At 38.9% G+C, this 144,179-nt stretch overlaps 5 protein-coding genes and 1 pseudogene across 6 annotated transcripts in view; 5 read left to right on the top strand and 1 right to left on the bottom strand.

Moving 5' to 3' along the window:
- The window catches only part of dtl (denticleless E3 ubiquitin protein ligase homolog (Drosophila)), an 11,422-nt gene extending 11,252 nt beyond the window's left edge, over nucleotides 1-170 (bottom strand). The window contains exon 1 of the mRNA XM_053489477.1: nucleotides 28-170. Coding sequence (XP_053345452.1) covers nucleotides 28-79 — 52 coding nt within the window. The 5' untranslated portion in view covers nucleotides 80-170. The remainder of the gene's footprint in view (nucleotides 1-27) is intronic.
- The window catches only part of ints7 (integrator complex subunit 7), an 88,228-nt gene extending 64,776 nt beyond the window's left edge, over nucleotides 1-23,452 (top strand). Inside the window, exons 2-21 of the mRNA XM_053489476.1 lie at nucleotides 571-677; nucleotides 3,802-3,931; nucleotides 5,257-5,403; nucleotides 5,581-5,718; nucleotides 5,913-5,959; nucleotides 6,209-6,408; nucleotides 9,146-9,268; nucleotides 9,528-9,645; nucleotides 12,059-12,193; nucleotides 12,632-12,729; nucleotides 12,935-13,174; nucleotides 13,307-13,444; nucleotides 13,626-13,832; nucleotides 15,370-15,564; nucleotides 15,843-15,946; nucleotides 16,191-16,259; nucleotides 17,965-18,097; nucleotides 20,223-20,321; nucleotides 21,588-21,773; nucleotides 22,896-23,452. Coding sequence (XP_053345451.1) covers nucleotides 584-677; nucleotides 3,802-3,931; nucleotides 5,257-5,403; nucleotides 5,581-5,718; nucleotides 5,913-5,959; nucleotides 6,209-6,408; nucleotides 9,146-9,268; nucleotides 9,528-9,645; nucleotides 12,059-12,193; nucleotides 12,632-12,729; nucleotides 12,935-13,174; nucleotides 13,307-13,444; nucleotides 13,626-13,832; nucleotides 15,370-15,564; nucleotides 15,843-15,946; nucleotides 16,191-16,259; nucleotides 17,965-18,097; nucleotides 20,223-20,321; nucleotides 21,588-21,773; nucleotides 22,896-23,171 — 2,877 coding nt within the window. The 5' untranslated portion in view covers nucleotides 571-583 and the 3' untranslated portion in view covers nucleotides 23,172-23,452. The remainder of the gene's footprint in view (nucleotides 1-570; nucleotides 678-3,801; nucleotides 3,932-5,256; nucleotides 5,404-5,580; nucleotides 5,719-5,912; nucleotides 5,960-6,208; nucleotides 6,409-9,145; nucleotides 9,269-9,527; nucleotides 9,646-12,058; nucleotides 12,194-12,631; nucleotides 12,730-12,934; nucleotides 13,175-13,306; nucleotides 13,445-13,625; nucleotides 13,833-15,369; nucleotides 15,565-15,842; nucleotides 15,947-16,190; nucleotides 16,260-17,964; nucleotides 18,098-20,222; nucleotides 20,322-21,587; nucleotides 21,774-22,895) is intronic.
- A 5,626-nt stretch (nucleotides 23,453-29,078) lies between these two features.
- lpgat1 (lysophosphatidylglycerol acyltransferase 1) lies at nucleotides 29,079-80,456 on the top strand. Of its 2 annotated transcripts, none has more exons than XM_053489219.1 (8): nucleotides 29,079-29,681; nucleotides 38,117-38,369; nucleotides 48,401-48,519; nucleotides 56,124-56,219; nucleotides 56,328-56,607; nucleotides 59,556-59,682; nucleotides 77,144-77,250; nucleotides 78,569-80,456. In XM_053489219.1, the coding sequence occupies exons 2-8, from the start codon at nucleotides 38,132-38,134 to the stop codon at nucleotides 78,730-78,732; spliced, it is 1,131 nt and encodes a 376-aa protein (XP_053345194.1). In that variant the 5' UTR covers nucleotides 29,079-29,681; nucleotides 38,117-38,131; the 3' UTR covers nucleotides 78,733-80,456. The 2 variants fall into 2 exon arrangements, with proteins under 2 accessions (XP_053345194.1, XP_053345196.1); XM_053489221.1 differs by lacking the exon at nucleotides 29,079-29,681 and adding an exon at nucleotides 33,205-33,229.
- A 4,484-nt stretch (nucleotides 80,457-84,940) lies between these two features.
- Nucleotides 84,941-91,663, top strand: LOC128515107 (serine/threonine-protein kinase Nek2-like). The gene is made up of 9 exons (XM_053489138.1): nucleotides 84,941-85,238; nucleotides 86,180-86,397; nucleotides 87,260-87,500; nucleotides 87,845-87,927; nucleotides 88,035-88,161; nucleotides 88,807-89,011; nucleotides 89,780-89,834; nucleotides 90,038-90,114; nucleotides 91,162-91,663. The coding sequence occupies exons 1-9, from the start codon at nucleotides 85,143-85,145 to the stop codon at nucleotides 91,356-91,358; spliced, it is 1,299 nt and encodes a 432-aa protein (XP_053345113.1). The 5' UTR covers nucleotides 84,941-85,142; the 3' UTR covers nucleotides 91,359-91,663.
- A 6,150-nt stretch (nucleotides 91,664-97,813) lies between these two features.
- On the top strand, nucleotides 97,814-121,440 carry LOC128514724 (serine/threonine-protein kinase Nek2-like; annotated as a pseudogene).
- A 12,294-nt stretch (nucleotides 121,441-133,734) lies between these two features.
- The window catches only part of slc30a1a (solute carrier family 30 member 1a), a 15,842-nt gene continuing 5,397 nt past the window's right edge, over nucleotides 133,735-144,179 (top strand). The window contains exons 1-2 of the mRNA XM_053489032.1: nucleotides 133,735-134,658; nucleotides 142,839-144,179. The exon at nucleotides 142,839-144,179 is cut by the window's right edge and continues 5,397 nt beyond it. Of these exons, the coding sequence (XP_053345007.1) occupies nucleotides 134,085-134,658; nucleotides 142,839-143,740 (1,476 nt within the window). The 5' untranslated portion in view covers nucleotides 133,735-134,084 and the 3' untranslated portion in view covers nucleotides 143,741-144,179. The remainder of the gene's footprint in view (nucleotides 134,659-142,838) is intronic.

Raw genomic sequence — 144,179 nt, 5'->3', positions numbered from 1 at the left:
AGTATTAATAAAAGTAAATCTGCTCACCGTTGCTTCTTCTTTTACCCACTCCTCGATCGACAACATAACGAAACAACATCCTAAACACCACAATTTGTTTTAAACCAAAAATAAAATCCTATCGAAACGCTATAAACATGTACTGAAGAAGGATCCCGCCTGCTCTGAAGTTCCCGCGAAACTGATCATCACCAGAGAGAAGACAAAAATCCCGCTAAGATTACGTTCTTCTCTCTCATTGGTGTGGACTATAAGGCACGCCTTTTTTAAAAACGTCACATCCGGTGACATGGCGGACAGCCAAAAAAAATGCGTCTGTTGGTTATTTGTTTTCCCACCCACATTGTGGAAAATCATATATCACTTTATATGATTGGTTAGCATCATTCAGTTTTCTGTGCCATGATTGGCCCGCCGTTGACACCCTCGATCAGTCAGCCAATCACAGTTCTGGTTATCTGGACGCCATGATATTTCAGAATACTGGTGTGAATGTTACACTAAACTGTGTTCATGTTGCTAGTTTTTAAATAAATTTATTAAGTGTTCGAGAGAGAGAGAGAAAATTTTTTTTGTGAAGAAAATGTCTCTTTCGACTGCGCGCTCTTTCTTGTCGGAGGCCGGATATGGGGAACAGGAGTTAGATGCTAATTCGGCTCTCATGGAGCTAGACAAAGGTGTGCTGTTTCCATGCTAACAACTGACCAAAGCTAGCTCACACCGTCAACATAACTATCAGCTTTTAAAACACGCGTTATGTTCTAAATATTCAATACTTCATAATATAGCAAGTTTTATTTGTTAGATTTTATATAACAATATTCACTACTGTGTTACCAGCTGCAATAGTTTAATTTCTACTGTAACTTGTTAGTTTTCACATTAGAGAAAGGAAAGTAAAACATAGTGAATATAAGCTATTTCATTATCACTAAAACATGCCGGGATAAGAAATGTATTGTGGTGTGATGTTGCTCTTCTGCCTCTTTTCAGGGGAAACTACCGTAGGTAGTTAACACATCCTTAACATAGTCACCAGATGACGTCATAGGCTAGGTTGAAATCATGAAACATTTTAAATGTAGACCTTTAGGGGTCCTGAGTTTGATCCTGAACTGGTTATGATCTAAAATCATAATCCGAGCCCAGAAATCTACAGAATTGCTACTATTTATGAGGCAGTATCAAAAAGTTTCGTGACTAGTTTTGTAACACGCCAGCAGATTGTGGTGACGGGCACAGTCACAGGGTGCATTGACCTTCATAAGTCAGTGTGCCAAAAGACATCCTGTTTGGGTACACCCCAAAGATGGCAAAGGCGACCAGATTTGTTACATGGAAATCTCGAAACCTTTTGATACACCCCTGTCACCTGAGAACTCATGATCAGTCAAGAATTCCTACGGGTTTATCAAAAACCGGGTCTATGCGGTCCTGCCACAAACTTCACGTGTGCCCCCCCAATCAAGTGGCAACATCAGGTGTACTGGGTGGCGGAGCATTTCCCACACAGTACAGCTAGATAACTAGTCTGGGTGGCTGCAATTCAGATTAAAGTGTCATGATTAATTTTACACCAGTAATGTAGAATGCATAAATAGATACAGTGAAATGATTTGAGGGTCGGCTTGGGACTGTTCGGGTAAGTGTTTATTTTTTGGCTGAGTATGTTGAGAGAGGTGATGTGAAATTTTGCACCATCTGGATTTAAATGTTAATAAGAGGGAGGTTAATATGTAGGGATGTGACCCTACATCAGTGACCAGCCGATACGATATTATCACGATACCTACGGTAGGTGGCGATTCGGTTTATATTGGGATTCTGCAAGTATCACGATTTTATAAATATCCCGATTCAACATAAATATTTTGTCTGAATTTATCATGAGTAATTAAATGTAGCCCATTCCATATAACATTTTTCTCACTTAAAAACCTATTGCATTATTTATGGGTTATTGACGGATAAGACTTTTTAATAGGCCAATTTTAAAATACCAAAAATATGGATATGTTTGGCCATTTTCTAAACATTTGGAATGTAGTGTACACATGCCTTTATAAAGAAAAGTAAAAAAATTGGCATTTTAGTGTTTTTACACTTAAGTTAATAAAACATAGCCTTAAAAAAGTCATCTGGGGCGACCGTAATATATCTCAGAATTCACATTTTTATGTATCATTAAGACTAGTTCAACTCATATCAGTAAGTAGATAAACTGATGAAGAAAGATAAACTTTAGTGCCCTTTTATTTTATGAAATCCATTTTTTCACAAGTTTATTCTATAATATCAGAGTCTCCTACATTATCCAGTTCAAATAAATGTTTATCCCTATAAAAGGAATGGAAAATGTCTGAATTTAGAAAAAAAAAGATAAAATATACAAATAATTATGCTTAAACAATTAACTCTATGCATATAATTGATGTATAGAATATGAAAACTACAAATATAGGACATATATGATATATCTATCATTTAACACATTTAGCAGTGGTCGCCCCATATGATGTTTTCAAGTTTACTTAAGTATAACAGGCTAACGGTTAGCCTCAGAAACCAAACTCTCTTCTTCTAGTGACAAAGCACTATCAAATTTATCATCAAAATATAGATTTGTGGAAAAAAAATATAATTCACAGTTTTGGGGTGGTCGCCCCACATGATGACCAAACGTGACTACGACATCACAGCCGTTAAAAAACAGCTTTTTCTTACTATATGAGAGAGACTGATTTACTATACAGTTGTTTCCAGGGGGTCTTCACTTGTGTCTGGCTGATGCAGTATCCCATCTTTGAGATGTTTTTTAAAATAAAGGTCCCAAAATTGTGGTTTGTTGATGGTCGCCCCGGATGATATGGATAGAATCAACATAATTCGGACAACATTCGTTTGTATATCATGATAGAAATATATGAGCAAATGCTTTATAGTATTGTCAATGGATGTAAAACATGTTTAAAATTATGCCAACTAGGAAAAGGCATATATTTAAGTTGATTTAAAGTGTTTTTAAACCAGTTGTCCTAACTAAAGTCAAGGCCGGACGGTCGCCCCATATGGTGTTTTGGCACTTTGGATAGCAGAAAAATGATGAAAAACTTAAAAATTTGGAGAAGTTAGAGTGGTTTAGTAGGTAAAGAAGGTATAACAAGTAGATGAGAAATTTTGATGTATTTTTTATTTTTTTCTGCAAAAGAAAATTAACCCGGACAGAAAGAGGGGGCGTCACGTCATTGACCCTTATACAATACAAAAAAACTTAAAATACAAAAGTTTAACATTTAACTTCAGAACATTTTCTTCAGTGAGCCAAAGGACTGAGTTACGTGCTAAGTAAATGTGATGATATCCAGTGACGTTTATGTTAACAGACCTTTACACATTTAATGTAGGAGCTGATCAACTTAACACTGAAGTACAGTTGTCACACAAATTAATGATGTGTGAATCTGGAAGGATTTTTGAAATGTGTTCTGGGTGATTAAATTCCTTCCTGCAGTGATTGAAAATGGAAAATATTTCTCCACTTACATATCTAAAGCTGGAAAGACAGAATGCTCGACAAGCGCTAGATTTGCTGTTAGACTTTTAATAGATTTATTATAATCCAAAAGTACTGCCAAAATACTGTATCTATCTCACCAGCACTTTTTTTTTGAATGAATTACACATATGGATGTGCTGTACCTCGCTGTGTGTCATTCTTGTTTAACAACAATGCAGAAGAAACGCACTTGCAGATGGAGTGCCCAGCTGCTTACTAATTATGTTTCTTGTTTCCCAACACAGGCCTGCGATCGTGCAAACTGGGGGAACAGTGTGAAGCTGTGGTGCTCTTTCCCAAGCTCTTTGAGAAATATCCCTTCCCCATCCTGATCAACTCCGCCTTCCTGAAACTGGCTGATATTTTCAGACTCGGGTGCGTATTCATCCGAACATGCTGTGATTTTACAGTCACATTTGTTTTTTGTTTCTTGAAAACATTTTCACCTGTTTATTAATGTTTTAAAATTTAGTATGGGGTCAGCACACTTTTTAACAGTTTGAAAATACACTGCCTGGCCCAAAAAAAAATATCAGGATTTCAGGTGTAGCTTTGATTAAAAACACACTTGTCACCAGTTCATGTGTGAAAATGATTCCTTATGTTCCCAGAGCCACTCTTTCACAGTTTGACTTCTGGAATATGCCTGTGCCATCAGTAACGAAAACACAATTGATGTGATAATCTGGTCATTCAGTACATTCAGGTCGTAAGCTGACTTTATTTTATTGCCATATAATTTTACTAAGCCTAGACCTGACCAACTGAAGCAACCCCAGATCATAACACTGTCTCCAGAGGCTTGTACTGTACAGTGGACACTACGCATGATAGGTGCATCGCTTCATGCGCTTTTCTTCTTACCCTGATGCTTTGGAACAATGTTAGTCTAGACTTATCAGACCACATGACCTTTTTTCAGTGCTTCAATGTCCAGTCTTTATGCTCCCGAGAAATTCAAGGCTTTTAACTGATTCCTCTACAAATTTGACTTTTCAGCACTATCCTTCCAGGTTTTAATAATGTTATTAAGGGTTTTTATCACAGTTTTCCAATTTCACATACCTTCAGTTTTTATCTTAGCTTGATGCAGCAATAATGCATATAATTAGACCCTTCTGAAATGGAAATTTGTTTGGTCAGGTTGTGTATAATGAGATCTTCAGTCATTATAGAACTTTTAGAAATAACTGCAAGAAAAAAAAGTGATCTGATAATCTGAGGTATGGTTACGTATCATTCACCAATTTTTAATATCTTTACTTCAATACCGGTTCCTAAAAGGTACTTTTGTTTTTCAATACCAGTTTTATAAGACATCCATTTTAGATGTAAAAAATCTTCATAGAGAAATACAGTACATTACACATTATGATACATATCTTTTAGTTTTATGTTTCTGCCACTTGAATTTTTTTTTTCCAGCAGTTCACAAGACAAAGTTTACACACAATAAAATAAACAAGTTCACATTCGTATTTTACATTACTAACTAAGTTTACTGTCTCAAAAATGAGCTAATTCAGTTAGCAGGTGGTGGCATATCACTGAAGAATACCAATCTTTCTGCTCTTTAAACTCTTGAACTCTTGACCTTTAATTCATTAAAGTATTAACTTTAAGGTATGAACAAAGTTGTGTTTTAAGAGAAGCTTACTTTCTTTACAATTTTTAATCTTTCTTTAATTTTTTTTTTACAGGAACAACTTTCTCCGGCTGTGCGTGTTGAAAGTGACCCAGCAGAGCGAGAAGCACCTGGAGAAGATCCTGAATGTGGACGAGTTTGTTAAAAGAGTCTTTTCAGTCATCCACAGTAACGATCCTGTAGCCAGAGCCATCACACTCAGGTACACACAGCGGTCTGCAGGTGGCGTTAGACATGCAGTCCCGACTCTGTTAAGCTGCATGGCTCAGAAGTCGTGTCGCCATCTTCCACAGTAACTCGTTTAATCAATGTGGCTAATTCTAACAAGAACGGAAACATGGCTGTATTTAAAACAGTAATTTATCTATATTTGACGCAGAATGCTGGGCAGCCTGGCGTCCATTATTCCCGAAAGGAAAAACGCCCATCACAGCATCCGCCAGAGCCTAGACTCACATGACAATGTGGAAGTGGAGGCCGCCATCTTTGCGGCAGCCAGTTTTTCGTCTCACTCAAAGTAAGAGCCGTAAGATTCACACGCTCGTGTCATCCATCTACTTTTCCTATTGTGTTTTTGTTTTTATTGTTAAAATGATTATTTAAACAAATAGTGATCAAGCAGTAATATATGAGGAGCTGTGTGTGTGTGTAATGTTTTTTTGACTGCTGCAACCATAAAGGCGTAATTTTCATTTCTTTTTTTTTTCTCAGAGATTTTGCTGCGGGGGTTTGCAACAAGATCAGTGAGATGATTCAAGGTGAAAATCTTTCAAAATCTTTCATATCTAGCAAGGTTTTGAATGTGAGAGGCACCAGCCTGTGTTCAATATTAGGCCTGTGTATTTGTACTTAACCTTCTGTGTGTGTGTGTGTGTGTGCGTATCACACACTATTCTCAAAACCCCACCGTCTGATAGAAGAGCTCTTACTAACATTCATTCTAACTGCGTGTGTGGTCATGCATGTTTAAGTGTGTGGGTTTTTTTTTTTCTTTCTTTTTTTGTCAGGCCTGGCCACTCCAGTAGAGCTGAAGCTGAAGCTGATCCCCATGCTCCAGTACATGCACCACGATGCGGCGTTGGCCTCTCGGAGCAGGGAGCTGCTGCAGGAGCTGTTATCCTCGTACCCGTCCACACCCATGGTGATCGTTACTCTGCACACCTTCACGCAGCTTTCCTTCTCTGCTCTTATCCACATCCCCAAACAGGTGTGTTTTTAAAACTTCCTATCTTACTTTAAATTAACACACAGTGACACACCGCTGAATTTGAAGCACAGATTTAGAAGCAGGACAGGTGTGGTGTACTGTACGTAATTTGGCAGACTTTTACGAAAGGTTTTTGCTAGACATTTGGAGACGCCCAGCTAAAATTTGTCCCTCCAAATTGTTTTTTTTCCGCCAAAAATATTTTGCTGTTCTAGATTATTTTTCTTTAACATAAAATATTTTTTCTTGTTCTTTGCCTATTATACAATTTTTTTAAATAATTTTGATGATTGCCATATATTGCAACTGTTTATACTTACATTTTTACCTCAGAAAAAATTCTAAGACATTTACATACTGTAATCTACGAGATGTGTTCATGTCAAACTGGGGACTCGGTATATAGTGTAGAACTATTTTCTCAGTGAAGATATAAAACGGATTGACATTTACAGAGACAAGCACAGTACGATAATGAGACTCTTAGCCACAGTAAAACATTTGAATGGTACAAACGTTTTAAAGAAGGACGACCCTTATTTCAATCAAACATATTTTATTTGATTGTAATTCAATCAAACAAGTAAATCCAAATTTAGTTTTAAAGAAAAACTTAATCTTGCCACATACCCTGTACAATCCTTCTCACCATTAAAGGAGTTCCTGGGAGGCCAGCGTTTCAGTCGTGAAGCAGGGAGTCTGATCATGGCTCCGCCGTACTGAGAAAACCATCCACCTTGATGGTGTCCAAGCACTAGTGAAACTAGTGATAAGTGCATTAGTGTAGGGCCGTGGTTCTCAAAGTGTGGGGCGCAATGAACGGGATGGAACTCGTGGAAAATAATAGGAAAGTACCTATTCTAATTCATGCTTTTCTTTATTGACAATGTAAAAAAGTCAGAAAGATTGGACACTCGAGACTAAACAATCACATGCAAAGAAATGGATCATTAATACAAGTAAATTAAATTAACATCAGAGAAAAAGTGGAACCATAGTGCAACAATAACGGTTTAACATCGGCATGTTAATTGCAGATGAACAATATATAAGGAAACATTTGGTATTATATATGTAATTTCATTTATTTCAATGTGTATGCTGATATTTCTGTATTTTTGTTAAAAATTAATATTTTATCAGGCAGTACTAGTCTGGCATTTCTAGTTTCCAGTGTGGCAACAAAGTTGAACAGAAGGGAAGATCAATATCATTCTACGCTTTTTGTTGGTGTGACGCATTTTGCGATGATCCCTTAGTCATTCGTTGCGCCGTAGAGAATAATGGTGTTTATGCTTTTAAACATGTCTAATTTTAGGCGGATGTAGCTGAAAGACAATGTAGAGAGGAAATGTATGTGGGTATCTTATTTTCGGGTGTATTTACACAGCTATTGAATTCGGAGATGCGAATATTAAACTAACTTTACCGCGGACACTCAGTAGCGTACTGTATGTAGTGAGCATAATAACCTTAATAGATACATTTGTTACATGGAGCACAAAAAAGCAGGTGATTCAGCACTATCAGCCTAATTAACCAAAAAGCCAGCCGAAAGGACATGATGAAGCCTATGTTGCCCTTGGATTTATGGTGGGGATGGTGGGGAAGAGGAGAGTCCCGTGTGTGTTTTGTGTCTTAAACCGCTGGCAGCAGACAGCACAAGACCGAACAAAGTAGGAAGACACTTGGAGACAACACACCCCAGTCACGTTAATAAGCCACTCGACTTCTTTAAAAGAAAGCTCTAGATACTGTAAGTGACAAAGTAAGCCTGTTACAACAATTGCACATGTATTATTATCTGTTTTGAACTTGGTGTTATTTGATCTTATTGGTTTAGAAATTGATATTTCAATAAATAGTAAACTTGGCTGATTTTGTTATCATTTTGTTGACAAGAGGGGCTTGAAAATTCGCCCACTCCCTTAAGTGGGGAATGACAGAAAATGTTTCAGAACCACTGGTGTTGGATGACGGCGACAGTGGCAAGAAAAAACCTTGAGAGGAACCAGACTCAACAGGGAACACATCCTCATTTAAGTGATAACTGATAGCAGGGATTGATCTGTACTTATACTATTTGTTGGGCGGCTGAAAATTTCAATGTAACAGTTGATGTCTTTAAATGAATATGAAGTCCAGTTGTAGAAAATTCCAGTCCTGAGCTTTCGAGCGACTGTAGTCACAAGTCTGTCTACATTAGCCGAGGCCAGGCTGATGGTAAAGTGAAACCAAAAGTCACTTTCGAAGTTTAACTTGAAAATTAAGCAAAATAGATTGCTTTAGATTGGAATGTCAATGTTTATAATAATGCAATAATAACACAAAGCAAGGCAAGGATGACTTTAATACTAATTGGTTGAAAAATCTGTTAAATATAGTGAGCTGGCCAATCTCAAAACTCCTTATACAGTATGCAGTTGCATATGGTCGAGTTAGCAATATTTAAAGAATAGATGGCTTTTTAAAAAAAATAATGAACTGTACATATAAAGAAATATAAACATCAGTCATTTGCACTGAAAACAAATATTTGCTGTCAGTTGTATAGCTTTTTTTAAATTTTTTACTGGACTAAAAAATAGCTGGCGTATCTCATCCTGTCTATAATAACAGAAAATGAGCTTGGGCTTCTATGATGGGGGTTTTATTTATCGCTGTCATCTTATCAGGTGTATTTACTTCACCATGGTTTTGATTATTTAGTGTGCCTGACTACATCTTTTATTTGCAGATTGATTTGCTTCTGCAGTATCTAAAGGAAGACTCGAGAAAAGCGGTGAAGAAACTTGCCATCCAGGACCTGAAACTTCTGGCTAAAAAAGCTCCTCACATGTGGAACAGAAAGAACATACAGGTCAGAACATCCACACTTTCACAGCAGTGAGGATTATAAAAGCTGGATTATTCTTTGTGCAGGTTCGCTAGATTACTGCTGTGTGTTTCCAGAGTTTTTTCTCTCGTCTTGTCACTTGTGGACGTCCTCAGAAATGACAATATTATTTAATGCTTAATGATTAATCAGTAAACATTTATATAGCAGTGCTATATTATGTTTGCTCTAGTATTGAATTTTATATGTTAGATTCAGATTAAGTGTGTTTGTGTGTATTTAGATGTTTTGTGAAAGTGCCCTCAGCACCCCTTATGATGGTCTAAAACTTGGAATGACCTCAGTCCTCTCCACGCTCTCGGGAACTATTGCCATCAAGCAGTACTTCAGCCCTACCACAGGTAGCACATACACACACACACACACACACACACACACACACACACACACACACACACTACATGACCAGAGCTTGCACACATGGCTGGCACAAATCTGGTGTCCACATTTTTAGAACTTAAAGCTGTTACAGGTGTCATTGTGGACTAAAGTACAGTTAGACATTCGAAGTGCTCGTTGCAAATCTCAAAGGTCTCGTCTTCTCGTATTCAGACAATGACTGTGCAGTATACATCAATCAAAAGCTCTCAGTTTAAGTGGTAAAGTGCTTGCCCTGTCATCCAGAGATCGCTAGTTAGATTCCCGGGTGATGCTATGACCTCCCACAGCTGGAGGTCTAGAGAAAGCTGATTGGCCGAGCTCTCTCACAGGGGAGGGATGAGAGGTACTTAGTGCTCCCACATTAATCACGACTCTACAGCCAATCAGGGGCGTCTGTGAGCTCACGCAAGCGGAAGGAGCGGAGAGCGCTGTCCTCCGAGTGTGTTACGCCGCCCCTAACGGTGCCTGAGCGAGCAGTGTGAAAAGATGCAGTCGGCTGGCGTCATGTGGTTCGGAGGAAACACGTGATAGTTTTCGGCCCTCTCAACTGAGTGGTAGTAGTAGCTTTAATGTGAGAGCCCCCTAGTGACAGGGAAGAATTGGACATCTGCTAAAAGTAATGTTGAACTTGATGATGAACAATTCTGGCCCTACCACAGTAAAATGGTTCAATATGTTAACGTGAGCTAAAATAAAAGGACACGTCTAGAGGGGTCACGTTTACAGGGGTTGGACAATGATACACTGGGCAATTTAGTGTTGGAGGTTTCATGGCTGAATTTGACCAGCTTGGTGGGCAGTCTTTATTGGTTTCACATTTCACCAGTAACTGCGGAGTGTGAAGGTTGCATTAGCAGAGTAATAGCACACTTTTGCTTAAAATATTGTAATACACACAATATTATGGGTGACATATCAGAGTTCAAAAGAGGACAAATTGTTGGTGCGCGTCTCACTGGCGCATCTGTGACCAAGATAGCAAGTCTTTGTGATGTATCAAGAGCCACGTTATCCAGGGTAATGTCTGCATACCACCAAGAAGGACAAACCACATCCAACAGGAGTAACTGTGGACCCAAGAGGAAGCTGTCTGAAAGGGATGTCCGGGTGCTGACCCAGATCGTATCCAAAAAACATAAAACCACAGCTGCCCAACTCACTGTAGAATTAAATGTGCACCTCTTGGGCTATGGACTTGTTTCACGTATTGTTCTCTCATGAGTCCAGCTTCACTGTCTTTCCTACATCCAGGAGAGTTACAGTGTGGCGAAGCCCCACAGAAGCGTAACATCCAGACTGTTGCATGCCCAGAGTGAAGCGTGGGGGTGGATCAGGATGATAATGGATTAATACACACAGCAAGACTGGTGCCAGAGTGGTTTGATGAACATGAAAGTGAAGTTGAACATCTCCCATGGGCTGCACAGTCACCAGATCTAAATATTATTAAGCCACTTTTGGGTGTTTTGAAGAAGCGAGTCAGGAAACGTTTTCCTCTTCCAGCATCACATAGTAACCTGTCCACTATTCTGCAAGAAGAATGGCTCAAAATCCCTCTGGCCACTGTGCAGGACTTGTATCTGTCATTCCCAAGATGAATTGATGCTGTATTGGCCGCAAAAGGAGGCCCTACACCATACTAATGAATTATTGTGGTCTAAAACGAGGCTTTTCAGTTTCATTGTCCAACTCCTGTACATACAAACTTTCTCTGAGAGGCGCATTAGATAAGATTAATTATTTTAAGATCAGGTCTGTAACTGTAAGTAGGTTTAATATTTGGAGGATCCTCAGGCGTGTTCATGAAGCTACGCCCCCTCTGGGTCTACACTGGTAAGTAGAGTGTCCCATGAAATGCCTTACAGAAAGAGAACCCAAAAACAGAAGAGCATTCCAGAGAAGTAGTTATTTTCAGACAGGGTTTTCAGATTCTACATATTGTATCTCTCGAATTGCTGGGTAAACTAGCCGGCTAGAATTCAGCTGTTTTATCCACGCGGCTTTAGTTGATCAAACACTCCTGATCAGTGACCCAACCTCAGCCACTGGGGGTTCACACAAGTTTGTGTGCTCTTAAACCTGGTTAAATCCGGCTGGGTTGCATCAGAAAAGGCACAAGAACCATGTGATCCTCTGTGGTGACCCGAACGGGAAGAAAGAAAAGATGCTTCAGAGAAATCAAATATTAGAGTTTTAAGTATAATTTCTGAGTATTTTATCCATCCTGATTGCTTGCTATTTTTAGTGCAGCTAAGACTAGGTTCCTTTTGTTAATCAGTTATATATATCCACAGCTGATGCTTCAACATTTCAGCACGTAGGCACCCGTGTTCAAAATGACCCAATTAAACGAATCGTGTTCTTTACTTTCAGGTGAATCCCCGCCATCTCCTCACCTGACTGACATCGTCAAACTGGCGCAAGACTGCTGTTACCATAGCAACTTAGCCGTGGCAGCCCATGGCATAACCGTGCTAGCAAACATCGTCATCTCCTGCCCTGAGAAAGGTAGTATGCCTAAACTCAAAGTCCATGTCTTTTGGGCAATTCCACAAATTATATAGTTAATTCTATACTATAGTTAATTATATAATACATTAAGTATAATATAATTGGTGTGTAATACTGTTACAAAGCATAAGTTTATAGTTTTACATTTGACACCTGATGATGTGAGAATACAGCAACATACACCTTGGCACAAAATGTAAAAAAAAATTGTATGATTCAGGAAGCTTCAAGAGTCAAAAATTATTCGCACACTGGCGGTAGAATTTATTTTAATTCACTTTTCTAACAAGTTTTCGTATTCCCTCGTTAAAAATGTTTTAGGCTGAGCTGTAAGTCACAAATGCACTGCTGTCATCACTTCTTCATCAGAAGTGTCCCTAAAGAAGCACAATTTCCCCTCTCACTTACATTTGCGTTGTTTCTCTGTTTGTGTAGATGTTGTACAGTTGGAGCAGGACACGGTAATGGGGATGGAGTCTTTACTGTTGCTGTGCACTCAGGACGACAGTGCGTCCGCACAGACCACGCTGAAAGTGAGCATAGCACTTACAGTTACACTTGAGTTGGTTTGGTTTAGGATATGAGTGGGTGTTCATTTGTGTAAAATCTCATTTTAAGAAATTTGGGCTAAAGTATTAAATGTAAATTTAATGCTGCACCGTCCTAACCCACACACGATCCTGTGATCTATTTACAGCCTGTGTAAACTTTCTCTCTCTCTCTCCCCCCCTCACACAGACTGTGCTGGTGTGTCTAGTGAGGATGTTGAGGGCACGTCCTCTTCTCAGTCAGGTGTGTGTGGAGTTCCTCCTAGCCCAGCTGCATCACTCCTGCGATTCAGCATGTGTCGCTATCTGCCATGCTCTGGCTGCCATTGTTACTCAGCTGCCCGTGCTGGGGGAGAGCATGCTGGGAAATCTACTGGAGCTGTACAGCAGTGCCACTCACAGGAGCTCTGATAAACAGCAGGAACTTTTGGTTGGTGTTTACATTGAAAGAAATAAATTGTTTACTAAAGTAAAGCGGATTTTTGGAAACGAGTTAACCCTTTTATCAAAATGGTATTTAATAGATGGTTTAATGATGTCTTCTGCAATGTCTGTTTCTCAGGTGTGTTTGGCCACAGTGGTGTTTGTGGCAAGCCAGTCGTCCCTGAGCGCTGAGGTAAAAGCTGTAATTCGACCACAGCTGGAAGCCTCGGCTAACGGCTGGACGGTGTACCGCATTGCACGTCAGGCCTCGCGCATGGTAAGCTACTTACTCGGGTTCTGACTCGTATTAATGCTTATAGCTCTCCTGGTCGAATCTTTACACTGTACAGGCACTGTTGCTTTTACTTCAATATAATACTTTATATAAATAGTAATAATAAGAATAATAATAAGAAGAAGAGTTAAATAGTAAAAATATTTACTGAACCTCGTTGCAGGGCTGCCACGAGTTCTCCAGCGAACTGTACCAAAGTCTGCGCACACGTGTTGCCTCTGAACACTTCTACTTCTGGCTGAACGCACTGATGGAGTTCTCGCAGGCTGAGCACTGTCTGACCCACCTGACTGACGGAGACTACAGCGGAGCCATCAGTGCCATCAACGATGCCCTCGAATCCTACCAGAAAGGCTTCACGTCGCTGACGGTCAGAGTCTAGTACAGTTCACGCACATCTTAGAGAGTCAGGTCCTCAGTTTGATTACAGTAAAATTTTAAAGGAGGCTGATTCCTCCTCTCCTCTTACTTTAGCTTCACACACACAGCGCCTGCGCGCATAAACTGAAACACTTATCTGTCGGGATTTATTTGTACTTTTTTTAAAGGTAAAGTGCAGGTTACTTTGTTGTTGTTTATTTACTTTATATTTTGTATTAATTATTTTTATGTATAAATTTTTTGGGGCTGTGGAACGGATAATTTGAGTTTCCATTATTTCTTATGGAGAAATTTCCTTTGCTCCTGCTTCCAGAACAAATTATGCTTTCACTGGGTTCCTCTGTGTGTGTGTGTGTGTGTGTGTGTGTGTGTGTGTGTGTGTGTGTGTGTGTGTGTATATCTAAGTATATATATAAGTGTATATATATATATATATATATATATATATATATATATATATATATATATATATATATAATGTGATGGTCCAGGAGCTAAGAGAATTAACATGTATACAGTAGCAATTCACTCCTCATCAGCAACAAGAAGATTGACGATACCCGAGCCCTTCAGGGACTCATTAAAGAGTCAAGCGGCTCCAGGTACAATAAAAACGACCTCCTATAACGTTCCTTAGAGCATTGAGCTTGTCTCTGTCTGTCTGCTACTGAGTGTGCTCGTTTGTTTTGTGCACAGAGTGGGTGAAAGTCATTATTCAATATTGTCTGTTTTTTTTGTTGTTGTTTTTTTATGTCTTTTTGTCTGCCCATCGTCTCTAGTGAGTCCAGTCAGATTCCCACAACCGAGCCTGCTTTCCTGAGCAGCTTATTAAGCCTGTTGGCATCTCCCACACTCACACTATTGCCTCAGCACACCACCACACATAAAACACATTCAGAAGTGACCTGCAAACACCAAAGGACCCGAGTCTTCTCAGGAAATCGAGGCAAGGGGGGGTTTTTGATCTTTCTTTGATGAGTCAGCTTGTACCATTCAACAAAGGACCCCACCAGACCGCTATGTTCATTCCGTTCCTCATACACCTGACCACAGCTTGTGTCATCAGAAATGTTTTGTACTGTAGGTGGCAGTTCACTGAAGTCAGAAGTGCATAAAGAGAAAAGGAAAGCAGCGAATACAGTCCCTTGGGGAGACTGGTGGGGGGGAGGGGGTGTGTGTCAAAGACTATTGCTTGTGCGCATTTTTATCAATATTGTCAAGTGAAGTGACGCACATATTCTTGTATTAATAATGATTGCACCCATGAAAATAGGCTAATAACTAGAAAACTAGATTGTTTTTCAATCAAGATCAGTCACAGGTTCTCATAATATAAGTATATATAGCTGTTCATGGCAGATGGGCGTGCCTGTCTTTATGTTCATTAACCGCACAACGTGCAGTCTCTATTTGTTGTCTTATATTTCGCACATAATCTTCTGACTTGCCGTATCATCGTATCAATGTGTACGAGTAGTTAGAAACTTATTTGAGCAGTGTATTTTTGTCTGTGTTTGTGTATCCAGGCTGCGAGCACCCCCCTGAGTCCTCTGCTGTTCCAATGTGAGTTCGTGAAGCTGCGAATTGACACTCTGCAGGCTCTGGCCCAGCTCATCTGCACCTGTAACAGTCTAAAGACGAGTCCTCCGCCCGCCATCGCCGCCAGCATGGCTCTGTCCTCCGGGAGCGAGCTGCAGCGCTGCGGACGCATCTCCCAGCAGGTGCCAAACACATCAACAAAAAATACATTCTACATCTTATTCTTATTATTTGTTTTTTATGATTATTATTATTATTATTATTATACACACCAGTCATAATTGTAAACACCTTCATTGAACCCTCACATCTATCCCTCCAGTGTGTTAGTGTTGTTTAATATTGTCTTCTGAACATCGGGCTACTTTGTAGGCACACATCACTCACCACTAATGGATGAGATTAAGTCTTATCTTTACATCTACTAAAATAATAAGAAATGTCCTTCGCTTCTGTGCAGATGAAGCTGTCCATGGATGAATTCCGGAGTCTTGCCGGTCGATACGCAGATTTGTACCAGTCCTCTTTCGATGCTGATTCGGCTACACTCCGTAATGTCGAGCTGTATCCTTTCAAGGAAAAACTGAATCTAGAGAAGTGTGTGTGTATGTGTGTATGTGTGTGTGTGTGTGTGGTAGTCGTCTAAAATCCTTTATTATTAATGACACTAATAAGAAAATACAACTTAAACAAATCATCTGCAGGGTTTTTTTTTTGTGTGTGTGTGCTGAGTATCTTCCAACACTGGTTGGCACCATCCCACTGAAAATTAAATGAAATGAAACACTTTCCTCAACTCATGTAACAGGCAACAGCAGAGCTGCCTGCTCGTCTCCTATGTGATTGAGGCCTTAATACTCGACCCTCACACTGCCAGGTAAGAGTGAACACATGCAAAGAACTTTTTATTTAAATAGGCCACAATTGTATGGACATGTGACAGGGTTTAGTAGGAATTTATGTTGATGCTAAAAAAGTCCCAACCTGTACTGTGCAAAAGTCTTAGGCACCATATTATATGCTGTACCAATTTTGTTATATATGTTTATCTTGTCTGCATAATTATGTACAAAATCATTGAGTATTTCCATATATAACTTTTTATAATGAGTGTGACAGAAGAACTCGTATTCTCCAGCAAGCTCAGTAAAACCTAACATCTGTTTTCTTATAAAACTGCACAAATCTGTGTCTAAAACTTTAAGCAATGAGTTTTCACTCCAAATATTGACTGTTTATTTTATTACTCTTCATTGCTCTTCATAGAAGTTTATTTTATGCAGAAATGTTTTCAAAAGCATCTTTTGCTTATGCCATATGCCATATTTTGTATGTGCCCAAGATTTTTGCACAGGACTTTAAGTATAATACTTGTTAGATTTTACTGAGCTTGCTGGAGAATATAAGTTCTTCTGGTAACTTCGCTCCTTTACATTTTTATGCAAATCCCAGGAGTGTACATTAGGCTTTTTTTGTTTCCATCTAAAAACTGGTCTGATTTGTACTATATATTTTTTCTTTACAGCCATGCATATATTTTCCTGTAATGTTATTTATTAATTAATTTTTAAGTTATATATGGAAATACTAAATGATTTTGTACATAATTATTTATATTATTTTTTAAAATATATTTGACCGTGTTAATATAAAATTACATAGACAATAATAGTTGAACAGGACTTTGAAATCTGAGAAATTATAAACAAATGCGAAGTAATGACTTTAAAACATTGTAATAATACCATAAATGCTGCTTTATTATATTATTAATGCTTTCATGCTGTTGATATGTTGCACATGCTTGCTAACCAGACAAAGCTAACTAGTGCACAGAAGCTCTTGTCTATAATCAGCATATCAGATTGCACACTTCTAGGTCCCATTGTGCACTTGTGTTTATTTCTGCATGAGGGGTAGAGCATCCTGGGACAGAAAGATGCTCATAACGAATGCTTTCTAGAACAATTAGGTCCGTTCATTTGGAGCATGAACAGCGTAATCCTCAAATGTAATCCTTGATGATGTTAATCATAATTTAAGGGTCAGGTTTACGGTCTGATATCTTGTTCTTACTTTGATACTTTATTCACCAGGTGTATGCTGTAAGCGTGTATGTACAACGATCAGCCATGACATTAAAACCACCTCGTTTTAGGGTCTCCTTGTGTCACCAGGGCCGCTCTTGACCCCTCAGGACATGACTCAAAGACTTTTGGGGGGAACTCTGGTACAGACCCCACAGCGCATCCCAATGTTGCTTGATCTTATTGGGAGTTTGGAGGGTGTGTCAGCAGGCTTGGGCTTTTTGCGTCCTAAAGCCTGTGCATGTTGGGCTTTGGTGCACTGGATGTTTTGGTGCCGTTCTTTCGCAATTATGCTGCATTGGCATTGCAGACAGGTTGGCCTTTGATCTCTGCAGGCATTAGCAATCAATGTTGTTTTGTTCACCAGTCAGTGGTCACAATGTTATGGCTGATCGTTATAAAATATTACCAAAGATTGCTAATAATCCTCTTATTACCTGCAGCTTGGTAAAGCATGTGATGTAAATGCTGATCATTCAACTTTTTCTGTCCCAGTTTGCAGGATTTCGGCTCGCTGAGTTCAGTTCAGGCAGAGAGCAAATATGAGCGCAGGATGCAGTCTGTGTTCAACCTCGTTTTGGAGGAAGTGGAGTCACTGAGCAGGAAGCACCCTCCTGTTTCTTACCTGGTACAGTACAAAAACAGCTGCTGCAGTGGCCTACATACAGCAAAAACCTCCATTTATAAAGTATAAACCTACATTTTCTACTTGTTAAAGATGTATTCGGCTCATCTGGTCGAATTTAGTGACCCTCCAAAATTATAAAGGTACAAAATAAATATTATGTGAAAAAAAAAATAAAGTCACATTCTTTAATTGAAGTTTGCATGACATGTGACATCCACATGAACCCGGAACCATCAGCATTATGTAAAGTGTGTAAAAATCACCTTTTGCCATTTTTCAGACTGCCGCCTGTGTGTACTCGACTCGGATTAAAAAGTGTGCAGTGTTGCTTTTTGAGTCTCTTGTTTGCAGAATCTGTTATTGTTTGTTTCAACTCTTTGTCAGTCATGTTTCTTCCTCAAATATTATGATAATCACAAGTAAGCCTGTCAGGAAATGTTTGAGAAATATTTGCATATTCAAAAAGACTTCCAGCATGCATATAGTTACTGCATATACACTCCCTGGCCAAAAAAAGTCACACACTCTAAGATGCTGATCGGATTCACTCGGCAATCACTTAATCTTTACAGATCGGTTGTCTCTTAACTGACCGTTTACATAAACCGATACTGTTGCAATGACGCAAGTCAACAGTCGCATCAACATGCCGTCACCAGTCTGGGAATATTAGAAAATGTCTTTGAAAGACATCAAATTTGCAATATGCAAAATCATGTTTGGGTTTAGAACAAAACTTTGCATGTTGGTGAACGTCTGCCAAAAGCATTAACGAACCTTATTCGCCGCTAAAGAACAGCGCAGCGTGAATGATTTGAGTATGGAAAGGTATCCGCAAAGGCCGCAGTTTAATCTTGTATGTCGACCCTCACTCGACTGCCTGTAGCAGAAAACATCAAAAAGCTCAAGCCTTATACCGCAGATTGCAGAAAGACTAAAACTATTATTCTAAAAATAATAATAAAGAAAGAAATAAAGAATGGTTTCCGGCTCTGGCCGAGGCAGCCCAGGTTTATCTTACCACTCTTTGCATGCAGTCTGAGAATGAGCAAGTATTCAGCACAGCTGCTTTTAAAAATGCAGGAATTCTGCATTCGGTCACCAAATATAAAGTGACAGATGTGTTGTGTTTTATTTTAAAACATTCGGTTTCGCTTTGCTATTTAATGATGCAGCCTTTTTGCATGTGTTGAATGTTATAATGAGTATAGTAGCACAATAAGTATAGTCGCATTTTAGGCAAGCATTCTGGGGTGTGTGAGCTCCCTTGATACTAGTTAAGGAATGGACAATTTTTGTTCTTAAGTCAAGCATGTGCTATTACGTTCTCAAATGTTAATTATATTTATGCACTGCTCTTTAGAATACAGTGGAACATCGGATTGCGAGTAACGCGGATTGCGAGTAACGCGGATTGCGAGTAAGGCGGTTTGCAAGCGCGTTAAAGATTTTTAATAAATATTGACTTAAAAAATGGACAAGTCTTGGTTTACGAGTGCCGAGTATCATGTTTTCATTTCTTCCACATTCTTCCACGCTTTTCTCTATCCTTCCGGGGTGTAATAATCCTAATCCTGATCCAGTTCCAGTAATTTCAAACCTCCTAAGTTGTTTTCTTCGCTTTGATGGCAACTTTTTTTTTGTTTTGTTTTTTGGCCAGGCAGTCTGTTTTGTAGGGATTTGTCATGATATACAAATAATTTTAACTAAATAAACATTTGAATTATCATTTATTATTCAGCCTTCAAAACGATTATCCCTCAATTTTTTTTTGGTAAAATCACAGCAGAATACATCTTTAATAACAACACAGCACGGGTTTACTACGTCCACTGTTAACACTTTTTGCCGCCTTGTCGGCGCTGAACACCAGGACAGCCAGGCAAAAGAACAGTTTCTTCCCTCAGGCAGTTACACTGATATTTATTTGTTCATACCCTAAACTTATTCCATTTCTTGTTAATTTTTTAACGTGTGTGTGTGTGTGTTGTTGTCGTCGTCGTCTCTGGAAGCTTCTGTCACCAAAACAAATTCTAAACGTACTTGGCAATAAAGCTCTTTTTGATTCAGATTCTGTAACTGAGAAAATCACTTACTCACTCACTCACTTTCTGTTTCTCTTTAGCACACTGGCTGTCTGTGTGACGCCGTCATCGCTTTGCTCAAAGTCCCCCTGTCCTTTCAGAGGTACTTCTTCCAAAAACTGCAGTCTACCAGTATCAAAGTGAGTCATGTCTCTGCTTAACTGCGTGATAAATAAATGCTTTGCCATTAAAATCTCAGTAATTATGTGCACCGCCATCCAAATGATTAGTTACTATAGCAGAATAAATTACATTTTTACTTCAGCTCAGCAATGACCGTAATAATGTAACAGGTTTATCTGAGATTATTATGGATTATTTAGCATTTGTAAAAGATAATTATATTTCCGTTATGACCAATCCATCCTGTATTGTACTATATTATAGTAGAGCACTTGCTGCATGTTATTTCCAGTAACATGTGATCATAAACTTATCAGATATAAAGTTATTATTGTGCTCTTATTTTCAAATGTGTCTATTTATTGTATTTTATATACTATTCAGTTATCAGTAATTATATGTTCTTAATTATTTGTACATACGCTAAGTTTATTACTGCATAAATGTAGTCACATTTAGAAGGATGACATTACTGCATATAATAACTATATAACTGTATAAAACGTTTTAATAATATTAAGAAAAGTTTGATACAGTGTGCCAACATGCCGCAGTGGACAGATCATCGTCTGTACCGCTTTATCCTGTATACAGGGATACAGGGTCGCGGGGAGACTTGGGGCACAAGGCTGGGTACACACTGGACAGAGTGATATACAGTACTGTATATATTAAAATACAAATATCAGTAATAATATGCATGTGTTGCAACTACGAATGGTTGTTGGACCAGCAGAGTGTTTAAATGCACTTCAGTATTGCACTTTAGACGGGTGAACTGTATGCTGTTATTCGTATTTCAATATATACAGTATATCTGTCCACTGAGGCGTGGCATGGGGGCTTAGTGGTTAGCACTGTTGCCTCGCGCCTCCAGTGTCCGGGTTCGATTCCCAGTGCTCCTGAGCTGTTTCAGAGTACAATGTAGTAGATAAGTGGTATTAGATGATCCTAATTTGTTAAGTAGAATATTTATATCACAAGTACTTGTAACGTAAAAACTTACATAGCCCGACTTCCCCAACCTTGCTGCACGTAGCATGAGCAGTTAATAAAAGAGCAATTTCTAAGTTTCTGTACGGTAGTATTTGCATTAGATAAACCAACAAACAGACTTGTTAAATCGATACCACCGACTATATAATATTAGATGAATCTTTATTAATCCGGATGGAAATTTCAGAATTCCAAAGGAAAATGTATTTCACTGTCGAGGTAAGTTGAGTGCTACGTCAGTGTCCCAATTTGACCTTATTTCCTGTTTTGTGGTTTCCCCCCCACAGCTGGCTCTGTCTCCATCTCCTCGTACGCCCAACGAGCCAATCCCGGTGCAGAACACACAACAGCTCACTCTAAAGGTAGAGGGAGTCATTCAGCACGGCTCTACGCCCGGCCTCTTCCGCAAAATCCACTCGGTCTGCCTGAATGCCAGCTCCACGCTGCAGTCCAAGGCCACTCCTGACTTCAAGGTGGTGTTCAAGTGCCAAATAGTCACCATGAGATTGTAGCGTCATACTGTATATTATATGGGAGAATTACTGAATATAACCTGTGAATAGAGACTGAGATACTATTATTATTTATCAAAATATTCTCACAGGGTTAAATGACTTTAGTAAAAGCTGTTGTCCAAATCCTTTAGTGCTCAATCTATCATGTGTAAAAAGTTAACGTGGTATGTGTTTTAAACATCCTTCTGACAGTCCAGTGTGAATCTTTAGAAGAGACGCAACAGAATAATTTACGAGTCTCTAATTTCATTTTAACACGCTCTCATCAACTTCCTTTACTGTTTGAAATTGGCAATGTTCCATTTGCCAAGACTGTAGCAATATAACTAGTGAGATAAATCTGTTAAATATTTGTGTACATACAGTACAGTAGTGCAGTTCTCTCCTGTAAAGCAAGCCACGACAATTAAAAGTATTTTAAACGTTTTATTAGTAGTGCTTAGTATGTTGTTATAATTTATTGCTCCAGCGCTTCCTCTTAGTGATCTGTTTCCTTTCACTCATTCACTAATAAAACAGGGTTCTGTTGACAGGAAGTCGAGAAGGGCGTATTATAAACAGCTTAGAGCTCTGATATGACACCGCCATTACACGATCAAGATTCACATCAAGGATTCACGTGTCTTGATTCAGTCTCAAAAATTTACAGCAAAGTTTTAAAAAAAATTTAATAAAAGTTAGTCTGTTGGTAGATTTAGTGTAAAACAGTAACAGCAAATCCTTTTTAGTGGTAGAAAAAATTTGGACATATATATGTTTTAAAATTCATTGTCTTTAGATGATCTCATATCTTCGCTTAAGTTAGTTTTGTAAGTTTGTGTTGCATTATACTCTATACTTTCTCTATAAATATAAATATACACAGTGTAAAAGTTTCTCCACATGTAAATACTAGTAAGAAACCAATTTTCAGCAGAATTGTATAGGAAAGAATGAAGATGCTACTGTTACCAGCACTATCTTCCTCCTCTTTCAAAAAAGTCTTACGGTCTCTGTTTGGTTCTGAGAGATCTCATAAAAAATTTGATGATCTTGATGTTGCATGGTCATATCTCCCAACCCTTTATATTTTCCCTTTAGATTCCTCTCGAGTCCAAGCCCAACGAGATTGAGCAGCGGGTGGAGCCCCATAATGACTACTTTAGCACTCAGCTCCTGCTGAACTTCTCTGTCCCCGGGAGCCACAGCGTGACAGTGGAGGCGTGCGTGGTGGACGAGCATGGGGTTCAGTGGAAAACCGGGCCCAAGAGTACAGTCAGCGTTAAATCCATGGAGGATCCGTTCTCACAACAGCTACGGCATCAGCAGGCTGGAGCTCAGGCGGCTCAGCGCAGTGTCACCGCTCGCTTCCAGTAGCGTATAAGACGCCCACGTTTGCACGCCATCCCTCTACAGGATTTCTATACAGGGACATTTCAGCTTTTGGTCCAGATTAGCAAGTCTCGCGCAACAGGTTGCATGTGTTCTTTGACTGTATGAGGACATGCTGTTACAGGATGCCATTAATAAATTGCTTTCGGTAACATATGACATCTAATGCATTAATATAAACCTGTGTCAAAGCTGCTGTATAGAAAAATAATCAACCAATCAGATGTAAGAATTCAATAAATGTCTGCATGCTACTGTATAATTTATAGACATGATCTGTTTTATGCTTCCTGCTGCCTGTAGATTCAAAATGCCTTTGCAAAAAAAATTAAAAAAAAAAACAAATCTTACTTGCGCTTACAGACAGACCCACCCTTCTTTTGTAAAAAAGTATGCATGTCCTTTTATGGAAAAAAGCAAAGAGCTCTTTTAGATGGAGGCAGACCCTATTTACAGAGCTGGAATTTATAGGCTTTAAAAAACTTGTTTTATACTTTTAACTGTCATCGATTTAAAAAAAAAGGAGTTTCAATGTGGGGAAAAAAACTATTGTTTATATAAGAAGCAGCTAAATTTGAACCAACCTCTGGGAGGAACTGAAAGTAACAGATTTGGATGAATTACCTAAAGGAATGTCTAAAATCATTGACATGGTTTGTTTGTTTAATGGCGTTCAAAGACATTAACGTGAAATGAAGAAAATCTCTGTTGAAATGTCACTTCTTAATAGAAAGCTGTGTCACATATATACATGAAATGGACTTCGTAAGAAGTCAATTGAAAGAAACCAGTAGCTCGTACAGCCTAACCTTTAGAGTTTAGTGCTATTTTATATTTCAATTTTTTTAATTTTAATAAAACATCTTAAATTTAAAATATAGTCTCAAGCAGCTATGAGCTATGCACACCAGAAAGACAGTGGGCGAAAAGGGGACATGTCAGAATAGGGGGAATTTTACGGCAAGACCTTCAAAACACCCGAAATGTTGCGGGGGAAAAAATAGCCACAACAATGTGATGTCACTGAAAATGATGTCACTCAATATAATGCCACACAAAGTTATTAACCACTTTTCTTTATAAGTTTAAAGCATCATTACTGCTGACCCGTTTAAGATATAAAAAATCTCTTTGAATTTTTGGATCCTGGATTTATTGAGATCACATGGGCCCGGTTTGTTGGCGATCGTATAAATCTCCTAGGAGGAGTACATCAAAAGAATCCGTTGAGTGCATTTTGCAAATGACCTAAAAAAAGCTGACTCCCTGTTGAGTTGAGCCCATGAGATGCAATGTAAAAGTTGTTCAGTTCAATGAGCTCTAATTGTGTACCAGGTTTTGCACACATACATGCAAGTATGAATGAGCTATGCAGAAAATGTCATGTGTGGGCCCTGTGACACGCCTGGGGCCGAGACTCTCAGGCATCCTAATCGCCGCAGATTTTAATGACTTTTTGAGCGTGTTAAGAATCTCAGAAAAAAACATTCTGGAAAAAATTTTTAAATAATCCTTAGAAGAATAAGGGGGTCCTTTACACACTATGGCGACATAGGGATGATGTCATAGTGCCTGGGCCGTAAAAATGCCTAAGCAAAACTGTAAAATCCTCATGAGTGGAAACATATCTTCTTTGAACATATTAATTACTAGAGGGTAACTGCGGCTTTGCCCGCATGCAGATCCTGACGCCCGCGTGCTACCATTACCTGGGATGTGAGTGTGCGGTCAACTCGCTGCCGCTCCTCACACTGCGCCAATGTTTCAGCAGCTATGTTATTACCCCACAGGATGACATAAAAGGTGTTGACGGTGCTGTCTAGGCCAAGCAGAATTTCTGTTTTATACATATAGATAGATAAATTAGACCTGGTATTATACCTGCGTAATAACTGCGTCATAAGCAGAAGTCTGAGGATGGGATCTGTATGATATGTTCTGTTTTCTGTGAAGCACCTGGGGCTCCGTTTGTTTTCACACAGACTCCTGAGCGTGCAGCGGTGTCCTCTGCCAGCTGTTAGGTCAAGATGCCTGTTACGGTAGATGACTAACGACGAGATCTCAAGGTGTTAATAATCAAACGTGTAACATGATAGAATGTAGACCACTGCTTTGCATTCTCAGTCATAGTTATACATAGTTAAAAAAAAAACAGCTGCCACTTTTTATGTCTATTTCAAGCATAGCAACTGTTCTCCAGGCTGTTCCAGAAGCATAAGGACGGGCGCTGTGGAATAAATTCTCTGATGTAACTGTAGAGAGAATCTGCTTGCTTTCACTGATGATGTTGTGACATCATATAGTACAAGACACTGTACTGTGAATTTGAACAAACACACACACTCCATTCACATGAATGCTTTTTTAGATGTTGTGAGTTACATACTAATATAAATTATTTTTTATTAATCTTTTATATCACTTATTCAGTGTACAGGGTTGCCGGGGGGCTTAGGGCATATCCCAGTAGACTTAGGGCTCCTGGGATGAAGTATACCCTAGACTGAGTGCCAATCCAATGCATGGAGCACACACACACACACCGAGCAATTTGGGAACGCCAAGTAGCCTAATCTGCAAATCTTTTGACTGTGGGAGAAAACTGGAGTACCCTGTGGAAACCCACCAAGCACAAGGAGAACATGCAAACTCCATGCACACAGACTCCGAGGCGGGAATCGAACCCTTAACCCTGGAGGTTCGAGGCCACAGAAGTGTCCTGATTTTAATCATACGTCAAAAAAATTATTTGGTGGACAAAGTACTATTCTAATAGGACAAAAAAACTAACCAAAAAGCTTTTTTTATTGCGAATGTACCCCGTTCATGTGTGAAAATGATTTCTCATGCTTCCTGGAATATACCTGTGCTTTCAGGAAAGAAAAACTCCTTAGATGTAATACCCAGTCAGTCATTCAGTACACGCAGACATTATAACGTTCCTGAGCCATGACCAACTTGGCAGTGTATTAACATTTAGAAAAATGACCACCAGGTGTTTCACACACTCCTACGAGGCATGGCTTTTGTGCCTGTCACTCTGTCTGATTGTGATATGTGAGTTGTGATATTTAAAACACGCAGTGACATATTCTGTTTAAAATGTCTGAACAGGTGTTTATAGTATCATATCAGACTACAGTCCTGGAGAGCCCCAGCACTTCAGAGCTCAGTACTTTCAGTACAACGTTCTAAACATACAGTATACAGTACATGTACACTAGACCACAGTAGAGCCGTCCCCACTCATTTGTGATGCTCAATACCTGCTGTTTAGCAATTCTACACCACGTCTCTTCTTAAAGGTTCTTCATCTACTTTTTTTACACTCCGTTCTTCTTATTGATTTTGCTGTAATTAAAGGGTTCACACACACACACACCACACGTGAGTAGGTGCCCTATTGGAATTTTGTTTTCTCATAGATATTTTAACACTTAATTTTGTAGAATAATGCCAGTTAATCTAATCTGCATGTCTTTGGACTGTGGGAGAAGACCAGAGTACCTGGAGGTCAACCACCAAGCACGAGGAGAACATGCAAACACCATGGACACAGACCCTGGGCGGGACTCGAACCCTCGACCCTGGACGTTATGAACCTACAGTGCTAAAGACTACGCCACCCTGTCACCCATAAGCAGTTAATGCAAATATGAAAACACTTTATTGTGATATTTCTACTTACCACAGGGTACCCGCAGATACCCTGCAGATCCTGACGCCTGCCTGTTACCATTAACTGTGAATTACAATATGTTGCTGCTGTTCCAATGTCTTGACTTCTTGTGATATAAACGCCTGTGACGGAACTACCTATGCAAACACAAACCCTATACATGATATGAACAAAAGTATTTGGACAAACCTACAATGACATTGTATTCAAATACAACATATGTATTCCATTCTTCTTGTTGTCCACAAAAAGTGTTTTTCTGGCAATTCATGCCCGTTTATTCTGTAGAGCATTTATGAGCTCCGGCACCTGGCTTGCAATCCTCGTTCCGTTTTCATCACCCCACTTGTCTTTATAGTCCTTGCTTTGTGAACTGGGGAACAGTCACGTTGGAATAGAAAAGGCTCTTCCTTAAACTGTTGCCACAAAGTTGGAAGCATAGCATCATCCAAGATGTCTTGGCATACTGAATCATTAATATTGCCCTTCACTGGGGATACGGAGCCTGATTGAAACACCAAAATTGAACAATTAACAGGTTTGGCCAAATACTTTTGTCCATATAGTGTATATCCATGCACAATATATTTCTAAACTTCTGACTGAGTATATACCCCTATATGCCTACTTGTAAATTCCTGTACATTATGTTCATATCCACCTCTACATGTCTACTTGTAAATTTCTGTCTGCAGTTAATAACAACTTGTATATATTGACCACCCACTGTAAATTTATAATTATAGTTACCTGCAATATGTATACTATGCTTACATAATATCCTGCACATTATGTTCATATCTATTTGCAAATTTCTGACTACAGTTAACACCACATGTATATACGGCTCATCCACTGTACATTTATAAGTATAGTTACCAGCAATCTGTATAATATCCTTCTGTAATAATTACCCATAGTTTCTCCCTGCACATATCCCTCTTAAGTGTACTTAGACTTTATACCTTTATCCTGCACTTTCTGCTGATTTGCACTTCTGGTTAGACCTAAACTGCATTTCGTTGCCTCGTACTTGTACATGTGTAATGACAATAAAGTTGAATCTAATCTAATCTAAAAATCTATTAGTGAGGGGTCGATTATGAAGGATTCGTTCTTTTTTTTTGGACGAATCTTTAACGTGACTCAGAAGAACGAGTTGTCTCGGAGAGTAATTTGTCCATTTTCTACTGGGTGCGCCTCTGTAGGTTATGTACAGGAAACAGAATCGAGCGATTCTTTCTCAATGACTCTTCTACTCCGAGTCATTCGTTCTTTTGTCATGTGACTCCCATAGACGCTATGCGGTGCAGTAGATTCAAAAGATCGACCGACTCCGACTGGAAGATATAAGAGGTGAGCTACTCATTCTGTTTATTATAATATGTCCTTAGCTGCATTGTAAAATTTTCCTTACTGGAACTAGAGCTAAACTTTTTGTATGTAGACGTGTTGGGGGTCTTTTTCATTGAAAATTCAACATTTTATTTTATTTCTGATCAAAAGAACGAAATGACCTAAATGACTAAAAAAAAAAAAGATTAGTTTATTTTGATGAGGGAGATTCAAAGAACCGAGTCACTAAAATGATTCAAACTTCCCATCACTAGTGTATATAATATAAACGGAGGCACAGCTCAGTTGCACTCGTCTCATTCGGTGAGAAATGCCTGTGACACGTTCACAGTGTGACATAAACGTCTGTGACATGCCTGCGATGGAACTACTTGAGCAAAAACACACGACGAGCATTGCCAATTCACTTTTCCGCCATAGATGAGGCTGCCTACTGTTACATGCGGTAAGGAACACCTGTGACAGGGTCAAGATGTGACATAAACGCCTGTGACACGCTTGCTACTGAACTCCATGCGCAAATCCATCCATCCATCCATCTTTAAAAGAGAAGCCAAGGGACAGCATGGTCCATCACTTCAATTGCACTCCATATGATTGTTTTTCATGCTCATTATTTTCTTATTAATTAGTATGTTTAAAATCACTAAAGTGGTGCAAAAAAATACAAAATACATAAAATACACCTAAACTACTACTGGAAGCCGTTACTTAGTATACTGTAGTAATGTAATCCCTTGTTTGGCCTTGCGGTGGCGCTAGATTGGCTTTCATTGCTCTGGCAGCCCGCGTAGAAAAAAAACGAAGAAGAAGCGTTTAGCGGAGGAAGAGCCGAACGGATGAGGAGGAGAAGGAGAAGAAGAAGAAGACCGTTGCGTTTTTTGCTCGACGCTCTTCCATCTGCAGGAGTCTCAGCTTTTTTCTTCCATAGAATGGAAATAAGGAATTAGTCAGACATAATTAGTAGTATTTTTATGTGATACGGTAGGAGTTTTATCGGGGCGGCGAGAAATAACTGAATTGTTCCTTCGTTTGTTAGTATTATTATTAGTATATATGTTTTTTTCCTTCGCGCGACCTCGTAGTGTTTTGGAGGGGATTCGACATCCAAGTTGGAGGCCAGAGAGGAGATTCATTCATCTGGTTTATTTCCTGCTCAGCCCTCGGTGTTACTCCAGCGGTATTGATTGATTAATCGATGCTTTTGATTGATCGATCGATCGATCGATCGATTGATTGACTCGAAGCAGATGCAGCGGGAAGGGCTCGTGCACGCCGGCGTGGTTGACATGGCAACGACTTCTTCTGTGGCCCGGATTATTTAGATGTATGAAAAAAAAGACCTCGATTTTATAAGAACCACCGTAATCTCCATGTGACTTTGCATCGGTGTGTAGTTTAGCCCAGCTCTCCTCAGCTGGCTCTTTTCTCTTCTCACCCGTCCGGCATTTGCACCCACTGTGAGTAATCATGCCTCTTCACATCAACTCTGTTAGATACAGATTAAATCAGATTGTCAGAAATGTATTATTATTATTATTATATTTCCTGTGACCTCTATGTTTCAAGTCCCTCTGTAATGTGTGTGTGTGTGTGTGTGTGTGCGTGCATGTGACCAACAAATGATCCAGCTCTAATCAGCTGCATTAATGTTGGATTTCAGTCATGCTCTCTCCCACACTTCTCTCAGCTCGGTTCAGCATTAAGTGACCTTGTAGAAGTCTGTAGTGCTTCAGAGCTGAACTCCTGCTTCACCTGTTAGTGAGCATTAGTTACACTCCCTGTTTCAATATTTAATGTTCTTCACCTCATTATACTCTCAAACACAACTCATTAAACACGGTGTAAAGTTTTTGTTTGTTTGTTTGTTTGTTTTGCTCGGTTCTATGCTAACAGGTTAGCCACCAGAACTGTGTCTTGTGGCTTTCTTTCGAGTTGGGTTTCTACACAAACTTCTGCACTGTGTGTGTTAGTGCTGTAAACCTCCGTTCATGTATTAAACAGAACAACAACAAACAGCATGTTATTTCTCTCATTTTCGAGGGTTAATGAAGAGTTTGTTAAGAAGAGCTTGAAATGTTTTGGGGAGATTCAACTTTTTGACCTGTTTGAGGGCGTGCCGGGATCCAGCCTATAAGTCTCGGACTGTTCGGGTGATATTTTTGGTCCTGGTGGTATTTTTGGTTTGTGTATCTATATGGGTGTAGAGTGCTCAGGGTTTTTAGATGTAGTGGATTTTTATTATTATTATTTTTTGGATGTAGATGTAGGGGTGTTAGTGTGTGTATGTATGGTCATTGCTTTTAATATATGGCTGTAGTGGTATTTGTGGTTGGGCTGTTTTTTTCTTTTCTTTTTTACTTATTAGTTAGGGCTGTTTGCAGTTCGCAGGATTTTTTGCAGCGTGTGTAGTTTAGTTTAAGGTTTTTTTGTGGTATTTGGATATGGGCAGACAGCACGTTGGTGTAGTGGTTAGCACTGTCGCCTTGCACCTCCAGGGTCCGGGTTTGATTTCCGGCCAGTTTGCATGTTCTTTCGGTGCTTGGTGGGTTTCCTCCGAGTACTCCGATTTCCTCACACAGTCCAAAGATATTAAAGTTAGGCTTATTGGCGTTCCCAAATTGCCCGTAGTGTGTGAATGGTTGTGTGTATGTGTGTGCCCTGCGATAGATTGGCACCCTGTCCAGAGTGTACCCTGCCTCATGCCCTAAGCCTCCTGGAATAGGTTCCATATCCCCCATGACCCTGTATACGGGATAAAGTGCATAGAAGATGAGTGAGTGAGTGAGTGGTTATAAGCACTGTTTGTGGTTTGGAGGTGTTTGTGGTTGGTGGTATTTATTTGTGGGAAGAGTTGTAGTTTGGTGGTGTTTGTGGTTGTGAGGATGTTATGAGTGTTTGTGGTTTGGGGGTATTTGCAGTCGGTGGTACTAGTTGTAGGTTGCATTTGTGGTTTGGTTTGGTATATTTTGGTTGTGGGCACTATTTGTGGTTTGTAGGTATTTGTGGTTAGTGCTGTGTAGTTGTCATGGGTGTATGTGGTTTGAGGGTATTTGTGCGTGATGGCTATGGGAAGTGTTTATTTTGGGCGTATTGGCTGTTGATAAGTTGTGGGCACTACTTTTAGTTTGCGGGTACTTAGTATTGGTACTTGTTATTTAGTTGTGGGGAGTGTTGTAGTTTGAGGATGGTTGTGGTTGGTGATATTTAGTTGTGGGCAGTGTTGTAGTTTGAGGGTGGTTGTGCTTGGTGGTATTAGTTGTGGGAAATGTTATAGTTTGGGGTAATTAGTGGACATTGCTTGTAGTTTGGGTGGTAGTTGTGCTAGGTGGTATTAAGTTGTTGTCATTGTTAAAGTTTTAGGTATTTGGTTGTGGGCACTGCTTGTAGTTTAGTTTAGTTGTGGGGAGTGTTTCATTTAAGGGTACTTGGTTGTGGGCATTGCTTGCAGTTTGAGGGTATTTGTGGTTGGTGGTATTAAGTTGTTGTCATTGTTAAAAGTTTTAGGTATTTGGTTGTGGGCATTGCTTTTGATTATGAACAGTGTTTGTAGGTTGGTATTTTGTTGTGGGGAGTGTTTAAGATGTTCATGTTGTAGGTGTTGTGTGTAGGTTGTTTGTGAGTGTTGGGATTGAGACCTGGACATCCAGCAGAAATCCCAGCATTTAATAAAGTCATTCATTTCATAGATTCATTTTCTTCTTAATAAAACAACGTCACAAATGCTCCACCCTGAGTTAAAGTTCACACATACAGGCACCTTTACAGTACATAAATTAGACCTATAGACATAAGGGCGAAGTTTATGCTTGGAGGATTAGTCTTAGAGCTTGACAAATGGAGGTGCTGGTGGATGAGTGTTGGTTGTTGATGCTTGTAGATTAATGCTTAATGGAGCCAGTGTGTTGGAAATGCACTTCAATACAGAGATGAGACTCTTCTTTATCAAATGATGTCTTTATTACGATTCACACACTTGGAGTGATTGACCTCAGATAATGTCCATCAGTCTGTAGCAAAAAAAAGGTGTGACTTTTCACAAAGAGTGTTTTATGTGATTCCGAGAAACTGCTGCTGGGAGCACTATGAGGTTAGGTGGATGAGCTTTGGATGTTAACAGCTGAAGGCCTAGCGCTAGGGTTATGATTATGCTTAGGGCAGGGTTAGCTCAGTGGTTAAGGCGTTGGACACATTCAAACCCCTGCACCATCAAGTTGCAACTGTTGGGCCCTTGAACAAGGCCCTTAACCCATAACTGCTCAGATGTTTAATAAGATAAAAAAAAAGTAAATTGTAAATGTTAACCTTTTCGGGTTATATATGAAGTTATATTTGCCTTGGGAAATCTTTTGTTGGAGGAATAAACACAGTTCTCTTCGCAATTCTGTCTACAGCGTCACACCAGAATCTTTCGTAGGTGTTGAAATTTAGTTGAGATCTGCCCAAGCATTTTAGTCAGCTTTCATGTTCTGTGAATGGAGGTGGGGTCTTCCTGGAAGAGAGCATTCCTATCAGTGTAGGACCAGAAGAACTTTGGACTTATTTGCAGTAACCCATCCCTCTAAAGGGGTTTTCTCTGAACCATACTAGTTAAATGCCCCTAGCATAAAAATAATAATAATAATAATAATAATAATAATAAAAAACTACAGATTATCATACAGGTTACGGATAATAGATACGTTTTTGCATCTTAACAGTTTGTCCAAAAAACTTTGTATTAAATCTGGCTGTGTTGCTCAGCAGTGTGATTCACCTTGTCTAGCTGGACAGCGTCTGAACTCTAGCGAACCCTCGCCAACTTGTTCCTCCTCCCTTTTTTTTGTTCCTGTGATTCAACAAATCAGAGCAGGATAGTGTCTCGGGGGTTAATTATTAAGTCGCCATGTCCGTAACCAAGACCAAACCTGATGGAAGCGCAGGGTTATGTGTGTGTGTGTGTGTGTGTGTTTGTCTGTGATTGTCTTTATTGATCACAGAGGACACACAGACAGGAAGAGTCCTGTAGGTGAGCTGCTTGGTTCAGATTGACTCAGCATGGTAGTTTTAGCTGTAATGGGCTATACTGTATACTTAGATTTACAGGATATGAATAGTGTTTTTTGTGCTCATTTAACTAACATGACTGAGGGTTTTTTGTGTGTGTGTGTGACGTCATCGTTAACTTGACAAGACTTAAACCTAAAACGACTCTGTAAAATACAGTAAGCTCTCGGTAGTATAATGTATTTATGATGAGATGTACTGTTATTGTGCGTAATATTTTTTCCCACTTCTGTTTCATTAAGAATAATACTGTTTGCATTTTCAATTGAGCTTTTAAAATAGTATATAAGTGTTTTTTTTTTTTTTTTTGCATAAGGATCCTTTTTCAGAAGGCCTTTAAATTTAATTTGAGAGAAATCTTACAACATGGTGCTATAACTATTGTGACATTTTTAACTGCAGTACAAAATTAGGAAGTTATCGTGTTGTTAAAGTGTGGAGACATGAGAGTCTCAATGAAGTGAATGATTAAAGGTTCCCCAGCCGTCAGGTAGGGCATTATTTGGCTAGTGCCTGCACTTTGGCCAGACCTGCCCTGGTCTTCCACCAGAGATTCACCCACACTTGTGTGTAAATTAAGAGCATGATGAGTCCTCGCGCCGCCTCTGAGCCCTCACACTGTCTCTGCACTGTTACTTTTTTTTTTTTTTTTTTGAGAACGAGAAGCTAAAAGCAGATATTAGATTCAGTGCAATCCATCATATTTGCCTTGGTGCTTAGCATGCTGGGAATATCATACTGTATGCATATTGTGGGCACTTAGGGAGTTTACATTAGGCACTAAAATTAGCTTTTATTGCTAAGGCGTGTCTTTGGATGACTCCGTGCTGAAAGTCCAAAAGTCTGAGAAGTACTACCGTGAACCTTGATTTTTTTTTCTTTTTTTTCTTCAACATCCGGGGGGTTCAACATTTAATCAAAAGACAGCAAGATCAGAAACTCTGTTTCACTGTTTTTTAATTTCCGATAATAAGTGTTTTATTTCTCTTATACAGCAGCGAGTTGCCAATGATTATATATTTTTAATTAGTTTCCAGTAACTGCAGGGTATAAATTTCATATCCCAAGGGGACACTGCAGTAATTGCTTTAAATGTCCTACAAATAGCATTTTCTTGATGAAATTCTCCGAGGTGCGCCGAAGCAACTTAGCAATCACGCCTAAGGGCCGGAAGGCATTTTTTACATAACGCCGCACACAGCAGAACCTCACATGACAATAATGTGAAGAATGTAATATTTCAGGTCAAAAGGTTAAGAAACACTGAAGTATCCTAGGACCTTATGACCATGCTTGTCCAGAAAATGGAAAATAATTAGCACTTCATTTTAAAGACATGGTGATTGTAAATGACTGTAAACGATGTAGTGTTTCATTAAGATCACATTCAATTTGTTTTATAACAGAAGTAGGATTAATATAGTCGTCTTTTCCCATATCTTGTGCAATGTGGCATTTTGTTTCGGCACAAGTTAAGGCCTACCGGTATGTATAACTAAAGATCTGTTGCGTATTAGGCGAGCTGCAACTTGCAGTTGTTGGAGAGCTTGGCGGTCTGGTGTTTTGGTGCGTCAAATATTTAAAATGTTCCTATTTCTGTATCTCTCGCCTGAAAAGCTAGAAAGCTTCCACGATTCAGCCTTGCACCTCTTGTGTTTTTTTTCCACTGTCTAGTTGGCATAGTAGGCGGGGAGGCAGGGGTGTCTCGTTGGTGAAGGTGTCAGACTCTCTGATCAGGATGTCTCCGGTTGGACTCTTGATCAAGTGACCCTGTACAAGTTTGTAGTGCTGCTGTCTGAAGGCCAAAGCTCTGCAAAGCCAAACACAAGCTTCGTCCTTTAGTCTGAAACAAGCGTCACATTTATTTTTTGCTTCACCTGTTAGGGAGCAATAGTAACCCTGCCTGTTTCGATATTTAATGCCCTTCGCCTTATTATGCTATCAAAGACAAATAATTAAAAACAAGTAATACCAGTGTTAATTTTTGTTTAGTTTGGTTTTTGTTTCTGTGCTAACTAGTTACCCAACAAAACAGTCTTTTTTTTTTTTTTTTTTTTTTTTTGTAAGTTGGATTTACCCTGTATTAATATAACCTCCTTACGTTTATTGAAGAGAATAAAAACCAGCATTTTATTTGTCTCCTATAGCACAACAATCGTTTTAGTTTTCAAGAGTCAATACTGTTTGAGTTGATAAGAGCTTGAAATATTTTGGCGCATTGGGCGAGCTGCAGCTTGCAGTCGTTGCGAGAGCGTGTGTCAAACATCTTAAACATTCTTCTATCTGTATTTCTCCTCCACTTAGCCGCAGAATTTAACAATTCAGTTTTACACCTCTCCCCCAGTCGACACAGTGCAAACTTCACAATCACATGCGCAGACTACAGCTACCTGCATACGGTTCACTTGCGGTGAGACATGAAAATTAGGCCCTGTGGTGTATAAAGCACTGGCAGCGAGTGCATTGTAGACTGAGTGCACATCACCCATAGAGCCGAAAGTAGCGATTTTATTTTTATTTATTAATTTTTTTTTACTTGCCGATATCTGATTTTTTTTTTTTAAGAATTTCATGACAAATTAATTAAAAAGTTAATAAAAGGTCATGGCAAGTGGTCAAGGCCACTGTGAAGTTTGCACCCTGTAACTGCTGTCCTCTTTGACGCAGTGGTTTTCTCACCTGTTTCACATTTTTGTATTTTTTTTTAAATATAGAAAGTTATCATGCTGTAAAAAAATTCATAAATAAATAGATGCAAAGCACAAATCCAGCTTTACTTCTGACTCCTACCAAGTTTTGCACTGGAGATCTTCTTCCATGCATCTGTCTTCTTCAATACGTTACATGTACATTTAAAGATCTTTGCGAAAAAATTATTTGGTGGAGGTAAGATAAGTAATGGAACACATCTAGATAATTTTGGGAATTTTTGTCTATCTTTCTGTCTCTTTGTTTGTGCACGCATCACGTAAAAACTACTGAACGACTTGAGGTGTATTTGCCTTTTTGAGCTTGAGGTATCAGGGTTTTTTTTTTCATAGTCACCGGCCCACACGAAGAGAATATATGCTCCTTAAAAATATAAATTAAAAAACGCTTTTATATTATAAAAAATCAACCCTGAAATATCATTGTTCTTCTTACATTTTTTAATTTTATTTGGTACTTTTTTTACTTGGTGTGTGATTGAAATCTACTTAAACGTGATCTCACACCTTCATCTATATTTGTTTATTTATATATTTGAAAATATTTGTTTGATCCAAAATTCAACAGATTTCAGGCGTTATAGATTTTTTTAAACGCGGTTATGACTGTGAAAGTAAATTCCATGTCTAATGTAAAAAGGCACATCTAATTTTTAATAAATCTCTCAACCGAAAATGTCACTTTTGAATGTATTATTTATTTTTTAAGTAAAGACAGCATTTTTTAAAAATAAAGACAATCGTTTTAACTTTTTTCATTATTCCTTCTATGTTATGTACAGCACCTCGGTGTACTTGCCTCTGTGAATTGACTCTCAGTGTGGAAACACTAATATATTTAAACACTCTGATCGACTTGAACCTGTGATTTGACTTGCAGCCATCAAGACAATTAAGTAGCACCTTCTGACCAATCAGTTGCAAGAATGTTGTACTTATTAATACTTTATTACATCTGCAGCTTCAGGACTGGTGGTATCATATCTTTTTTTTGGGGGGGGGGCAAAAGGGGTGTAAAAAATTGGAGAAAGCATTTTGTGATTGGATCTGTTTATGAACGACGAGGTATTTAAATGCGTAGCCTGTTACTCAAACTAGAATTCTTTCTAAAAGTAGTCTTTTATTGTGATATGATCTGATATTATCTTAATGTTGCTACGTTATAACTCCTTGTTAATCTATAGAAGTGTAACCCTAAAAGTCCATTCTTATTTGTCCAGAAATAGTGACCTGAGCCAGCTGTCTGTATAATTGGACGAACACACAGGCTGCTCCAAAGACATCCTGGGTAGCTATTAGAGATATAATCGAACGTGAATGCATTATTCATGACCAGATGATGTGTACTAAACAGATACAAATAGCTGGCAGTGTTTTTTTTTTTTTTTTTTTTTTTTTTTAAAGCATGCCAAAAGTTAGTTTGAGACTGAGAATTGTGCACTGGGACTAGGGGACACAAAAACTTTTGTCAGAAAGCAGTCATAAATGTAGATTGAGAGAACAAGCGTGCAGGACAAAGAAAGAAAGAAAAAGCATCTTCATTTACAGGATCGATTCGGGTCAGGATCGAGGTGGTTTAATTTAGGCCTTTACAGACGGAGGAGGAGGAGGAAAGCATCGTCTGCCCTCTTGCACATTCCTGACCCTGACAGTGAGGATGCCATCCCGTGGGGGCATGGCTGGTGTCTTTACCACTGCACCACTCGGGGGCCCTCTGGACTTTTTTATCTATATATATTATTATTATTTTATTTTTTTCGGAAAGAAAATACATTCATAGGCAAGCACATGCACAACTTCTCAGAATCAAAAATACTCACTTCTTTTTTTTTTTTTGTATAATAGTTCTTGTTTCATTCTATACATATCATTTGAATTTTTCCTTAAAAGTTAAAACTTGTGTTTTTTATGCTGTCAATTAAACTCAGAAATACTGACAATCAGAATCGGCCATAATTAGTGTCAGCGGGTCAGATTAAAAAAAAAAAAATTTTGAGAGCCGTATCGGCTAACACTTAGGCAGCCTCCTTTTCCGATAGACCACAAGAGAACCCTATAATTAGTACTGTAGTGTACGATGGTGTTATTGGCCTAATTGCCGGTCCTTCCCTTAACTGTGCGTTCTTCTTTATGTCGTGCAGTGTGCTCGTAGCAGAATGGCCCCGCTGGTTGAAGAGCTACGCAGACTGAGCTGGATCCTCGCCATAGCTCTGCTGCGCTTCACCTTCATGTTCATCAACAACTGCGTGGCGATTCCATCCTACTGCTTGTACCTGATCGTCTTGCAGCCGCTCAGGGTGGTGCACAGCTCCGCTTTCTGGTACGTCGAGGGCGTCATGTTCCGGTGGCTCCTCGCCATGGTGGCGTCATGGGGCTGGTGTGCAGGATACACAGGTAATCACATCTAAGCATGCTTTATCTATTAAAGGAACGAGGCCTTACAGCATGTGCATATAGACCCGTTCTCAGAAAACTTTATAAGTAGCAGCGTCGGCATTCCTTTCTCTCGTTATAGTTTAAATTAGTTTTCTCTGCAGGTACTCGTATAAATGTGTTTACAAGAGCAGTCGAACTTCACTGTTTACATTTGAAATTGAGCTGCTGATAAACCCGAGCCACTAACTAAAGGAAGAGACAGAAATAAATATTTGCACGTAATAGTTGGAATGAAACATGCTACAGATATCGACTTGTCCCCCACGGCCACCTGAAGCTGGTCACGGTCAACTAGGAGCAAAGTACAGGTCACAAGTGTAATGAATAACTAACAAGAAAAAAAAAGTCCAATTAATGATAGTGGCCTTGCATCTGCAGGGCCAACGGTTTGCGTCGCATTTGGCTCTGCGGGGAGTACCATGGGACAGGCTCCAGGGTTCCTGTGACCCTTTACAGGCTAAGTGGTATAGACAGTGAGTGAGTCAGTGATTAATGATATATATATCCTCAATCTGCTCCTCTTTTACCACGTCACTGCATCAAGACACAGCGGCTCTATCACAGATCATTTACACTTTTTATTGATTTTTTTAATTAATTATTTTTATTGCTAAAATATTATTTTTACAAACTCTAGAATGTATGGAACAAAAAAGGTCTTTGGAAAAGAAAAAAGAAAGATAATTGTGGTGGTTTTTATCATTGTGGCTATACGCAGTTATTTTTTTGTAACCAAGAGCATTCATTTATTTGTTACCCATCATGCACTGGAAGAGCGTGTCAGATCGAACACTGAAAAATGAGTAGGGTACAAGTGTAGCAGTCAAACGATTGTGTAATAAATCATCTGTATTAGGTTTTTGCTAAGCATCGCTGTGTCTTATGTCAGGCTGCGGCTACCCTAAAGATTAATTAACCTATTAGCTAACCACTGTATAGTGTATATATAAACATATATGGAAATACTGAAGAATTTTGTACATAATTATGCAGAGAATTATGCACAATTATATACAGCATATAATATAGTCCCTAGGACTAGTGCACACAGATATATATATATAATGGTATTCATGGACACCTTGCTGAGCTGCGCTGATTCAGCTGTCCGTTTACGTTTCCACCTGATTGACCCTTACTCCCTAAATGAGTATTTACACTGTAAAAGTCTGATTTACACAGCGTTCAGTTGTCAGGCAGCCAAGTTTTGTTTAAGGTTTTGCATCATTAGCAACCTGTTCTGTATACACTCGCTTAACCACACTGCAGATAAACTCTCAGCGATCGTCTCATTCATAGCTTTCACACGTTATTCTTCTCACTTCCAGCTTTCTAGTAGATTTAAACTTAAAAGATTTTACTTATTTATAGATTACAGTAGATTGTCTTTTGGTTTGAGCATAGAATTGTTTTTAGTGATGGAGAGAAAAGAAATGGCCTTTTTACTTTGTGTAGGTGGACTTTTCTTTTCATGGAAAATTGACTTTTTGCCTGGGTGAGGTATGATGGAATATGCTTTTAGGTATAGATGGCCGTTTTTTGGGCGCTACAGACATTAGTTTTTGCAAGATTGACTTATATTTGAGGTAGATGGCTTGAGATGAGATCAAAAGTTTCTTTTGAGTTAGATTTAGGTTTGATAGTTGGTGGACTTAACTTGGAAAATTGATTTTTGTCCGGCCGAGGTGAGATTAGAATATGCTTTTAAGTCACATGGACCTTTTATTTTATTTATTTTTTGGTGAGACTGATGTTTAGGTTAAATGAAGGCTTTTTAGAAGTGAGAATCTTTTCTTTTTTTTGGTAAACTAGCTTTATGTTTTTTGTTTAATTAGATAAACATTTCTTTTAGAGGAGATGGATGGATATTTTGTCTCCTATACCTTTTTATACTGCACTTAATAATATAATTTTATCGCTTGCTGTATAATTTTTGCAGTTTGGAGTAGAGTGCAGTATTTATTAGAGAATCGGACGGTTTACAGCGTGATCATGCAGATCCTCCGATTAGCCGTGGCTGTAACTCTGTGCTGATCATGTATATGTGCCAGAGTGGCGCAATAGAAAGGCATTTTTTTAATATATACATACAATTAAATTTTTCATTAAAGCACACACAAATATTTTTGTAGAAGATCACCATCAGCAGTACAGACTTAAAAAAAAAAGTATATATATTATTAGATATCGGCCAGGGGAATTGGGGCGATCTGTGCCTCTCTAGTATTTATGCCTCTTTTTAAGCCGTTTTTAATGTAAAGTGTGGGAAATGCTTGAAGTAGAGTGGTTATTAAACAGCTTTTTAAAAATGGGTGAGCATGAACTGGAATCCCATTTCGCTTTCTCTGTTGGTGTCGTGCGGAGGATCTGCATGAGCACACTGAACGCCAGGTCCGTCAACCTAGAAAAACCATCTATTTAAAAAAATACAAAAATTTGGTTTGGAATTTAAAATTGTGCAAATCTCTCTTTTATTGAGCGTTTACAAGCGCCCGAATAGATCAGAGGTTTATGTGGACGCGTGTTTAACAGACTGCACAGGCTTCTGTGTCACTTTTCATCTTGAAATATGAAGGGTTTGTTTGCATAAACAGATATTGCAGGGGTTTTTTTTTTTCGATTTCTCACAGATCACACTTTTTCATTATACATCCCAGGAAATATCAATCAAATCGGATTAAGTTGGGTATAATTCCTGTGAAGTGTTTGATCTGCAACGTAAAAAGACGACCCTTTTCGTCTGAATTGTTGTTATGGTTAAATGTGGGTTATCTTGCATCATATCTTTGTTTGCAGATCACCATCTAACACTTAACAGGCAGACCATAACGTAACTACAGTAGCATAACGTAACATCGAGAACTAGTGTCAATCCCGAGATCATCAGATTTAAGAAGCTATATTTAAAGTGTGTGTTTTTACAGTAGCTTTTATGATGTAATATACACAATTCTAAATGAGAATTAGTCTTAATAATTATCAATAATCTTAGTAATCTTTAATACGGATAAAATGCTTCATGATATAACTATTAGACGATGACAAAAGTTCAGGCTCTGAACTCATAATGTGAAAACTTGTGAAATATTTCACAAATATTTTCCGATATCTTGGGAATAACGAGGACCAAAGATGATGATTCCCAAGTCTGCTAGTCTGTGATGCTAGTTACATACAGGAAATGAGTTGGTGATTTTGGGAGATCCTGTTTTGTTTGTCAAGCCTTTAAGGAAGGACACGCGCCTGTTAACACACTGCAGTGCTTTGACAGGTCCCCGAGGTCATTAAAGGTGAGGCAAGATAGATAAATATAGCGATGTGTGTGTGTATATATATATATATATATGTGTTTGTATATTATGGTATACAGTAAGCCTGTAGAACAGCTTTAATGTGTCTGTGTATAGATTATATAAGTCTGTATAACTGTACAGGAGAGATAAACACCGTTTATTCAAAAAAGAAATCGCCCCAGTTGCAGTTTTGATGATGGTTCAGTATCGTTTAAAAAAGCTCTGTTTTAATATGTCACTCCAAACTCTCCCACGTAAACGAAGAAGAAAAAGAAGTAGTTTTCAATTGGGTTGAGAATGATGTGAGGTGGGCGTGAAGGTCCTAACATATTGTGTTTTTACATATATTTTTTCAATCCTTTCAATCGAACCGTCAGCTCTCATGTCCTGTGAATGTGTGAGTGTGGTCACTCTGGAAGAGAGACCAGTTCTGTTAGGATAGAAGTGTTTTATCTCAGGGCAACTGTGATTAGTCAAAGTAAGAAAGAAATGTAGTGATTCGCTGCGACTCTTTCGTCCAAAGGGGACAAAACGGACCATAAAGCGTGAGGCACCTTTTGTTTTTATTTTAGTTTGTTATTCATATTTGTGTTTATGTATGTATGTACAGGTGTCCCAAAACAATTTTCTTTTAACATAATTAGAAATATGAATATCTGAGTAACTACACGTCCTATACCAGGGGTCGGCAACCCGCGGCTCTTTTATCTGTTTGCTGCGGCTCCCTGTGGCTTTGGAAAATAAATAATGAGTATTTCTTTTCAATTTATTTTATTTTAGTTCTTAAATGTTTTGTAAACTGTTATGGTGACCTTATAACATTGAAAAAATGTGTTTAATTTTTTGTCACTAAAAATCTGTCCGACACCCGCTGGCACGCTTGGGCTTTTATTTGGATTGACCACACGTTCCAGTTCACGAGATAAAAGGATGACGACATACAGAAGCAGACAGCGTTTTCGGTTTGCTGCAGGTGGATAATTTAAGCTCAGCTTTTTATTTCATAAAACCCGGGATGACTCAAATACACATTGAATATTTTATTTGAAAGTAACTTTCAACTCAGCGTCTTTTTTCTGAGTTCAAAATGTTTTTGTTGCATGCAGAAATAAAATTGTGTTTTCTCTGTAGCTGTTCTTTGATTTTCATAAATGCAAATTTTTATACATGGCATAAAGGTACAAAATGGTTTTGTGGCTCCCAGTCTTTTCTTTCCTGTGGATAACGGGTCCAAAAGTCTCTTGAAGTGTTTTAAGGCTGCCTACCCCTGACCCTAGGCAAACGAAATTAAATAAGCATCATATTGAAAAATAAAAGATTTATTCCTCAAAATTCCAGCAACATATTTAAATGCATATAGATTTTATAACCGATTTCACAAAGCTTCACAAATGTTCAATATATGACACGCATTAAGTCGGTAACCAGATTTAACACACAAGCATTTGGCGAGTCCCTCATGTGCTTAACTGTAGCATGGGAATTCCCCCAAAAATGCGAACATTATGCTTCTTCCTATCCGTATGAAATGTGGCCCGTCACTGAAAATTTGACACTTTTAGACTCCTCATCTTTAAATCAACACAGAATTAAATGTAAAACATTAAACTTAGTTTTTAAACTATTCATTAAAATTTGAGCAAGAATTGGCTATATTGTTAGACTTTGAAATTATGTCATTTTTCTGGGACGTCCTGTATTTTCCTATAAGCAGTAAATTTAAAAGCATAATTTAGTCGTAGATGCAAATAAATCCCAATATAAACTGTTCTTTTAATTTAATCTTATTCTATGGATTGTTTAAACACCCTGGACTGCACACTAAGTGTTTTGACAGCCCTCTGAGGTCAATACATGAGAGAAAACATGGCCGCCAGCCAGCACGTGCTGATTTGTTTTTAGGTTGCCCTTTTGCACAGGGACGCTGATGACTAAAACCCCTGAACCGAATGACCGGGAGGGAAAAAAAATGACAGAGTAACCTTGCCTAAAAGTGTTTTTGAGACGAAAACATAGGGCATGTCAGAACAAATTGCAGTCTTGCTACCAAACAGAGAACATGAGAAAATACTAAATAAACAGCGCTCACCTTTAAGCATTCTGGTGGTACAGTACATGCCATTACAGTGATAAATATTCAAGATTTTAAAAAGTCTGGAGTTGGAAAATTGTTTAAATCTAAAGGTAAAGATTAAAAAAATGGGCAAAGAAATATGTTACAAGCCTGTGGGACACAGCTCTATTGTCCTTCCTTTTTATACATCTCGCCCACTGTGACAATGTTCGCTCTGTCACAGCTTCAAATCCCTCCGTCTGCCAGTGACACACGAAACGTCTTGAGAGAGAAATTTTCAAAACGACGGCTTATGTCTAGGGACGTCACACGGGTCATCCTAATTAGCCCAGATTGGACAGATAAGCAGGGATAGCACAGATTCACGTTTCTGTCTCTTCAAAACATAGTGAGCTTATGTATACTGGAATAATGCAGACAACCATGAATGAGTTGAATAACAACAGTACTAATAGTAACAATAATTCTGCTATGCATGATAATAAAATTTTTATTGTGTGATGGGGTATACGCTAATACTAAAACTAACTGTTCACTTTAAGCTGTAGAAGTTATCATGAGTAAACATGCTAAAAGATCATATAAAAACAAAAGCCTTTTGTATTACAGTGAGCAATATTGAGACAATGAGACGATGAACCCTAACACAACCGTTTTCTTTTCATTTTATTTTTATTTTTTTTTTAAACTAGGGCTTTTTATCTTATTACCTACTACTGCAAGACAAAAATGTTGCAGCATCATGACTAAAACAAATGGCTCTGATATCACACCACCATTTCAGCTTCATACAAGTCAATAATTATCAGATTTCAAATGTCAAGGATCATCTCCTGGAGAATCGTTCACGTAGACATGATGGAAAAATACAGCACATTAAGTTGGGAGGAATCACGCCGTGTGTGGTTCTACTGTGCACAGAAATATGCAAAGTTGTATCCATGTGTATTTTTTTATATTATTATTTATTTAAAAAAAGTCAGAATATTTAGATTAAAACAAACAGCTGGTTAATCTGAAAGATAAATAACATTAATTACGCCCTCAGTCTGTTGGGATGCGTTTCTACCAACTTTACACATTTAGACTTTGCAACATTTGCCCACTCTCCTTTGCAGAACTGCTCAATTTAAGTTAAATTTGATGGTGTTTAACAAGTCCATGCAAGGACATTTACATTTTTCTTCTTCGGTTTTGCTATGTGCTTTGGGTCATTGTCGATAGGAAGCAGGTTTACCTTCCAACATGAAAAAAGGGGGAAAATTTACCTCAAGAATTTGATGTTATTTTGCTCCATCCATTTTACCTTCTGTCTTGACAAGTGCTCCAGTCCCTGTTGTAGTGAAACGCCTTCATAACAGGATATTACCACCTCCATGCTGTACTGTAGGAAAGGTGTTATTTGGATGGTATTGGATTTCTGCCGGACATATCGTTTGCTGCTGTGGCCAAAAACTTCTATTTCTGTCTCATGTGGCCTCAGAATCTTCAAGGTGCTTTTGTTTTTTGCAAAGCTCAGTCGTGACTGCATGTGGCCTTTCCTGGGGGTGGCTTTTTTTTCACAGTTGTGACAGTTGTGTGAAGAATTTGTGATAGTGTTGTTGCATGCACACAATGACCACTGTTTGTCATAAATTCCTGCAACTGCTTCAGAGTTGCTGTAGGCCCCTCGTTGGGGCTTGAACCAGCACATGAATCTACACATTCCTGCATATTTGCACACTACCTGGACATTTCTATTTCAATTCAGTTCTCTTTTTTCACTGTACATAGTGTAAATCTACAACATTTACAACTAAAGTTTTCTAGATTTGTATAGCTAAGTCTTTTTATATTTTGTTCTTATTTTCTATAGCTAAAGTTTTTCTTTGTTTTATTTTTTATTTCATTCCATAATTTATTCACGGACGATCGTATAAGCATTCCGCTACATATCGTACTGTGTATGTGACAAATTGAATTTGAACGCCCAATCTTATGATCAGTTACCCAGAGCCTTAACTGTTTGAACCACCACTTTCATTACACAAGCACAGGACACAGTAGTGCAGTACGGAAAAGGCGTTTTTTTACCTTATGTATTCTGTTTGGATGCATGCTTTTTATTCACTGGTTGCTTTTCATAAAAAAAAATCCGTTGTTCCGGATAAGGGCGTCTCCCAAAAGGTATAAATCTATAATTAAACTTTTACTAAAAATAAACCATGCTTGTGAACAATGAACAGGTTTAGTCAGGTGGTTTGGCAGTTTTTTGTTGTTGATGGTTTTGTAAATTAATCTCTGAGAAATTCTTAAAGCATGTTTTTTTTTTTTTTTTTTTTTTTTTTTTTTTTTAAAGCGCGATTATTGTTGTGCAACAGAACCGGAAAAATTATTGCGAAATCTTTATTAAGAAGATCTCCTCTACATGTCTTAGAATAAATACTTTTGTCTGCATGATTTTAAATAATTTCTACTATAAGAAATTATAATCCCTTTTGGTTTTGAAGTTCAACACTCATGAACAAGTAACAAAGTAAGCTATGATTGACGATTTGCATGTGTTGATTGCTGCTCCATGCCATTCCGTGTCCAGCTGGTTTAAACAGCCAAACTGATTATCATCATATTGTTGCGCATTTAGTGCCTTAGCATGTTAAACAAGCTTTACCACCTACTCTCACACTGCCAGCAGAGCCGCAGCGAGAGTTTAATTATCCTCAAGGCTACCTTTTACAGCACCAGGTTTAAATGTGTAGGGAACATTTTAGCAGCATTAATTCTCTTTACATTCAATGTGAACGTCACATAATGGTTGTGACCCTTTTTTAAGTTGTTCGTGCTTAAGATACGTTCATTGAATATAAATAAAATGTAATTGAATTGAACTGAGTTGATACCAGCACGACGGCCTATGACCACATCACAGCTGATCCGATATTTCGCACAACAGCACGACCTTGAGTGTTCTATTGCTTTTATATAATAGTACAAAACAAATGACTATCAACAGAATATGGTTTGTTTGTTTATTTAATTAATGTTATTAACAGCAATAAAAGTAGATAAAATTTTTTACCGGTAGCCAAAACGTGAGGAGAATATAACATGAAGGTGATGGATAGTTCCGTAAATCTCATAAGTTCCTCTTTATATTTCCACTTATTCCACTTTAGAATATCAGCTACAGTATGTTAACGTCCAGATTCCGGGTTGAATCCCAAATAGCGTTAAAAGGGAAGCTAGTGCGATACACTACGGCCTTTGCTTAGCAGCCGGAGAGCGATTTAGGATTCAGTCTGGTGTTTCAGTGGTGATTTGGAACGACTAAGATGAGCGGTTATTAAGTGTCTTTATTTTAATTTTTTTAAGTGACTTGCCGTTATCAGATACACACACATATATTGCCAAAATTATTCACTCACCTGTCTTCACATGCATATGACCTTGAGTAACATCCAATTTTTAATCCATAGGGTTTAAAATGATGTTAGCCCCGCCCCTTTTCAGCTGTACCAGCTTCAACTCTTCTGGGAAGGCTTTCCGCAACGTTTAGAAGTGTGTTTATCGGAATTTTTGACCATTCCTACAGAAACGCATTTGTGAGGTCAGGCGCTGACGTCGGACGAGAAGGCCTCGTTTGCAGTCTCCGTTCTAATTCATCCCAAAGGTGTTCTGTCGGGTTGTGGTTAGATCTCTGTGCAAAGTGTTTTTTATATTAGTGTGCTTTGGTAAGGTGCGAGTGCTTTGGGTTGCTAATTCTATAAAAACGTTCAAGATGTCCCTTTTATGTTTTTTTCTACATGCTAGCACATTTCTTAGAGGATTTGATAAGTAGTGTTTTTTTTTATTGTAAATGTATTTTACTATTGTAATGTTGGACATTTTAGTCAAGTGGAAATGGAGACCTCAGACTCGTATTGAGGCTATTATTATTGTCACTATATTGAATTATTTATCATATTATATATCTTTAACTACACAGCTAACAGCGTTGTCAAAACCAGTCACTGTGAGCCACACCAGACTGTAAATCAGTACTGATGGATGCATTCTAATCTACTTAGCCACTTCACATAGTGAACATGGCAGTCTGGTGCGAGTCTTTTGTAGTCCCATGCTGTCTGACAGGCGAGCATCGATCTCGAACATCTGTACGAGTCGACACAAGTGCTCTGCGGGTCATGTTTCACCTTGCTCGTAAATGCTCGAGACATGAGAGGACAGCACAGATGAGAGGAAGTAATTCCTAAAGTACGAAAAAAAAAAAAATCATAAAATCGTACCAAAGATAACAGTTGACATGTCAGTATAAATTATTAAGTACTTTACAGAAGAGAAAGATATAAAAAAAAAGAGAACGTGCATACAACATGAACGATGTTTTATCAATTGATATCCTATCAATTATTGTAAGGTCATTGATTATTGCATTACACTAATCTAGGTTTTTTTTTATTATTATTATTTAAATTTTCTAGTTAGTTTTACTAGGACATTCTCCCTGTATTTATTTATTTTTCCAGGTGCCTACTCTTAAAATTCTTGCATTGTAAACAGTAAAATGTGACTTTCCCTGAACTTTATTCATTTCTCTAATCTCACACACATTTTTAATTTTTTTCCCCCCTTTTCTTCCTTAGTGACAGAATGGGGCGATGACGTCAGGCCGATATCTGAAGATGAAGCCATGGTCATCGTCAACCATCAGGCCACCGGGGACGTCTGCACTCTAATGATGTGCCTGCAGGATAAAGGAACGGTACGAGATGGTGTCAGACTGAATTATCTCCATTTAGCTGTTGTTCGACATATAGGGCATCGCATTAGATTAAAAATTTTAGTTAAATCTATTTAATTTACAAGATACCGTAGGCTAATCAGCATACCACAAAACTTACCTGTCTGCTTTGGAATTACCAATACTGATATCAACTTGTTACTACCAGACTAGAACATCCTCTCTGTAAAAGTAACCTGGTTTGCGTTTTGGGGGTAAAATGGTCCCATTTCTTCATAATCCTGCAGCTTGTGCGGTAGTTGGTTGTTGAAATTGTTTTGTTTTGCGTAGTCCACTCTCGTTGGTGTGATGTCATCATCCCATTAAATATTCAATCTTAAGATTGAATGTTTGGAACTTTGGTTATGAAGTGACTAGATTTTTTGGAATTGATCCAAGCCAGTGTCTTAAATATTTTTTTCTTCAATACCTTAATGCCTTAAAGAAAAAAAGCCTCCTTAAAGAATATGTATGGCTATTTCTTCTATAGAAATAATAACAACAAGGACCTGATTGTTTGTCTCTGTCTATGTTCTTCTAGCACAAAGTCACTCTTTATGAGCTTTTACATTACGTACTGTCGGGAACTTGATGTTGTGTTGAGCAGTATTGTTTAACAAATCCAACACAAAACAGAAAATACATTAGTGTGCAGTACCATAAGTGACTGAGGTGCGGAAATCACAGCCTGACACATTGCCCTCTTTCAGCATTCTCATTTATGTGAGAAGAACATCTGTTTAAAACTGACTTTCAGACATATTTTTTTTGGCAAATTATCCAATATTAACAAGGCACAAAACTCTCACCAAAACGTCTCACCAAAGAGCACAGTCTGATATTTGCAGTCAATTTGCAAGTTAAGTTACTGTATGGTGACTGGTTTAAATCCATACCACATCTTTTAATGTACAAATACTGTTATTACATACATATATATATATATATATATATATATAGTATAACTGATTATTAACACCCCTTCCCCCCCTTTTTTTTATAGACCAATAGAGAGATTTCATCCCTTACTTTTTTGATAGTCTATGATATGAAACTATGCAGTGGCAGAAATATGAAACCCTCCTGTCTCCTATCAGCACAGGAACTGCTGTCAGTGAGGATTCATATCATTCTCCTGCTTTAGCATATTTACTCAGCCGTGTTGCAGGCGCGTGTGATCAGGTTCTGTCGGTGAGGTGTGTTCGACTGTTCACCTTGTCGTCCCTGTGATCATTTTAGCAGAACATAAAGTTACTGACGACTCCCTGAGCACCGGAAGGAAAGCCACGCAAAAAAAAAAAACATTCAAAAAGACTGAGTGTTCCACAGCAAAAGACATTTTTATTCCATCACTTATTATTCAGGGAACGTAGTGTTAAACACTGTGAGATATATTCTTATCCAAAAAATATCTTTATACAGTTCTCTTCATTTTTGTTATGTGTTAAATTAACACGCACATGTATACACTTCTAAGACAGGGTTTGTTGTAATTGTTGTAGTTCCTTTAATGTTCTTAACCATTGCAAATGATAGCACAGCTCAATAACACACACACACACACACACACACACACACACACACACACACACACACACACACACACACAGCAGCAGCAGCACCCAAGTCAATCTCAGGTGTTACAGTAGTTTTAGAGAATGAGTAAGTAGCCGGGACTGCTTAGAGCCAGCTAGGACAAATGAAGGGACACTGACCTTAATCACCATGACACAAAAGACAGATCCCAAGCCTCTGTAGAGTATAGTTAAAAGAATATATATTACTTCCTGGTTATTTTACTGTGGTACATTTAAATAAACCATGTAAGGAATCGTCCACCATTTTGTTTTGAATCTGATTGAAGAAGTGTCTTCTCTGAAAGTCCTGTGTGAACTGTGTATCTGTGCAAGGAATTTGTTTTCCACATTATAGCTGTAAAGTCTCAGATTGCATTTCTTGTTACAGTTTAACTTGTTGCATAATGCTACAGGATTAATGCAGGCAGCTCATTACATAACCACTTAAACAGCTTAGGAAAAAGCATGAGGGGGAAAAAAAGGTATAAAGCATGATAGGTTCAAGCCAAACTGGGACTTTGGATTATGCAGAATAAAAGGACACAGTTATGAGTGTATACATTTTTTTATAAAGCATTTTTTTTTTTTATTAAAAGTTTAAGCAATATCTTTATATCATCCCCTCCTACACTAATGCAGTTATCAAGGTGTTTTTTCACTAGTGCATTGATGACATCAAGTTTCCCCTCAAACATGTTGAAATGGCTTGGAGCGAGGTGAGGGCTGTACGGGGGATGTGGCAGTAACTCCCAGTCGAGTTCCTGTAAAATTAGTTTTTTTAGCTGGAAGGTGTCTGCCTGCCTGCCTGCCTGCCTGCCTGCCTGCCTGCCTGCCTGTCTGCCTGTCTGCCTGTCTGCCTGTCTGTCTGTCTGTCTGTCAGCGAAGTTCTGTTTGTAGCATTGTGTGTTTGCGCAAGACGTTTGATCACAGGTGTTTCTCGCACAGACATGTCACTTGTAGGCTGCGCCATCATCAACTTTACATGCACCACTACATACGTTCGGCGGAAACGCCAGTGTGAAACAGTCGATAGAACCATCGAATGCAACAGTAGACAGGTCAGATTTTTTTTATTGTTTGAAGGTTCCCACAGCAAAAGCAGGGGGAAAAGTTGTATGGCAAACGTAAACTAAATATCAATAGCTGTTGTTACCATACAAATGTTGATTTTTTTTTAATTAAATATTTTTGTTTTATTGGGCAGAAGATGATTATTTATTGTCTACATTATATGAAAAATTATTTCATTAAAAATTGACTGCCGCAAAGACAGTACTATAGAAATACATAGAAAGGAAGTTAAACATAAACTAGACGACAACATCGATCGAATAACGCACTTCCAGTTATTGTGGTTTTCCTGAACACTTTAATGGACATTTGTTTACTTATGCAGGTAGTCCCCGACTTACGAACAAGTTCACGGTAGCACGTTTGTCCAATTTGTTCTTAAGACCGACAAAGTGAGCCTTTGACACGAATATACAATAGCAGACCAATCCACTTTACCCCTCTCTGCGCCTTTAAATCACGGGGGGAATCCCGGACGGCATTTAGTCTCTGAGCTGTTTTCCACTGTATTAGACTTTGAACTCTGTTACTTAAAATTAGGACTATTCACCATCATATTCACCAGCTTTATAGGACAGACATTTTCTATCATTGTGCCTTCAGCCTGATTCATTGAAATCGGTGAGTCAGACAGGCAGAAATTTGTAACTCAGATGTTCGTAAGTCAGGGACTACCTGTATATTGGCTGATATTATTATATATATGTTTTAAATAAATCAAGCACATACTGTGTAGGGTTTATACAGACATTATTTTTATCTATAAATTAGTAACTTAATCTGCACTTGTTTAAGTAACACATTATTGTATTGTTTCTACAAGCAGAAGTTTTAGCCCAATCCCAATTTTATTTTCTACCTTTTCTCCTAGTCCTCGCCCCTTCCCCTTGTCCCTTGAAACGAAGTGGAAAGGGGAAGGGTTAAAATATTTTCCCTAAGAAATGGGACACCACTACAACACTGTTATACGTCATCATACGTATCCGTTCATTTACATGTACACATATGGCCGTAAGCAAAACAAACAATGCGTTATCAAATGCTCGGCAAACTGCCGTGCTCCTGAACTTTCATATTTGTTTGTAGCATGCAGTAAAGTGTATATGACATAAAAATATATTTTTGTAATATCGTGCAATTGGTGCTATCCGCTAGCAATCTTTAGCAATTTTTTTGCAAACGTTTCCTTACAAAACATCACCAAATACACAAGACTAAAGGTAATATACATATAATGAAAACTTGTCATAAAAATCCTTATTAATGGCAAAAATTAGTTACATATATGGGTCTGCTTGCTCGTGTGAGCCGCCATCTTGAAAATTTCGCTTAGCCCTTCGTTTGAAGTGAGGTCCCGAAAAATCTTTGTTTGGAGGGCTATCTGGCCCTTCCCCTTACCCCTACCCCTTCAACCAAAAGAGAAATGAGACACCCCTACCCCTTCACGTGAACGCGCCCAACGGAGGGGTAGGGCTAAGTGTAGGGGTAAGATGTAGAATTGGGATTGGGCTTTTATGTAGCTTATATTTCTAGAACTAGTCCCCAGTGTCGGAGGTAAAGCCATTCTTTTTCTGCCAAATCTTGTGGTTTTCTTATTGTCTTATTAAGTAGCACATCATTATGTGTAATTAGAAATAGATGAAGAGTACAATGTGGTGTTTTGCAATGAATTAAAACTTGTAATTGTTGACCAAATGCTGTGGTATAGCAGCAATAAAACTCTGCTTCTTTTCGACTCTGCTTCTCTCCAGCGGCGCTCTGTTAATTATTTTCTCCCCATCGTGTTTTATTGACCAACTGAAAAATCACCCAGGGCTCATATTTTAGAAAAGTGCCAGTGCAATAATGCAGTTGTAAATAAGGCCCACACTGTTTGGTCACAAACACTGTTCTAGTGTGGAGCAGTGTAATAATATGTGTAATGTGTAATAGTGTGTGTAATGAGGTCCGCTGTGTGTGTTTGTGCACTTTGAGAGAGATTAAAGGTTATCAGTTACAGTCCATTAACCGTGAGCAGGTGTGTAAGGTACTCGAGTCAGGTTGCTTGTGTGAGGCACAGAGACCGATCCTTATATTTACATATTTACAAGGAAGTCCAAGGCAAGTGCATGCAAAACCGCTGCAGGGCGAAACCGGTTTGATAAACAAATCTCTATGATGATACTGTGGTACAGGGATGTGGCAACCCGCGTCACGCTGTCACGTCCCTGCACCATAGAATCATCATAGAGATGTGGCAACACGCGTCACGCTGTTACAGTTTCTTTTCTGGCTGTGTCAGCAGGAAGTATTAGAATAAAAGACCATAAGGTTTAAAAGTGCCATATTATACTGCTTATTAGCATATCAACTTAAGTTCTAGAGGGTGTGCTAATGTTCAAGCTGAAATACCGTTTAGATCATGCATTCGCGAATAATGAAAAGCCTGTGTTTATCAAACTCACAGTTTCAATGTCTGTAGCTTTTAATGCAAATGAGCTACCGTGCACTTTTCTAGCCAGTTAAGCTGCGTTCCTTTCCGAAGTGTACTTGACTCCGGTTGCAGGGAATGTCGGTGAAGGGAACTTCCCTCGACAAAACTCATCAATGTCATCAGTGCAGAGGTCACTTCCTCCATGCGTTACCATGGTAACATAAGCACCTCAGATACTTGTCGCTGCTGCTGTGGATATTTTACACTACGGACATTAAATATTGAATATTTCTTAAAACAAAAACTGATACCATGATAAAACGTATAGTAATGAAACATGTATAACTTGTAAATGAATTATTGCATAATAATAATAATAATAATTGATTAAAGATGTACGCATTACTATCCTATATAATACTACGGATTTCTTGGTTAAAGTAAAATTTAAATGACTGTGTCCTATTAATTTTATGTCGTCCTGGATAATAATGATAAGTATACAGATCCCTTTTTCAAGCTCCATTTTTTTTTTCACGCTCCAGCGAGACACAATGATTGATGGGACATTTTTTCATTCCCTTCTTGAGTTGAAGTGAAGACCCACTGTTCAGTGGTTTCCTACATCGTTCACAGTTCCCTTTAAACTGGACATTTTTCGCTCCCTGCGGTTTGGAATCACACTTAACGTGGCTGGACACCTTGTAAAGCAGCGTCCCACAGGGCGATCGGACCGCACCATAAGAACTCAGGAAACAGGACATCCCTGAAAATGGCGAATACTTTATTTGCTTGTTTTTTTTTTTTGTGTGTGTGTGTGTAATTATACATTATTTTTTTATATCCTGGAACAACATTATACCAAGTGGGGAAATTAACAACGTGTTCAAACACATTCATGAACAAAAAAATTTAAAAAGAAAAAAGGGAGAATATTATGTTTGTTTGTTTACCCATGTAAATGTCCCTAAATGATCAAAAAGTGAATTTTGCTTAATATGTTTCCATAAATAGAAAGCTGGATTTTTTAGAACATGTTACATTTAAACAAACAATGACTTCATTAAAATCCTTTCCTTGTATGTGGCTGAACTCTTACTCGTAAACCCGATTGCCCTTTATACTGGTGCTCTGTGTCTAGTGATGTCACTGAATCAATTTCCTGCAGGGCAAAATTGATTTGTGTAGTGAGATTATAGACAAACATAGTTTAGGTGTAAATTATTCTGTATTAAAGGGAAAGTTGTTTTACATGTAAATATTATCAGTGTATATAACTGTAGGTGTGGCATGACGCCACTCGTTCTCATTCCATACCGATACTGAAATATTGAGTATCAACTCATAATAATGATTATTCCTTGTGTTGATGTTTTTCTTGCCCCTAAGATCTCGCTCACTGTTTTAGATTTTGTCAACCCAAGATCAATCCTGGGTATTGCTTTGTCTTTAGGGTGTATGTTTACATAACCCTATGATCCACGATCTGTTTAAAAAAAAAAAAAATCTGTTTAGTTTAATCCCATGTGCCTTTTTATATTCTACACCTGTTCACTATGTAACGTTGAACATACGGGGCTGTAGAGCCAAAATCAGGGATTTAGAATAATAAAGTGTTGTAATGAAATATGGAAATTGGTGTGTTTGTGTGTGTGTATGTGTGTGTGTGTATGTGTGTATGTGTGTATATGTGTGTGTATGTGTGTATGTGTGTGTATGTGTGTATGTGTGTATGTGTGTGTATGTGTGTGTATGTGTGTGTGTGTATGTGTGTGTGTGTGTGTGTGTGTATGTGTGTATGTGTGTATGTGTGTATGTGTGTATGTGTGTATGTGTGTATGTGTGTGTGTGCGTGCGTCTCTGTGCGTGCGTCTCTGTGCGTGCGTCTCTGTGCGTGCGTCTCTGTGCGTGTGTGCGCGTCTGTGTGTGTGTGTAGGTGTGTAAACTTGATGTATTTTGGTGCCACCCTTGTGTAGTGGTTACCACCGTGTCCCCGCGCCTCCAGGGACGAGGGTTCAATTTCTGCATCAGATATGTGTGTGTGGAGTTTGCATGTTCTTCTCTTGGGTCTTTTAGGCTTAATGGCATTTCAAAATTTTTCGTAGTGAGTGAGTGTGTGTTTACTGTAAATAACCTGCAATGGACTGGCACCTCGTTAAGGTTCGTACCAAACCTTGTACCCTGAGTCCCCTGGGATAGCCAACAAGCTGTACACTGTAGCCAACAAGCTGTAATCTGTATAGAGAATAAGAGAGGGGGAGTAAAATGTACTCTTTTACTTTTTCAGTTTTTATTATTGACTTATAAATTTTTTTCCCATTATCCTCACTCATTTTCCTCAATGTCCACCTACTAGTTCTTCTCCCTTCTCAGGAAGCCACCAACCCGTTTCCATCACGTCAGTGGAAACGCTATTCAGTCAATAAGCAACATTTTTTTGCAATGCTAACTAGTTAATTTAACGGCAAACTAACACTCCAACAGTTTAGTTTCTCATGTTTCATTGACATCATTGTCTTTCCTAGGTGGTGCGGAAGATGATGTGGTTAATGGACCATGTGTTTAAATACACTAACTTTGGCCTGGTGTCTCTGATCCATGGAGATTTCTTCATCAGACAGGTGGGCCAACAAAATCCAGACTACAGATGAGAAACTTAAAAAAACAAACCAAAAAAAAAACCTCCTAAACAGAGTTAGTAAAACTAGTGTATCGTGCATCATTCACAGGGCAAAGCACATCGGGACAAGCAGCTTATTTACCTGAAGAGTCACCTGGACAAGTATTACTACAGCCGAGACAGGAAGTGGATTGTTCTGTTTCCTGAGGGCGGCTTCTTGAGGAAAAGGCGAGAGACGAGTCAGTCGTTTGCCAAGAAGAACGATTTACCCCACTTAACACATGTCACGTTGCCGCGTCTCGGGGCCACTCAGGTAATCCTGAAGACACTTGGACCACAGCAAGAGAATGGCATGCTGGGAAACGACACCGGCTCGTCAGCACAGAAAGGTAAGAACGTATGTGGTTAAAGAATATTTATCGGGCTGCTTATGTATCGGCCCATTTATCAGGCTCTTCACCGAGATTTCATATGAGACACTTTAGCGTTAAAATATTTAAACAAGCTGCGGCATTAGTAAGCTACAGTGACAAATAAAATAAAATTTTCAGCACAACAAGTCAAACGGAGTGGCATTGATTTTAAAGAAGGATACCACAAGCACATTTTTTAAAGCATTTCAAATTCTCTAAACAAACGGAAAAAATGGATGATGGACGGATTGATGGATGGAAATTATTCAGCATAAGCCAGAATATTGTAAATATCCAAATATTGGCTTCAGTGTCTCCCACAGGTCTAAAATATACTCGCAGTGGTAGCACTAGTTAGGGCCGACAGAACCTGTCAGCACAAAAGTGGTCTACGACATACAACAAACAACAAGTTAATATATATTATAAATATAATAAATATACATGGGGTTAGGATTGTGCAATATAGAGTGACATTTTTTTTAGCACAGTCTAGGCAATATAATAAACTAAATTTAATTTCATTTAAACCAACTAGGAAAAACATGACTGAGCAAAAAACTTTAAAATGGGTCACATAGGCAAAGAAATAGCACAGCTTCATAAGATCACATGTTTTTATGGTTGTTTTTGGTTGTTCCTGTGCCTTAAAATAATAATAATAGAAGTAGTACTAATAATTGTAATAGTAATAATATGCACATTTTTATTTTATAAGTTCATTGCCATATTCTTGTTGCAGTAAAACTTGCATGTTTTAAAAGTAATGATAATTTTAGGTCCACATGAAAACCCAAATCCACAGTTTGACGTCTTACTTTTTTTTTTTTTTCTCTTCCATCAGTCATTGACCAATGTTGTGTTGTGAAACTGTATTTCTCTGCAGTGTGTGACCGTCAGTTCGCCCATCTTTTAAAAAAATAAAATAAATAACTTTTTTTTTTTTTTTAGCAGCTGGCATCAGCTGCATTTATTGCCTCTTAGTACCCTGTTTTTGGGTTACCCCTCCTGTATCTGTTTATTCTGCTAGCATAAGAGCTAATTGCTTGCTACTGATTGGATTGTAGGGAAGTTTAGAATATGAAGGATATTCGGATGAAAAGAGACAGCCATCAGGCAGACGACCGCCAGCAGACTATGCAGGATACTCTGGAAAGGATTCCTGTAGAAATTCGAGATACAGAAGAGCGCAGAATATATCCTAAACAGGATCAGATACCCCTTTTCCATTAAAGCGGTTCTGGAGCTTTTGAACGACCATTTTTAAAAAATGGACTTGCTATGTAACAGATAGCTCAAATTCTTTGTAGTAATAATAAAGCCGGGAGAACTGTACACAAAGCCATGTTGAAGTTCGCCATTGTTGTGCTTGCTGATGTTTTTTGGGGCGTTGCTAAGATTTCTGGGAAAGTAGAGACGTACAAGGACATACAGTATACAGTGCAGTCATGACGTAACCCTTCAGCCCATGGACACAACAAAGGCAGTTCTTATGAGGTTTATATATATATATATATATATATATATATATATATATATATATATATAATATAATATATATATATATATATATATATATATATATATATATATATATATATATATATATATATACGGGATATACTTGCTTTATTGCCAAAGAATAAATGGAAGTTTAAGAATGGCCTTCTCAAAGTTCTGGTCTCACCCTATGAAAATTCTATGGAACAAAATAAAGGTTGAATTAGTAGATTGTTGATGTATGTTAATTATGAAGTCTGTTTTGGGGTAAAGTGTGCTCATGATATCCTTCTTAAAAATAAATGCCACTTTGTGCATTTTCCCCTCCTCCACTTCTAACACTTTTCATGGCTCAAGTGTCTGCTGGTTTTATACCGACATGGTTCCACAGCATCACTGATATATAAGTGTCATCATACTTTTGACCAGACCTACATTTAAACCTTAGAAAGCTGATCTGATGAATTCGGATGAATTGATAAATTCGATGTACGGGCGTATCTTGTATAACAATCATGTTGCTCACTTAAAAAAAAAAAAATCATTTTATTATTTTTTTTTTTAATTGTTCATCCTCGATTCATAAAAAGCATGGAAGTTTTTAATCCTCTTCATCCTCCTAATTGAAAAATAAACGAGGTTAATGCATTTATGTGGGAGGAGTAAAGAGGAAAGAGGAAATCCAGGCAGATACTGATTTCAAGTCCAATGACCTTTTGGTTCTAAAGTGTAATGTCAGTTGTGAAAGGAAGGGGATGGCACACTGCCGAGTAAGCAGCATTTTTGGCCGCTGATTGATGTGTCAGGATAATTGGTGGATGTACATCTGTCTAATTGTTACTTGATAAAAAGCTATGAATAAATGTATGGCTGCTTAATTTTCACTCGATAAACTATAGTTACTGCAATCAAGCAAAGTATTTGCCCTAGCAGAGTTCAATTGGGCGTATAATTTTCCATTAACGCATTTGACAGACGCCCTTATCCTGAATATTAAAGGTTGACTTAAATATTCATCTCATTATACATCCGAGCAGCCAAGGGTTAAGGGCCTTGGTGTTCCTTTTTTTCTATTATATATACAGTGGGGCAAAAAAGTATTTGGTCGACCACCAGTTGTGCAAGTTCCCCCACTTAGAAGATGAGAGAGGCCTGTAATTTTCATCATAGGTATACCTCAACTATGAGAGACAAAATAAGAAAAAAATCAAATTTGTAGGATTTTAAATGAATTAAAGTGGAGTTAAAGTATGTTGGAGGAGTTTAAATAAATACTTAATATCTGAACGTGAGCTAAATAGCAGCGATAATTATCACATCACTGCGCATAAATTTAAATTTTGCCTAAAATAAAATTGTACAGCTACCCTTGTTCTAGATCCTTTTAAACTTTTAAACTTGTGTGTGCTTGTGTGTGTGTGTAGATAGTAAACCTAGAGGTCTGCAGTGGGTAGTGGATGTGACAGTAGCATATCCTGAGGCCCAACCCATGGACATCCAGACGTGGATTTTTGGCTACAGAAGTCCCACAGTCACACACGTGCACTACAGGTAAATCTGCCGCTCTGTCTCAAATCCTCAACCTTTTAATAGAATAAATCCCAAACACTCCAACGAATTGTTTCTGTTTTAATAAGATATACAATAAAGATATTTATACAAGAACCATATTTGTAAAAAATTGTAGAGGCGCGGTGGCTTAGTGGTTAACATTGTCGCCTTGCACCTCGGGGGTCCGGATTCGATTCCTGGCCAGGTTCGATTCTTGCCTCTGTGTGCATAAAGATTGCAGGTTCTCTCTGCGTTTGGTGGGTTTTCTCTGTGCAATCCGGTTTCCTCCCACAGTTCAAAGACGTACAGATTAGGCTGATTACCGTTCCCCAAATTGGCCGTAGTGTGTGTGTGTGTGTGTGAGTGTGTGTATGTATATGTGCCCTTCAATGGATTGGCACCCCGTCCAGGCTGTCCGCTGCCTCGTGACCTAAGTCTCATGGGATAGACCCTGTATACAGGATTAAGCAGTATAGACGATGAGATGAGATAATAAAAACACTAGAATCGTAATACAAATCGAATCTGCGCCTAGGTATCGTGGTAATATTGTATTGGCTGCTTCCTACATGGCCACATATTAGTAAAGTGTCGATACCAAAGTACCCAGTACAAGGTATCGATCTGACCCTGCACTCATCTACGATGTCACTTCAGCAATAACGCTGTTGCTGTTAAAAAGGTCATCGTACTGACGGACCTCAAAGAGCCCATGAAGAAAACGGAGGTGATTTCCTGCCCTATAACATGTTATTTACTGTCCGTCAGATATTTAATGATGTGTTCCGCCTTTCCAGTAAGCACAACCCTAGTGGAAGTCCTTTTATTTATATCCTTTTAGCCTGGAAAAGACTATAAGGTTTAATATAGCTATTAAATGAGTATGTAGTGAGTGTTTGATTAGAGTGTGTAAATTTAATATGTTGCCAAGGGATCTGTTTTGTTAAGTGTTGCTGTGTCCTGTTTTTTTTTTTCTTCTTCTTTTTTCTAGCAATTGTCCTTTGTGATGCAGTAAAGTTCCCCTTAAATTATCAACAAATGAGACTTGGTGTATCTTATCTAAAAGTCATGTCGCACAGTATTTCTTAAGTTCTGGTTGTGTTTTAATACACTGTGTTGAAAAGTTACCAGCTGTGAGCATAAAAGCTCTGTGGCTTGAAGCTCATGTTGGGGTGTGTGTGTATGAGTGTGAGATTGTGTGTGTTGATCCTTGCTTTCAGTGGGATCAGAATGCTTTTCAGTTCTTGTAGCGACATTGACTCTGTACTGTTCATTTATTCGGGTCGACGCAAAGAGGTGTGCTCCTACCCCTTAGGCTGGACTGGGAAAAAAAAACACAATACATTTTTTCAATTAAAATTAAACAGTATTAGTTCACAGATTTACAGCTTAAATCAGGCTTGTTTGAATACCCACGTTTTTTTTTAAGGAATGCTCATTGCTTTTATTTCAGATGAATCATACAGTTAAAACCACACAAATACAAGCAGAAAATCCGCCCTATTTTTATTTTTTTTTTTATTTTTTTAGGTCTGACCTCTCATACGGAAAGGTTTGGCTTCAAACACCACAGTTTGAGGAGTTTGTATTTTGCGGTTATGTCCAAAAGCAGAGTGGGAAATACCTATGATGGTTGTGAAATTCCACAGTGCACTATTAAGGGTTAGTGTCTAATGAGGTGCTTAAAAGCATACATAACTAATCCACTTTGCATTTTAAGTTGAAAGAGAGGAAAATGTGCGTACTGCAACAGCAGTTAAAGTGTAAGATATATATTTATATATGTCATGTCAGACTGTGTGTGCATGTTTCACACTTCTGGTCCCATTATTATCATTATTATTATTAGTAGTAAAGTGTGTGTGTGTGTGTGTGCGCGTGCGTGCGCGTGTTTATGCGCATTTAAGCGTGTGCGTCTGTGTATGTGTAATTTTTTCCCCCAGAAAGTTTGATTATCCCAATAGTATTATGTGTCCTTAATATCAAGTGTCCTGTTATTATCATTGTTTTTGTTTTGTTGTCAAATAAATAAATAGCATTTTAACCTCATTAATTGTACATGTAATTATCAGTTTTGTCTGCCACATTTTTTCACATTTTCTTGTAACTTTTTTTTTTCTTTCTTTTAATTCATATTGCATCTCTAGCAAGGACATGTGTGCCTGTGTATATTACACCTCAGGGAGGCTTAGAGGACATGATGAGGGAGACATACCACTCTCTAGTTTTCAAATTATCTCTCAGTTTCTCTCTTTTTTTCCCTCTCTCTCTCTCTCTTTCTCTCGCTCCGCAATCTTATTTTCATACTTGTGTTGCTGGATAATCTGCGTCCCGACATCTGTCTTCGTAAGCAGTGTCGTCTTCTCTCATTCTCTCCCTCGCTTTTTCTGCCTGCCTTTTCGCTGACACAGCACGTCGCTCTCTAGAGAGCTGCTGTGATTTACCGCGGGTTTGTAACTCGCCCGGTCATCAACTTGGACGAAGGCACAGGAAATGATGTTTAAATCAGAGCAGGACGTTGAAATTAGAGCACGACTACAGCGAACTGAACTAAAGCATGGTGGGAATGTCCTCAAGGTGAGGGCGTAACGTATATGTTTATAGGTACGTTTAAAGTTAAAGAATGTCTGTGACACTAGTTAATGTTATTATAAGAGTATAAACATCCGTTAATAAGATGTAGAGTATATTTAAAAAGCACCACGTTCAAATACTGTGATTTTATTTTATTTTTTAGACAGCACATGATGAATATAGATTAATATTCCTGACCCAACTCTTATTCATTTTTGGACTGAATAAAACAAATATGTTTCCAGAGTAAATTAAACGTAGACCATTTTAATGCTTACTGATGAGCAGCCTTAACATCCTGCTCCAATCACCCTTTGTCTCTCTCTCTCCCTCTCTCTCTCACACACACACACACACACACACACACACACTTATCTTACTCACTATCAGCTGACTGCTGCTGCTTTGTCCCCAGTGACCTCATTTTACCCTGGCTTTTAAGACCTCTCCTTACAGAGGCCCTGTTTCCTCTCTCCATCCGTCACCTCTGTGTAGTTGTGCTTTCTCGTTTGAGACTGGATCTGGATAATAATGCAGGAACGTTGTCAACTTCCGTGATTTGTTCCTAACAGTGCTTTCCTCCCTGTATTTTTTTCTCATCTCTCTCTCTCTCTCTCTCTCTCTCTCTCTCTCTCTCTCTCTATTCTTTCTCTCCTTCTCCTTTTTTCTCTGTGTGTCTCTCTTCCTCTTTATCACGTCTCCGTCTCCACTTTTAGCTGTTTATATCACTCACTGGCTGCTTCGCTGCCTCGATCTAACATATTAGTCTGCTAGTGTATGCATGCTGTATATCTAATGCGTATTGCAAAAGTTATAAATAGTCTGTTCCTTTATCATCACAAAAGAGTCTAATTTTACGATATCGATAATAGGCCTATAATAAGTTAACACAAAAAGTGACACAAGGTAATAAGCGATATAAATAATAGGCCCATCCTTCATAACCTGGCAGGAACCCGAAAAAAAAATCGTTGACAGGTGATGAGTACTGTATAAGTATTCTTTACTGGTGAGCAGTGTACACTACATACTATCATTTTGAATTTGAAAATTTTCCAGGATGAGAAAATGCATATATATATATAATATATATATTTTACATTTTTAATTATTGCAGTTTTTTAGGAAACATTGTGACACTTGAACGGGACTGATTATTAGAATATAAACCCATAGGGCTTACATGATAGATGATGTAGATCCATCATGTGATTAAATATTTAAAAAGTATATATATTTTGAAGAACTTGCAGTTCTGAAAAATCCCTCAATATCATAGTGAACTGATTATGTAATACTGTTGTAGCATATCATTTTTATTGGGAATTCAGATGCATTAAAAAGTGGTGCAAAGGGAAAACCATGGTCAGGAGCCAAAGCGGTCGGGGTGGGAGGGATGGATGGGATACTCTCTCTTCCCTTACCCGCCAATCATGGGTGCCTGTGAGCGCATGTATGCTCTCCTGAGTGTGTTAGGAGTTCACGCACTTGGCTGGCTGCATGTGTCTTGGGGGAAAGACATGCCAGACATCATGCTATTTGGGGCTGGAATCACCAGGGGCCGTCTGATGATCTGTGAATAGTTTAGAGTGCACTACCTGTAGGATCATAGAGGAACTGCAACATTTTACCACCTCAAATGAAAACACACAAATTCAAAACTTGTTTAAAAAAAACTTAATTTTGAAATAATTGTGGAGATACAAGTAAGTAAAAGAAAAGAATCACGATACATCACTGAAATTTTTTTTTCTCCCGCTTATCTATTATTTATTGCCTACACACTGATTAATTGGATATGTTGTGTGATTATGTGATAAAGGGTTACAGTTAACTCATATATGCAATGAAAAAAAATTAAGATTGCAACATTCAGCTTGAAAGAACAGTACTTTCACACAGCATTGTTTTTTGTTTTGTTTGTTTTTTTTTTTTGTGTAGAGGGCTGTCTCATAGTTCTTCCTCCCGATCAATGTGCTGATTGGTCCAGTGAGAAGCCAGGCTGTGGATAATGAAGTGGGGTGTATAGCGCAATCGATTTGTCAGAATATGTGCGAGATAAACAAACCCAGTTTCACTTTTTAGCCGTGATTATTAAAGGACTTGAGCGTTGTACGATATTAATAGAGTCTTTATTTTTGTATCTGCATATTGCAGCATCTTTTCTGCAGTGAATCTGAGAAATCCACTCAGGACTCGAGATCAGCATTTAAGGTTAAAAGGATTTGAACCTACAACTTTCTAGTCATCTCTGCTGCTCTGTTGCTGTTTTCTGTCGTCTTGTTTTAAAGGTTGGGGTTGGTAGGTTTTAGGTGAGCAGGTGAGAGAGGTTGGGAGTCCAGCTCTTTGCGCTCGGTTGATTGGAACAGGGCTGTATGAATGATTTAACAACACGTGGCCATCAGTCAGTGTGTGTGGGTGTGTGTGTTTGGAATCCTAGTTTTTTCTCTGTTTTTTTTTTTTATGATTTATTCATTTAATCACAGGAAATTATTTCCTGTGTGGTTTATCCGTTGCCCAGACTTGTTTGTCTGTTGCTGTCCATCTGCTTTGTCTATCTATATACATATCTATTTGTCTGTCTGTCTGTCCTTCTTGGTGTGTACACATAGCTTTATTTTTCCCTCTCTATCGATATATCTAGTTACAGTATTTATATTTCCTTTTATCTGTCTGTCTTTCGCTGCCTGTGTTTGTGTAAACATCTGGCTGGATGTCTTTCTGTCTATCTCAGTTTGTCTGCACATCTGGCTGCATGTCTTTCTGTCTATTCCAGTCTGTCTACACATCTGGCTGCATGTCTTCTGTCTACACATCTGGTTGCATGTCTTTCTGTCTATTCCAGTCTGTCTACACATCTGGCTGCATGTCTTCTGTCTACACATCTGGGTGCATGTCTTTCTGTCTATTCCAGTCTGTCTACACATCTGGCTGCATGTTTTTCTGTCTATTCCTGTCTGTCTTAACATTTGGCGTTATATCTTTGGATCTTTCTCTCTCTTTGTCTATCAATTCTACCCTGTCTACACATCTGACTGTATGTCTTTCTGTCTATTCCAGTCTATCTATTCCAATCTGTCTGTCTGTCTGTCATTTTCAGTCTGTCTCGACTGTATGCCGGTATGTCTTTGGATCTTTCTCTGTCTGTGTCTCTGTATCTCTATTTCAGTCTGTTTAAACATCTTGCTGTATGTCTTTGTATCTGTGTCGGTCTGTCTGTCTGTCTGTCTGACTATTCCAGCCTGTCTAAGCATGTGTATGCTTGGACCAGGAAAAGATCTTTCTGTCTATTCCAGTCTTGTATGCGCATTTGTCGATATACATTTCTATTTCTATCTATCTGTCTACATTTTTACCGGCACTGTATTCACCAATCTGTTTTCCAGTCTGTCATTGAGTCTGAGTTCTTTTATTCTGTGTTCTTCATAACAACTAAATGAAACCAAGCTACCTTCTCTTTATTATTAGAATGGATTTTCTTTATCTGGTCTTCAGCGTACATACAAGTATAGAGAGGTCAGGACAGAGTGTCTCTAAGCTCACGAGCAGGTTCGATTGTTAAGAAAATGCAGAAACGACCGGGCAGATGGCGGCTGAGCTCAGCAAAGCCAGTTAAAGTGAACAAAGGACCCAAACGCAGCTGACCAGTTGGGAAAGATGTAACAGTGCTAAGAAATGTGCGTAAGCTCTTTCGTTAAGCTGATTCGTCCTATATAATCTTTAAGCTCTGTAAGGTTGCAGCCATCCTACATCAGACTCCAGTGTGAAATTTTGGGATAAGTTTAGCACGCGATGATGCCGCAAAGGAGATGCAGCTGTGCAAATGTTGCCATGGTGACAGCCACACGGATTACACCTCAAGTCATAGCTTGCAAGTTGATGTCGATGATAAAAAATAGTCATGAGTGTCACTGTAGATGATCATGTTTTGCACAGCAAATTATCTTATCAACTTTTTTTTTTATTACTTGGTTTGTTTTTAAACCCAGCAAACCAAATCAGGTTTAACAAGGTCCGTGTACACACAGGCTCCTGCTTTTGAAACGTCTGAAAATTTTGTTTCACATTTACATGCTGTTTTTTTTTTTTTTTTTAATTATTTTTTCTCTCTCTCTCTCTCTCTCTCTGCTGTCTCTGAGCATTTGTCATACAACTGCTTATATACCGCAAAATTACTATCTGCCAGTACGCTGTGTTATTAATATCACGTACGTGATCATTAAGATTTCAGGGATGCTTTCAGACGCTCTGACTACACTGTGTTTTATTTTAAATGGAGATCACTAGGTAGGCAATCTGACGTGCTCATCGCCCTGGAATAGGGTCAGTTTGAACTCGCCAGACCACATGACCTTTTTACTTCCTAGCAAATGTATGCTTTATTTCTAATAAGTCTCACTTACAAGTGATTTTCTTATGGACACATATCTGTTAAGTCTCAATCACACTGTGTGTATGAAAGTGCTCCTACTTTCACTGTTAAACATGGCTATGGTTTTACCAATGTAACCATATTTTTTTCTTTTGACAGTGTGAATAGAAATCATGTTAAAAGGATACAGAATGTTCTGTGTGATTGAAATGTGAGTAGGAGTCTTGGAATGAGCATAGAATGTATCGTTGTGAGTCTACAGTATCCAGGTGAGATTATCCATAGCTACGGCAGCTTAAGTCAGAAAGCTCCAAAGCATGAATCCGACAGATCCGGAGAGTGAGACAAAAGCCGCAGAAGTGTGTCTTTAGGGAAGAACTGCAGCTGACTGTGTAGATCTCAAATAATAATGTTTTGAGTAAAAGTAAAAGGTATTTATAAATTACCTCATCATTACAATTTCTCAAAACTTAAATAGAAATAAATTATTCCTGCACAATCAGCTATATAAAAAATTCAAATTTTAATATAAAACGATGTATTATTTAATCGTAAAAGGCTATAATTTATTACAGGTAATATAATAGATGAAAATTTAAGTATTATATTAGATTTAAAAAAAAATACTTTTAAGGTGAGTGATATTGTTAAACATCCTTAATTCATTATAAGATTATTTGTAATGTTATTTGCTAAACATTGCTAGATAAATTCGTTATATTTTTTTTATCACAGAGTAGAAAGCTTCGATTAGTTTGTTTAATCTTTTTTTTTTTTTTTTTGCTTTGAGATGGCAGAATAAAATCTTCATGCTATGATCTTTGCAACTAACTTCTAGTACTGCCAAGCATCCACCCAGCATACATGTAGGAATCTAATTGATCAGTATAATTGTACAGATCGCGGTGTAATTGTATTTAGTAAAATAAATGAAGTTGCCAGTAGCTATAAATTTTGCTTGAATTCATTGTAATAAATAACAGTGATGTTATACAGTAGCTTAGGTAGGAAAGGGATAAATAGCCTTCACAATGTTTGCACTTATATTTATTTATGTCGTTTATTTAAAGTCGTCTGTAGAATTACTGGCATCATTCCATTACAAAAAAATAAAGCAAATACAATTTATAGCACACGCAGTGAGCAATAGTCAAACATCCGCAATACGGCCGATGGGTTGTGGAAACCTGACATCTCATCAATATGTGGCTCTGTTCATACAAAGTAGAAAGCACACATTTGTTATAAAAAGATTATGTATACTGTCGATTTATGATTTTCTTTCACTGGACGTTGGGGGTCCAAACCTGCTCCAGCACGACAAGGGTCCCTGTGTATTAAGGGAGCTCCATAATGACATGGTTTCTCCAAGGTCGGACTAAAATGGTCGATGTAAAAAGGGGACTACAGTCGGAACAGGACGTTCAATGAGAACATATGGGTGTCCAAATACTTACGGTCATATAGGGTATGTGGACTCTAACAGTGGATTTGTAGAAAGACAAGAAACTCTGACGTGAGAAAATGGGGACTGTTATTGTCTCACCTTTCTGTCCATGATGCCCGATTTTAGTCGTCATTCTCTGGAAAGGAAGTGAATCAAATGTATAAGAATGAATCAGGACTTCTTGAAAAGCCCTGTGTTGTTAAAAGTGCTAGCTTAGTTTTGCTAAGCTAAGATGCTACCTGTGTATTCTGGGCACAAGTGTGAGACTGTGAAGCTGTCTGAGAGCTGTTTTTAGCCCAGCAGGAGATAACATGCTGTTGAGGGCCACACACACACAATTTCGGATAACTCAAGTGTCACTTCCTGATAATAAAAAAATAAATTAATTAATAAGTAGCTTAATTTTAGTGACTTGAACTACAACCCCCGAGTCCTTAGTCACAGCTGTGCTTGGACAGATTTATTTTAGATGTTAACTATTTATCAGTGCATATGAAAAATTATTAAAAAAAATTAAAAAGCTGTTATGCAGGTTTCCTAACATCCAATATGGTTGTACAGTACAAGGTCAAATAGATTGGTTTAAATGTGTTGCTGCATTATACTGTGTCTGATTCCATGCTAATGAATGCTAAGATGCTTCCATTAGCATTAGCATTACCAGGCTGCAGCCTTTTTATAACTTTTCTTCTTCATTTTCCCCTCGGTTGAACCTCCTTATGGGCTGAAGGAGATGTAGACTTCAGGAACACAGCTTGCTCAAGACATTGTAGTCTGACACAATTTCCTTTTTTAAACCAAATACCACCACACTGTTCAGAGGAAAGGAATGCCAATAAATTGTGCAAAAATATCAGACCAACGTTGCTATGGACTTTTGCACTCAACTCAACAAGCTTTGGAACCGGTTCAATCAGAAAAAGCAAATAATTTATAGAACTTCATTAGTTCTATAATACTATCTAGTAAAACTGTTACGATTACTAAATTATTATTTTTGTTAATAATCTGCTACTTTTTTTAACTGTTCAAGCAAGTACTATAGTCTACTTGAAGAACAAGAAACAAGCTTAGTACATTTTGTATTGTGTAAATGTTATTCAGTAAACATGATGCCTGTGAAACGACATCTTCCGGAGAAGACCAGCTCAGATTATTGATTTGCTATCGTCTCCGTAGTCGCATGTTCCTCCTACCATGGTATTGTGGGGGACTTTAGTGATGGGTTGTTCAAAAATGATTTGTTCTTTTTGAACGAGTCTTTAACATGACTCAGAAGAATGTGTAGTCTCGGAGAGCGAATCTTTCTTTTTATACCGGACGCCCATGCGTAAAGCATCGCAAACCTCCATAGGTTAGGTACAGGAAACATAATTAAGTAGTTACCTTTGAGTCTTCTTGTCTGAGTCGTTCATACTTTTGTCACGTGACTCCTATAGACGCTATGCAGTGCACAATAGATTCAAAATAACGAACGGCTGGGACTAGAAGACTTATGAAGCCAACCGTTTAATTCTATTTTCTGTGTAATGCACTGCATAGTGGCTGAGAGACACGTCACAAAAGAACAAACGACTCAGACCAGAAGATATGAGAGGTGAGCTGCTCATTCTGTTTATTATAATATGTCCTTGGCTGCATAGTTATATTTTCATTACAGAACTATAGCCAAAATGTATGTATGTTCCCTAGGTTCAGGGCTTTTTCATATTAGGCATGATTGATTTGTACCTTGCCCAGGTACATAATTGGTATTGGGTATAGTAGCATTTTTAAACTTACCGATACAACAGGTGGCAGTATTCACCTACTTGGTTTGTGGAAGGAACTATTTTTATATTTTTGTGGGAAATGTCAAGAGTAATGTGCATTCCTGTGCACGTGCATTCCTACTTTAATCAGCTATGGCACAGAGATTTCAGAGGAGACTGGTGGCACTGATGACTAAATAGCGATCTACTCTCAGTTACGTATTGCGATTCTTTTGTGTGGCACAATCGATTTTTTATTATATAGGTTTGTATTTAAGGTCATGAAATGGTAGTTTTCCTCTATAATCTTACAGGTGGGGCATTTTTAAACTATTGACACATTGATGGGCCTGTGTGGTTTCAGCAAATTATTTGCCGAGTTTTAACAGCAGCATACTGTATAAAATGTATTGAGACAGGATATTTATAAACTCATGATAACAGAATCTCATGATAACGTTTCATCTGGACCCCGGTGATTCCCATCCCTTATGTGCGCTGAGCGTATGCATAGGGATCTTGCTAAAAATAGTGCAGACAACAGATCGATCAAACACAGTTGCACAGATGTCCTTCTCTCCCAAAGCAAAAGTTTTTTATTATTACTTCTCTTGTTCTTTTTCTCAAATTTAATAGGCAAGCATTTTTTTTTTTTTTTTTTTAATTAAGTTTTTTGTAATAATCTTTGAGATTTTTAAAAATGATCTTTAGTACGAATCACTCCATTTCAAAATCATGGCTTGCAGTGTCTCTGACATACTGACCTTTTTAACCATGGCATAGTAACGAAGTCAAAATACGGTGACGCTTCATAAAGACACAGAAAAACTGACCATTTGTTAATCAAGTAGACTATAGTTTTAGCTTGAATCGTTAAATAGAACAGGTTAATACAATTACTTACCAATAGCTCTAACGTCCTGACACTTAAAACCGTTTGCTGTCACCTGACGTAGCTGCTCCCCATCACATGACGCAGTGACTTTCCATCATGTGATACAGCACCACTACTGCTGCCTTCAATTGAATGCGGATGTCACAAATAATACAATATTACCGGTATAGGCTTACAGAAACATACGATAGACCTACAGCAGACTAATGGATCATAATAAGCCTGTAATTCCACTGTGAATGTTTCCCATGAGGGAAAGCTTTAAATCACCCGGGTCACCACATCATACACCGATCAGGCACAAACGAACCAAACAGCGTTACCTGTGGGTACAAAAATTATAAAGGTGTGAAGGTCAGGGTCAAAATGGACTGGGATGGGAGCATAGGATGGGACAGCAGTCTATTGCCAGACACAGTGCGTGCATGCAAGCACTCACACACACACACACACACTCGCTCGCTCGCACCTAGGGACAGTTTAAAGCAGTTTAAAGAACTTGAAGGAAGCCCATGCAGGTACAGGGAGAAACTTCACACAGACTGTAACTCGAGCTCAGAATAAGACCGTTAACCTTAGAGCTGTGAAACAGCAATGCTAACTTATTTACAGTACCTAGAGAAACCTTTTTACTGCTTGTTCCTCCATGTGGTCCAAATACTTTCTTCTAGTTGCACCAAGAGAAACAAATAAATTTTTAAAGACATGAGCGAAAGATATAGACTTTTTGCATTTTTATTCTTTGATTGGTATGTTGACTGATCATGGCTTTGTCTTTCATTGCACATGGACAGTATTAGATTCTAGGTATATAGATTCATGTATTATTATTGTTATTTAACAACCTCTAGTAAAAAAAAAAAAAAAAAAAAAGGACCAACAACAATTCCTAGAACAATTTCGAACCAATTGGATAAAAGTGAAATAAGACCCAGTAAACAGCGCAGGCTAATCTAAGCTATCAGGCAGTACAGAGTGAGCGTCGACTCGGTTCACTCCATCATCTCCGCTCATCGATTCAGCCTGTAAGGAATAATCTGATTAAATATGAGTGTGAAATGTGCTGTGTGCTTCCAAATCGAGTTTAGCTGGTTAAGGTCTGCTTCTCTGAGCAACGTCTGAATAGCGAGGTCACTTCAGGACATGGGAGGCGCGGACAGGGAGGTTCAAATTGCACATCCATGGTGTGATCAGATGATTTAAAAAACATTCTTGGTTTAATAAAAACTGAATCTTAATACAAATGTTGTACAGTACTGTGCAAAAGGTCTTGAGCCCCAGCCCTAATTTTTTTATATTAAATTAGATAATGTGAGAGTCAAAAATGATCCACATTCCACACAATAGTAAAGTTCTGTTGGCTGCTCTGTCTTAATAACGCTTTCTGTTCAAAGCTACTCTTTTCCCACTCTCTGCTTTGCAGGTGTGAACATATAACATCATTTCATTTGTAACTGCGGTGCGAGCAAAAACGGATGTGATTTGCAAGAAGGAAGAGCAACGTGCAGTGATTTATTATATATATATATATATATATATATATATATATATATATATGTATATGTATATAAATATAAATTTTTTTGTGGTCTTGGATACCTCAAGTACGCATATTTATTACGGACTGTATGAACAAACTGATTGGATATCTGCAAACAAAATTTGGACCAATACTTTAAGGAAGGTGAAACTTTCTTAAAGAGAATTGTTACTGCTGACGAGACTCAATGAGAGTAAATGGAACGAAAACATCACCAATCCCTGACCAAGAAAAAATTCAAAAGTCAACCATCAGCTAAAAAATTTATTCTTGTAGTTTTCTGGGATTCTTAATGGCCAGGATTAGCACATTATCAGGAAAAAGTTCAACAATCAACAGTGCTCATTACAGTGAGGTGCTTATTAAAGAGCTGAAGTCTAAACTACAGATTAAACGGAGAGGACTGCTATCCAGGGGCGTCCCGTGATCTCGCACAACGATGCATGTCCGCACACTTCTGCCCACACTGTCGCAAACACTTGGTTTTAAGGTCTTGATCTATTGGACTTTCACCTGTTTGGTTCCCTAAAAGCAGCCCTACGAGGACGAAGATACACTTCTGATGAAGAAGTGAAGACAGCTGTACATTTGTGGCTTGCAGCTCAGTCTTAAACCTTTTACGTAAGGAATACGAAAGTTTGTTGACCAACAAGTGTAAAGCTTGTGGACAGAGTGTATTGAAAAGCAAGGAGATTATGTTAAAAAAGTATGTCAAATACATAATTTTTGCTTCGTGGATTAAGGTGATGAAAGGAACGTGAACAAATGTTTTACTTTGACAAGCTGTTTAATGATACAAATTAAAAATTGGTTGTTTATGTATTAGATCTCAGCAGCAACCTCATTTCCTCTCTCGTCTGTTCTAACCATTCAGCTTAACCTGATTAAAGCGTTCAGCAATCACAGATCATCTCCACCTGTTTCTCACTGGTTAGATTTTTTTTAATGCTTAAATGATTAATAGGAAATCGATCAGGGACAAGGACAGTACTGAAAATGAGTGCCAAAATGTCCTCCAGGAAGCCTAGAGAACTGTTTCTCAAGACTACATTAAAAATACAAGAAAATCTGAAATGAGGGGTGGCTCAAGATTTTTGCACATTACTGTATACCTAAAAATAAAATGAGAAAAGCAGTAAATAAACAGCAAATTATTTGTAAATAATTGACTTTAGATATTGTGTGTATGTGTGAGCATGTGTGAGCATGTGTGTAAGAGAGAAAATAACAGTGTTTGTATCTGTTTCCCAACACATTCTGCCTGATTTTTTTTTTCTCTTTAGGCTGTGAAAGCAGCTGTGATTTTTTTCGCTCAACAGGAACAGCGTCGTCAGCGAGCAGTAAACATCCATTAGAGAGCTCGCTCAACTGATTAGACTCATGCAGAGGCTGTTTTGCCGAAAACTCCAGCACAAATTTTTAGCTTTTATCAATTACTAAGAACAATATTCTGGACTTGGATCTCACTCATCTTAACATTTGAGACTACCACTGATGGATTTTTTTTTTTTTTTTTAACTGAGTCACAAACTAGAAATCTTAGAAAGAATTTTATAAATAATTTACATCATTTTTTAAATTATTTTCGTTTATCTTTAATTTCAGTATAAGCTCGAGCTGACATGAACTCCACAAGGTTGTATAAAACCTGATAATCCATGTGAGATGAAATTGATCCAAATCTGAGCACGATGCAAATTTAAAGGATATTGCATAAGAAAAATTTACTTATTTTGTAATTTTTTACATGTAAATTAACATGCTGCGTATGTCAAATTTTCTAAATTCTAAATATTCTGGTTTATTTCCTGTTTTAAAGGTAAATCTTTTTAAATTAAAATAATTTCAATTAAATAATTAATTAATAAATAAAATATTGTATTATATTTAACTAAAAAGATCTGTGTGAGGGTGTTTGTGTGAGTGTGTGTGTTTGTGTGCGTGTTTTAATGCTTCAGCTGAATTATCCCTCATATAATGATTGTTCATACCTTAAACTCCCTTTATTTCATTCCCCTTCAAAATGCACCATTTCAATGTCCGCAAGCGAGCTCCTGCTGAGCCATGTCCCACTACAAAACATCAGATCTGAATTGATGAACAATTGGGAGGACGGGCTCTTCTTATATGAGGTCACGTTAGGGGGAAAAATGTAATTGGCTTGTTTAAGCTCTGGCCAATAGAAATCTGTGAACATGACACAAAGCATGGATTTTTTGTTTGTTTGTTTGTTTTGTATAATTTTTTGCTGTTTTGCTGAATGACTAAAAAGTGAATTTTGCATAATAGGTCCGCTTTTAATAAATTCCCAGATTCTTAATGCAGGCTCAGACTTTTGAACTGTGTGTAGGCATTGTAATTCAAATGAAAACAGCCTTTATTTTAGCCTGAAAGTCCTTGGAAACATCGTCCTGTAAACTAAAACAGCATATGATTATGAATATGAACGATAAATCAGGTCATATTAATAAGAAGATAATGATACACATTTTAAACATTTACAAAGCAGCGTTTGTAATCTAGGCTAAACAATTTTTTATTTTAGATTTGTATAGGGCAGGCCTACAGTTTACAGCTTTTTTTTTTTTTACAGCAGACATTTTTTTTTTTTTCATTTATCACATGGAAATGTTCATTTAGCGTTTTTACGCTATTTCTGAGAACCGGTCCCAAACATTAGATTTAGCAGCCTGACCTTTTTTCTTTTAATGATGTAAATTCCTAACCTGAATTTCTCCCGCACCTCGTCTTCCATCTTCACTTTTACCTTTTTGTTTTTGTTGTGCTGGGCAGCGGTAGCTGCTTGGTGCTTTCGTGACTTGTCACAAGACGTAACCTTATCAAAGAACTTAATAAAATAAAAAAATTCATATTCCCAAATATTTAATATAGGCTATAGGGAATTGCACGTAACATACATGGATTTTTTCATTTAATTTTGTTTTAAATGACCTGCCCCGCAAATAAAGTGACAATTTCTTTACCCGCCCCAACCCGACCTGCGGGTTACCAGACGACCCGCGCATCAATATTGCACGTTGTAGCAGTTCTGAATGAAGGGGTTTTGCATGTGTGTAACCTGATGTGAAAAACAAGACATGGTTGAAGCAACTGAAACATAACATTTTTAAGAAGTAAAAAAAAAAATCTTTTTAGACACATACTGAATACTCTTGTTATAAAGCATAAAATTTTTTTTGCTCAGACAAATCTAGTTTTTTTTGTTGTTGTTTCTGTCTAAGGTATATTTTATACACTTTTGTTCATATTCATAAAGGGAGTGACTATATCTAGATGGCACAGTGTAGCCACAGTAGTATGTATTAACCTTATCAGATGTAAGGGTTTTCCTTAGCCTCGCTCTGTTTTGTCCACATGGCACGGTGTGTTGTTTTCGTTGTGTTTTGCTGCGTGTGTATTGTTTTTCAAACTGCCTGTGAATAATTGATGACGTCGGTGGATTTCGTGTGCCGGTCGTGTTTCGTTCTCAGCGTTTCTCGCAGTGCCACGGCTGCATTCCGCCAAGCTGTTCACGCACACACGCACACATGCAAACCCTTCATCAGCGGAAATAGTCCGAAAGCTGCACATCTGCGTGGTTCTTTTTTTGAAACACTGACGAGCACTTTTTCAGAAACCTGCTAATCACACACAGTTTGGTCGGGTCCAATCACAGATTGTCCATTTGTAATTTGTCTTCTCTGGCACTGTCGGTGTACAGATGACGACGTCTGGAATTTTGTCTGAAGTTGAGGAGAGGATAAAGAAAGGATGTGGTCAAGGCATTATTTTAAATAGATGATGGTTTGTGATAGATAATGTATAGCACTGAAGAGTTTAAGAGTTAGAGGTTTGGGACATTCATGGGCGTTTATTTGTAGATTACCTGCTGGAATTGATTACAGATTTCTAATTCAGAAAATGATTTGCATCATCAACATTTTAAATAGCTGAAGGAGTAGAACCAGCTGGTTTGGGGGGAGGAGGCAGGTAGAAGCCCCTGTAAGCAGAAGGGGCATACCCAGGTAGATGGTTTCTGAGAACTGAGCCAGGCAGATGGTCCAGGACCTGAAGGGGTGTAGCTAAGCTAAAAAGGATGGAGCCATCTGGGTAGGTCAGGAACTGAAGACTGCGAACGCATGAACTGAAAAGATTTGCCTTTAGAAATGAAGGGGTATGCTTGGGTTAATGGTTTCCCTGAGAACCTGTTTGAAGCAACAAGTGCTTTAACACACACAGTAAAGATACTAAACATGATAAAGCTTCCGTGTTTTACTTCATGGCTTTACACATCATTTAACAAGCAGAAATAAAACACCCTTCAGGTTGTTGTTTCCAGGCTTATGACCACATGCACAACCAGCTTCAGGCATTCAGGGCTGGAGCTTGGGGGAAACCATCGGCTTCAGGATGTCTCTAGGCAACAGTGGACTAGAGCCGGGTAGACTCCTTCAGGAAGTGAGGCGGTGTGGTTAGGTAGAATGCTTCCTGAGAGAGCTGAGGGGACTGAGCCAGGTGGATCGCTCCAGAGAGTTGATGAAATGTAATAAAAAGTTGTACAAGTAATAAACTGCTTGTTAAATGCCGATGTGTAAACCCATAAAGTAAAAAAAAAAAGGGACATGCTACATCGTGTTCATTAGCTAACGGGGTGTGCTAAAGTTTACATAGTGGTGGTAACACACTGTTTATTTTATTTATTTAATTATTATTAGTAGTATTTTTTGTAAGGTGGCATGAGATGGTATGTGTGTTGGTTTTGATTGTGATTTTATGATATCGTCTTCTTGTCCTTGTTAACAATATTCAGTTCAACAGAAGAAATGTACTGTATAACCACAAACAGTTACTTTACTAATAAAAACGTGTGTTTGTGTGTCAGGATCTATCCGGTAAGAGAGGTGCCAGTCGAGACGGAAGCTCTCACATCCTGGCTCTATCAGAGGTTTGTGGAGAAGGAAGAACTTCTCGATCACTTCTATCAGACAGGTAAGGGCGTACACCAGCTCACACATCCTCTGTTCATCTCACACTTTTCTGACTGCGTGTAATGTCTCCCTAAAACACTTCTAATAATAATTTTCACATTTTGTGCCAGAGAGCTATATGTCTGATATATCATTTTTCATATACCTGGCTATATGTATGTCTACTCTATACAGCCCAAAGTACACCTAATCATCACTTCCACACGGCTTTATAATATCGCATTACAGATGTAGTCCCCCTTCGCTGTTACAGTAACTTCCAAAAGCATTAGTAAGGTCAGGTGCGGGTTTTTTCTTAGGAGGCCTGTGGTGCAGTCGGCACTTTTGTTCAGTCAGGGCTCTTTTTTTCTTCTTTTTGCCTTTTAGTTTTAGTAAAATTAACAAAGACGTACCTGAGTGTTGCCTAATTCAGGGGAGAAGTGTGCTGTAAACCACATACAGTGAAACCTCGGATTGCGAGTAACGCAGTTTGCGAGTGTTCCGCAAGACGAGCAAAGAATTTTAATACATTTTGACTTGGAAAACGAGCAAGTCTTGGTTTACGAGTACCAAGTATCATGTATCACGCATGCGCTTCTTGTTTTGACACCAAGACACACACACACAGACCCCCTCCTACTTTCGCTTTCACAGACAGACACACTCTTTCTCTTTACTTTACACAGAAAACTGCTCTGTTGCAATTCTTTTCAAAGGTAAAGTGCAGGTTAATTTGTTTTATTTTTACTTTACAGCAGTGATTCCGTTAGTGTGTTGCTCAATCGAGTGTCATTAACAGAAAATAAATAATAATTAAATACGCTGGCCAGTAGAAAGGGGGGAGGAATAGTTTTTGGGCAAGGTACAAATCATTCGCGCCTAGCTTGAATGTCTTATAAATTAACTTCTGCTTTGCAGCAGAGGTAAGTTTAAACAAAACAAAAAAAACATTGACTTGAAGCTGTGAACAAACTTTTGACTGACTTCACCTGACAGTTTTTGTATATGTCTGTATGATATTTATGTCCATCAGTCCACTTGTCGTAATAATAATAATAAGATCTCTACTAATTTTTGTCTATAATTTTTGTTATCTCTATAATTGTTGTTTTCTCTTTTTGTCTATTTACCTGACTCTCTACCTGTCAGTCTGAACTTTCTGTCCGTCTGTTATCTTGTCAATCTTTATAGAAGTTTGCCTGTTAAACTGTCTGCATGTCTGTATACCTGACTGTCTTTATATCCATCTGTCAGACATTTTCATCCATCAGTCTCCGTGTCTCTCTGTGTTTCTCCCATCACACACACGAAAAATAATGCCACAGTTTGCTGTTTTGCAGGAACGTTTCCTCCATCGAAAGGTCAGAAGGAGGCCGTTTCCCGGGCGATGACCCTGGATTTGCCGTGGCTGTGTGCAGTCCAGTCATTTGCCTTCATCTCGGGCTACATGTGGTACAACATCCTTCAGTACGTCTACTGCTGGTCCTGCTCGCTGCTGTGGTGAAGAGAGAGACGGGGAAAGGGAAGGAAATAAGTGCGATGATAGAGGAAGGAGGAATAGCCATCGATGCCGATCTTGGATCTGTAGAAACACAGATGCCGTCTTAACTCGCTGGATGGCACGATGATCACGGAGAAAACTTGTATTTGATTCTAAATCCCAAACCTGCATCCCATCTGGGCACATGCATACAAACACACCTATACACACACACAGACACACACACACATGCAGTACTGCAGTATGAACATACATTCAATGAAATAGGTGAACAGTGACATCATGTTTACACATATAAACACACACACACACACACACACACACACACGTCCATATAAATAAATGAATATATATATAGTTCTATATCTCAATGTTTACTCATGCACATGCTGACACATCAAGATTTAATTTGAATTCCAATCATAAATTAGGCTCAGGAATAAGCCAATTTCATCCACCTGCCATCTGTTGTAACACTGTCCTGCTTACGTCTATGTCGCGAGGAGAACGTCAAGGAACCCAAAAAGGATTGTGCTCCGGACTTTCTGTAGTCGTTTCTGTCCTCCTCTCTCTCTCTTTCTCTCTCTATTTTCTCCCCCGCTGTTCCTTCATTGTCCCGTGTGCTCTGTCTTTTTTCGTCTCTGTGTCTAGACAGTATTGCAATTCGCTCACGTTTACACTGGACGCTTAGACATCGCCGGATGAGCTCCGGTTCACCTCCCGTCTCAGTAGGGGAACTTCTTTTTTTTTTTTTTTTTTTTTTCTCTTCTCCTGTTCCACATCTCCCACATTTCATAACACTGAACTGCTTTCTAGTAGAGATAAAACTTCTCTTTGTCACCCTAGTTGAAACATGTCGGTGTTTTACAGATATAATTAAGCCATATGCTTTGTGTGTGAGGACTGAAAATGGAAAGGACTCAATGTTGACTGAATGAAGTAAGAAATTGGGCCCTGGGTATCATTACTGTACATTTAGAACAGCGTAACCTGCCGAAGTGTGCCGGTCAACGTTTTTTTTTGGTTGTTTGTTTTTCCCTCCTCTCCCTTGTTTAATGTTGTTTTGTTTTTTTTGTCTCAGCGCTCACTGCGAAACACTGTTTATTTTAATTTTGTTCTTTTTTATTATTATTATTATTATTATTATTACTACTACTACTAATGTGAACATTTGGTATTATAAGCGCTGAGATCGAAGCAATTTCGTGACTGCAGCATTTCAGTTGTTTTTAGTTTCAAATATCCTGAATGTTAAAGATGAATGGATAAAAAAAAAAAAACATAACAGTACCCCGCTGAACTGGTGTTTCTAGGAATTTCTTTTTCTGCAGTTTGAAGAAACATAGACAGTGGTGTGTGAGCCTGAATAGCCTGACTGACTGCAGTTTACTCTATATTACTGCAACTCGTTTAGTTCTTTTCACATCAAGGAGTAGTTATTATTTTTATTATTATTATTATTATTGATGATGGCTGTTAGGACAGAGCTGTCTGTTTGGCTCATAACAAAGACCTTCTGCTTTCCGTCTTCTGTAAGGAAATCTGACCCCGTTTTTCACCCCTGACTCACAGTTCAGCTAAAAATGAAATGCACACAAGGTTCTCCATCCTGGCTAATGCAGTCGATTAGCCACGACTAGTTTGTCGTCTGAAGTTTGCTTTGTAAGTCAAGTCGTAATGATTTCTCATTCGTAACAAGTGTATGCTTATGGTGAGGCTCGGGGGGGGGGGGGCGGTAAAATGTCTGTGTGTAGCAGAAAACACAAGAGCTATGATTTTAAATGGCGATAGAGCAAATAACATACAATACACAGACATGTGAGAAATGGGAGAGGGGCCATTTTGGCAGAGTATTTAGTTTAGCACTGGAGCTACATGTGTGTGTGAGGGAGAGAACCTAGAGCCGACAACAGGCTTCTCTGCAGCGCATGTGAGTCACAGACATTGACAGCCGGTGTCTGATTACAGACCTAATTGATTACTCTCTTGTCTGTTTCAATACAGCACGCAGTTATCCAACAACTTGATCAAAGTGTGACAATCAGTGTGTGAGAAGGAAGTAGCTAAAGTATAGCAAGGGTTTTGACATCTTTAGGCAGACTCTATGCATATACCACTGCTACGACTGCAAAACTTTTCTGTGTATTAGCACAGTGCTTGCTCAAAAGAACAATGTTTTTCTCTTTTACCCCTTCCAGTGGGGAAGCCAATTTTTTACCAATTGACTATGTTTATTAGGGATTCCACTGCAAGTTTTATTTGAAAACACTATTAATTTGGGAATTCAGTTAGAAGATTAAACAAGCCAGACGTTTTTTTTTTCCTTAATCTAAAAAAAAGTATTCAAAAGGGGCCTACAAAGAAATTTTAGATCCAACACTGTACAAATAATGTTAATGGAATCACTTACGAATCCAGCTGAGATTTCATAATTGCCCCTGCTAGCAAACAGTTCCAGACTGCACAGCTGGTTGCGTTATTGTTTTCTCCCCTACTCTCCTTAAAAATCCGGCATGCTTGTTTTCTTGTCACTTTAATTCTCTTGGTTATATACGATTAAATAGTTTATCTCTGTTATATGTGAAAATCTATATTGTACACACCTAGTTCCAAAGTATAAGGTATATATATTTAAAGGTTGGGTTTTTTTTTGGCTTTTTTTTCTGGCCCAGCATCTTTAGACAGGCTTTCCCAGACCACCACACAAATAAGAAGCCCTGTTATCAATAAACAGACAAACGGCTGTTACAGAACAAACAGTTTTATCAGGGCGTGACCAAGCCCCCAAAGCTTCATCTGCAATTTTCACTGTGTTGGAAATGAATCTTTCTTTAATTTGAAAAGAAACCTTAGCTTTAATTTGAAAGAAGTGACATTTGAATGCGTGTTGTGCTAGAAATCACATATTAGGTCACAATAGATAGAAGCAGTTTTGGCTTTCATGCCACACCCCGACTTGCCTCAGCGTTAACATCGTCGATCTACATACAATGCTGTGTGTGACAGTGGACGCGTTTGCCAGTTTTATTCCGTACGAGGACTGTGAGATATGACATTCTAGACCTCTCCTCGTGTATCCTTCCTGTCTAACGATATGGTCTTCTTGGAGATTGTGAAGATAAAAAGAAAGGAAGGTTGTAGCTCACAAGCTCATCTTAGTATTATGAAGTACAAACAACATTCACAGGAAGCAATTCTAAGCAGAGCAGTGGTAAAACGTTTATGGTGAGCTGAGGACAAGCAGCTGAATTAGGGAAGGAGACTATAGCAGAGAGAAGGCAAAGACACAGCTGGTTACTCATCCTTCAAGCTTCTCGTTTCTTATGCGATGTCGCAATTTTATTTTTCGTCTTTTGAATTTTCACTTCCTTCTCAGCACGTAGATTTGAAGATTGAGCAATGTTGTTAAACGCAATTCACCTGGTGAACTACTTGCAATTAGTTCAATACTAAACTTATGAACCCGCCTTCTAGCTCCGGTGCACAACTAAAGAAGCGCAAACTTCAGACATCAACCATTTCTTGGGTCACTGACGACATTTGGAACAAAGAGATCATTGTATAAATGTCATTTTTGGAGGAACTGCTCCTTTAAAGCCCTGTTGTTGACCTTTGCACAGTTTTGTTGTCTTGCCAAATTGCATCATTTGTTATATACATGGAGATGGAAGCTTTGGGTCATTTAAAAAATATGAAGGGTTTTTTTGGTGAATTTTTGCCTCTGTTTTAATATATGAAGCTTCATCTGCCATTTTCACTGTGTTGAAAATGAATCTTTCTTAGTCTGCAGGAATGCTTTTTAATAATGTTCTGCTTCCTCAGGATTCAACCAAGTGAAACTGGCAAAAAGGGGTTTTGACAAGGGTCCACACAACAGTATTAAAACAGGGCCTGTGACTAGTTATAGAGCAGACAGATCAGCCAGCAGTAAAAATTTGGCCTTCGAAACTATTAGCATGAAATAAATAAATGAAATAAATTTATTTCATTTGGTAAAAACAAAAAATAAAGAAGCTTCTGTGTTGTTTAAATGAAATACATCCATTGTACAGCAATAAGATGCAACAATAGGAAGCAATTGAGCTTTACAAACCACTAGACTAATTAGCAGACCAGAGCTTGCCTAAATGTGCCACTTGTGTGCGCTTGTGTGTGTGAGTGTGTTTGTGTTTTTTGCCTAGCTTGCTGAAGTCTGAAATGTGTATGTTGCACAGAGGAAAGATGCAGAATACATTGAAGGCCATTCAGACTGATGAACATGCAAGGACTTCCATCTAACAGAAAAGGAAAGGGAATTCAACCCTCATCATGTCATTATTGTCTCTTTATTTTTACTTTATTTTATTTTATTTTATTTTTTGTTGTTTTTAGGAATTTTAACAAATTGTGTTAGACTGGTCTTTAGTTTTCAATTTGTACTCCTTTTGCCCTGCTCTTTCCAGCTGCCCAGCCATTTTACAACACAGTTCAATTGTGCTGGAATAAAAATGAAATATCAATGAACTGCAAAGTGTGTGAATGAAACTGTTGCTGTGTTGAATCTGTTTACTGTGGTAATTTAATTTGTTTCATTTATTTCAAAGTAATTCCTAATTTCAATATCTGATTACTGTGGTGGTTTTTGGTTTCAATGCAGTTTAACAGAAATATTGTTTAATATCACTAAAAACTAATATCAAGACTGATATTGAGACATGAGGAATTCATTAATTTGTAAATCTTTCATGGGTGGGGTGTTAGAATATTATATTTAGTTACTCTGATAAAAATGATTCCAGCTAAATTATCTGCATCTTCTCCTTTACCTCAAAGTACAGGTGATAAAACCCTCATTTCCCTGGGTGAAATGTAAATCAGTCTGCTTCCATTAGGATGCTATTTTAGTGTCTACAAGGAAAAAAAATAATGGGCCATGGAGGAATGCCTCACAGACACAGAGTCCCAACTGGCATACTGTACATGTGCAAGGTCAACTTTAAAGCCAAACGAACACTCATAACACATCTGCTGTTCAGATCCTCTTTGGTTTATTTTGAAAATAGGAATTGATACCGTAGTTCAGAATGATATAGTTTTCAGATTTCGTTTCCCAAGTGTTAAACTTATTCTAGCGAATTCAAATTTCACTTCTAGTAAAAAATTTAAACAATCAATTTAGAAAAGTCAGTAATTTGTGAAGATCAAGTTTAAGTTAAGGTGAATCTCAACACAATATGTACAATATACACAGATAAAAGGCAACTATTTCAGAAAGGTCAAATTATTGGGCTACATCAGGCAAAGAAAACAACTAAGGACATTTGAAATTACTGAACCTGGGTTAAGGCCACATTATCAAAACCCGGATAAAACTATGAACTTTGTTAAAGTTAAACTTGAAATTGCATGGTTAAAACAATGTGTTAGAGATCATAAGGATTGAACTTTGGAGCAATGGAAAATAAAGCCATGTGGTCTCATGAGTGGTGATGTTTAATCCTTTTAAATTTTTGAGTGATGGGTAAGAAGGAAGGCGCATAAAGCGATGTATTCACCATGCATACCTCTGGAGGAAGTGTTATGATCTGGGGTTGGTTAGGCTCAGCAATGCTATGTGGCAAAAAAAAAAAAAAAAAAAACTGTACTGCCTGAAAAGGTTATCACATCTATGTAGTTTTTCTTTCCTGATGGCAAGGGTTTATTCCAGGATTCAAATTGTGAATAGAGGTTCTGGGAGCATGAGGAATCATTTTCACACATGAATTACCACATTGTATGTTGTAATTAAAGATAAAGGTAAAAATGAAATTATTTTTAGCAGGTATGTGTTATACAAAGTTGTTTTTTATGTAAGTCAAATAAACATATAAGACATGGGGACTGTAATTCTGATTTAAAACAGATCTATCCGTGTTTATTTACAATACTCTGTGCGGCTCCTTTAAAAGTGGCTGCTGCTTTCCCGCGTGCTCTCGCGGTTAACTCTGGTTGGTAAGTTACTGGTGCTAAGCGACCGTTAGCGTTCGTTTCGCTCCTTTCAACCAATGAAATCGTCGCCAGCTGCGCTCTGTCAGCCAATCAAATGTCACGGTTTGGGTGGCAGTTTAAAAATCGAGTTTTCGGTTGGAAGCTAAAAACTGCTGAACTGCTGTGTAGTGTGCACTACACAGGGCACAAGGTCTGGGTTTAAACAACGGGATATAGTGTACTTATAGAGTGCGTGTAGAGGTGTTTGAGATTTAGCCTAGCCAGCTTTCATGTTGTCGGTTTAAAGTTTGGAAAACGTTAAGCGTTGTTGAGTAAGTAGTTGTTCTAGTTAACGGTTAATTACTAAGAACACACTGCGAGTGTGTTTGAGGAATACGCTTCATTATACTCCGTTAGTACCGAGTTTCTCCTAAAAACAGTTGTGTTTTAGCGTTGTTGTGAACACAATGCCGTCGCGTACGGAGGATTATGAAGTCATCAGCACCATTGGCTCCGGCTCGTATGGAAAATGCCAGAAAATCAGGAGAAAGTCCGACGGAAAGGTAACTCCAACTTCACTGTAGAATGTTCGTGAAAGCTAAAAGAATAACCAAGAATGTAACGCTTTTATGGGGACAAAGACTGTCGTGTTACTGTGACCCGAAAACCCCAGTATAAGCACTGTTTGTTGCCCCCCAAAGTAATATTTGTGTTTACGTTCAGTAGTACCACGTTTCTGACCCGGACACTGCTGTTAGATGGTGTGCATTCTCCTTTAACACACTCTTAACATCTTAACACACATTTTAAACAACAGTTCGTTATGATCCAGTAACCTGTTTGGATGAGGACCTTTCCAGGAGTGATGATAATGCAGCATAACAGCACTGTGACGTTTAACTACAGTGGGAATAGTAACAAATCACACCCCACCCCTTTTAAAATAAGTCCATTTTGTTGTTTTGCAGTCTGAAATGAAGACTGAATAAATGTGTGATGATCACCGTTTGTGGACTGTAGTCTTCAAGTCATTCTGCAGATTTTTAATGGGGTTTAAGTCTTGGCTCTGAATAGGCCATGCAAGGGCATTTAATCTTTTTCCTCCATCTTTTTCTTTCTAATTAAGCAGCGATGTCAGATGGGCATAATGCTTATGCAGTGTTTAAAGATTGCAAGTGGACTATGACAGCTCATCAAGAATGTTAAACATTTTTATGGTCCTTTGTCTGGCCTCCTCTAAACTCATCATATCATCTAATGTTACCCCCACACAACCCAATCAAGTGTTTACATGGATAATATCTTTCCACTAAAAAGATCAAAGGTTTTCACCCCCTTCTAATCTATGTGGTTACATAGTAAAATTTTATTTTTGGCTTTTGTTCTAATTATTAGTGGTGTATTAGGGTCCATGTAAACACAGCTAGGGAGAACGCTATGTAAAACAATTAATATTTTATTTGCATAAATGGTACACGTGAAACTGAACTGTTTTGTGTGTTAGATCCTGGTGTGGAAGGAGCTGGATTATGGCACTATGGCAGAGGTGGAGAAGCAGATGTTGGTGTCGGAAGTGAACCTGCTGCGGGAGCTTAGGCACCCTAACATTGTCAGATACTATGATCGCATCATCGACCGTGCCAACGCCACTCTGTACATTGTGATGGAGTTCTGCGAGGGCGGAGACCTGGCCACTCTCATAACTAAGTGCATTAAAGAAAAGTAACTGCTTATGTTTATCCTGTTGTCATGGTGCATTAGGCATTGTTTATATGATGTACTGAAATATTCAGTATGTATAAGATGCTATGGACTCTTTAAATCCATTTGGCAGGAAGAGACAACTTATGTAAGTGACATGTTTAAGTTTTTTTTTAAGGCCAAGGACCGCTAATAACTTCATCACCGCTTAGCTGAATATGGGTTTATTAATGTGTTAGTAATGTTACACTTTAGCAATATTTGTCGAATTTATTTATATTAATGCTAATATAGTTATAGTTTAGTTTCTAAAGAAACAACTTGTGGTCTTGTTTTGTGGATGCTCTACATGCTGGTAAAGGTTAATGCAAGTTAATAATAAAAAAAGCAACAGCTGAATATGTGAACCTTCAGTCATTAGTGAATTAAATTAGTTGTAATGAAACAGGACCTCGTCATTAGGTCTGTTTATATGAACCCTATTATTCCACCAATGATGAGATTAATAGCCCAATCAGTAGAAAGTTCATCATGTAAACATCTTGATGTGAGCCATCTGACCCATTTCAGTTCAACCAGAATGATTTTTCAACTGCTATGAATGGGATGGTATAAATCTTTAATAAGTTTTTCAGTAGGGGAATTTATCTCTTGTTTCTGGCTGAGGTACAGTAAGAGTGCTGATTGGCTTACCATGTCATGCGCAGTAAAGTGTCAAACCAATCATAGATAAGACTTTATTTATTGGAAATGAGAGGAAGACTAAACCAACCTTAAAGTTGGACAGACACTACACAGCAGGTAGAAATGCTTTGCTGTGTCACTTAAAATTCTTTATTATTTGGTGCTTTCTGATGTGTCTGTGCATGTCGCTGTCTGACAGGCGGTACCTGGAGGAGGAGTTTGTCCTGCGGGTCATGGCTCAGCTGTCTCTGGCACTGAAGGAGTGTCATAGCCGAAATGATGGCGGCAGCACAGTCCTTCATCGTGACCTGAAACCTGCTAACATTTTTCTCGATGCCAAGCGGAACGTCAAACTTGGAGATTTTGGCCTGGCACGGATACTGAAACATGACACAAGCTTTGCTAAAACATTTGTGGGAACTCCGTATTATATGTCACCTGTAAGTAATGCACCTAGGAAAAATTTGTCCCACACAAACATTTCTTAAAATAATTCTAGTCATATTTGTGTGTATATTTAAGCAAGTAAACGAGTTTGGGTTTCACCAAAGTATCGGAGAACAAAGGTCCTTGTTTAACTGTTATAGTGCACATTACACTAAATACTCTCTTTCCTAGCTGACAATCTTAAGTTTGCAATGCTTTTAGGAAACACGGCCAAGAACTTTTGCATTGGGAGCTGAATGTCCTTTATTTTGGATGACAAAACCTTTTACAGTTTTTTTTTATTTTATATTAGCCATTTACATCACGCTTGTAGTGACCATTCTGGTTTTGCCTACAGGAACAAATGAATCGCATGTCCTACAATGAAAAATCAGACATCTGGTCATTAGGATGTTTACTGTATGAGCTCTGTGCTTTGTTGTGAGTATTTAGACTTTTGTTCCTCATAGAGTATTTTGGTGTATGTTGTAGAAATTGTATGTTTTTGTGATTTTATTTTATTATAATTATTTCTTTTGGATTTGCAGTCCCCCATTCACAGCTTATAACCAGGAGGAACTGGCTGAGAAGATCAAAGAGGGAAGGTTTAGGAGAATTCCGTACCGCTACTCAGATGAGCTGAACACGCTGCTGTGCAGGATGCTGCATCTGAAGGTTTGTCATTGTTTTAAAAAAAATGTTTTTTTACAAAAAAAAACAAACAAACAGGTTTGCTTAATCACTTAGTCTGCTGCAGGGTGAAAGGCATTGAGAGTGGAGATTCCTTACATAAACGTTTAAAGTGTTTCACAAATAAACAGTTTTATTTTGATTCTTTTGCTTATTTTTGTTTTATGATTATGTAGTCCACTGTTTTACATTTACAACATTTGACTAATGCATTTATTTAGAGAAGCTTAAAAAAATTCTCATTGTACATCGGAGCAGTTGAGCCTTGCTCAAGAGCCCAACAGTGGTGCTGAGGTTTAAACCTATGACTTTTTGATCCTTAGTCCAATGCTTTAACCACAGAATTACCCCTGACCCCAGTGTATTACCCTAGAGTGCATTACACTGTGTGCAGTCCAACATATAAATTAGCTGGAACACAAGCAGCATATATTCCAGCATATTTGGAAATTTGATTAGACCTGCTATTGTACAAACGTAACACATTCTGACCGATCTGATTTGAGAATTCTGGGGTGGAGTTATATAGTATATAGTAGTTATATACTATATATGACCTATGTACTACTATATTTATTTTACCCTGGAATGCTTGTTGCACTCATGTTGCTCCCATGTCTCTGTTGTCAGGATTTCCTGCGTCCCTCAGTGGAGTCAATCCTCCAGAGTTCATTAATCTCAGCGTACGTGGCTCAGGAGCAGAAGAAGGCTCGGGCGAGGCAGCAGCGGGGGTCATGTGACCTGGAGCAGCCTAAACTGGAGGAACTAAAGCTGAAGGAGCAGGCACTACGGCAGCGTGAGCAGGACCTCAAGGCGCGAGAGGAGAGATTGGAGCGTAAGGATAATAGTTTTTTTAATTATAATCTTAATTAGTCATAATAATACAAAAGGTAGTTCTAGTGCACCAATATGCTTGGACAAGCAACCCTATAAAAATGTCGCTATTTAGTACAACAGCACTGGGATATTTCAATGTTTGTCACTTTGGTTGTCTGTTTGCTGCATAATATTCCAATTCTAGCAACAGTTCATTTTTTTTACTACACTTACTAAGGTCTGTCAGCGTGTTTGTTAGGACGACAATGAGCAATGCTCTGTCCAGTTGTGGCTTCTTTAAGAACTGATTTAGTTGATTGTGCAAAAAAAGGAAACACATTTCCATATAGTGTCTGAGGCTGGGAATATACTTGCTTTAAGCTATGCTTTTAGTTACAAGCCTGTAAATGTAACAGAGGCTGTGAAAACCCAGCTAAAGAGACTACACAAAGTACAAAAAATAAAGTTAGCTGGGATTCCATAGATTGGGTCACAAACAACACTAGCTGGCTAATGGTTTATCAAAGTGTTACTGAAATGGGTAGAAAATCAGTGTCTATTCATAGGAGTAATATTTAGATAATGTGTGAGCCTGAACTCCACACATTCTATTGTGATGATGATGATAAGTGATAAGTGGGGCTGAGTATGAGCAGAGCAGAAAAGGGTCACTAGTGCAGTAGACGAATGTCAGGGTCTCTGTCCCTCAAATATACACACTGTGCTTGTTTGCTCTTGCATTGTTGTTGTTGCACTGTAACATTTCCTGTTTTCTCTCCCCTCGCAGAGAAGGAGCACGAACTGTGTATTAGGGAGAGATTAGCGAATGAGAAGCTGACCAGGTATGTGTGAGAGTATGCAGGTGCACTTGCCTATATTATGACTTGGTCATTTTATAAAATAATTTACAAACAAAAATAAATAACATTTATCAGATGGCACATTTACTTACTTGAGCAACTTTTACTCAAAGTAAAAGTTGGTACAGTCTTTTTACCAAAACGTACGAGTCAAATTTTACTAAAATGATGTCCCCTCTCCACAGAGCAGAGACTTTGTTGAAGACCTATAACCTGATGAGACAGCAGAGGGCGCAATCTCCACTATATTCAGAAGACCAAGGTATGGAGGTGAAACGGAAGCCGCTGCGACCTTTGAAAACAGAGAACAGCTGAACATGGCTTTAATGTTGTTCTAAATGTGTGTGTTTCTCTTTTAAATGTGATTTTCTTTTAATTTATTTCTTTTTTTATCATTATAATAAGCATATTGCCACAGACTGACATTAATAACTGCAGACATTCTTATGGATTCCTGTCAGGCTGCTTAGTTGTCAATGATTCACAACATTTAAAATAGATCTCTCTGAGCATTAAAATCCTAATTAGAATCACTATTCTTAAGTTAGAAAATAGTGCTTTTATTGAACTAACATATATATTTATAGCACTGGCATTCCTCTCTGATCTTCATGAATACAGATTATGATGTTTAAAATTTAAAAATTAGAATAAAAATATTTTTATAATGATTGTGGTGTGGGTTTTAGAAAAATACTCTGTCTTGGTGGTACGAGTTTTCCCATAACAGCACATTGTTGTTTTTATACACCAGCAATTTGCCAATAATATACATTTCGTTAACAACCGAGTAACATAATTTCTTTAAATATCTCAAATTCATTTATATTGTTGAACATTTGCCAATCCATCATTTACAGGAACATTTACACTTTCATCAGCAATGAAAAGTTTCTTCAGCAATTTGTGTCTGTGTCTAGCTACTTAAAAATTTATATTGAACCCAATGCATTAATATATATGATGCAGGCAGATCTGTAAGCTGTTACAAAAACCTAATTAACAATCAATCAAACATAATGAAGGATTAAAAAAAGAAAGTTGTGGTATAAACACAATCAACAGGCAGGATTTATCCTAAGATAATTTTCTAGTGCTTTGTTTCATTCAAACACACTGGTGTTTTTCAATATAGCTACTATTGTATTGTGACATATGAGTGCAGAAAATAAAGTGCCCAAAATTGTCCATGGAAAATGGGTACTACATACTTGAGTCTCATGGTTTCCCACTTGATATTCTTGTACACTTTGCTTTAATCTAGTGCCCTGGTGACTGATGCCAATCATGTTTGTGTCTTGACTTGCAGATGAGAGCAAGGACACGTCACCTGGAAAGAAGAAAGTCCATTTTGCAGGTGACAGCAAGGAGAACGTGTGGCCTGAGCAGAAAATCGGCACCAGAACTCAGGAGCGTGTGCTCATAAAGAAACTGCAGGCTGTTAATATAGGAGAAGTGGAGAGGAATTATCAGCCAAGGTGTAGGCTTATGCAGGGTATTCGCTAACAATGATCTACTAAAGCCTTCCATGAATGTGGGTGTTCTTTTTAGGACACAAAATCAACCTTAGCTGGATCACTTGGCCTTTTTTTAAGTTTGTGACTTTTACATGCAGCTTAATATCAAGGATTTCAAGAAATGTTATTTATTGTGTTTTAGAAAACGGATTTGGCCAAAGGTCTAACACTGGATACATGTATTTGTGAATAGATTGTGTGCTTAACTTTATATTCGAGTCATTTTATTTTAAGTTGTGTATATTCGTGTAGGTCAAAGGAAAAATAAATCATTCCTGTCTGGTTATTTCATCATTTCTGCTACGCAGCTTTTCAATTAAGACGGTAAATTTATTAAGACATGCATATCTAAAACGAGCAAGAAAGAAGCCCAAGAAATAACTACTTGCATCAAGAGAAAGGTTGAGAAAACAGACTCAAAAGAGAACCTATCCTCATCTATCTTTATCTATCCTATTCTGATCATCTACCACTCTGTAAGTGATTGTATATACAGTACACTATATATACAATATGAGCTGTTAGATACTTAAGTATGAACGTCATAATTTTAACTCTTCAGTGATGGAGAATAGAGTGTAAACATTTGGCAATTGCAGTCGACGGCTGTTTAAAAAGCTGGACATGTTCATTGGAATTAGGGGAGGACGTCTACATGGCCAAGCCATTTTGTGCCTTGAATCAAGTATAAAAGTTGTTCAGCACATCTAAACGAAGGCCATCACTGTTACAGAGAGGTCACATTGTCCTGTAGTTGAGGAAGGCCTATACAGTATGTGTGCTGTGAGTTGCTGCTGTCCTGGAAGTAGCTGTGGATTTTCTAGGTATTTGCTTTATTTTTTTGATGCCTAAGGATAGTTTGGGCCTCATGGTTTTAGGGCCACCTTGTCACCTGCTTTGAAGTCGGAATCTAAGGTCTTCCTCAGAGCATCTTTCCAATCATCCATGGCTTCTGGGTGTAGCATATAGTGATTGTCTTTGGAGACAGTGATGCCAATATATATACAGTCGATCCAAGTTCGGGAAGTTGCCACTGCTTGAAGCCTCCCAGAACATGTGCCAGTCAGTGTGCACAAACATTCCTGAAGCACAGTAATGGCCAGGTTTTTACATGCTTCACCAATTTTAAGCATCTGATGAGCAATCTGTATGATGGGATTAGCATGACAGATGTGGTCTGAGAACCCAGTACATAATGGAGATTTAAAAGGTAGTTCATTAGCTAATTATTTTAATTAGTTGTCCTGGAAACTTAGAAAACACTAAAATGTGAAGGGTTAGATCAGGGTTAACAAGCACTTTACACACCCATGTTAAAAAGTTGCAGGGTTTTGTGAAGTGAAAAAAACCACACAGAAATAAATCATGTCAGATCATTCATTTGTCTTCTATACCGCTTATCCTGTATACAGAGTCACGCAAGGAGTGAAGCCTATCCCAGGAGACTTAGGGCATAAGGCGGGGTACATCCTGGATAGGGTGTCATCCCATCGCAGGGCACACACACACACACACACTAGGGGCAAGATTGGAATGCCAATTAGCCTAATCTGCATGTCTTTGGACTGTGTGCAACTCCATGCACACAGACCCGAGGCTGAAACTGAACCCGGACCCTGGAGGTGCAAGGTGACAGTACTAATTACCAAGCCACTATTTTGCCTTGATTCATGAATTGAATTGCTATATATTAAATTGCCATAGATTAGAATACATTTCTGTATTTATTAAAGATATCTTAGCCAGCTCTCATCTCCCCTTGACAAAATCTGCTATTTAGAGTTCGACCGGAGTTTGAGATGAGTCAGTCTATAACAATGGATAAACCAGAAAAAGAGAAGTCGCGGGAGAAAAGACACAAAAGCCTACAAGTGGAAGCAGCAAAATGTGCGAAAATCACAGAAATGTTTGCCACCACCACACGTTTAATTGCAGCTGCTGGTGTAGGGCCATCAACATCAGGCAACAGTGCAGAGGCAGTCCAGAGTGCTCAGGCTGCCGGAGCGGCACAAGGGAGTGTAGAATAGAGTAACGTCAACATTAGTTACACAGATGAAGTAGGAGTAGCTATTAAAATTGATTCGAAGGAGGAGGAGGTGGTGAGAGACATGACCCAGCAGCGACAGATTGAGGAAGGCTTCAGAATAGCTACGAGTCCGGTAAGAAGTAGCCGAAATGTTGGCAGAGTGAAGGGAAGGACATTTATGTAGGGAACACAGGGCTTTATTGTGGTCTGTGTGTGTGTGTGTGTGTGTCACTCGTGCTTTTGAGTGTTTGTTGACAACCTGCACCACTAGCCTACCTAGCTGCCATTCCCAAATGAACCGTCTGCCAATTAGGCTAGGCTACATTGCCATCCACATCAAATTAATGAGTGGAAATTGTTGTCAATCTCCACGCAGTACAACAAATAAACCCCCAGAGCTATATAAATGACATGGCTGACTATCGGCTTTCTAGGTAGACACACATAAGCCTACACACAGGCAGAATGATGATAGCCCATGGAATTAACAATGAAAATGTTAAGTGTAGCCTAAATCTTTACTAAATAGTAAGCTATCTGGAGGATTTGTAGGCTAACACTGTGGAAATGCTCAAATTATTGCAGTCAGACTTAAAACATTTAATAGTAGACTATGAGTAGACTATGAGACTACTTCCTCCTTGCTAGGTTGGAGGTCACTCACGTGTGTGTGTGTGAGAGAGACAGAGGGGAAGAGAGAGAGAGAGAGAGAATTGCAAATAAAAGACTGTATAATAAGAATAATAAGAATAATTTTTTACCAAAGTTATTTGCTTCCATTCAGGTTACTGTGGTTTAATGTTTGAAACAAAACAGTGAGCGCATATATCCTTTGATGTGTCATATGCCTCAGCATATTGTTTAAATAATCATTTATGGGCCGCTATGGCCAAAAATGCCAGGGCCGTTTTTTGGTCCCAGTCCAGCGCTGTGTATAAGGACTGAACTTTACTTCTTCACTTCACTTGTGAGAGATTGTGAATTAAAGTTTTACTACATACAAAAAGTTTACTACATTTTTGATGTAGTAAATTTCTGTAATGGCCGTAACCGCGTTTTCTGTCCTGCACATATTTTCATGGGGTTTTTATACCCTTTTAAAATGTAATAATGCCCCATATCTCAAAAATGCTGCAGTAAAATATTTTCATATGTGGTGTGTATATAGTATGGGATGTCCTGAATAAGAAGTGATCATAGTTTTTTTCTACTTATTAGAAATGGGGTCTCTATACCCCTTTAAAATGTAATAATGCCCCATATTTTAAAAATGTCCAATATCTCAAAAATGCTGCAGTAAAATATTTTCATATGAGGTGTGTATATAGTATGAGATGGCCCCTATGAGAATTGGCCGTTATTTTTTCAACTTATTAGAAATGACGTCTCGTATAGGCCTCTGAAGTGTATTAATGTCATTATTCTTGATATCATCTTTATGATAATTATTGATTTCTGATTCAGACTTTTAAACCTATTGTAAACATATTTTGCTATTTACTTTCAGACATAACACCTAATGAATGCACTCCAAAATAACAGAAATAATAGAACAGTGACAAATGAATACACAACTGAGGGATTTAAAATGAGTATATAATTTATTTTGTCTTCCATTTGCATATAATTTATCTGTAAACACAACTACATTTACACTGACTGTAGAAGAAGAAATATACAGAAAAAATTATTCAAAAAAAAGACAAGTGTCAAAGACACCGCACCTATAAACAATAAGGAAAACAAAAAATGCAAAACACCAGTTTTGAAACATGACACCTTTTTATATCACATCACAGTCGCGCTCTGAAAGCGCGTTCTCTCTGTGTTGGTCCTGAAACTACCGTAATCACTGTAATATGCGCGCACACTAAACTCAATAGCGGCTGGCTTGACCGTGTTTTTCTTAACCGCGGCTGGCTTTACCGCAGTCCTGCTTGGATAGCGTCCTCGGAAAGTTTCCGGAGCTATCCGAAAGAAATCTCGTAGTGTTTCCCATGCTGCAAACTTTTTTTTTTTTTTTTTACTTTATTCAACAATTGCACAATTTACAAGATTCCCATGCTACAAACACCTGGAGTAACATTGCTCTGATGACGTGTTTGATGAGCGACATCGGTCCACACAGATAGAAGGAAGCACACAATGTGTTAGCAGCACTTAAAACCGCCAAAAAACAAAGGTAAAACCAAACTTAAGTTTAAAAAACAGCCTTCGGGGGTCAGTTTTTCGCTAACTCAGTTAGCTGGATTTAATTGTTGTGGATTTGTCCTGATCTTGGATTGTTTCGTTCTTCGATGCGCTTCTAGCATTTGTTGTCATAGCAACATATCCGTGAGCTTGAACATGCTCGGAAGCAGGTTTATTTCATGTAAACAGGATTTAACCTGCGCTCCTGGTGGGTTATGATTGGTTGAAATGGCGAGGTCACATCTGATTGGTTAAAGAGCACGACTGACTCACGTGGAAAAAGAAAAGTATATGCCCCTGCCATTGACCCCCCCCCCCCCATAATCTTCATCAAATATTATATATGAACATAAATTCATAGGTTTATTATTATCAAATTAATAAAAATTCTTGTATAATGTTTATTTTGTAACACATTTATTTTTCAGGGGTTTGTCATAAAAATATGCAAATAAGTATTTATATATATTAAAAAATAATATTTTATAATGATAAATTGGATGAAACTAATTATATTTTAAAATAAACAAAATAAAAGTATACATGTTGTATTAAAAAATATTAATATTTCTATATTTTAATATACAACATTTATTTTCATATTGCTTATTTTATTGTCTCATGTAATTTGTAACCCATTAACCTATGAATTTATGTTCTAATATAATATTTGATAGCGATTATGTAGGTCAATCCATGGCAGGGGGCATTTCAGCGCATAACACGTGTTACAAAAAAAAGTTGAGCCGCTCTTTTGCCATTTCGTCAACCCAACAAAGGGGTTGTGATCAGTGTTTCTACTGTCGATGCATATCGCCTTTTAAACCAACGCACGAGCGCGCAATAATCCTGGACAACTCAATCCAGCTACACTAATCATCAACAACAGGTGTGCTCGAAGAACCGAATTAGCCGGATCGTAATTAGCACGATGATCTCATCTTAGATGTGTCAATTTATCTCAAGTGTGTCAAGCGACGTACGAAGAACGGACCTCCGATTATTGCGCGCTCGTGCGTTGGTTTAAAAGGCGATATGCATTAACAGTAGAAACACTGATCACAAGCTCTCCGATTCGTTGACGAAATGGAAAAAGAGTGGCTCAATTTTTTTTGTAACACGTGTTATGCGCTGAAATGCCCCCCTGCCATGGATTGCCCCCCCTACATAATCGCTATCAAATATTATATTAGAACATAAATTCATAGGTTAATGGGTTACAAATTACATGAGACAATAAAATGAAATATGAAAATAAATATGTCGTATATGAAAAAATAGAAATATTATGTATACTTTTATATTGTTTATTTTATAATAAAATTAGTTTCGTCCAATTTATCATTATTAAATATTAATTTTAAATATATATAAATACTTATTAGCATATTTTTATGACAAACCCCTGAAAAATAAATGTTACAAAATAAACATTATACAAGAATTTGTAATAATGGTCTCGACGGCTGTCTCGTGCCTAGAGTTTATTATAATAGTAATATCATATTTGATAATACTAAACCTATGAATTTATGTTCATATATAATATTTGATAGCGATTATGTGTGTGTGTGTGGGTGGAGGGGAGTCCATGGCAGGGGGCATATACTTTTCTTTTTCCACGTGAGTCAGTCGTGCTCTTTAACCAATCAGATGTGACCTCGCCATTTCAACCAATCATAACCCGGCAGGAGCGCAGGTTAAATCCTGTTTACATGAAATAAACCTGCTTCCGAGCAGGTTCAAGCTTACGGATATGTTGCTATGACAACAAATGCTAGAAGCGCATCGAAGAACGAAACAATCCAAGATCAGGACAAATCCACAACAATCAAATCCAGCTAACTGAGTTAGCGACGTACGAAGAACGGACCCCGGGTTACTAAAATAGTCCAAATAAAAATAAAAACAGCAGCAGGAGAAGCGGCACACAGCCAGCGTCCTCTCTCAAAAAAAAAATAAATAAAAATCAGTCTTTTGGTTGTGACCTAAAAACTGCTGATGATCGCCAGTGGTGTGCACTACACAGGACACAAGGGCTGGATTTAAACACAAGTTGTAGTGTACTTTAAAGAGGGCTTGAGAGCCATTTGAGATTCAGCCTAGTTAACATTAATGATGTCGGTTAAAAGTCAGGAAAACGTTGAGCATTCGTGAGTAAATTAGGAGATTCTAGTTAACGGCTAACGTTGTATTAGTGGGATTAAGCTATGCAGAGTGAGTGTGACTAACTGAGTAGCACTTCATTACACTCTCTTAGTACCGAGTTTCTCCTAAAAACATGTGTTTCAGCGTTGTTCTGAACACAATGCCGTCTCGCACGGAGGATTATGAAGTTATCAGCACCACTGGCTCCGGGTCGAATGGAAAATGCAAGAAAATCCGACGGAAAGGTAACTCCAACTTCACTCTGATGCTTTGTAGAATGTCTGCTAATGCTAACAAAATACCCATGAATGTAACGCTTCTGGAGGGGAAAATCTGTCGTGTTACTGTGCCAAGAAACTTTCCAGAGACTTTACTGTAAGAACCGTTTTTTTCTTTTTTACAAAAATGGCCAAAGAAGAGCAACGACCGACTCAGTACTTGAAGATTCGATGAGAACCTTTGAATTCTGTTTCCTGTGTACTGAACTGCATAGCGTCTATAGGAATCACGTGACAAAATAACGAACGACTCGGAGTAGAAGAGTCATTAAGAAAGAATCGCTCACATAACCTACGGAGTTTTTGCGATGATTTGCGCATGCGCGCACAGTAGAAAATAAACGAAGTAGACTCTCCGAGACGACTCGTTCTTCTGAGTCACGTTAAAGATTCGTTCAAAAAGAACGAATCGTTCATGAACGACCCATCACGACCGTTCTAATCCAGAGTAAGTTACAGTAGTAGATGTGGTGCTCTAGTCTAGTTAACGGTAAAATTTGTGTCAATTTCTAGAAGCATATAACTTGTAAAATTGTTGCTTAAATTGGTTTTTGGTAAAAGTAAAAAAAAAAACATAAAACATTTGTAGTGTCTAACTGTCAAATTCGTGTTGCAATATCATAATTGATCAATTTAGAATAATACACTTTTTCAGGTTTGTCTTTTCATGTGAAATCTAAATTGGACAGGTTTCATTTGAATGACAGTTAAGATCTTTAAAATATTTGAATTTAAAAAAAGTTACAGACACTATATTGTGGCGTGGGCGGGGTTTCGGGTAATAACCATCATGCTCTGCGGGAGGGACTGTTTATGTGTTCACCGTGTTGGGGAAAGGTGTTTGGTTTAGTGGCTTCAGCCAGGGTATGTGTGATAGGGTGTCTTCTTTTAAGCCGTCTCATGTGTTCGTGTTGTGAGATTGTGTGCTTGAATAAAATACTCCCAGCCATTTGCATTGGGCAGCAAGATAAGCTCGCTCGTCTCTCCACCATCCTTTCAGGCGATAAAAACGCCACATTGGTGTCAGAAGTGGGATTATGGAGAGTCGCGAGTTGGAGCGCACCCCGGAGGAAATCCGGAGGATCCAAATGGGCCGCCGAGTAGCGGAGCAGCTGCGGAGAAAGAAAACCCTCCCTGATGGGGCTAGTGTGGGCAAAGAGCGGCGACCGGAGCGGAGCGGCGCGTTCCAGGTTCCGGTATTGGACCTCGGGGAGGAGTCCTCCAGTGACGTGGCGCCGACACCGGAGCAAGCTACAGCTCCGTGCCCCGTCCGCCAGCGAAGCGACCTACAGCTGCGCCTGCCGGCCTACAACGGCGCCGGCGACCCCCACGCGTTCATCGCCCAGAAACAGCCGTCCGGGTGGCCCTCTCGTTGGAGGGTGACGCGCTGCGGGCGTTGCAAGATCTCCGGGCTGATGAGCGGGACGACTGGTTAAAGCTGCAGCAGTCGCTCTGTTTCCGTTTCGGCGCAGGAGACCGTAACGAGGCCGCGGGCGAGGAGCTGGCAACCCGCGTGCGGAGCGCCTCTGAGCCACTAGGGGCGTTCGCCATGGACCTGCGATCTCTCGCGCGCCAGGGCTACCCGGATTTCGGACACGGCCAGCAGGAAGAGCTAGCTCGTCGCGCGTTTCTTCGGGGAATCCGGCCGTACCGCCTTCGCGAGCACCTCCGGTTAGCGGCACCGACGTCGCTGTCCGAGGCGCTGCGCGAGGCTGAGCGCGCCGAGCCCATCTTGGGAGAACACCGCGGCGAGAGAGCCAAGCGATCTTCGGTGGCTCGCTGCCGCTGGGGAGGTGAACCTAGCCGGGGACAGGGCTACCCGTCGCGGCTAGGCCTCGACCCGGCCGGCGAGTTTCCGCGACAACGCCGAGGCCAAGGATACCGCCGCAACGTTCTCCGGCCGGAGGACAGCGTACCCCAGCAGCCGTTAAACTAGCTTCGGGGGGCGCCGAGGGGAAACCGCCTCCCACAGCCATCTTTGTTCCCCCAACTGCCGGATTTAACTTCCGGTCGGGACGTGTCGGAAATCGCGCGGGGGTCTACGTGGACTGCGGCCTGGACAACGTTTCGCTGCGGGCGCTCGTGGACACCGGCTCTACAGTTTCGCTGCTGCGCGGGGGATTGTTGAAGCGCGGAGAGCGCGGTCGTGTGCTGCCGGACCCGGCCGTGAACATTCGCACCGTGTCGGGAAGTTATTTGAGGATACGGGCCTGTCGCACAGTGCGAATACAAGTAGGTGCAATCATTCTTTTTCACCCATTCTTTGTGGCGGATATCGAGGATGATTGTATCTTGGGATTAGACATTTTGGAAAGGTGGGGTGCGGTACTGAATCTCGCAGACGGGACTCTGCGTGGTAGTTTCGGTTTAGCTAGGTTGCTAGTGCCCAAAGCGCGGCCGGACGAGTTAGTAGCACGCACCAGCAGGGCGGAACTTTCGGTGGACGCGCCATGTAAACATCCGGTAGCTGTCCGAGCGAGAATAATGGCCGAGCTGATGCGGCGTAGCAGTGTAGGGCTAAATCAGATGCAGACCGACGCCGTGAAGTCCCTTTTGCACGAGTTCGCCGATATTTTCGCAGTGGATGAGCGCGAGTGCACGCATACCGATTTGGTGCAGCACCATATCGATACGGGTAACGCCGCTCCTGTTCGGTTACATCCGAGACGCCTCCCGTTAGCTAAACGAGCTATAGCCGAGCAGCAGCTGCGTGAGATGGCCGACTCGGGCGTTATAGAGCCAGCATCCGGACCGTGGTCTTCACCCGTTGTACTGGTGCGTAAAAAGGACGAATCGTGGCGGTTTTGTGTGGACTACCGGCGGTTAAACGAGGTGACGCGCAAGGATTCTTATCCGTTACCGCGAATAGATGATGCGCTGGAACACGTTGCGGGCTCGGCGTGGTTTAGCTCGTTGGATCTGCGTAGCGGGTATTGGCAAGTAGAGCTCGCCCCGAAAGCACGACCCAAAACCGCGTTTTCGATCGGACAAGGTCTATGGCAATTTCGGCGCATGCCGTTCGGCCTCTGCAACGCTCTCGCTACGTTCGAACGGTTGATGGAGAGAGTATTGGCAGAGATCCCTCGCAACCGTTGTGTCGTCTACTTAGACGATTTATTGGTGCACGGCAAGGATTTTGCGGTCGCGCTAGCTAACCTACGGGAGGTGTTTCTAGCTATCCGGCGGGCGAATTTGCGGCTCAATCCCAAAAAGTGCCAGTTGTTGCGGCAAGAAACTGTCTTTCTGGGACACGTCATTAGCGCTCAAGGGATTGCCACCGATCCAGCCAAAATTGCCGCGGTACAGAATTGGCCTGAGCCGTCAAATGTGTCGCAGCTGCGCACCTTTCTCGGGTTAGCGTCGTACTATCGCCGGTTCGTGAGGGATTTTGCTACGATCGCCAGCCCGCTGCACGCGCTCACGAGAAAGAACCAGCCGTTTCGCTGGGACAGGGAGCACGCGCGTGCGTTCACACGGTTACGGGAAGCTCTGGTTACGTCGCCCGTTCTCGAATATCCTGATATAGCTCGTACGTTTATTCTCGACACGGACGCGAGCGATGTAGGGCTGGGGGCCGTCCTGTCTCAGGTTGCCGGGGGCAAAGAGCGTGTTGTCGCGTACTTCAGCCGCGCATTGTCTGGGCCAGAAAAGAATTACTGCGTCACGCGGCGCGAGCTGCTTGCGGTCGTCACGGCCCTTAAGCAGTTTAGCCCGTATTTATACGGGCAATCCTTCTTGCTGCGGACCGACCACGCTTCGCTGGTGTGGCTGCTCAGTTTTAAAGAGCCCGAGGGGCAGTTAGCGCGTTGGCTCGAACGGTTGCAGGACTATCATTTTACCGTTCAGCACCGAGCGGGAAAATTGCACGCTAACGCCGATGCGTTATCCTGCCGGCCGTGCAGCAAGGAGCGTTGTCGACACTGCGAGCGGGTTGAAGAGCGTGTGGGTGGTCACGACATCGAACACACCCGACCCCCGTGAATCAGAACATTCTCCCTGCGCAGTCTTCCGAAGCCCCCGTCGGTAATCGGCCGTCCGAGCCGGCGTGCAGCCGAGTCACTGCGGCACCTACACCATCGCCAGTGGTCGTTTCGCCTGTGCCACAGATGGACTGCGATCAGCTAATGGTCGAGCAGGAGAAGGACCCGGCATTGCAGCGGGTATTAAGTTGGGTTAACGCGGGCCAGAGACCGGATTATGCCGCAATCGCCCACCTGGGACCCGAAGAAAAAGCTCTCCACTCGCAGTTTCACCGACTAGCGTTGCGGGGGGGTTTACTCTACCGCCAGTGGGAACGGCCGTGTGGCGCTGGCGAATCTTTTCAGCTGCTGGTGCCGCGGACTTTGCGGGCATGTGTGCTGGGGATGGTTCATGGGCACGCGGGTTCGGGACACTTTGGGGTAACTAAGACACTGCGGCGGTTGCGTGCTCGGTTCTACTGGCCGGGTTGCCATACTGACAGCGAACGTTTTGTTCACAGATGCGATGTCTGCACGGCAAAGAAGGGCCCTACCCAGCGCTCGCGAGCACCCTTGCAAGACTTTCGGGTGGGGGCGCCCATGGAACGTATGGGCGTGGACATTCTGGGGCCGTTTCCCATCTCTGATCGCGGGAATCGTTATGTGCTGGTGGCCATGGATTACTTCACCAAGTGGCCGGAGGCGTTCGCTGTTCCGGATCAGAGCGCTTCCACCACGGCTCGAGTGCTGGTGGATGAGGTGTTCAGCCGATTCGGCTCCCCGGAGCAGTTGCACAGTGATCAGGGGCGTAACTTCGAGGCGGAGGTGTTTGCGGCGGTGTGCGAGCGCCTCGGGGTGAAAAAGACCCGCACCACGCCCCTGCATCCACAAAGTGACGGCCTCGTGGAGCGGTTCAACCGAACACTCACCACCCAACTCGCCGTGCTTACCAGCAACCGGCAAAAAGATTGGGACGAGCATTTGCCTCTCGTGCTTTGGGCGTATCGCACAGCGGTGCAGGAGTCCTCGCAACTGACGCCAGCTGCGTTAATGTTCGGTCGCGAGTTGCGCACGCCTGTGGATCTGGTGTTCGGGCCCCCGCCTCAAGTGGATTTACCCACGAAACCAGGTTTGGACTATTTTTATTCATTGAAAGACAAACTGTTTCGTGTCCACGAATTGGCGCGTAGACACTTGGCGGACGCCGGGGTTAAGCAGCGCCGCGTGTACGATACCCACAGCCGGGGGCGCGACTTTGCTACTGGGGAGCAGGTTTGGGTGTATTCCCCCGGAAGGAAAAGGGGGCTCTCACCTAAGCTTATGTCGCACTGGGTGGGCCCCTGCACGGTCGTCGCACAGCTCTCTGATGTGGTCTACCGGGTGCGGTTGACGGGGCGGTCGCGATTGGTCGTGCTCCACCGGGACCGGCTCGCTCCCTACCAGCCCCACGTCAGCAAAACATCGAGCTCTGTGGAGGCCGGTCTGCCTCAGGAAGAGGGCTGTGCCCCGCCTTCCCCCGCAAAAAGACTCCGGCGTTCACAACGCCAGCGCCGCCCACCGTCACGCCTGCTAGACTGAGTTCGCCATGGTGACCGGGGACGGTCACAGCTCGGGTGGGGGCAATGTGGCGTGGGCGGGGTTTCGGGTAATAACCATCATGCTCTGCGGGAGGGACTGTTTATGTGTTCACCGTGTTGGGGAAAGGTGTTTGGTTTAGTGGCTTCAGCCAGGGTATGTGTGATAGGGTGTCTTCTTTTAAGCCGTCTCATGTGTTCGTGTTGTGAGATTGTGTGCTTGAATAAAATACTCCCAGCCATTTGCATTGGGCAGCAAGATAAGCTCGCTCGTCTCTCCACCATCCTTTCAGGCGATAAAAACGCCACAATATACTGTAAAAGGGCATAAAATTGTATTTAGCAAATGCCTTTTTTTCACATGAATCACACATGGCGCAGATTCATTAAATGCAGCTGTATTAAAAATACTTATTTCCAAGTATCCAAAAGCATGGCATTTATCAAAAAACATTTTTTACTTCATGTGTTTTTCTTTCTGTGGATTAAAAAGTTGTGGATGGATGGATTGATAAAAAAAAAATGAATGAACTACCAATCAAATTTTAATTGTAAATGATGCATGTAAGCTGAACTGTTTTGTGTGTTAGATCCTGGTGTGGAAGGAGCTGAATTATGGCACCATGGCAAAGGTGGAGAAGCAGATGTTGGTGTCGGAAGTGAACCTGCTGCAGGAGCTTAGGCACCCTAACATCGTCAGATACTTCGATCGCATCATCGACCGCACCAACGCCACTCTGTACATCGTGATGGAGTTCTGCGAGGGTGGAGACCTGGCCACTCTCATAACCAAGTGCATTAAAGAAAAGTAACTGCTTATGTTTATCCTGTTGTCATGGTGCATTAGGCATTGTTTATATGATGTACTGAAATATTTAGTATGTATATGTGACATGTTAAAGCTTTAAAAGGCTAGAATCTGATTAAAACATGTGGACATCCAAACACCATCTTATTAGATCAGTGTCCATGTAAACAGCTAATTTGGTCTCACTAATCTGAATAAATTGAATTTCTATTAAGGAAATTTTGTTCATATAAACTTGGCCACACAGAACACCCCGTTATGTTTCATTTCTTTTTTCCATTGTGTTTCATATATATTCAGTTGTCAGATGTTTAATATGCTTTTAATATTTGGTGCTATCTGATGTCTGTGCATGTCGCTGTCTGACAGGCGGTACCTGGAGGAGGAGTTTGTCCTGCGGGTCATGGCTCAGCTGTCTCTGGCACTGAGGGAGTGTCATAGCCGAAATGATGGCAGCAGCACAGTCCTTCACCGTGACCTGAAACCTGCTAATGTCTTCCTCGATGCCAAGCAGAACATCAAGCTTGGGGATTTCGGCCTGGCACAGATACTAAAACACAACACAAGCTTTGCTAAAACAATACTCCGTATTATGCGTCACCTGTAAGTAATTCACCTAGGAGCTCTTTCATGCCTTTTTTAAAACTGCCATTGTTCAAACAAATTTAAGTTTTCCAGCACCTAGGATGTAAAAAACGGTGTGCTCCCCTATTCCCCTTCCCGAAGAAAGTTTAGTTGGGAAGAGGAGTCATAAGTAAAAAAAAAAAAAAAAAAAAAAAATTATACTCCTGTAAGAATTTGACATTTGCTTAAGCATTTATAGAGTAAGATTTCACACTGCAGAGAATGAAGGTCCTTGTTTAACTGTTAAAGTGCGCATCACAATAGATACTCTCTCTCCCATGTGGAGATTTCAATTTTTGCGATGCTTTTGGGAAACACGGCCAAGAACTTTTGCATTGAGAGCCGAATGTTTATTTTAGATGGCAAAAACCTTTTACTGTCTTTTAATGCCATTTACATTACTCTTGTAGTGACCTCATGCTTGTTTTTCCCACAGGAACAAATGAATCGCATGTCCTACAAGGAAAAATTAGACATCTGGTCATTAGGATGTTTACTGTATGAGCTCTGTGCTTTGTCGTGAGTATTTAGACTTTTGTTCCTCATCAAGCATTTTATGTGGTGCAACATTTTTTATTTATTTATTTTTTTTACTTTTAAACTGTGGGTTTGCAGGCCCCCATTCACAGCTTATAACCAGGAGGAACTGGCTGAGATCAATGAGGGGGAGGTTCAGGAGGATTCTGTACTGCTATTCGGATGTCCTGAACACGCTGGTGTGCAGGATGCTGCATCTTAAGGTCTGTGTAGAGGTCTCAAAAAACAAACAGGTTTGCTTCATTAATTTAAGGTCTGCTGCAGGATGAATAGCACTGACAGTGGAGATGCTTTACATAAATATTTAAGTGTTTATGTAGGGAGCTTCACAATTAAACAATTGAACTATGACTTTCTGATCAGTAGTCCAATGCCTTTACCACTGAGTTACCCCTGACCCCAGTGTATTACCCTAGAGTGCATTACCTTACACTGAATGCAGTCCAACATATGAATTTGCTGGAAACGCGAGCAGCATATTGAAACATACTGTATATGTGAGCATAAACATGTGATTTTAATTATGTCTGGAGCTACATAAATGGTATTAACCTAACACCTTCTAACCAATCTGATTCGAGAATTCTGCAGTGTGATATTCATGTGATGGTGGTAAAATGTTCTGACCTGTACAGTACTTTTATATTTATTTTTATAATTTTATTTATTTTTACATTGAAATGCTTTTTTCTCACACTACTTTCTCGACACTCTTTTGTCAGGATTTCCTACGTCACTCTGTGGAGTCAATCCTCCAATTGACAATTGGCTGACAATTTGCAATATGCATGTAAACAGTAGGAGCAGTGTAGTCAGCAGGAACGTCAAACGGTTTTGAGATGAGGTATGCGACAAGGTTTACATTTACCCCCATCTGTATGATGTCCTAATCTCTGCACAGTGATAAAGATACATGTCAAAAAAAGGTGGCAGGAAATAAGTATAGCTCCTTGAGTGTTCCCATGTTTGTTTGCTTCATAGAAAACGGAGTAAATTCTCGGCTGTACGTCATACTGGAATTCTCCTGTAACATATGTAGTATGAAGGCAAGTATGTGAACAAATCTCATGACCTTGCCAGTTGACTGAGAATGCATGGTTTAACAGCAAGTACATCTCAGGCTTGAAAATATATAAAAAAATGAAAACACATGTTATAATTATTATGTAGAACTGTACGATTCAGCTGTAGGCCAGAATCTGTGAAAGAGTAGTTAGAAAATCAATGTCTATTTATATACAGCTATGTTTGCACAGTTTGTATTTTCGGAATAACAGCACAGGGCCTTTTGTAATGTTTAGCAGCTTGGAGATACTTATAGAATATCGTGGTCGTAATTACATGCCAAATGTTTCCAAACAAAGATTTTTAATAGGGTTCAAGTTCAGAGCCTGAACTCCACACACATTCCATTGTGACGATAAGTGGGGCTGAGTATGAGCAGAGCAGAAAGCGGTCATTAGTGTAGTAAACTCTCTCTCTCTGTAACTCGCATGTACACACTGCTCTGGTTTGCTTTAAATGTCTGGACGCTTATCATCCAGATCCCGCGTTGCTGTTGCACTGTAACACTTCCTGTTTTCTCTCCCCTCGCAGAAAAGGAGCAGCAACTGTGCATCAGGAGGAGACTAGCGAATGAGAGGATGGCTAGGTGTGTGTTTGCATGCCTTTGTTATGACTTGGGCATTAGTTACTCTTGGTCATCTGTAAAAAAACAAACAAAAAACAAAACAAAATAAATAACATTTTCATCAGATGAAAAATTTAACGTTAGCGGAAAAATATGTTCCAGCTAAATCTATATTTGTGCTAAATGTATCCCAGTTCATACAAATGTGTCTGGCTTTTCCCTAAAATGTTTGCATCAGATTTAACTGAAATGAAAATTATGTCCTCTCTCTTTCTCTACAGAGACGAGAATTTGATAAAGACCTATAACCTGAAAAGGCAGCAGAGGGCGCAATCTCCATTGTATACAGAAGGCAGGGGTATGGAGGTGAAACATAAGACAATGCGCCTGATGAGTAACAGCATTTGTTTAAATATCTGAATAAATAAATTTATCTTGTTAAACATGTATCATTTTCCTCAGCTATAAAAAGGTCCTTTAGCAATCTGTCTCCCTCTGTGCAAGCATTGATATAAACCATGCAGGCAGAACTACTGTCTGAGCTACTGTTATAGAAAATGAACAACTACTCAATTAGAATTAAGAAATTAACAATGCTGTGGCATGACGGGCACAATTTTTTTTTCTAGTGCGGAGGTATTTTTCATTAGTGGTGCTTGCGAAGCACTACTATTGTAATCTCACAGTCGTCTTATTCTTCCCTTTTTTTTTTCTTCTTCTGTACAAAAGCTTGGCGCGTAACTAGTCCCACACCGTTTGTCGTAGACCCATGAATGGCGTGTCAAATAGTGTGCCTTATTCGGGAATGGGGTGCTATGAGTTTTTCACAGGGGGCAATTAACCGCCCCAAAAAGTCCCATAGACTTAACATTGAGACCAACTTTGACGGATTGTAGCGCAGAGCTGGAATTTTGTAGAAATCTAAAATTTACCACATTTGAAGAAGTTTGCAACCTGTGTCAGAACATACCCCGCACAAGGGTGTAAGTTTTACCCCTGGGGCACAAGAGGTGCCCAAATTTGACTTATAATGGGGATTTTGGCACATAACTTTTCCTGTACCGTTCATTGTAGACCCATAAAAAAGGTGCCCAAATTTGCCCCATTGACATATGATGGGGACTTTGACGTGTAACTCGTCATAAAAGGTGTCAAATTGTGCAGATTTGGGAATGGGGTGCTTGACATGACTTTTCTAAGGGTTGGGCTGGAAAATGCTCCAGCAGGGGGCAATTAACATATAGGGGTAACTTCCATAGGAACTTTGAAACTGAACAGTGGATCCCATTGTTGTTACAGCGGAGGGCTCATTAACTTAGGCAACCGATCAGTCTTTTGCATTTACAGTATTAATTGCTCATAAGCCATGCCCCCTAGCAACATCATTAGCATGATTAGCATGTCGCTAGCATTATGCTAACTACTGTATATTAGCATTTCGCTAATAACATAATTAGCATGATGCTAACATGATGCTAGTGTGATTAGCATGTTGCTAGCATGATGCTAAGTATATTAGCATGTTGCTGACAACATCATTAGAATGTCGTTAACATGATGCTAGTGTGATTAGCAGTGTTGGGTGTAACGTGTTACAAAGTAACTTGGCACTTGGATTACTTTTTAATGTAACGAGTAATCTAACGCGTTAGGTCCGCTATTTACAGTAAGTAATCAGTTATTTAGTTACTTTTTTAAAAATGTAATGTTATTTAGACAATTTATGTAATCCGTGAGCCAGACAGCAGTCATTCCCAATCCCTTAGTATGTGTGTGTGTGTGTGTGAAAGTTGTTCTACAAGCCTCGCCACTCTGTTATTCCTGCTGTTATACCCCTATCTCACCTATGCCGTTTGACTATTTAAGGACCGCTGCGCGGAAAGATGGAAACTTAATCACAGCGCCAAAACTTATGGGTGCACGAAACCACATAGGTGAGATAGGGGTATTGGTAGTTAACAGATTATGGGCCAAACTTCACTGAGTGATGACGGTAGAATAATTATAAAGGTCTTGACTAAAACAACATGCATGAGGAATCACAAAGGAGTTTTCATTTTCTGCAATGGAAAAGTACTCGAACTAGTTACTTTAATCAGAAAGTAACCCTGTAATGTAACTGAGTACTTTTTAAAGACAATAATTTTGTAATGTAATTAGTCACTTTAAAAAGTAACATCCCCCAACACTGCATGTTTCTAGCATGATGCTAACAATATTAGGAGGATGCTATCATGATACTAACATGATTACAATGTTCCTAGCATTTCACTAAGATGATGCTAGAGTGATTAGTATGTTGCTAGCATGACTCCAATGCTTTGCCACGGCAAGCACCACTCACATTTTCTTCAGAAAATGTCTTCAGAAAATGTACCTTTATAGTTATAGTTACTATTGTCTTGTGATATATGAGAACAGGACATGAAGTCCTGAAAAGTTATTACTGGGCCACATCAAGTAGCTTTTTCAGCTTTAGTAAATAAATGTTCTTATTGGGTTCCTATTGTCCAGGGAAAATGGGTACTACATGCTTAAATCTCATGTTTGTTTTTACTCGCACTCATAATGTTACCAGTCACTTTTGACTGGGATCATTTTATTCCAGTATAAATCCACAATAATACAGTACATATATTATCAACTAATGTTGTATTCATATTATCAACTTCAGCTCTTGTAAACCTTGCAGGTAGGATATATTTATAAAAAACTAAACCCCAAATGTACACAGGGAAACCTAACTATATTACAAAAGTAATGCTTAACTAAACCCTGTATGAACGCATTTACAATTTTCGAATGTAGCTCTGAAAATCCTTGTCCAAAAAACTGAACTGTTGACTTCGTTGCATGTTTTTGCAAATATATACACCACATCTATGGCGCACACAGCTTGTTTTTTTATTTCTTGGTGCATACATTTGGCACCTCTTTATTTTGCCTTCTCCTTCTTTGGTTGTCATGGATGTTACTGCTGTTGCCTGCATGTCTCTCGCCAATGCAGCAGAGGATGACATTCGTGGACATTCATAGTCTTTTATTTTAAGGTCACAGGCAGTTTCTAAGCATTTCACTGCATATCGTACTGTGTATGACTTTTGTAGTTTTAGCCCTTCTTTCTTCCTCTTCCTGGATTGCTTTCCCTCCAAACCACAAAGCCATAACAGGCCGGCACCGGTGATATTGAAAAGCCATCGATCTCTGTCAGCGTCAAATATGAATTTCAGAGCTTCATGTGCAGTATATCTTGGCCAATTTGATGTCAAAGACTGAACTGTAAGGCTTAAAAAAAGATTTATATTACAGAGCTGCATGAAAGTTGTATGACTTAACAATGTTGCAGTTGTATTTTTCAACAGGTGTGGTTCCCGTAGGGTAAAAACTATATTGTTGATAGGTTTCTATGAGGGGTTGACATGGTAGCCAAAAAGGTGCATAAAGTGTGTGTACGAGCATGTGTGTCTGCTCAAAGACACCCGTTTGTTGATGTGTGGGAAAGAAGTGTAGAAATGTGCTTGGGTGGCGCAAGTGGTAAATGCTCGCCCTATCATCCGGAGATCACTGGTTCGATCCCCGGGTGATGCTGCTACCTCTCACAGCCGGAGGTTTAGAGAGAGCTGATTGGCCGAAATCTCTCAGATGGATGAGAGGTAGTTTGTGCTCCCACATTAATCACGGCTCTACAGGCAATTAGGGGCGTCTGTGCGCTTTCCTCCGAGTGTGTTACTCCGCCCCTAACGGTGCGTGAGCAAGCATTTCGAAAAGATGGGGTCGGCTGGCGTCACGTGATTCGGAGGAAACAAGTGATGGTCTTCGGCCCTCCCGACTGAATGGCCCCCTAGTGACGGGGAGGAATTGGCCACGACTAAATTAGGGAGAAAATCTTGAAAAAATCCCCCCCAAAGAAAAGAAATGTGCTTGAATTGTTTCATACACTAAATGTATTCTTGCCCATTAATTTCTAATGGCCAGTCATTTTTGACCAGGAACAATGGTTTATTAACGTATCACAGGTGTATTAACGTTCCATAAAACACCAACATTTTTATACAAATATTTTTATTTTATGTGTTTAAATGCCATGTTTAAAAAAAAGTCATGGAACCTTTTAACAAACTTTTATTAAAAAGAAATTTGGAGGGGGAAGCTTGGAAATCGGGCCTGATTTTGACCACACAACATGAGGGTTAAAAAAATTTCATGTTTCCTATTGTACACTATTGTGCATTATTCCAGTTCCCTTGTGAGTAATGCTGATTATGTTTGTGTCTTAAAGGTCACGTCACCTGGAAAGAAATCCTTTTCGCAGGCGGCAGCCAAGAGAACATGCGTTCTGAGCAGAAAGTTGGCACCAGCGCTCAGGAGTGTGTACTCATAAAAAAATCTGATAATTCCTCTCCACTTCTCGTATATTATCAGCCAAGGTGTATTTACCAAGACTTTCACTACTAAAGCCTTCCATGAATGTGAGCGTTCTTTTTTTTTTGGACACAGTCAACCTTATGTGAATCACTTTGACTTGTTTTATGTTTGTGACTTTTTAAGAAGCTTAATATTTAAAGGATTATATAAAGAATTTCAAGAAATGTTATTTTATAAAGTGGAATTTGTCGAAAGGTCTAACACTGAACAGTTTAATTTGTGAATAGATTTTGTCATTTTATTTATTTAATTTTATTTATTATTTACGTTGTGTTGTAAAAACACACATTTGAGTAGATTGAAAGAAGAATAAATGTCTTATTTCTTTATAGCTTTTGCTGTGCAGGATTTTTTTCTTTCTTTCTTTCCAGATATGAAATGTTTCTAAAATGAACAAACAATAGTCCATCGGTAAGGCCTTGAGGCAACGAAAGAAGAAACTGGACTCAAAAGGGGACTGGTCAACATCTAAACAACATCAGATAGTTTGATTATGACACGTTCCACTTATATGAGTGATATACACAATATGAGCTGTTCCTGACAGGAGTATGAGCAGCATTATAATTTTAATTGTGCAATGATGGAGAATAGCGTGTAAATACTTCTTAGCAATTGCAGTCCTCCGTCTGTTTAAAAAAAAAACTATTCCCAGTATCTTTAGGGTTTTTATGTGATACTATCTTCAGTAGTCTCATGGTGAGCTTTAGGTTGTCCATGTGAAGCCATGTAGCAGTAAGATTGTCATGTGGCGAAACAGAAGTGGGGCATATAGGAGTCAGTCCACTGTCAATCCTGAGTGAATAGGATGTAGATCTACATCTAGAGAAAAAGTGTTAAAAAAATAAAATGTTTTTTTTAACCTAGACTTTAACATTGTAAAGGTGGCCCATGATTGTGAGTCTTGAACACTAATTGGAAGGTTGTTTCCTAACTGTGAGCTATGCAAGAGAATGCTCTGTTCTCAACGAGGAGCCTTCTGTGTTTAGTTAAAATAGGAGTGGTGGATCATAAAAGACCACTAGTTGGCTTATGTACTGTGGCACAAAACAGTGTTGTGCGTTCTAAATCAGTAGTAGCATTTTATACTATCTGCAAAATTCTGGTTTTAATGAGGGCTCTGGCTGCTGCATCAGGGCTGACTGAAGTTTGTCTATGCATCTAAATGCATCTAACCAGAAGTTCATTAGTGGCCTATTTTTACAATAAATAAATACAATGTGCTATACAAACAGAAGAAGCATTTTGTAATAGAGGAGAACCATCCAGGAGGACAACCATCTCTGTAGCAATCCACCAATCAGGCCTATATGGTGAAGGGGCCAGAAGGAAGCCACTCCTTAGTAAAAGGTACATGGCAGCCCATCTGGAGTTTGCCAAAAGGCACCTGAAGGACTCTCAGACCATGAGAAACAAAATTCTCAGGTCTGATGAGACTTTCTGGCCACTCTACCATATAGGCCTGATTGGTGGATTGCTGCAGAGATGGTTGTCCTTCTGGAAGGTTCTCCTCTCTCCACAGAGGACCTCTGGAGCTCTGACAGAGTGACCATTGGGTTCTTGGTTATCTCCCTGACTAAGGCCCTTCTCCCCCGAACGCTCAGTTTAGATGGCCGGCCAGCTTTAGGAAGAGTCCTGGTGGTTTCAAACTTCTTTCACTTATGGATGATGGGGGCCACTGTGCTCATTGGGACCTTCAAAGCAGCAGAAATTTTTCTGTAACCTTCCCCAGATTTGTGCCTCAAGACAATCCTGTCTTATGTACTATTTCTTTCTCAATTTTAGTTTTTTAATAAATTAGCAAAAATCTAAAGTAAACATGTTCACTCTTAACCCAAATTAGTTGACTTTACTAGAAATTTGCGTGGAAACCCGTTGCACTAATCAAGATTAGTTTTTACAAATCTAAAACTAAACGGGTTAAGCTTTATAAACATTAAAAAGTTAGTGGGTGCAGTAGACAAATCAGGTTTGCATTAGTAGTCTTTACTAAAAACCATTAGTTCACACTATTTTTTTTGGTGTACAATTTATATAAAAAAATCTTATTGAATATTAATTCTAAGTATTGACGTCATATTACATAATGCCTTATAATTAAGAAATACTAGTTAAAGAAATAAACTTACCACATTCCAATGTTTTTATTGCTTATAAAAACAGGCAGTACAGTGTATTCATCCATGTATGAACTTGTCATACAAAAGACAAGTAACATTTTTTGACATGCAATTCTTGTTTGCTAGTCAACAACTGTACAAATTGCTTATAGTAACATGAACACATAGTATTCAACAATATGCCATCCCTCTGAATGACTAAACATGCATTAAAACTAGATAGCCTTTGGCAAGTCTTTAATGCTTTCCATCACAACTTCTCCCTCGATGACAATCTTAAATGAGGCTGGATTGAGATGCAGAGAGGATGGAGACACAGCACCTGCACGCTCAACAAGGAGGATTCCAAGGTCAAGGTCTTGGAACACATGATCATCAGCAGAGTCCTAACAGAACACATTCAAGACATTAGTCATTAAATAGCTATTAATTATGTTTAACAAATAGTCTGACACATGCAAACTAATGTATGAATTGGTTATGACTGCTTTTTCAACTCTTCATTAAAAGGGTTAGTAAAAATAACACAACATTATTCCAATTTTCGATAAGTTAACAGCTATATAAAAAATCACTAATGCAAAACTTAAAGTAGCAAAAAATACACATGCTAGCATTAACCACATGGAAAGCACATGCAAGTTACATGCATGGACTCTTAACGTTACATGCATGAGTGCGAACCAGAAGGAAAAAAATAACAAAGTTAACGAAATAAACACGTTGCAGCTAATCTGTGAGAATACAAAAACACTCCGGATAATGTTATGATATATGAAATGACAAAAATGGCTGAATTAAAAGTTAACGTTATATCTAAACCGACAGGGGAAAAAAAGCGTCTATCTGCACATTAACACTTTGTCATCTTTTTAGAGTTCAACATCGGTCCATATTTTGGGTTAGCACTTTTTTTCAGAAAGATATCTGCAGATAATACTCTTTATAAACTCACCGATTCACGTTGTTTTCAAAAATTAACCGTTGGCTCGTCAACCCTTCTCTTGAGGCAGCTGCAGCGACCTGCTTCAAAAAGCCCCTCCCCCTTTTCAAAAACGTAACATACTGAGTGATGTCTTCTTAACTTGATCAGTGTAGTCAATTATTTGTCTAAATAGTGCAAACAACTAATACTTTTTAGCAGTGACAACTTTTTTTAAAAAAACAATAAAGAATATGTAATGACTGCTTACATTTTTTGGTTTAGACAAAATCCGGGTTAAGAGTGTTGATATTAGAGTTCTAAAAAAATATTTTTAATACATTTTAGAATAAGACTGACATAAAAAAATGTGGAAAAAGTGATGCACTGTGAATACTTTCCGGATGCACTGTGTGTGTATATATACACACATACATATACATATATATATATATATATATATATATATATATATACACTGTATATACACACAACACTTCTTTTCACACAAGATTTTAAAAGTATAACAATATATTAAAATAAATAAATATATTTCAAAAACACACTTCTTTTCACACAAAATTTTAATGATATAACTATATCAAAATAAATAAATATATTTCAAGAACACAACACTAATTTTTCACACAAAATATTAAAGAAATTTTACAAAACAAAAATCAATATTTATATTACAGTAACCCACTAGTACATTCACAAGTGAGGGTTGTGTAAACAAGACACACGGATGTCTCTTTTGTCTCGTATTTCCTGCAAGAAAATGTCCATGTCCTCTACTCTCTGAAAAGTAAAAAGAAATTGAGCCCAAATTTCTTCTTCATCCCTTTCACCTTCATAAAACATGGTGTTTAGGAACAAGTCTTGCATTGTGATAGCCAACAATGCATCTTCCTCCTTCATCTTCAGGATCTTTGGCACTTCAATCTTCCCAGCAAATTGGTGTTGGTTCTCCTCCACCCACTTACAGGCCAGCAAAATGTTTTTCAACGCCGCTGAGTCCTGTGTGCAATATAAGGATTTCAATAATAATGTAGTTAGTGAATTTCTGCTTATAAACACCTATACAAAACAGAAAAGGTAAATGCATAAATGATTCAAGCAATACATAAACATTGTGTCTACATACATAGATTCCTGTGGTTGGGGTGATCTCCATGCTATCTGACTCAGCTGGAGTGACTTCCATCATGTCTTCTGGATTTGGTAGTTGTTCCTGGGTGACTAGTTGTTGGACTTGACAGTGGCAAGTGACAAACATTAGGCATGGTTTTAGGCATGCATTGTTTATATATTGTCACACTGAAAATCCACAGTATGGATGTTTAAATCAAAAGTATGATTATCAGTACCATACCTTGTCAGAGAATATGTCTGAATTAACTGATAGCACCACCACTTCCTGATTATAGGCATGTCAGACTGATAAAGGATAGCAATTGAAAGGCTTAGTCTTTTTTTTTTTTAATGTTCTCACCGTCCTTTTTGCTTTATAAATAACCATAAATTGATGCAAACTCACCGCAGCAAAATCAAATGGCTTTGAGAGCGTAACATGGAGTGCATACTAAAAAACAAAAACAAAACTTTTTTAACAAATGTGGTGTTTAGCACACAAACACAGCTGCAAAGCAATTATAAGACCACTTACCATTAACATGAATACCCCACAATCAATATTAAATGAACAATATATTTAAGATTTAAATGCTAGAAAGAAATGACAATGCAAAAACTTAAAGGTTCAACAAGCATGATGTGTTTCTCACATGCACAGTACTACATTTAAAATTATTCACAACACACATACCTTCTTTTTGAACTGCATTTTGCATGTAATTAGCTACATGATTCTGGAGCTCATGCAAATGGTTGTAAACCGATTTACAGTAGGTACAGTGGTAGTTTTTGGCAGCACACTGTGCATCTCTGGATAGACAGCAGGGGATCCTGTCCTCGCAAAAGTATTGTCTGATGCATCTGTACAGGTTAATCTGAAATAAATAAAAAAAAACTATGATTATATATAAACACTACACATGCTAAAATGTAGCATGGGAGATAGGAGAATGCTAACATTAGTTACGCGGAAAAAAAACTGATTAACGTTTCTGTTCAAGGGTGTGAAAACATAGCAACCATAGTCATATCGAGACAGCGATAAATGTAAGATATACATTTTATATACATTTCAATGTAAAGTTTATCTTTAAAGTACAGTGTTCTTACCGTGCGATACCGGTACATCTAGTTCGAACGGACTCTAACTGTGTGGCTTCCAATGATGTCTCAAGCCCCGCCCACTAGATCTAGCGAGGGGGAGCTGGAGCTCCAGCTCCTCCCATTTGGCTCTGCAGCGAGCACCACTTGCGAAGCAACGCTTAATTGGACACGCCCTTTCTGTCTGTCAGTGCCTCGGTCACAGTAACATTTCCAACTGAGTAGGTTTTCATTATACTGTACTCCGTTAGCGCTGAGGTTCTTCTTGAAACATTTGTGTTCCAGCGTTGTTGTGAACACAATGCCGTCTCGCACGGAGGATTATAAAGTTATCAGCACCAGTGGCTCCGGCTCAGTGGCGGCCGGCCCATAGGGGGCGCTGGGGCACCGCCCTCCCTGATAAGAGGGGCTAAAAATGTAAAATATATTTTTTACAAATTAAGTTTTTAAATTCGGTTTACCCACCAGTATGTGCCTACATGCGATATGAATAACATATACAACATTTCCCACCTAGTGACATTCATTCAACAGTGAATTTCCACAGACAGACTTGTATCGTTTCTGTCATGGGGCGCTGAGAAAAAGCGCCCCTGAGTGCAGCCAAATAGCCAGTCATGTACTGTTGCTAGGGTAAATTAATAAATATGCGGCCAATCAGGTTCTCAGAATTTTATGGTCTTGGGGCGCTGAAAATTCTGCCCCAAGCCGCAGAAAATACCGCGAGATTTAAGTTTTTTTTTTTCTTTTGAGGCGCGGCCAATCAGAGAGAGGCGCGGTCAATCAGAGTAATGATGGCGAACTTAACGAGCGAAGAGCAGTTTCCACAAAATTCGGTGAGATCCTTATTAATATACCCGTTTTAGACTGTTGTGTTAAATTGCATTTTTAAAACTGTTTTTCTTTGTGTGAACCACTTTGAGATGCAACTTTGCTTGAAAGGTGATCCAGCTGATCATACCCTTTGATGTTGATTATTGTATTTGATACTCTCTCAAGCATGCATGGCGTATTATACAAAGAAAATTTGTTCATTTACTTTATCTGTGAAACTGGTGATTTTGAGGAGGAGATTAAATTACTGTTAATTGTAATCATCGTCTGACTGTTGATTTTAATTCTTATATTGGACTAAGCAAAGAAATATTTTGTCACATCAGCCCCACCAGGAAAATTTTTCACCAGCCGCCACTGCTCCGGCTCGAATGGAAAATGCCAGAAAATCAGACGGAAAGGTAACTCCAACTTCACTCTGATGCTTTGTAGATTGTAAAGAGTGTAGAAAGAAAAATACCCAGGAATGTAAGGCTTTTAGGGGGAAAATTCTGTCGTGTTACTGTGCCAAGACGATCTCCAGAGACTTTAGTGTAAGAACGGTTTCTTTCTTAAAAATAGCTAAAGAAGAGCAACACTTGTGTTTAATGTGTTTACGTTAAGCAGCAATGTGTTATTACTGACACTGTAACACACATACACAACAGTTGGTTATGAACCAGTAACCTGATTAAACGAGAAGTATTCGCGGAGTGCTAATGATTTAGCATAATAGCAATGTGACTTTTAACTCCAGTGGGAATGGAACCGAACCCACCCCCAGTTTTAAATCCTCACATATATGTTGCTTGATTTATGTTGCCTGAAATGAAGACAGACATTTGACCAAAACACAGTATTGCTTTTGATTTTATTGTTTATGCTATACATGTAATACAGAAAATGTGTGTGCCCAAAAAGTTAATGTTTATGCAACATAGAAGTGAAGAATCTTGCATCTTTAAAAATTTCAAATTGCTTACTTCAGGCATTATGGAAATATTATTTTATATGTGCCCCCAAAATGGCCATTTCTCAGCGTCATACTGTCTCGCTTCAAAAAAATAACAATTTAAAATGCAAGTTATTCATATTTCTTTATAAGTATTGATACTTAACTTGACGTAAGCTTTTATAGAAGCATTTGACCTTTAGAAATTGCGGTTTATTAGTGCTAGGCAACCGTCAGCGTCTGCTTCGTTCTTTTCAACCAATGAAATCGTCGCCAGCGGCGCTCTGTCAGCCAATCAAATGTAACTGTTTAAGTCATTTTTTGAGTCATTTAAATATCGGTCTTTTGGTTGGGACCTAACAACTGCTGCTGATCTGCAGTATTGTGCACTATACAGGACACAGGGGCTGGATTTCAGCTCTGGTTGTAGTGTACTTATAGAGGCGTTTGAGTCAACCTGTGGGTTTAAAGGCCCTTTAGATTTAAAATGGCTTTTTAATTTAAAATGCAAGTTATTCAAATTTATTTAAGTATTGATACTAAAATTGGTGTAAGCTTCTAAAAGGCATATGACCTGTTAAAATGATTGCTTAATTTTTTTGGGGTATATATATATATTTATAATCCAGCTGTATAGCTGCTTTGAGACAATGACCATTGTTAAAAAAAAAAAATATTTACTCAGTGTAACTTTTAACATCCAAGTGAAAGATATTACTTAAACATGTCAGAAAAAATTGAAGAAAAAAAAAAGTTCTGATTTGGAAATGGATTACCCCCTCCTATTATTACTTGTAAAATTAATTAGGTGAAGCTAATTACCTTCTCAATGACAGAGTTTTGCTCTTGTGGATTTTGCAATATTTGCCCACTCTTTTTTTGCAGAACTGCTCAAGTTGAGTTAAACGTGATTTCCAGTGGGGTTTAAGTCTGGGCTCTGACTAGGCCATACAAGGACATTCACCTTTTTTTAAAATAATTCAATTATTACTTACATGTACCTTACAGTACAGTGAAACATTTTTTGCACATCCCAGTTAGGAAGCTAAGGTCAGAGTGCAGCCAGGATAAAGCATACCTGGAGCAAACAGGGTTAAGAGCCTTACTCACGGACTGAAGCCTGGCGGTGCTGGGCCTGAACTTCCCAACCTTCCCATCAGTAACCCACAGACTCAACTGACTGGGCCATCACTGGCCGCATTTAACCAGCGATATCAGAGGTGCATAATGCTCATGCCGTGTTTTAAAAGGTGAAGAGAGAAAGATGACCATGGTTGCTCATCAAGGAGGTGAAACTTTTTCATAGCCTTCTGGCCTCCTGGAAAATCATCACATCATCTAATTTTACCTGCACAATGGAGCATCAAGAGAAACAATCAGATTAGGTGTTTACATGGGTAATATCTTTTTACTCATCAGCATGGCGGCACGGTGGTGTAGTACTTAGCACTGTTGCTTTACACCTCCTGGGTTCGGGTATGATTCCCGCCTTAAAGTGTGTAGGTATGGAAATTGCATGTTATCCCCATTCTTGGTGGATTTTCTTCCACAGTCAAAAGACATGTAGTATAGGAGCTTTTTATTCCTGTTTGCGCATGTGAATGTTGACCGGAGGTCCTACCACGGTGAAAAATGGAATAAATATGGTGGTCACAATTGACCTCAATGGCCCTAGGTGGACTACAAAGGTTCCTAGATGTATGGCCTAAAAAGATTATCGAATGTTTACACTCGCTCTCATTCTGAGCAGGATGGATCAGGCCATGTTTTTCTAATTGAGGTGATTACATGATGCATTTTTATTTTTGGCTAATGTCTGAATCACTTGGATTGAACTGTTTTGTGTGTTAGATCCTGGTGTGGAAGGAGGTGAATTATGGCACCATGACACAGGTGGAGAAGCAGTTTTCAGAAGTTAACCTGCTGCGGGAGTTTAGGCACCCTAACATCGTCAGATACTACGATCACATCATCGACCGCACCAACACCACTCTGTACATCGTGATGGAGTTCTGCGAGGGCGGAGACCTGGCCACTCTCATAACCAAGTGCATTAAAGAAAAGTAACTGCTTATGTTTATCCTGTTGTCATGGTGCATTAGGCATTGTTTATATGATGTACTGATATATTCATATGCATAAGATTGTATGGACTCTTTAAATCCATTTGGGAAGAAGAGGCATATATATTTTTTTCGCCATTTGCTTCGAGCACTTAAAGAGTACGGTCAACACCATCATAAATTTCACATCTGTTCTATAAGTTTGGTTCCGCTTTCTACGCAAACCTCCCTTAAAATTAATTAAGTCATATTTGTGTACTTGAGCAAGGGCTGTGTTTCCTTAAAATATCGGCGAACGAAGGTCCTTGTTTAACTGTTAAAGTAGGCATCACAATAGATACACTCTCTCCCAGTTGGAGATCTTAATTTTGCGATACTTTTGGAAAACACGGCCAAGAACTTTTGCATTGGGAGCCGAATGTCCTTTATTTTAGATGGCAGAAACCTTTTACTGTCTTTTTAATCTAACTAGCCATTTATGTTGGTCTAGTACTGACCTCATGCTGGTTTTGCCTACAGGAACAAATGAATCGCATGTCCTACAATGAAAAATCAGACATCTGGTCATTAGGATGTTTACTGTATGAGCTCTGTGCTTTGTTGTGAGTATTTAGACTTTTGTTCCTCGTAGAGTATTTTGGTGTAACAGCTTTTTATGTGGTGGTACATTTTATGTTTGTTTTTTTTTTTATTGGGGATTGCAGTCCCCCATTCACAGCTTATAACCAGGAGGAACTGGCTGAGAAGATCAATGAGGAGAGGTTTCTGTACCGCTACTCGGATGAGCTGAACACGCTGCTGTGCTACATGCTGCATCTGAAGGTCTGTCATTGTTTAGAAAAAAAAATTAATCCAGGTTTGCTTCATCAGTTAAAGTCTGCTGCAAGGTGAAAAGCACTGACAGTGGAGATTCCTTACATAAACCTTGAAACGTTTCCTTAGGGAGCTTCACAGTTAAACAGTTTTATTTTTATTTTATGATTATGCAGTCCACTGTTTTACATTTACTGCATTTGGCTGACGCATTTATTCAGAGCAGCTTTTTTCTGGTTGTACTGTACATCTTAGCAGTTGAAAGTTAAAGGCCTTGCCTAAGAGCCAAACAGTGGTGCTGGGGTTTAAATCTATGACTTTCTGATCAGTAGTCCAATGCCTTTACCACTGAGTTACCCCTGATCCAGTGTATTACCCTAGAGTGCATTACACTGTATGCAGTCCAACATATGAATTTGCTGGAAATGCGAGCAGCATATTGGAAGCATAAACATGTGATTTTAATTATGTCTGGAACTACATTCATGAAACCAATTCAACACATTCTGACCAACCTGATTCAAGAATTCTTCAGTGTGATATTCATGTGATGGTGGAGTAGGCACTACGGCAGCGTGAGCAGAACCTCAAGGAGCGAGAGGAGAGACTGGAGCGTAAGGATAATGGTTCTTAATTATAATCTTAATTAGTCATAATAATACAAAAGATAGTTCTAGTGCACTAATATGAAAGATGAAAAGATGTTACTGTAACACAGTCTCCCTTGGAAATGGACAAAATGCACAATATTTTCTGAAAACACTGATGCATTGTTACTTTTTATGTCATAAATAGAACAAAATAAAATATAAAAACATTATTATGGCACTGTGCAAAAGTTTGGGCACCCTACATAGTCAGTACTTAGTAACGCCTCCTCTGGCAGATATCACAGCTTGCAAACGCTTTTTTATAGCCAGCTAAAAGTATTTCAATTCTTGTACTTGGGATTTTCTCCCATTCTTCTTTTTAAAAGGCTTCGAGTTCTGTAATATTTTTTGGTCTTCTTGCATGCAGAGCTCTTTTAAGATCTACCCTCAAATTTTCACTGATCTTTAAATCAGGTGACTGTGATGGCCATGCCAAAACAAATCTCTTGTGGTGTTCCATAGTGGATTTTGAGGTATGTTTATGATCATTGTCCTGTTGTAGAAACCTCTCTTTTTTCAGCTTCAGCTTTTTTAAGATGGTGTGATGTTTGCTTCCAGAATTTGCTGGTATTTAGTGGATTCCATTCTTCCCTCCACCCATGCAATGTTTCCTGTGCCACTGGCTGCAACACAACCCCAAAGCATGATAGATCCACCCCTATGCTTAATAGTTGGCAAGGTGTTCTTTTCATTGAAATGCTGCTCCTTTTTTTCTCCAAACATACCTTTGCTGATTGTGACCAAAGAGTTCTTTTTTAACTTCATCAGTCCACAGCACTTGTTTCCACAACGCATCAGGCTTCTGTAGATGTTCTGTTGCATACTTCTGACATTGGATTTTATGATGGGGACACAGGTAAAGGTTTTCTTCTGCTTGCTCTTCCATGAAGGTCTTGTGGAACGTCGCACCACCACTCCTGAGTTTGCTAAAAATTCCTGCAGGTTTTTTACAGTCGAATGGGGGTTTTGATTTGTCTTTCTGACCAGCATACGAGCAGTTCTCTCTAAGAGTTTTCTTGGTCTTCCAGATCACATTTTGACCTCCACAATTCCCCTCAACGGCCATCTCTTAATTACATTTCTCACTGTGGAAACTGCAAGCTGACAACGCTTTGCTATCTTCTTGTAGCCTTCTCCTGCATTGTAAACATCAATAACTTTCATTTTCAGAGTCTTACACAGCTGCTTAGAGGAACCCATGGTTATGAGCGGTCGCAAGTGTGTTGACAAGATTTAAAGAGTCAAAGTATTTGTAAAGCTTATTTTTATAGAAATTGGCATTTACTAATCACAGCTTTTCCATGCAACAGATCTAACGAGCTGATTAAGGTCTGAAACCTTGTAAAAAGAATCTGAGACTCTCTTAGATTGCCCAAACTTTTGCACAGTGCCATAATATTTCATTTTTATTTTTAATTTTCCTTCAATTTATGGCATAAGGAGTAACTATGTGTCAATGTTTGCTGAAAATATGTTTGCTGAGACTGTGTTAACACCTTTTCAATAGAAAATCACTAAAATCTGTTATTTATCAAGGGGTGCCCAAACTTTTGCAAAATACTGTATGTAAACAAATCTCATGGCCTTGCCAGTTGACTGTGAGAACGCATGGTTTAACAGCAGGTATATCTCCGGCTTGAAAGGGTCTGTTATTTAATAACTGTTGGTTATTAATATGTGTAGGCCCGAGGCTGTGGCATGTCCGCTTGAAAGAATGGCTAGAAAATCGACGTATTTGTGTACAGTGTACTTATGTACAGTGATGTTTGCACAGTTAGTATTTGGAGAATAGCAGCACAGAGTCTCCTGTAACATCTAACACTTCCTGTTTTTTCTCCTCTCGCAGTGAAGGAGCAGCAGCTGTGCACTAGGGAGATACTAGCGAATAAGAGGCTGGCCAGGTATGTGTGTGTATGAAGGTTACACATGCCTATGTTATGACTTGTGCATCAGGTTGCTATTGGTCAGCTGTAAAATAATTAAAAAATAAAAATTAACAGAAAAACATTTTCATCAGATGACACATTTACTGTGTTGTACTCTTTTAACCACTGTTATTAGTTTAATGTTAGCTAATAATGTCATGCTTCATATAAAAAAATGTGTTCCAGCTAAAGCTATATTTCTTTTAAATTTATTCCAGGTAAAATATCTAAATAAATGTCTGTCTTTTGTCCAAAATGTTTCAATCAGATTTAACTCAAATGAAAATTATGTTCTCTCGCTCCACAGAGCAGTGTTTTTGGAAGATCTATAACCTGATGAGACAGCAGAGGGCGCACTCTTCACTGTACAGTATACTGAAGATAGAGGTATGGAATTGAATGACAAATTATTTTAAATATCTAAATAAATAAATTGATCTGTTTGAACATTTGCCAATCCATCATTTATAGAAACATTCATCTTTTGCATCAGCTATGAAAAAGAAAAAAAAAAGACAACAGACAACAATGTGGCCATTCAAATGTTTGCACATTTGCACGTGCACTTTGTTGTCTGTTGTCTATTGTTGTCTCTTTTTTTGTATAGAAATGGATAGTTTTAGGTTAACTTCAAATTATAAAATGTAAATCGGTCATATCTGAGCTAGTCAGCTAATTAGATCTCTTAGCTAGCTGATGCCGGTAAAGTGTGTTGTTAATTTATGTTGTGTTGGTAATTTAAGTTGTTGCATGTATGTTGCACCTTGGTCCTGGAGGAACGTTGTTTTGTTTCACTGTGTACTGAACTGTACATGGTTGGAATGACAATAAAAGCCTACTAGACTTGACTTAGCAATCTCTCTGTTTCTCTCTTTCTGTGCAAGTTGCTACTAAAGAACTGATGTCATCCCAAGTGCATTAATATAAACTATGTAGGCAGAACTACTGTAAGGGCGCTGTCACAGAAAACTAATTAACAACTAATCAGTCAGAATCAAGGAATTAACAGTGCTGTGGTATAAACATAATTAACAGGCATTTGTTTCCCCTAGTGCTTGGTATCAATAAAACACGCTGGTATCTTTCATTATAGCTACTATTGTCTTGTGACATATGAGAACAGGAAGTTTTTTAGCTTTAGTACTGTACATAAAACCTCTAAATGTTCTCATTGAACAAGGTTTCTCACTTTATATTCTTGTACACAGTGCTTTATTTACGTGCCCTCTAATCACTATTATGTTTGTGTCTTGACCTGCAGATCGAGTCCTTTTTGTCCTTTTCTGAGTATGTGCTCAGAAAAATATCTGCAGGCTGTTAATATAGGAGAAGTGGAGAGGAATTATCAGCCAAGGTGTAGGCTCATGCAGGGTATTCGCTAAGACTGATCTGTACCAAAGCCTTTTATGAATGTGGGCATTGTTTTTAGAACACAAAATCAACCTTATCTGAATGACTTGGACTTGTTTTATGTTTGACTTTTCATGTAGCTTAATATAAAGGATTTTAAAAAGTGTTATTTATTGTGTTTTAGGATTTAGATTTTGGCCAAAGGTCTAACACTGGTTACTTGTATTTGTAAATAGATGGTGTGTTGGTGCTTAACTTTATTTTTGAGTCATTTTCTTTCTTTGCTGTGTTGTAAAAAAAAAAAAAAATCGTTGTACATTTGTATAGATGAAAAGAAAAATAAATTTTGCCTATTTTTTTTTTTTATAGTTTTTTTGCTGTGCAGCTTTTTTTTTAAGCATATTTTTCAGACATTAAATTTATCCAAAATGAGCAAGCAAGAGGCCGTGGTGTCAAGGAGCAACATTTGAGGCAATAAGAGAAGACTCAAAAGGGAACCTATCCTCATCTACGTACCATCAGTTTGATTCTGACACTTATATAAGTGATTATATATACAGTGAAACCTCAGATTGCGAGTAACGCAGTTTGCGAGTGTTCCGCAAGACTAACAAAGATTTGTAATAAAATTTGACCTGGAAAACGAAAAAGTCTTGGTTAACGAGTACCAAGTATCATGTATCACGCATGCGCTTCTTGTTTTCACGTGATCACAACTGAGCCAACGGTTTTCCTGTCTCTTGTGCTGCAAATTGTGGGTAATCGTCTCCCCTGCTGGGTCTGCGCTAAAAATCTATTTTCTCTCTTTGCTTAAGGCTCAGCCTGTTCTTTAGACCCCTCCTACTTTAGCCTTCACAGACACACGGACACTAGTGATGGGAAGTTTTAATCATTGTAGTGACATGTTTTTTGTATCTCGTTCATCAAAATGAACAAATCTTTTTTTTTGAGTCATTTAGTTAATTTTGTTCTTTTGATAAGAAATCAAATAAAATGTTGAATTTTCAATAAAAAGACCCCAATATGTCTACAGACACAAATTTTGGCTATAGTTCCAGTAATGAAAATATTGCAACACAGCTAAGGACATATTATAATAAACAAAATGAGTAGCTCACCTCTCATATCTTACAGTCTGAGTCGTTCGTTCTTTTGAATCTATTGCACCGCACAGTGTCTATGGGAGTCACGTGACAAAAGAACGAATGACTCGGAATAGAAGGGTCATTGGGAAAGAATCGTTCAATTCTGTTTTCTGTACATAACCTGTGGAGGTTTTGCGATGATTTACGCATGCGCGCCCAGTAGAGTATCCCTCGTTTTTGTGAGTCACGTTATAGATTTGTTCAAAAAGAACAAATCGTTTATGAATGACTCATCATTAACACACACACAAACACACATTCTCTCTGGTCTACACAGAAACACTGCTCTGTCGCGATTCTTTTCAAAGGTAAAGTGCAGGTTAATTTGTTTTATTTTAACTTTACAGCAGCTGTTAGTGTGTCGCTCAATCGAGTGTCATTAGAGACATTGATTTTTTGTTTTTTCAGATAAAACAGTGTTTCCGTTTCCGTTGTGTGCGCGCAAGTGTGAAAAGAGTGGAGAAAGCGTAAGCGTGTAAGACGAGAAGGGGGAGATTTAGATTCACACACACACACACACACAGACAGCGCCTGCGCGCACAACCAAAACACTTATCTGTTGGATTTATTACTTTTTTAAAAGGTAATGTGCAGGTTAATTTGTTTTATTTTACGTTATGTTTTGTGGTAATTATTTTTATGTATTTTTTGGGGGGCTGTGTGGAAAGAATAATTTGAGTTTCTGTTTTTTCTTATGAAAAAATCCAATTTATTTCAATTCAATTACGAGTGTTTTGGAATACGAGCCCGCTTTCGGAATATGCTCTTAATACAAAGCTCCACTGTACACTATATAGACAATATCAGCTGTTAGGGTTTTTTTTAAATATTTTTAACTGTGCAGAATTGGAGAATAGAGGGTAAACATTTCTCAACAATTGCAGTCCTAAGCCTGTTCAAAAATAATTCCCAGTATTAGTGTTGTTTCTGTGTAATACTAGCTTCAGTAGTCTCATTGAGATACTTAGGTGGAGCCATCCTTAGCTGCAGTGAGGTTGTCATGTGAAGAACGTTGAAGCAAAAGTGGGGCATAGTGGATCATGATCAGTAGTCAGTCCACGGTCAACAATCCTGAGCAAATATTTAAATAGCATAAACCATCTAGATCTAAATGAAAAACTTAAAATACATTTTTACCCTGGACTTAAACTTTCTGAATGTTTTAATGTTTAACATGAGTGTGAGTAAACACAAATTGGAAGGTTGTTTCCTAACTGTGAGCTATGCAAGAGAATTTTTAGTTGAAATAGGACTGCCGGGTCAGAAAAGACAAGAGAAGATTGTAGTTTGCTTATGTACTCTGGCTCAAAAAAGTGTAGCTTTCTAAATAAATAGTAGCATTTTATAATAGATGCAAAATTCTGGTGTTAGGATTTTGGGCTAACTGGATTTTGTCTGCATCTTTTGTAACATCCAGATAGCAGAGCATTTAATTTAAAGGTAACAACAGCATTTTCCCCCCTATTATATTTCTTATCTTAAATATTTCCGAGATGAAGGAAGTGATATATCTACATGAGGATGTGAGATTCGAGCCAACAATCACACTAAAGGCTTTTACTGCTGCACATGATGTAACTTAAAGGCCATCCAGAGTCAATATGTAATTAGAAAGCTCACTTCTAACTGCATGTGGACCAAGAACAAGTACGTCGCATTAGAATTAAGTAGAATGAGTGTGTGTGTGTGTGTGTGTGTGTATGAGAGAGAGAGAGAGAGCGAGATTCCTTGACTATATATTTTTTATTTAGCTGTTTTCTCCTTTGGCTTTACTAAAACCTATAATCCTATAATTCTGAGTCATCAGCATAAAAGTGGATATCATGTCTATGAATAAAAGAAGAAAAAGCAGTGGGCCTAAAACCTTTTACATTTTTATGTATGGAACCCACCTTTACATCTAGAAACTGATATGAATTAGTGGAGAAAACTTTCTTGGCTTACAAGGATAAAATGCTCAATGGTTTCAAAAGCTGCACTAAGGTAACACAACCCTGATCAGAGATCAGATAAAGAATTATTCATTGCCAGAGGCCAACAACAATTGCTGAAGTAGTTGGAAGCATCCTATACTAAAATATGCACCTCTGTCATTAAGTGACATCTATATTATGATCTATTTTATGTCAAAACATGTAGGTTTTATTGTCATTTTAACCATATAAAACCAGAATAGTACACAGTGAATTTAGTGAATGTTCCCCAGGTCCATAGCACTACATAAAACAACACTACTGTACATGAGACTGCACATTGCCTACAATAGACTATAGCACATCTGTGCAACCACTGCAAGATAGTATAATTTCTACTGAAAAAAAGATACTGCAGCTTATAATAATAGTAATAATACTCAGGGAAAAAAACAGTTACACAAGCCAACTGTTATGGCCCAAATGCCTTTGTACCTTTTTATTCTGATAGAGACCCCCCCCCGCCCCCCTAATTGTGTGATCCAATTCCCAAACCAGGGAGGGATACGCCTGTCCAGGATGCTCTCCATAGTCAATCTGTAAAATGTGCCAAGATTGGGGGGCTTAGGAGCTGTGGATGGTCAGAGGAGAGTGATCATTAGGTGGTTTCCTGAGGTCTACAACCATTTCTCTAGTTTGGTCCATGTTAAGAGACAGGTTGTTGGCTCTGCACCAGTCTGTTAGCTGCTGACCCCCCTCCCATTTTTTAATACTTACCCATCATTCTTGCTAATAAACTCATCACCTTCTTATGCACTGAATAAACAGTCCTTGGGGCCCCAGTGCTTAGTGTGATGGTGCTGGAGAGGCTGTTCCTAATCCAGACAGACTGAGCTCTCCCAATCAGGCAGTCCAGAATTCAGTTGCAAAGGTAGGTGTTGACGCCCAGCAGGCTCAACTTTCCAATCAGGTATGATTGGGTTGAATGCTAAACTAAAGTCTATGAACGGCATTTAAATGTTTGTCCATTTTGTCCAGGTGAGTGATTGGCAGAGTGATGGTGGTGGCCACAGTGTTGTCTGTTGAGCAGCTGGGATGATATGTGAACTGATGTTGTTGGTGTTGGTCTTTTGGCTGTTCCCATCAAAAGGGTTGCCACAATGGACCATCCGATCTGCATACAATTTGGCACAGATTTTATGCTGGATGCCCCCCTCCCATTTTATTGGATGATTATGGTGACCTTGAAGCTTTTGAGTAAGATGTCAACTAGAACGTCTGCAACCTAGTCTAAACTTTGTCTGAGCAGTCTGTTAGGAATGTCAGCTCCAGCATCCTTCTGTGGGTTAACTCTGTGTAGAATTGTGCTCACATCAGCTAAGGTAAGACACGGCACTCGCTCAATGGAGGTAGGAGAGCTAGGAGTTTTGCACCTTGAAACAATTATAAATGTTTAGCACATCTGAAAGAAAGAAGGTATAACAGTCATAGGCCTATAGTGATGGGATGGCTTATATGTGTGCCATGGGTTCCTGCTGTCCTGGAAGTAGCTGTGGATTCTCTAGTTATGTGTGCATTTGCTTTTCTGGCCCTCCCTTTTTTAGGGGCACTTTGTCACTTGCTTTGAAGTCGGAATCTCTGGTCTTCCTCAGAGCATCTCTATGGTCATCCACAACCTGTGGGAGCAGCATGTATAGTGGGGCAAAAAAAGTATTTCGTCAGCCACCAATTGTGCAAGTTCCTGGCCTGTAATTTTCATCATAGGTATACCTCAACTATGAGAGACAAAATAAGAAAAGAAAATCCAGAAATCACATTGTAGAGTTTTTAATAAATTAATTTAAATTTCTTGGTAAAAACAAGTATTTGGTCATCTACAAACAAGAAAGATTTCTGGCTCTCACGGACCTGTAACTTCTTCTTTAAAAGCTCCTCTGTCCTCCACTTGTTACCTGTATTAATGGCATCCGTTTGAACTCGTTATCAGTATAAAAGACACACTCCAAACTCCACTATGGCCAAGTCCAAAGAGCTGTCAAAGGACACCAGAAACAAACTTGTAGACCTGCACCAGGCTGGGAAGACTGATTCTGCAATAGGAAAGCAGCTTGGTGTAAAGAAATCAACTGTGGGAGCAATTATTAGAAAATGGAAGACATACAAGAGCACTGATAATTTCCCTCGATCTGGGGCTCCAAGCAAGATCTCACCCCGTGGGGTCAAAATGATCACAAAAACTGTAAGCAAAAATCCCAGAATCACACAGGGGGACCTAGTAAATGACCTGGAGAGAGCTGGGACCAAAGTAAGAAAGGCTACCATCAGTAACACACTGTGCCACCAGGGACTCAAATCCTGCTGTGCCAGACATGTCCCCCTTCTTAAGCCAGTAAATGTCCAGGCCCGTCTGAAGTTTGCTAGAGAGCATTTGGATAATCCAGAAGAGGATTGAGAGAATGTCATATGGTCAGATGAAACCAAAATATAACCTTTTGGTAAAAACTAAATTTTTTGTGTTTGGAGAAGAAAGAATGCTGAGTTGCATCCAAAGAACACCATACCTTCTGTGGAGCATGGAGGCGAAAACATCAAGCTTTGGGGCTGTTTTTCTGCAAAGGGACCAGGACGACTGATACGTGTAAAGGAAAGAATGAATGGGGCCATGTATCGTGAAATTTTGGGTGAAAACCTCCTTCCATCAGCGAGGGCATTGAAGATGAAACATGGCTGGATCTTTGAGCATGACAATGATCCCAAACACACCGCCCGGGCAACGAATGAGTGGCTTCATATGGGCCAAAATAGTGTGTGAAAACCTTGTGAAGACTTACAGAAAATGTCTGACCTCTGTCATTGCCAACAAAGGGTATATAAAAAAGGATTGAGATGAAATTTTGTTATTGACCAAATACGTATTTGACCATAATTTGCAAATACTGTAAATTCTTAAAAAAAAAAAAAACTACTTTTCTGGATTTTTTTTCTTATTTTGTCTCTCATAGTTGAGGTATACCTATGATGAAAATTATAGGCCTCTTTCATCTTTTTAAGAGGGAGAACTTACACAATTGGTGGCTGACTAAATCCTTATCCGCCCCACTGTAGGTGCAATGCATTTGCTAATAAACCTAGTCACTGATGCCATGCACTCATCCAAGTCAGCGAAGTTGCCACTGCTTAAGTCTTGCCAGTATGCTTAAACTGTCCTGACGCATAGTGATGGCTCCTGTTGACCAGATTTTCACCTGATTCCGAGCCAGTTTTGAGCAACTGATGAGAATCTGGTACATAATGGGGATGTAAAAGAATGTCATACAAGGCGAAACCCCTACTCCAATGCCACTGTTAGAAAAAAAGTCTGACACAAGATTACAGGTGATCACCAGCCTTTTGAATGAGTGTTCTTTTGTTGGATTCAACAAAAATTAACCTGTTTGGCCATAATGATTAACTTTGTGCCTGTAGTTTAAGCTCTTACAAAAGAAACTGTCACTGAATTTTTATATCAAATCATAACATGTATCTTTAAGCTGTGCACACGTTCTTGGTTGTGCCATATCCATTGTGCCACTTGCAAAAAAACTAACAAAAAAACAAAAAAACAGGCGCATGTAAAAGCAAGTGAGAGCAAAGCAGTGTGGATACTGGGCTTACTCTAGGTGTAGAGTTTAGGGACTGTGTATAAATTCCTATACTAATAAAAAAAATCCAATAAGGGTGAGAATAAATGCTTTTAGATTTATTAAATTTTTGTATTAAAAAAGAGTTTACTAACAGCCTAGTCACAATTACTGAATTTTATATGAATTGGTAAATGAGTAGTGTATTTTAATAGTTAGGATATTTTTGGTTCTCAACGCTGGTTCTGCACATTTTAGTGTTTTCCCCTCAATTCAAAAAAGGTACTTAATTAGCTAAAATGATTTTTATCAGTTGTACTTGGAGCTGAGATAACCCTGGTCCCCACCTTAAAATTTTTGTGTTAACGAGTAACACGTTACACACCCATGATAAAAAAAATTGCAGGGTTTTGTGATGTACAAAAAAAATGAAATAAATCATGTCAGATTATTAATTCGTCTTCTATACTGCTTAACTAGTATACAGGGTCACAGAGGCCGGGAGCCTATTCCAGGAGACTTAGGGCATTAGGCAGGGTACCAGTGGGGTGCCAGTCCATCGCCGGGCACACACACACACACACACACACACACACACATGCTCATTCACACCCTATGGGAAATTTGGGAACGCCAATCAGCGAGAGGAAACTTGAGTAACCGGAGAAAACCCACCAATCACAGGGACCTCCATGCACACAGACCCGAGGCTGGAACTGAACCCGGACTTTGAAAGTGCATAGCATCACTATTAATCACTAAGTAACCAATTCTGCCTTGTTTCAGAAATTGAATTATTATATCTTACATTGTGTTGTCAGTGTAAGTCGAAAACTCAATTTTATATTTATTAAAGTTTTTTCATATAAGATTGTCATTAATTATCAGGATAAATTTTCTAGTAAACAGTTTGTATTGCAATTGAAGAGAGTGACATAGAAGTAAATGACTCAGTTGGGTTTTCGCTTGCTAGCTACTAGTTAGGTAGATAGATAGATCGATCCATCTATTCTTCTAGGAACCTACATAGTCCAACTAGGGACCGTGATAATTGCATTTATCCCCATTTTTATGACTATGTAGGACCTCCAGTCAACATTTACACACTATGGGCATTTTGTGAACGTCTTTGGACTGTGTCAAAACCGTATGCACTCAGAGGCAGGAATTGAACCAGGACCCTGGAGGTGCAAGGTGACAGTGGTCACTGTATATATATATATATATATATATATATATATATATATATATATATATATATATATATATGAAAGAATAAGAATAAGTTGAAGAAGAATATTAAGGCAAGGTTAAAATAAAATAAATTACAATTAGAAAATGGTAAAGTGAATATAATACTGTATAAACTTAGGGTACAATGTGGGTAAAACTGCACATTAGGGTGCATTATTAAGGTAAAAACGTTGTAAAATAATAAGAATATATGGTTTCTATGTGCATAATGATTGTATATAAGGGTGGGAACTGTAACCATTGTGGTATTGTGGTAAGTGTACATAATGATTTTATAGACTCTGTAGGACACAACTGAGCTTTTTAAATTACATTCATGTAAAATTTAATCTACCTTGTTAGCCATACAGTTGCAGGGGTTAGCGGATTTTTTTCCCGCATTGTAATTTACACTCGGTCCCTAACCGCTGATAATGACGCGAGATTCAGTGGGCGTGGTCACTGGATTCTGGTTTGTTCCGTGTGGAAACTTTGCCGGTCCGGGTGCAAAGTTTGAACTCCGTCTGCAAAACGCCGCTCGGTGATTTTTTCCGTTCTGTCACGATTTGCGCACGAATGAGGTTTGTCACACGGACCATGTTGGTTTTCACCCATTATTAGGTAGAATCACCTAACTGAGCACGGAGTCTCGTTTGACTGGGGGTGAAACAGCTAGTGCCGCTTAGCATTGTTTTGTTTCTATGTTGCGTTAGCTGTGAGTGTTTTCTAGCTGAGTAGGTCTCGCGCGCGGAGGAAACCATGGCTTGTGAACCGAACCGCGCCCGTTTGCTCTGCATGCTCTCGCTAACGTTCGGGTTTTTCGTGGTCGAGGTGGTGGTGAGCCGGCTCACGGCGTCGCTCGCGATGCTTTCGGACTCATTTCACATGCTGTCGGACGTGATGGCGCTGATCGTGGCGCTGGTGGCGGTGCGTTTCGCCGAGCGCACCCAGTCCACCAACAAGAACACGTTCGGCTGGATCCGCGCCGAGGTGATGGGCGCCCTGGTCAACGCCGTGTTCCTCACCGCGCTCTGCTTCACCATTGTGCTCGAGGCCATCGAGCGCTTCACCGAGCCGCACGAGATCGAGAACCCGCTCGTGGTGATTGCGGTCGGGGCCGCGGGGCTCATCGTCAACCTGCTCGGGCTGTGTCTCTTCCACGGGCACGCTCACTCGCACAGCCACGGCAAGAAGAAGCACGCCAGGGCGAACGCGAGCAAGAGCGACGCGCTCACTGACTGCGGATCCGCCGGAGAGGAGACCAACAACCTGGTCGGAGGTCCGGGGAGGAACAGCCCGAACGGCGTGAACACTGACACCAGGGGAGCAGCCGGTGAGAGTGGCCTTATAGTCCACCACCTCTGTTACTTTTTATTCATTAGCTTCTTAATTCTTGATCTGCGTACTGTTTAAAAAACCCAGTTGTTTTAAATCAGAGTAATTCAAACCAGATGATTTTTACAGGTCATCTCCGTAATACCTGCGCAGGTGTGATGGGAGCCGGAAGTGAAGGGGGTTACTGTTGAAGTAACCAGAGCGCGGTTGCTAAGCAACCGGGGTACATGGACTTTTGCTAGCTAATGACTTTCGCTAATCATTTAGCTGACTGGCCTTTAAGTCGTTTAAGTCGTACTAACAGTAATCAAGAAGAAAAAACATCCTCATGTCCCTCAGTGCGAAAATAATTTTATTTAACAGGCTCTTTAATCTCTATGTCTCTTTAATATGTTCATGAACCCCATGTTACAAATATCAGCAGTATTCAAAAGAAACGTTAAAACAAATATCTCAAAATTAGGCTCCATACAGGTTATAAAAAAATCTAGTTGGCAAGGATTTAACTATCATGAAACTAAAAAGGTTTTCTGTGTGTTAATAAAGAAAAAACACTAACCATGTGACCTAAAACAAAGATGGCCTCATTTAAAGTTGCACAAGTTTTTCATCAGGCGGCAACTCTAGGGTCGAGGGTTCGATTCTCGCCTCAGGTCTGTGCGCGTGGAGTTTGCATGTTCTCCTTGTGCTTGGTGGGTTTCCTCCCACATTCCAAAAACATGCAGATTGCGCTAACTGGTGTTCACAAATTGCATGTAGTATGTGAATGAGTGTGTTGTGTGTGTGTGTGTGTGTGAGTGTATGTTTGGCACCCAGTCCATGAGCCCTAAGTTTTCTGGGACAGGCTCCAGGCTTCCTGCGACACCGTATAGGATAAGTGGTATATAAGATGATTGTATTAACTTTCTCATCTCTTGTGCAATCCTAAAGAGAATGACGTTAACCGAAATGATATAAAAGCCCAGTAGGAATCAGACACATTTAAGATGTAATATAATTATAAGTGATAAATAACTATGTACAACATAAATTTTAATGCAAGCATCCTTTTAAAAACCTATATAAGAATGATTAGGCATAATGATGTACTAGACTAGTCACCATTTTAATTGTTTTCCGAAGTGTTCTTTACTTTCAATACCAAAATCAATCCAAACATCATAGCTGACTAAGCACGTTTTAACCATAAAACTTTGGCCACAAATGAACTAAATAACACACAGAATTGTCTAATAAAAAGTTTTTACACAACACCTAAATAACAGTCAGTTTGTGTTTAAAGTTTTCCACTTGTAGTGTGCCGAGAGTGAATATTCAAAAAGGTGAAAAAAAGAAGACGTGAACTATGACTTCACTATCTGTGTGTTGTGAAATCATGGGAAAAGAAAAGAAAGAAAAAACATGTAAAACCAGAGCACAATGCCTGACAGCCAAGCTAACTGCTGATTACGAGACTTAGCATGATTGACAAATGAGAAAATTAGGTCATGACTGCATTCCTGTTATTCATAGATTTGGTCGTGGTTTAGCTATTAAAGTTTAAAGTAAATCAAATAAGCTTAAGTGAGCAATCACTCATGCTAATTGTAAAAATAAAAAATTAAATACACTTTAAAAAGTGTGGATTCGAATTTTCCAACACTGTAACAAAGAAATAGTCAAACATTCTGGTTTCACACGAGCCCATTTTCAGACCCACTGTTTAATACTGTTTTAGATTTAATGATATAAACCTCAGGCTTCCACACAATATAATGGTACGTTTGATAGCTGGTGCCACTAAATCTGCTGATAAGATTTGATTAAGTTTAGTAGCGTCCGATCGATTTATGATCAACTTGTGATCAGGGGAGGGTTATGTTTAATTTGGGAATGCTAACATTTAAAAAAGAAGGATTTTTGAGACTCAGAGTTGTGTGCCTAGTATCCCACATGTTTCAAATATGACTTTTCACACAATAGTTGTTGTTTTTTAATAATAATTGATTTACTATTAAATTAATTCTAAATTATAATAATTTTTAAGTAAAGACAGTGAGAATCTTTATTTCTCTATAAAATCCCCAGCTACACAAATGTACCTATTTATCGTTTCACTAGTGCTTGGATAGAATCAAGGTAGAACGTTTCTCCTTAAACGTGGAAATGGCTTGGAGCAAGGTTAGGACTGTACGGGGGAGGTGGCAATATCTCCCAGACGAGTTCCTGTAATGTGCAAGTGGCGTTGGTGAATGATTGTGTGTACAGTTCCCACAGACAGACGTGTGTCTTCCACAAGTGTCAGTTTTCAAGGATCAGGCGTTCGACTCGCTGAATGTTCACAGGAATGACTGCAGTGGGCTCTGAGCCACCTCAGCCATGATTGTCATTTATGGATGTATAGCCTTCTTTAAAACGTTTGCACCATTCAGATGTTTTACCATGACTAAGAGTCTTATCACCATACTGTGCTTGACTTTTTGTCAGACTTTCAGTCGTTTTTTACACTCTTATTCATGAGAAATTCACTGAGAAAAGTCCTGGTTTGATTTGAACGCCCCTCGTCATTAATGCTGTTTGGCTCATGAAGTTGTTAGTGATAAGGGATAACAGTTTTAATACTATAATGTGCTCTGAAGATTCACATTTTAACTCCGTCCCAAAAGGAGCATGGTATAATCCTAAGCACATAATGTCGTTCGGTAAAGTCAGTGTTAATTCTGTAACTTGAATATGAAAATAATCGGTTTTCGAGCTGTGTTAAACACTACTGAACTGCTGCGAGAACGAAATGATCTTGCGTCAAATTCGCCTGTTAAAATCACACAGTGCTAGGACACTGAGTCATGCTGCGACACATTTACACCATAACTGCAAGCACAAGAAGTAGAATCATCACACACACACCGACCAAGTCCGTTAACCCCTTCAGGGAACACTCTTATTAAAACAACCATCACATGATTCATTTTGGAGCATAAAGGAGAAGGTTTTCTGGATAGTCAGTCAAGCTTTACCCTACTGATAGTCACATGGAAGATTTTTAAAGTGACACATGACCATTAAATTTCCATTATTATTTTTACCTATAATAAGATTAAAGGAACAAAAGTAATTAACATTTTAATTGTAACTAAACAAAGCAACCATAATGTAAAACACTATTAGTTGTTTGTCTTCCTTGTTGCACCATTGTTGAGGCAGCAGGTTTACCATGTAAACACTTTCATGTCAAAGTAACCACGTGTTTACCCATCAAATACCTTTGCAACAAATCTGTTTTTGGTAATACTTTATCTACTTTTTTTTTTTTACATGCCTTTGTAATAATAATTTTTTTTACATCAGTAACAAAAGACTAAAATGAACTAGTTCTAATGTCCACTGCTTTAGTCACAAGTATTTATTTGTTTTATTTTCTGCTCTGTGGTTGCTCGTTTTGTGGTTATACGTTTGGGACGTGTAGGTGCGTATGAGGCATCTGATTTCAGTTTCGTCTATTGTAATTGTGCAGACGTAGCAGAATAGTAAATACAAGATTAATGAAATCCAGTAACTAAGCAATAAACAGGCAGATTGTTGGGTTTTAATCTGCTATGAGATATTTTCAAAGGAGGTTTAAATGAGTGTGTGAATAACAGGAATTTAGGTGCTTTCCTACAGTACGTGCATGAAGTGGAACAAGTGAAACTTTCAAGCCTCCTGGTCATTTTCGGTAACTTGAAAGATGATTGTAACAATCACAGCTGTGCTTACATCAAAGATAATAATCAGCTGTCGATTCCACTGAATGGTCATTTCAACTTAAGTGCCTCTGTTTGTTCAGCATGCTTTACAAAACATTACTTGTGAATGTGTGTGTGTGTATTTGTGTGATTGGCATCTCCTCCTGCTTGTATTAACACCTCACACCCAGGGTTCCCGGAGTAGGCTTTGGCTCTACCCTGACCCAGATGATTACTGAAAATGAAATGGATAAATATTTCTTTCAAATTTCCCATATCTCAAACTGCACCAATGTAGCACGCTAGTCACAACCATGTCCTCAGAACTAAACTGTTTTCTCCTATAAGCAATACGTATATTTATTGTCCTTACATTAGCTACGTTTTTGTGGCAGATCTTTGACAGCGCATCTGTGTGCAGATTTACTGCTCATTTGTACTGCCCTAGCTTAACTCCTGACTATTATGTAGTACAACTGCATTTTAGCACAACACTGTCATCAAAGTAGGGCCGCTGATAATTACTTTTGTTGGAAATAGTTAGTTGTTCTTGTTCTTTATAACAAATCTGGACTTTATGTACAACATCAGTGGTGAGTTTTTTTTATTTTTTTATTTTTAAAATATTTTTTAAATCTCCACCAGAAAAGGAAAAGTAATCTTACGTTCTTTAGGAATTATTCTTATTCTCTAACTTTTGTAATTCCAAATATACATACCTTTAAATTTAAATCTAAAAGTCTGATATTCTTTAGATTTAGCTTGAATGTATGGTATATGCTCACTCTCCACTTCAGTAGAAACCATCTATTGACTCTTACGCTCTCTAGGAATTTAATTTAGAAACTTTTACATTTAAAAGTTTATAAGAGAAAACAGTAATTTTAGTTTTTTATTGAATTATCTAATCAGCAAATCAATGTTATGGTGAGATATGCATTTGCGTCTTTTTTCGTTTCTGCGTTGCAGTAAGTTTAGTAAAAGTAACTGTTGTTCAACTCTGCTCACAAGATCTGCACTTTAAAAAAATCAGGATGTTCAAAGGTCAAACCAACAACCTTGCCATGACCTTGATCTGTATCTTCATGATTTTATACATCATGCTGCCACATCATTGACTGAGTGTATAACTGCATAAATGTGTGAATGCACTGATGTGTGTATACTGTATTTATAAAATCTCTGTGGACTAAAAAATTAAAATTCTGCTGAATGATATGTCCAATAGAAACAACAATAACATAAAGGACATTTTATAAATAAAAGTAAATAAAGGACAAATCATTTTTAATTTAAAACAGGCATTATACGTTGGAAGAAAAAAATGCTGTTTAAATCTAGCTGCTACCGAACGGACATTTGATCGTTTGCTTGAACAGCTGTGGACATCGATTGTGGTCACCTCGAATAACTGTGTGCAGACAAATGTATGCAGGAAAAATGCCAAGCCCGTGGGACTTGCTCTAAAGCCTCTCATGCTCACAGGTGAATCTATTCTCTGGGGTGTTTCAGCATGAGCTCTGAAACCCGAGCTCTTAATCCTAACCCACGTTCTTGGAAAAGCGCTTTCTTGTGTAACGCAATAATAAACTGAGTTGAGAGTAGGTGTTTGAAGTTCATCACTGCTGTCAGCAAACCTGCAGAGTTGATAACTGTTATCATAATGTAGGCTTTCTATCAATAGCGTTCAAACAACACATGAGAGATGATCAGAAACATGTGTTAGGGTAGAATATGTTGTAATACGCTTCATCCATGCAACACAGTTGTAATTCTCGTTTGCTTTATATTAAGAATAGGGGTGGAACAATCGCTAAGCACCAGGTGCCAGGAGAAGCAGATTACATATTTCAGCTTATCAGGTTTTACATATCGTTTTATATCACCTTTTTATTTAAGCAGGTGTAATGTGCTGTTGATATAACTGTCACCGGCATTTTTACCTCATTCTACCATCTAACAACCTGAGGCGAAGCTTTCAGTGGTAAAGGGTGCCTCAGTGCTACAGATGCACTAATCCTTTTTTAAATCCTGCCTCCTACAATGTCTAGCTGTTGGTAGGAACTGTTTTTATTAGGAATGTTAATTACTTTGAAAAAGTGCTGGAAACACCTGCATTTTAAAACTCCACATTTTCACACATGTTCTGAGGTGAGTCTGATTATTAGGCAAAAATTGAACCAATACTCACAAAGCAGAAATGACAGATGAGCCATGAGACATAAAAAAAACTGGAATAAATGTACATTTCCTCAGGTTTATATTAATATCTTGTTTTGTCTTTATCGTCCCATCTGAAGATAAACAGCATTTAGAAATTGCCCCCAACAGTGCGTGTTGGGGATAATTTCTAAATCGTACAAGGTTTCCAGGTAATACTTATCCTGTGCAAATATGTCATAATTCTCTGTTTTTGTTAAAATTTAGAACTGTAAAAACATTTACTTTCACAGCTTTTTATTAACTGAGGTATGCAACACCTTAATAAAATAGGCACACTGTCTTATTAAAAGACATACACAACATCTCTTGTCCTAGAGTTACTTTAAAACTATATATATATATATATATATATATATATATATATATATATATATATATATATATATATATATATATATAATTATTTTTTTCTCCTTGTCCTTTCCTGCACTGAACGGCTGCTAGATATCTAGTGAGTGAAACAGATGAGCTGGTGGTTATCATATAGAGCTGAGTTTTAACCAGAGATAAGAGACTTCTGGCCTAGCTAGCACGACACAGTCAGTCCACATTTTAAGCAAATGTACTTAGCAAACATAGACCAGGTTACATAACCTGTGCTTTTTTTTTTTATTATTTCTTTTTAGTATTGTTAAATATTATGCGAGCACATTGGGACATGTTGTTACCTGGTGTGCTTGTTTATATTAATAGATTATATAAAAGATTAATAACCTATCTATTAATAATAATAATTAATTCATTAATAATTAATATACAATATATTAATAATATATTAATAAATGATGATAATTTATAATCTGTCCATCTCATATTCCAAACATTTACCTCTGCATGCATTTTACTTGTAACCAGGTCACGTGGAAGCATCAAGCGCCGTTTTGTTTGAATGTAGCAGTGCGATCACAGGCTGATAATCTGTTCGTGACATTCCAGGCAGTTAATAGATAATTAACAGTAACTGAGCTCAAACGCCCTAAGATACAAAGAAACACATGTTTGAATGTGATATTGTCGCACTGTGCACCTTAGCAGCTACATTTTGGACTTGTATGTAATTTTCAAACATTCTTTGCATTCTTCGTTCTTTGCAACTGTTTTTAAAGAAGTTTGCACTACAAATAGAAATTAATAAGTTTATATGTTCACAGGAATGCATTTGTCTTGTTTATGAATCCATTTAACTTCTAATATTAGTCAAAAATGCAAGCTTTATCCAGGAATTTTGTATTTTTTTGGTTTTTGTTCCCGTTTACTATTTGATTTAAAAGGTTATGGTTAGGTTTTAAATTACATCATATTTCCAGAAACTAAAGGATCATAACATGGTTATTATCTTGTTTGCTCTACATGTTTCCTTCAGCTGCTGCTTTAAAGCTTAAATATATTTAATTTTGGTCACAAACCCCCTTACTCCTCTGTTTTGTTTTTTTTGTTTGTTTTGTATTACACTGATGATCTGTTTGCAGTCTCCTCTGTAGTTTTTCATTAAAATGTTTGGCTGGGCCATATTTCTTTTACTGGTTTGTTCTAATTAACTGTGGTGAAGCATTTATCACACTTTATATTTCCATGTAAACTTGCGCACACACACTGCGGACTCTCTCTCTCTCTTTCTCTCTCTCCCTCTATCTATCTATATATCTATATATATATATATATATATATACACACACACTTTTGCATATTTTTAATATTCTGTCTTGATTTTATGGTGATATATATCCCTATTGTATATACCTATTCTTTTGTGTACCCATATTTATTTATTTATTTTTACTATTTTTATTCTAATTTTATGCTTATTTTCTACTTTTTTAGTGGCATTCATTAGGGGGACAGCAAAGAAAGAATTTTATTGTACAGGGGGAAACATGTTTCTTTACTGTTCATACGACAAGTAAACTCGAAACGAGAAACATGTTAATATTAGTCACATGGTTTGTGAGTATGTGGTAGTATTGGGATAAAATTGTATTCAGAAGTTTTGTAATCGTTTCACTGAATTAAAATTAACTCACAAGGCGTTGCTTAAATGTTAACTATTCTCGTGTTCCATTAAGGTGATCTTATTTTATTCATAATTTGTTGAAAGATTTTTTTTTGTTGTGTAAATGACTAATACTGCTTAATTCGTTAACCTGTTAGAGATATTATTCATTTTGATCTTGAAGCACTTACCTGTTTAATGTTTGACTTGTGCTTTGTCTAACTGTGTTTTTTCTTTTTTGTGTGTGTGTTGATGTGTCAGAGCTATTGGCTGTGCAGCTGAACGGTGAGCTGGATCACGATCACGATCACGACCTTGAGCACGAGCATGATTCATCCTCCCAGCTGAACATGCGTGGTGTTTTCCTCCATGTTATGGGTGATGCGCTCGGCTCCGTCATTGTCGTGGTCAACGCCATCATCTTCAACTTCGTGTGGCGTCCGTGTGAACCTGGCGTTCCCTGCTTCAACCCGTGCAGTGTTGACGCACACTGCAGTGACCACAAGCACCAAAACCAGACGATTGTGCCCATCGGTGAGGCAGAGCACGGCAACGGAAACTCCACAATTTACACAGCCGGACCCTGCTGGGTGCTATACCTGGACCCGACCCTGTGTCTCATCATGGTCTGCATCCTTCTGTACACGACGTACCCACTCCTGAAGGAGTCTGCGCTCATCCTGCTGCAGACTGTACCCAAGCAGATCGACGTAAGCCTCCTGAGTGCTCGTCTTCGCCAGATCGACGGCGTCCTGGCTGTGCACGAGCTCCACATCTGGCAGCTCGCTGGGAGTCGCATCATCGCCACGGCACACATCAAATGCAGAGACCCTGCATCCTATATGAGTGTGGCCAAGCGCCTCAAGGCCTTCTTCCACGATGAAGGCATCCACGCTACCACCATCCAGCCCGAGTTCGTCATGGTGAGCTCCGAGTCGCACGCCTCGCTCTGTGAACTCTCCTGCCGCACGCAATGCGCCGCTAAACTCTGCTGTCAAAACGCCAAAGCCCCCGATAATAAAAACACGAGTACGGAGAGCTGCAGTGAAGCCGAACCCACCGTCTCCACTACTCTGGAGGTCATCAGCGAGTCTCTGGAAAGCGAGCCTAGAGTTCAAGTGGCTCCAAAGGAAGTCTCCAGAGAGGTGGAGTCATCTTTATAAAAAAGAACGAGTATAAAGAATTAAGTAAAAAACAAACAAACAGACAAAAAGACACCAGAAACCATACATGTATCGAAAAATTAAAAACCTGCAAACTTGATGAATTAGAAAATCAGAGCCGTGTGAGACAACGAGGGATGTGATGATCCGATACTGAGTGCCAGGATCAGGACGCTGAGTCACATTAGATCTGTTGCTGCATCAAGTGACATTAACCAGTCATGCATGTAAAGACATAGGACACAATAGTTTTTGCACACACTTCTGATCAGAAGTTACCTTAAGGACAGCTAGCTCACTGTGAAGACTCGTATTACTCGCCAGCCGACTGCGAAACCACGAGCAACGGCCGTTATTTCTATCCCACATCATAGTAACTTAAAAGGGAATAATGGCAAATGGTGCGTTCGCCCTCACCCTCACAGCTCCCCCACACACA

The sequence above is a fragment of the Clarias gariepinus genome, chromosome 27 (assembly GCF_024256425.1).
Source record: "Clarias gariepinus isolate MV-2021 ecotype Netherlands chromosome 27, CGAR_prim_01v2, whole genome shotgun sequence".
Lineage (NCBI taxonomy): Eukaryota > Metazoa > Chordata > Actinopteri > Siluriformes > Clariidae > Clarias > Clarias gariepinus.
The sequence above is the reverse complement of the archived record's forward strand: the minus strand, read 5'-3'. Positions and strand labels throughout refer to the sequence as shown.

Coding starts and splice junctions, on each gene's coding strand:
- lpgat1 (XM_053489219.1), top strand. CDS start 38,132: ATGGCCCCGCTGGTTGAAGAGCTACGCAGACTGAGCTGGATCCTCGCC. Junction 48,520..56,123: donor GCCTGCAGGATAAAGGAACG/GTACGAGATGGT, acceptor TGTCTTTCCTAG/GTGGTGCGGAAGATGATGTG. Junction 77,251..78,568: donor CGATCACTTCTATCAGACAG/GTAAGGGCGTAC, acceptor GCTGTTTTGCAG/GAACGTTTCCTCCATCGAAA.
- LOC128515107 (XM_053489138.1), top strand. CDS start 85,143: ATGCCGTCGCGTACGGAGGATTATGAAGTCATCAGCACCATTGGCTCC. Junction 87,501..87,844: donor CTCCGTATTATATGTCACCT/GTAAGTAATGCA, acceptor TTTTGCCTACAG/GAACAAATGAATCGCATGTC. Junction 87,928..88,034: donor TATGAGCTCTGTGCTTTGTT/GTGAGTATTTAG, acceptor TTGGATTTGCAG/TCCCCCATTCACAGCTTATA.